The sequence below is a fragment of the Crinia signifera genome, chromosome 2 (assembly GCF_055691185.1).
Source record: "Crinia signifera chromosome 2, ASM5569118v1, whole genome shotgun sequence".
NCBI classification, from domain to species: domain Eukaryota; kingdom Metazoa; phylum Chordata; class Amphibia; order Anura; family Myobatrachidae; genus Crinia; species Crinia signifera.
This window is the reverse complement of record NC_139218.1, coordinates 133,949,125-134,093,303: the sequence shown is the minus strand read 5'-3', so window position 1 is coordinate 134,093,303 and position 144,179 is coordinate 133,949,125. Positions and strand designations below refer to the sequence as shown.

The window sequence follows — 144,179 nt, the reverse complement described above, 5'->3', positions numbered from 1 at the left end:
CTGGCAGGTCCGGGCTGCACCTCTCTGGGCTACAGGAAGGCAGCGGATAATGAGATATCTGGGGCCACATCCAGCGCTGAGCAGGTGGAGGCAGTCACCCGCATCAATCGTCCTCATCAATCAGCCGCAATCCTGCAAATTCAGGGATAACCGGCGAGACCCCTTTCACAAGTACCGAGGGAGGGGGGAGCGCTGGATTCCTGCGCTGGCCAGGTACCAGGGAATGGGTGAAAATGGGTTCAATGTGAAAGGGACAAAAATGGTAATTAACCAGTAATATACCATTTACAACATGCAATGTGAAAGGGGTTTAACTTGCTCTGACCCGTGTTAAGAAACGTTTCAAAAACCAGGTCAAAGCAGGTTTTGCGGTGTGAAAGCAGTATTAGTTTACAAAGGTTGGATTTCAGTTTTTTCCCCACTATAATATAATGCATAACAAATGATAAAATTATCATTTATTATTCTTGCAAAACAATTAAGAGAGTGCACTGAGGTGAATTATCCCTTTTTAATAATACATTTTTCACAATTCATATATTCATAAAAAAGATTAATATTAAAATAACAATATTCACATTTAATTATGACTTGTTCTAGTCACACAAATGGGCCTGATTCCGAACTATACGCTGCAGAGGTGAACCTTACAGATTCCTGATTATCTGGAATATATGGCTGTGCAAGGCCTGTTCTGAGATTGTGCATAACTTGCCTTGCAAAGTCGCTCGTAGTTCATCTATGCTGCTGTCTGATTGACAGGCAACAGTGTTCAGATGGTGGAGAGGGGGTGGAGGTAAGCCTGCATTTCTAGAAATGAGGACATGCCAATGGTCTGTGTGTCAACATGCAGACTTCCTGGCCTCGCAGCCCCAGCCCCAGCCCCTGCTTCCATTTATCAGCTGCTCTCCTCAGCTGGCCATCTGCATAGGTGCGATGTTGATCGTAGTGCTGAGAAGAACTTAACTGCATGCTGGAATTGTCTCTTCTACAGAGACGAGACATTTGTCCTTCCTAAAATCAGATGAATTTCTGTTTATCTGTGAAACAGGCCCTTAGTACACTGTGTAGACTATGAAACAAACAATGAATTATCTCTTTAAACAAGGACAAAGTACAAGGTTTGTTTTGCTTTCTCAATGCCTTACAGAGTTTAATGTTGATCAAAACTACTATTAATTGTAGTTTGTATACTACACATATTAACAAAGTTACCACAATAAGGGTACTATGTATAATGTTTCCTTCATTCTTTCAGTTTCAGACATCCTCTGTTTGTATGCATAGAGCATTGTTCTCTCTAACCACTTTATAGAGCGCCCTGAGGCATTGAAAGGAGATTTATTCCTCCTATTTTTCTCCCTGGCCAGAGAAGTAATCAGTCTGTATGACATGAGGAGGTGGCTGGTGGGGGTTGTAAGATAACACAGGAAGCTGCTCCCCACCCTCTTGTATTCACAACAGCCTAAAGATACCTGATATCAGAAAGTTAGTCCCTAAAAAGCATTAGCTTACAAGGAAATACTTGTTATCAAAGAGGTGGCAAGGCTTTATTGTGATAGTGAGGGAATTGCACTTTAGCTACATTTAGACATTCCATTAAAAAACATCCATATATACAACTAGCAAACTAAAATGTAACCTGCTTAAAGCACAAATATATTTCACAAACAGCTACACACACTTGGAAATTCTCACAATAAGCTGTTTTGAAGTACAAATGACTCCAGTGAAACCTTAAAGAAATACTTTCCACACAACCAACCAATGCTTTATTGAGATTACTGAAAAGAGTACATTCCACTTGTTGAGTATACTAATTCACAGTTTTAGTTGCAATTAAAGACTTTACTTGCCCAAACTGGTGTTTCAGATAATAATGCCTAATCACCCCTGTCTCCTTCAGCCCTGAATGGGATAGATAAGTTAGTGCCATTAGCAGTGGCGGAACAATGGTGTCGCAGACCCAGCGGTTGCTTGGGGGAGCCAGTGCTGGCAGGGTCTGTACTTAACAATATTGTCCATTTCATTAATAATAACGATATCACGTGCATATCATCCAGTGCGTATGGTATCCTTAAATATGCGAGTGGCCACTGGTCATTAACAACCCCCCTGTTGTTCGTGTGTATATGCTATTATCATTCTCAGGTGGAATAAGCAAGTGTATACTCCGCATTAGCCTCTACCACCTCTGATAGGAGTCTATTCCACTTAATGGGGGAAATTTAATAGTATGAGAGATTCAGAAAGTGAGAGATTTGGGAAGAAATCCCCAGGTTTTTTTTTTTTTTAAAGTGGCAATCATTTACACTGCAAAACCAGTTTGATTTTGAAGTGTAAATGATTGCCGCTTTAAAAAGCTCAATAGTAAGATTTCCTTACATCGCCCCCTGAACCTACCCTTCAGTTTCAGTTTATGTCCTCAAGCTTGAATATGTCTCTTTGCAAGTTACTGAGGGTTAAATTCATTTAGCCGCAGGGAGTTGGAGGGGGTTTGCTGGTCTCCATTACTGCAGCTAGTTTAAATGATTAGATGGGCCAAGTGAAAAGAACTAGGATTTTTGTAGCTTAATTAAAGCCCCATCCCATAAAGGACAAAGGGATGGTGATTGTCTTGAATTTTACTGAAAAAGATTTCTTTAGCTTTGCCTATGTTAAATCTGGTGAAGATTTCTGAGCCTGCAATGAGTTGTGCCCAGTGTAAAAATCATTAGCTGGTGAGCCTGTTACCATGGGTTTTGGGCACATTAGCACGGCTTCAAAGTCTTCTCACAGCACAGTGTACACATTCATTCGCAAGGTAGGATTTACTCTTGCAAGCGGCATCAACCTGAACGCTGGCTGCTGCAAATTCGTGGCTGTGCGATTAGGTCTGAATGAGCCCCTTAATTTTATTCCACATATCTGGTACTTCTAGTTAAAATACAATAGATCATCTCCAGCCAATTAATAATCAGATTGCAATATGATAAACTCTAATGGGCCCCACATACAGCACGATATTCAGGCATTTTCTGAGCGATTCTAACAAATCGCTCAGAAAATGCCTGAAGATGCATGTAAATCGCTGTGTATATAGCCCACACAGCGATTTACATGCGCGCACCCGCCGTTCTGAATCTGTCATAGATTCAGAACAGACGGGCTGTTCAATTCAGAGCAGTCGCTCAGAAAGCTCCTGCTCATCTCCCGCATGTGTGGCTGCGGGCAGATGAGCAGGGCCGAGCGACTGCGGACGCTGCAGACCCGCCGCACCCCGCGCCGCAGAACCCGCCGCCGCCGCCACCCCTGACCCCCCTCCCCCACCAGCAGTAGCACCCATCCCCATCCCCATCGCCACCCCCACCTCACCTCTCCCCTCGGCGGCAGCGCGGCGGAAATGTTTAAAAAAAAATAAAAAAAAATTTCAATTTCAAAATGGCCGCGGCCAGCCAATCACGGCTCGCCGCGTCATTGCCCCGCCCCCTAGAGCTGGCTATATTAGCCAGCTCGAGACGGGGAAGGAGCAGTCAGTCCGACGGCGGAGAAGGAGAGAAGAGCTCCTGAAGTCCTGGGAGGCGCGGCCAATGCAAAAGAGCTTAAAAGGCCGCCGCCCCCAGGTGAAGAACACAGATGAAGAGGCAGAAGCCCTGGGAGGCGGCGGCCATGCAAAAGAGCTTAGGGGGCCGCTGCCCCCAGGTGAAGACCAGATGCAGTTTAATAAAATACTAAAAACTCTGTGTTTGTGTTTTTATTAAATAAAACATTTAAAACCAGTGTTTGTTGTTTTATTTTAATATTTCCTTTACAGGGGGGCTATAGGTACCGGCGGGCCTTTAATGCCCCACATGCTGGTACCTGTGGTTCTGCCAAGTGCCAGCATGTGGGGCAGGCTTGCTGGGACCTGTAGTCCTACTGTAAAAGACAATATTACTGTTAAATAAGCTATCAACCCTGCACCCACCGCCCAGGGGTGCAGGGGATAGCCCCGGGCTGCAGCCCAGGCCTGGGGTGCCCTGGAGAGGGGGGACCCCCTTATTTGGGGGGTCCCCACCTCCCCAAAAACTCCCGGCCTGGGCTGACTAGTTAGGGTGGGTAATGCTTTGGCCACGGGACACCATCAAGCGTGTCCCCTGGCTATGGCATTACACCCCTTGCTAGTTGAGCCTGGTGCTGGTCTCCAAAATATGGGGGACCCCTATTCATTTTGTCCCCCGTATTTTGGAAACCAGGGCCAGCTCAAGAGCCTGGTGCTGGTCCCCAAAATCCGGGGGACCCCACGCACTTTGTCCTCTGGATTTTGGGAACCAGGACCACTCAGAAAGCCCGGGGCTGGTCATGCCTGGGGGGGGACCCCATGCCATTTTTTTTTTTTACAAAATTATTGTCTGTATGACAGAGGATGAGACGCTGGACCCCGGACTTGGTAAGTATTTTTTTGTCAGCTCCCACTGTACCACCAACGTTTAATAGTTTGCATATGGGTTTGCATTCGGTTCAGGGGGAACCACTAGCCACCATGATTTTTTTTTTTTGGGGGGGGGGGGGGGGGGGGGGGTAGCATATTAGGGGAGGTGAAAGAATACTTATTAAAGAAGACATAAAGTTATGTGCTAGATGTGTTCAGTAATAATAACATTTTTGTGATGAAGTGCAGTGTTTTTACTTCACTTTCTGTGACAGATTTGAAATCTCCCGTGCTGAATCTCCCATTATGAATCTCTGACACAAATCTCTCTGTATGTGGCTCATTGTCTGAAATGAGTCACAAGATTGAAATCTCTTGTGCTGAATCTCCCGTTATGTATATCTGGCACACATCTCTGCGTATGTAGGGCCCATTACAGGCAGAGCTCCAGTTTATTGCTGTTAGTAAATTAGAATCCAGTAAATGATAAGTTCAGGTTCACAGTACATTGTGTATTATTCCCATAGTTACACCCCTATGTCTATAAACACACACAGGAACCCCTCCCTACGTCTGCTTCCAACCAAATGCTGGGCATATTGCAGCCATAAAAGGACAGGGCTTCCCCTCCCTGCGGCTGTGACGTGGCCCTGCCAGCATCAGCAGATTCCTTTTCAGCGTCTCTCCAAAACAAGTGACGTGGACAGCAGCAGCAGCCAGAGGAGGGGACTGGGGTCAGGGGCGAAGACTGCAACAAACAAGCTAAAAAAAAAAAAAAAATCCCCAGAATACCGAACGTACTTTAGGACCATGCAGCGGGTTCATTAAACGTCTGCTACTTCTATGAATTCAAGTTATTCAACAACTATTTAATAAAATACGCAAGGAAAACACGCCTTGCCAACACTAGTGTATGCAAACACAGGGCTCAAGAGTAAAATACAACAAATAATGCTCACATATCCTTGGATAGATATGCTCACATGTCCTTAGAAAAAAAAAGAAATCCTTTCCAAGGTTATGTGAATGTTATTTAGCTACTGATTGACATATTCACATCTCTACTTAAACTAAGGCACCCATGTGACATACAGTGTATAAAGGCTACCCTCTGACTGATTTATGGTGCCAAGGGCAGTAAAACCTTAAAAGGAACCTTTTGTTCCTTGTAATCTTGGTGTATCAGAGTTCTCATTTATTTTTTGGCACATTACATGTGTTACAATAGTAAACACTGATAAAAAGAAACAAAGCAGTTTTTTTTTTGTACGGCTGATTTTGTGGGGGATGGGAGCTGGTAAATCATATTTATAATAGTCTGTTTTCGCCCCTTTAAATGGGAACATAAAATGCTACTAGTATGGCACACGCCACTCCCCTCATGGTGACGCTGCTCTGTTTATGGAGACCTAATGAATCAGCTGTGTGTAACACAAAGGACCTTGTGTTGTGGAGTCTGTGGCCATGTGCACCGCATCTGCAGGAGGGTGGATTGATTGGTGGACAGTGCCTAGATTGGCCACTATTGGTCGACAGGCATAATGTCGACACATGTAAAATGTTGACACACGTTAGGTTTACATTACCAAAAGGTCGACACAGGCAACATGGAAAAGGTTGACATCAGTTTTTTGTGTCCACGTCGACATAGGTTGAGGTGGACACCATATTATACACCATTTGCACTGCTAGGCAATTTCCCAGGTCTAGCATATCGACCCGGTAATTTGCATTTTAACACTGTTTTTTTTTTTCCCAGCGTGAACGGGTCAACCCGTGTCAAAATTTTCGGGTCTCCAACCCTGCTTTTTACCCGGGTTTGAGACCCGGGTAGGCAGACACGGGTTGACCCGTTCACACTGCAAAAAAAACCTGTGTTAAAAGGCAAATTACTGGGTAGAACTGCTTCACCTGGGAATTTGCCTTAGGAGTGAGAATGGGGTCTGGCGCTGCAGTCCCTGGCATTAAAATGCCAGGTAAAAGCTGTGTTGTTCACACTGGCGGTGTGAACACGGCATAAGTGTACCACATTCCCTCGAATGGTTCGCTGAGCTCACCATGATTTGTGCAAGGTGACTCGTTGCGTGAGTCGGCACATTATCATTTTCTCCCTTTTTGCCCGTTGGGGCAGTAAAGTATTAACAAGTCAGTAAAAAAAAAAATAGTCACTCACGTCAACCTTATGTCAAACTTTTCCATGTCGATCGTTGTGTTGACCAAATGCATATCTACCGTTTCCATGTGTCAACCTTCGGTCTGCCAAGTGGTCGACCTTTTGGCTGTCAACTTGGCACTGTCAATCTAATGACGACATACTCATCTGCAGTCCAAAAAAAATGATTGTGGGCATCAGATGACCATGTGGTGAAACTTCATAGAACTTTTGCTGCCAGCATAATAGTATGTTTATAAATTAATATTTATACCTTCAGCCTCAAGTAGAAATTACCAGTGGGGTATAGATCATTGGATAGATAGCAACTAGGTCGACAAGCAGTAGGTTGACACCACATGGTCAAAATGCGTGAAGGTTGACATGACTGAAGGCCAACATGCAGGAAGGTCGACATGGGTTAGGTTGACAGGGTCATTAGGTCAACAAGCATTAGCTCGACATGGGGAAGGTCGACAGTAAAAAGATCAACATGGGTTTTTGTTACTTTTTTGGGGAGCCGACATGTGCCGACAGGCGGTATTTCATGCCCTACCCTCCACTAGGGCAGTGGTTCCCAAGCCGGGTCCTCAAGTACCCCCAACAGTGCATGTTTTCCAGGTCACCCAGCAGGTGCACAGATTATTCAGGCACATTTTGAAAGATCCACAGGTGGAGCTAATTACATCACTTGTGACTTGTGTAGACCTGGAAAACGTGCACTGTTGGGGGTACTTGAGGACCAGGGTTGAGAACCACTGCACTAGGGTGTGGTGGGAGAATAACATATTGTGCCGAGCGTATCAAGTCACCTTGCCCGAAGCATGGCGAGGGGACACAGCACTACGTTTCAGTGTCCATGTCGACATTCGGGACAAAAAAAGTGAAAAACCCCATGTCGACCTTTTTACTGTCGACCTTCCCCATGTCGTCCTAATGCTTGTCGACTTAATGATCCTTTCGACCTAACCCATGACTACCTTCAGTCATGTCGGCCATGTCATGTCGACCTACTGCCTGTCGACTTTGTTGCTGTCTATCCAATGACCTATACCCCACTGGAAGCCATGCTGTATGGGGCAACATTCCCCTTATTATATGCAAAGAGGTGACTTTCCCTCTCTTGTAGACAATGGGGAATTTTCCACTGGCCCTTTGACTAATTAGACCCTCTTTGCAAAATAATTTGTGGCCCATGGCACCCATGACATACCTACAAAAATTACCTGGAAGCTGAAAGCCCCAGTTCCTGTCCCCAGGGCCACCACTAGTAATGTTGGGGCCCGGGACTGACCTTCAGCCCGGGCCCCCAGTGGCACCCCCCCCCCCAATTACTTACCAGCGGTGGTGTAGCAGCATCTTCTCCCGGGACTCGGAGCACTCACTGGACAGTGCAGCCTGCAGAGCACCGAGCCCCTCTGTATCCTAGGCTCGGCGCTCTGCAGGCTGCACTGTATTGTGCGAGCCTGGCCGTCGGGTGAGGGCATTTGTGCGGGTTCGGGGGGTGGGGGTGGTGCCATGCCACTGTGGGCAGCTGCCGGGGCCCCTCCAGAGGCTGGGGCCCGGGACAGTTGTACCCCTGGCACCCCCCTGTCGGTGGCCCTGCCTGTCTCTGATCCCCAGCCTTGGGCCCACAGTCTTTATAGACTTTGTATCCCACAGGGTGCTTCTGTGCACAAAACTGGCATTTCTTTGTGCACCACTGTGCCACAACCCTACCATTGATGAGGCGATTCCTCACTGGTGACATTTCATGAGAGATCCTCTCTAGTGACATGTCCTCCCACATTACCAGCCACTCCTCTACCTTTCTATGCTGTGTGACTCATTGCCTACATCAGTGGGGAATGAGGGTGGGGCTGCCAGCTGTTACACGAATAAATGTTCAAATACCCACATTTACAAAAGTTATTGCAAGTTTTGTATTGACTTCCCTACTCTGGACAATTCTCCAGATGCTGATTTCATTCATTGTTTGTACATTACTTCACAGATTTCTTCCTGTTTTTTAAGCTACAATAGTAATAAAACTTAAATCTTATGCAATATAAAAAGTGTCAGTTCTGTCTACTGTTAATTAACAACATAAAAACCCCCCACTATAAACCCATATTGAACTAGCTGTTTCCCAATTATGTAAAGCCCCATAAACACCACCCGATGATGGCGTGGCAGATATGGTTTTGAGTTGGCATTTTTAGCGGATAGCTTGAGGATCTCTCAGTGTCAATTGATCTTGAGTGTCAATGTTGACACTCAAGGGGTTAACAGTATCGGTCGCAGCCGCAAGTCACCGATATTGAGTGTACACAATGAACGATATTGGTTAATCATTTTGTTCAGTGACATCACCGGGACTCGCTGAACATGCGGGTCATTTGGCTGTAAAGCCAAACTGATCTGCATGTTCAGCAGACGGGAGGGGTCATTAACGATGTGAGGAGTGCACATGGTTAACGGTATTGAGTGTACATACAAGAGGATAAAGTAAAATGGTACTTGTGAGTTATCCGGGCTGCCGTTTTTTTCATCGCGCCCGAAATCGGGGGCATCACGTCGGTCGTGGCCGGTATAAGGAGCCGCGACGCGATGCCCACGATTTCCCATAGACAGTAATGTTAAAAGACACGATGGACCCGATTTCCGACACGATTTCCCATAGACAGTAATGTTAAAAGACGCGATGGACCCGATTTCCCATAGACAGCAATGTTAAAATAAAATTACAATGTGAAATTGGCCAATATGTTTTTAAAAAAAAAGTTTCATGGCCCCCCACCACCGTTAACGCCACCCCGCTATTGACGCCAACCCGAAGCGTGGCGAGCGGCGGCGATACGCGTCCTCCGACCTTTTCATGCCCTACTATCCACTAGGGCGTGGAGTGAGAATAGAATAGTGTGGCGAGCGGACGCGGACACCTTCACAGGTATCTGCGTGCCCTTGCGGGCTTCACAGGTGTCCGCGTCCCCTCGCGGGGCTCGCTGCGCTCGCCACGCTTCGGGCTCGGTGGCTCGCTGCGCTCGCCACACTATTCTATTCTCACTCCACGCCCTAGTGGATAGTAGGGCATGAAAAGGTCGGAGGACGCGTACCGCCGCCCCTCGCGGGCTCGCTGCGCTCGCCACGCTTCGGGTTGGCGTCAATAGCGGGGTGGCGTTAACGGTGGTGGGGGGCCATGAAACATTTTTTTTAAAAACATATTGCCCAATTTCACATTGTAATTTTATTTTAACATTGCTGTCTATGGGAAATCGGGTCCATCGTGTCTTTTAACATTACTGTCTATGGGAAATCGTGGGCATCGCGTCGCGGCCCCTTATAACGGCCACGACCGACGCGATGCCCCCGATATCGTGTCTTTTAACATTACTGTTTATGGGAAATCGGGGGCATCGCGTCGCGGCCCCTTATAACGGCCACGACCGACGCGATGCCCCCGATTTGGAGCTAAATCGTGGGCATCGCGTCGGTCGAGTGTCCTTAAGTTAACCAAACTTAAGGACAAAATCGGCAGCCCGGATAACTCACAAGTACCAGTAAAATATATAATATGTCTGGGGCTTTAGTATCTCTACAATCTACATGAAATATCAAATTTATCAGTATGAGCAATGTGTACCTAGGCCAACATAGCTGCTTAAGGTCCCTGCATGTGGCAAGTGCATAAACACTGTGCAGCATGCAATCACTATGTTATGACATCCCAATTGACCCTGCTACTGGGCCAGAGGGGGGTGTCACTAGCAACCTATGGGTGCCCGCAGATCATTGGTACACACTACTGCATGATCGCAGTGGTGTATCAATCATCCCACAGACTCCACAGCAGCTTAGGCAGCCAGTGCCGATGGAGTCTGTGGGGGCACCAGGATGATGCTGTGCCGACAGTACATCAGGTGCTTATGATCATGGGGGCTTAGCTGTGCAAGCCTCCCTCCCTCCGCCCTCCCGTGTACTGCTATGAAGTCTGGGTGGAGAGACGCTGGAGAGGAGGCTCACAGGGAAGCTGATGACTTGGGATGCTTGCGCACCTAATTTAAAAAGAAGAAAAAAGGTGTGTTTAGGCTGCGCAGCTCTGTCTGCTACTATATATATGGGATACACATAGGGTTGCCACCTCTCCTGGATTTCCGGGAATCTCCCGTTTTTGGTGGCAACCCTCCCGGAGGCTTTTCCAGTCTTAAAAAGCCTCCGGTCGTGCCCCCCACATAATTCTTATTCACCGCTGCCGCCATTACGGAGCTGGCCAGACGCGCTCGCGAGATAATGTCATCATCTGGCGAGTTTCTGAAGGCCCGCTGCTGCGCCCACCCGTCCGTCAAGCGCTGCTGCTCCCGCCTGCCCGCCCAGCTCTGCCTGCCCGTCCAGCTCTGCCCGTCCAGCTCTGTAAAATGCTTATCCGGCTGCCTTCTCTTCTCTCCTGCCCTGCCCGCAAGCCAGCCCAGCCAGGTACATTTTTAACAGCCAGCTGGTTATATATAGATATATATATATATATATATATATATCTATATATATCCATACCTCCCAACTTCTTTGCTTCAGAAATAGGGACACTCGCGCGAGCGCCCGAAAAGGGGGCGGGCGTATGCAAATGAGGACGCGGCTTATGCTAATTAGCCGCGACCTCCTTTTCATACGAGAATAGACGCTGTGCGCATGCGCACAGCGTCTATTCTATTAGATTGGGGGGTCTCCCAACTGCCACCCCCCGCAGCGGGACAATGCCTGCCGCGGGAGGGACAGCTGGACAGGACCCGAAAATCGGGACTGTCCCGCTGTAATCGTGACAGTTGGGAGGTATGTATATCTATATCTATATATACAAGTTGGTGGGGTAGCCGGCACTCAGCTCCGTGTGGACCATGCGCCCCGTGCCTTCGGTAGAGACCCTGCGCAAGCTGGGTCTGTAAATGGACAGGGAGAAGTCAGCGGCACTGGGGTCTTAAATAAATGGATTGACGCTTGCCTCTGTGGATTGAAACGAGTTGGGAAACTGTGGAGGCACTTGACCCCTTGCCTGCTGGGACTGATACAACCTAGACCTTAACATCTATGTGGACAATCCGGATCTATCCACACCCAGGTTATATTCCATCTCTTGTGTATCTAGCCTCACTTCCAAGGTGAAGAAAGGCCTTCTCCTAATTATTGTATTACACTTTTTTATCTTTTACATGTTGGAGTGTTTTTTATGAATAAATATCTTTTTGGACACCATCTTGAGTGTTATAAAGAAACCTTGATGAGTCGCACTTCATTTTCCACAGTGAGTTGGGGTACGACCTTCGAAATTTCCCTTTAAAGATACCTTTATAGGAAAGATCTGCTGTTCTTTACTGTGAGTGGGGTACGACCTTCAATAGTCTTAAATATACCTTTATATGTGGGTTCTGCACCTCACTGAAGTGAGTTTTTCGGTACGACATTACTTCATACACTTGACGGTAGAAGGACACCTTTCCCTGAGAGTGATGCAACTGGGGCTTTTTTACTCTATATAGTTACATGTATTCTGATGCAAAGTACATTGTCTTCATTTTTTTCATGCCTCTCCATATGAACAATCTCATGGGACACTACTGAGATATCTAGGATCATCTGCATCTTCAGATCCTAAAACACAAAAGGAAAGTGACGTATATATTCATATTCATTGTTATCATTCACAAGCGCTTTGTAGACTCCACTTATAATTGTTTGTTCCATGATTTGTATTTGTGGGGAAGGTGATCCCCGATAATTGTTAGTTAGACAGAGCAGCTGTGCAAGGAGGTGAAGGAGCTGTACCCTATTTGTACACTAGTGCCTAACCCTAACCCCCTTACACCATCAATTAAATCTAACCCTCCTGCCTTGCGGCCTAACCCTAGCTCTCAACAGCCTAACTCTCCCTCCACACAACACACCGCAGCATACTTATTATTAGGCGCCGGGGGCTCCGTCGCCGCCTCCTGGTCCCGTCCGCTGCGTCTGTATCGCAGGGATGGCGGCCATCTTCTTCCGGCGATGTGTGCACGGAAGCGTCGGGCACGTTACTAGGCAACACCCCGAACTTCCGCCGCAAGCACCACAGCAGGGGGAACAGTATTCTCAGTGCACCTGACGTCACCACAGCGTCACAGGGGGCGGCACTTTTGAATAAAAGCCGGCTTGCCTGACAGTCAGGCGCCGGTTATAGCGTCTTGCTAGTCTCAGCATTGCCGTGTTTCTGGTCCTGGAATCTGCTTCAGAGTACCCTGTCTTGCTGGTTCCTTGCTGCAGTTGCTCCTGAGATTCGTGGGCACCCTCTGCTTTTGGAGTCCACGATCCTTGGAAGCTTGGAGGTCCTTATCTGTGGTCCAGTCATCTCCCAGATAAGTCAGGGGTCACCCTGCAAATACCTCTTTCCTAATCTTCCTCAGATCATTTCATCTTCTGAGCATTGTGTATATTTAATATCATCTTCTGAGCATTGTTGCCATTGTCTTTATTACATCATCCTCTGAGCATTGTTGCCATTGTCTTTATTATACCATCTTCTGAGCATTGTTGCCATTGTTGCATCTGTTATCACCTTTTGAACATTGTTGCCATTGGTTTCTGTATACCATCGTCACGCATTGTGGCGATTTCCCTCAGTCATCTCCTGGTGTAGTTCCCCTTGGGAGTCTGGGGCCCCTGGCCTGGTGTGGGCTTTAGGTAGCTGTCCCCCTGCTCTCCTCTGGCCTTGGTGGGCGTGTTGTCTTTCTCCAAGACCAGGTGGCATCGGGGTTGGAGCCGGACTAACTGGCTCCTTTGGACGCGGCTATTATTGGCAAAGCCTAGTTCCGCACACGTCCGCCAACCCCAGCTCGAGGCAACGGAGGTAGGGCTGGCTAGGTGGATCCCGGACCCTTACATTATAACCGGCCCAAAGATACTAAGGTATCGGGGTCATTTGAGTCCAGTCAGGCTCATTCTAGTTTGTTTAGAAACACGGGGGAGAGGGTGATACCCGCACCAGTCTTTCAATCAGTGGGACTTTCTTATCTCCTCAAATGCTAATATTCAAATGGAAAAAGTGTCCTTATTGTATTTGATAGTCGGAGGTGCTACCTACTACTTGTATATCTATACACAACACACACAGGGAAAGAAAGTATAATGTAGGTGCACTGGAAGTCCTTTTTTAAGTTACATAAAATTTAACTTTTAATATTTTTATATTAAAATTCGGTGAAATATTAAAACAAATAGAAAGAAATAAAGAGCAGAAATAAGATTTAAAATGTAATGGCCGTCGCTCAGCTCCGTCTCTTATTTTTCAGGTTAACAGTATTCCTGTATGTTCCTAATATAAAGTGACAGTACTTGTACTTCTCAAATAACTGTCACCTCGGCTCAATAAGCCTCCCAATAAGGGATAAATAATTTTTTATATATATTCTGTGTGCTATCAAAATTTGTCGTGACACAAATGTGTCTTCCTTTATAAGTGATATTTCACTAGCACAATGTGGTTGAGGGCAAGTTAATAGGCAGTTTTGTGGGAAGACATCCGTCTTACTGTGTGGGTGGGAATAGCACTATCAGGATGGTATGCAGTGTGTATATATACCACCAATCGTCCAATATAAGGTGCTTGTAGGTATGTGTGTTAGGAACACATTGTTTCGCCCAACAATATATAGTTTAGACTAAGGATACAGTGTTCCAATTATGTCATGGATAACCTTGTTGAGACTAGGGGAATATTATGGTTGTCCGCCGCTTTTTACTGTTCGGCTTTCACCCTCTTCATACAAAGTTTCCTAAATACAGCTGTCTCTGGTTTTTACACTGTGCCTGAGTTTTAGGGGATATTTAGATATTAGCTACTTTTTAATTAGTAAGCTATTACCCCACTCCCACAGTGTTTAAAGGTGTCTAGATTGTATCAGACCCTTAGATATCCTTTTATTGTATTTCGACAGCAATCACTATTTGCTGTTGAGCTAAGGGAAATATATCTCAGCCTTATATTTTTAAGCTTTTTTTACCCCACTCCAAACAGCTTCTTATTGTGGTTGTTACACTTAATATTGGACGGTGTGTATGGAAGGCACCAATCTTCCAATCTCCGCTTAATTCGAAATTCAGAGATTCCTTGGTACGATAAATGAGTACAAATGTATTATTGATGGCTTTGCACATCTGTATGTTGTATTTCATAAATTTGACATATTGTAACCACTTTATTTTATTCGGCTAATGGTCCCACATATGACATTTTTATTAGGAGGATGCCGCAATTTTTTGTGTGTCTGTGGCACAGTCAATTGAAATTTATTTTCTATTATTCTTTATTTTTACCATCTCAGTGCATTTCCCACACATCTAATGTTTATTCTCTTGCACAGATAGAGTTTACATGGGATACACTGACGGTCTGGAACAGTGTTATAGGGCTGCTTAGATTTGGGGTTAATTTAAGCACATATAATTGCCGTTAATATGTGCCAGTTTTTATCCCCACATAGCCCTTATATTATTGCCGTACTAATCTTACTGATATCCCTGTCCGTTAAGACGGACTTACAGCGGCTGTTAAGTCCGCACTTGAGATGTAGCGAGGCGGCTACACAGATTGCCGCTCGCTTGTTGTGTGCGGCTTTTGTAATAGCAGCAGCCGGCTGTCAGCTACACACTGCGCTTGTGCCCGGCTCTGCTCTGCTCGCCCGTTGTATACGGCTTTTGCAGTAGCAGCAGCCGGCTGTCAGCTACAAGCTGCGCTTGTGTCCGGCTCTGCTCCCACTCGCTGCCTATACAGTTTACCCACTTAATTTCAATTACCACATCTAAGTTACAACAATTTGATACATATTTTAACATATAGGAACATTCTAGTTTGTACCCGGGCCTTCAGATACTTGGGTTATGGACACCGCCTCAGGAAACCCCGCTCAGGTACTCTCTGACCAGGTCCGCCTCCTTACCCAGCAGATGGTGGAGTTGTCCCTGCGGGTTGAGACTCAGGAGGAGGTTAGGAGGGTATCCCCCAATCTGTTACCAGCACTTAAGGAGCCTAAGATGAATTTACCCGATCGTTTTTCCGGCGATCAGAAACTGTTTTTTAACTTTAGGGAAAGCTGTAAGCTTTATTTTAGGCTCCGTCCCTTGTCTTCCAGCTCTGAGACCCAGAGGGTGGGTCTGGTGGTCTCGCTGCTCCAAGGGGACCCACAGACCTGGGCCTTTGGATTGGGGCAGATAGTCCTGAACTCAGGACCGTGGAAGCCTTTTTTACAGCCATGGGGGTTCTTTATGACGACCCAGACAAAGCGGCGTCTGCAGAGGCTCATATCAGGGCTCTGAAGCAGGGTCGCCGCACAGCAGAGGCTTACTGGTCTGAATTTTGCTGTTATGCTGGGGATACTACATGGAATGATCCTGCACTGCGGAGCCAATTCCGTCTTGGCCTTGCAGATCAGGTAAAGGACTTCCTAGTTCAATATCCAGCCTCAGCCACCCTGGATGACTTAATGCAGTTGGTCATCCGCATTGACAGGTGCATATGGGAGAGACGCTCCGAGCGGGAGTTGCCTTCTTGTCCTCCTTCCGATTCTGGAAGGGAGTTAGTGGTTGAGGGCGATGAACCCATGCAGATTGGGGCCTCTCGGTTATCCAATCAGGAAAAAGCACGCCGACGGTCTTTAGGGTTATGTCTGTACTGTGGGGGCAAGGGACATCTTGTAAATACATGCCCAGAGCGTCCGGGAAATGCCAAGGCCTAGAGGTTAGGGGAGGAATCCTCTCAGGCCAATCCAGTTTATCTCCCAATAACTCTCTTTTATTGCTTGTATGTTTAGGTCTTGGGGTACAACGCTGGGAGTCCCTAGCGTTCGTGGATAGTGGAGCAGCCAGAAATTTTATTGATTCCCGGTTGGTCCACAAGCTAGAAATTCCACTGGTACCACTGCCATCTAGGATTTCTGTTTTTGGGTTAGATGGTAGTCTTCTTCCCAAGGGAATAATCTCCCATCGTACGGTACCTCTGAACCTAAACATAGGCTCCATGCACTCTGAGACACTAGAATTTTTAGTAACTCATAGCCCCTTGGCTCCGGTGGTTCTTGGTCTGCCCTGGTTAAGACTGCATAACCCTCATTTTGATTGGCGGACTGGAGAATTATTGCAATGGGGAGAGTCTTGTATCACTTCTTGTCTGCATCGTCCTGTCCGGGTCTCTACCCTGGGTAATACATTGCTCCCTCACCATTACACCTCTTTCTCAGATGTCTTTTCTAAGAAAGAGGCAGATACATTACCGCCTCATAGGCCCTATGATTGTGCCATAACTTTGTTGCCTCAAGTTAAACTCCCCAAGGGTCGCCTGTACTCCCTTTCATTACCCGAGGCCAAAGCTATGGAGGAATACATAAAGGAAAACTTAAAGAAAGGCTTTATCCGACCCTCTAAGTCTCCCGTTGGGGCGGGTTTTTTCTTTGTTGCCAAGAAAGATGGGACCCTACGCCCATGTATTGATTATAGACAGCTTAACCTTATTTCTGTAAAGAACTCGTACCCCCTACCATTGATCTCTGTCTTGTTCGACCAGCTTTGTTCGGCCACTATATTCTCCAAGATCGATCTCCGGGGGCTTATAATTTGATACGTATCAACGCAGTAGATGAATGGAAGACCGCTTTTAATACCCACACAGGGCACTATGAATATCTCGTCATGCCCTTTGGGCTAGCCAATGCCCCTGCAGTCTTTCAAGACTTCATCAATGATGTTCTTCGCGAGTTTTTAGGTATTTTTGTGGTGGTCTACCTCGATGATATTCTAATTTTCTCCTCCAATCTTGAACAACATAGGGGTCATGTAAAAGCGGTGCTACAAAAATTGAGGGAAAACTGTCTTTATGCCAAGCTCGAGAAGTGCGAGTTCGAGGTTAGCAGTATCTCCTTCCTTGGGTATGTTATTTCCCCAGAGGGGTTTTGTATGGATCCCACTAAGCTTCAAGCAATCCTTGATTGGGTTCAATCCACGACACTGAAAGCAGTCCAGAGGTTTTTAGGATTCGCTAATTACTATCACAGGTTTATCCCTGCGTTTTCGATATTGTCGCTCCTATTGTTGCCCTCACAAAAAGAAGGGCGAATCCTGCTATGTGGTCTTTGGAGGCTCTTAATTCTTTTTCCAGACTCAAGAGAGCGTTCGTGTCTGCCCACATTTTACGCCATCCCAATCCTGGCCTTCCTTTTATTTTAGAGGTTGATGCTTCTGAGATTGGGATAGGGGCCGTACTTTCTCAAGTCGACCCCAAGGATGGTCGGCTTCACCCTTGTGCTTTCCACTCTCGGAAATTTTCGGCCGCAGAGTGTAATTACGATGTGGGAAACAGGGAACTCCTTGCCATTAAGTGCGCTCTAGAGGAATGGAGGCACTGGTTAGAGGGAGCCAAATTTCAAGTTACCATCTTCACAGATCACAAGAACCTCTCTTATCTGCAGGATGCCAAGAGGCTAAATGCCCGCCAAGCCAGGTGGGCGTTATTCTTCGCATGTTTTAATTTTCTCATAACCTTCAGGCCTGGGGCTAAGAACACCAAGGCTGATGCCTTGTCCAGAAGTTTTCTTGGTCTTCAGGAGAGAGATGCCATTCATGAGCTCATTATTCCTGCCTCCCGGATCTGCGTGGGACTCACGCAGACCCTCCTGGACAAAGTCTTGTTGGCACAGGCAGCAGCACCCGAGCGCACGCCGTCCGGAAGGTTGTTCATACCTCCCAGACTCCGGGAGAATTTTTTTTCTGAATTTCATGCTCTGAAGTCGGCAGGTCATCCGGGAATGTCCAAAACATTGGAGTTAATGTCCCGCTCCATCTGGTGGCCAGCTATGAACAAGGATTTGGATATCCTGGTTAAGTCCTGTGAGGTTTGTGCCAGAAACAAGTCCCTCCGCATGCCTCCCACGGGTCAGCTTCTTCCATTAAAAGTACCATCTAGACCATGGACCCATATTTCCATGGATTTCATTGTAGATTTACCCCTCGCTTCAGGTCATGATACCATTTGGGTGGTGGACCGTTTCAGCAAGATGGCTCATTTTATTCCCCTGATCGGTCTTCCATCTGCTCAAAAGTTAGCCTCCTTGTTCTTGCTTCATGTTTTTCGTCTCCATGGTCTCCCGTCAGATATTGTCTCGGATAGAGGCGTTCAATTTGTTGCCAGGTTCTGGAGATCACTTTTTTTCTGCTCTGGGGATCAACCTGAGCCCATCTTCAGGATATCATCCTCAGTCTAATGGGCAGACAGTGAGAGTTAACCAGACTCTGGAGCAGTTTTTAAGATGTTACGCCTCTAAGTGCCAAAATAATTGGCTCGAGAATTTACCCTTGGCAGAATTTGCCTATAACAATGCATGGCATACTGCTACCAAGATGTCTCCTTTTTTTTTGTAATCTTGGTCAGCACCCCAGAGCGAACTCTTTTGATTCTGGACCTTCTGGAAACAGTTCCTGGTTATCAAAGAAGAGAAACGTTTGGAGTAGAGTTCGCAAGGCACTGCTTGTGGCTTCTTCTTCTGCCAAGCGCTTCTTCGACCGTCACAGGAGACCTTGTTCTTTCAAGACAGGGGACTGGGTTTGGCTCTCGACTAGGAACATTAATCTTTGTCAGGCATCACAGAAGCTCGGACCCCGCTTTATTGGTCCATTCAAGATCATTGGTCAAGTCAACCCAGTGGCCTTTAGACTCCAGCTTCCACGAACCATGAAGGTTCATAATACTTTTCACTGTTCTTTACTCAAACCCGCAATCCAACCCAGGTACCGGCGTCCTGCACCGGTTCTTGTCCAAGGCCACAAGGAGTTTGTCGTTGAGAAGATTCTGGTTCTTCTGCAACCAACTTAAATTCTTGGTACATTGGAAGGGTTATGGTCCGGAGGAAAGATCCTGGATTCGGGATGGTAGGCTTCATGCTCCATCCTTAAAGATTAAGTTTTACAAAGAGTTCCCTGATAAACCCAGGCTTGGGGGTCTCTTGACCCCTCCTCAAGGGGGGGTACTGTTAGGCGTCGCGGGCTCCGCCGCCGCCTCCTGGTCCCATCCGCTGCTTCTGTATCGCAGGGACGGCGGCCATCTCCTTCCGGCGCTGTGTGCACGGAAGCGTCGGGCACGTTGCTAGGCAACGCCCCGAACTTCCGCCGCAAGCGCCACAGCAGGGGGAAGAGTATTCTCAGCGCACCTCGCGTCACAGCGTCACAGGGGGGCGGCACTTTTGAATAAAAGCCGGCTTGCCTGACAGTCAGGCTCCGGTTATAGCGTCTTGCTAGTCTCAGCATTGCCGTGTTCCTGGTCCTGGAATCTGCTTCAGAGTACCCTGTCTTGCTGGTTTCTTGCTGCAGTTGCTCCTGACATTCGAGGGCACCCTCTGCTTTTAAAGTCCACGATCCTTGGAAGCTTGGAGGTCCTTATCTGCGGTCCAGTCATCTCCCAGATAAGTCAGGGGTCACCCTGCAAATACCTCTTTCCTAATCTTCCTCAGATCATTTCATCTTCTGAGCATTGTGTATATTTAATATCATCTTCTGAGCATTGTTGCCATTGTCTTTATTACATCATCCTCTGAGCATTGTTGCCATTGTCTTTATTATACCATCTTCTGAGCATTGTTGTATCTGTTATCACCTTTTGAGCATTGTTGGCATTGGTTTCTGTATACCATCGTCACGCATTGTGGCGATTTCCCTCAGTCATCTCCTGGTGTAGTTCCCCTTGGGAGTCCGGGGCCCCTGGCCTGGTGTGGGCTTTAGGTAGCTGTCCCATTGCTCTCCTCTGGCCTTGGTGGGCGTGTTGTCTCTCTCCAAGACCAGGTGGCATCGGGGTTGGAGCCGGACTAACTGGCTCCTTCGGACGAGGCTATTATTGGCGAAGCCTAGTTCCGCACACGTCCGCCAACCCTAGCTCGAGGCAACGGAGGTAGGGCTGGCTAGGTGGTTCCCGGACCCTTACACTTATATTTTGGATATCAGCTTTTGGCATCCACATCTTGATGTGTTTTGATGTTCCATGCCAGCATCCTGACTACATCCCATATTTAACAGGCATTTATGATGTGTGGTATAATGGGCATTATGGTGTAGCATAATGTGTAATGGGCATTATGGTGTGGGGCATAATGTGTGAGAGGCATTTCTATAAGGAAGAAAAATACAAATAATGTAGGGGCATGAATCAGGAAAAAATAATTTCCCCTGTGGCCAATGTCTGGGCATGCAAATCTGGGGTTTTATTTTCCTGCAAGGCTACACATCCTTTCTGGAACATTTGCGTAAATCCGATATTTTTTAAATGTCTAAGGGGGGAGGGGTTAAGTGTGAGGGGGTAAGGGTGTGTGTGCGTGGGGGAGGGGGGTTCACATTTTTACTGTTCACACTGAGCCAAGTTGCCTAGACACAGCCCAGAAACTTTTTTTTTTGCAGGGGGGGATAAAAATCTTTGCTTTCCAGAATGTGGTCACTAATGCTGGGGAGAACATGGTCACAGAGCATGCCACTGATAAATAAAACATTGGGTCATTGTTCTAATAGGTCAACGGTGTCTGTTGACCTCAAAAGGTCCACATGCACAATGGGGACATAGCCAAATGTTGACAGGTCGATAGTGGACACATGAAAAGGTTGACATTCATTTTTCTTTTTATAGTTTTTTTAGTGACAATTTCTAGATTTCTGCAAATGGACCCCAAATTAGTGTACTGTGTTCCCTTACAGCAGGGAACTACACATTCCAGCATGCCCTGCTACAGTTTTGCTATTTGGCTATGCTAAAACTGTTGCAGGGTATGCTTGGATGTGTCGTTCAACAACAGCTGGAGGGCTGAAGGTTCTCCATCTCTGCCTTACTGGGTTTGATTTGGCCGCCATGTTTCAGTGTGCCTAACTTTTACCATTCGCAATCGGAGTCCATGTAGAGCAGGCATTCCCAACCACGGTCCTCAAGGCACACCAACAGTGCAGGTTTTAGTGATATCCAGGCTTGAGCACAGGTGACTTAATTAGTACCTCAGTGACTCTGATTAAACCATCTGTGCTGAAGCCTGGATATCACTAAAACCTGCACTGTTGATGTGCCTTGAGGACCGTGGTTGGGAAAGCCTGATGTAGAGCATACTTGCCTACTTTCACATTCACCTATCCTCTCCAGGAGAAGCCCGGAGAGGCAACAAGTCAGGGGGGCGGGAGCAAGGCTGACATCACTTGGCCCTGCCCTAATGCCGGAAAACTCAGTGATTTGCAGGCTGTGGAGAGGGTGCGGGGCTTAAATGATGCAAAATGCCGCGATCGCTGGTGCTATTACCACAAAGCGGGAGACTTGCCTACCTTCCCGGGGGGGCCGGGAGGTGGACTCCATTTCCAGGAGGCTCCCGGCCATTCCGGGAGGGTAGGCAAGCCTGATATAGACGGTAAAGTATGTACATTTCAAAAAGAGAAAAAAACTCATGTTGACCTCTTCGCATGACTCTGGGTAGCGTTGCTGGATCGTAGGGCCTGTATTTATCTTCAGATCAATATTGATCTCTCATTTGTAAATCATAATGGCACAATAATGGTCGGGGAAATCAATCTTTTTTTATTTGTTCAATTACTAATTTGGAAATGCACATGGAATGCTATCTTCATTCACAGAATGCAAAAAAAGAAAAACCTTCAGAAGATAACTGGAATAAAATTCTCAAATAGAATGTGACGTTTTTGTTTATGTTTATAAAATATAAAAGCTTACGGTTGTGTAGCATGCCCTCTACTGGGAAATCACAGAATTGCATATAATCACTAAAGAAAGTGTCCCCCACCACACTACTTGCAAATTCATGTACGTGATACAATTCTGTTTGCACTTTTGAGCTATAGAGGACCATTCACAGTCACTAGAACATTTCCTCCCAGTGGCCAAATCATAGAAAAAGTTAAATAGCCAAATAAAAATGTGTGAAAATGTGTTTTAATGCAAATCTTATACAAAATTCAAAGTTCCATATTTTTCATTTTGTTCATGCCCTTTATTAATTGACTTTTAATTAAATCAGTCTTTCAGATATAGCTGAGCAGTAAGGTTGCAAGTGGCTTAACCCTTTGATTGCCAAGTAATTTGTTTTTATTCTCTGGAATAATTTTGTATACTACTATTTTAAATAGTAGTATTCTGAAAGTGCTTTAAAGCCTTGAGAAATGTTTTCCTATTTCTTTTCTCTCCAGACTTGTTTAATCCTTTGAGTGCCATGGGAATCTGTCAAAATAGGTGTGAAAAATGTCAAGCAAACCTTTTTTATTAACCCTTTGAGTGCCAACGTTGCTGTGAGAGATCCTCAAAATATCCGTTAAAAATGCCAACGCTGCTCACAGCGACTGTTCGTTTTTTTGGGTGCAATATTTAACTAAACTTCAATTCATTGACCTGGCTGTATTTGTAATTCTTTAAAATGAAAGAACAGTCGCTGTGAGCGACGCTGGCATTTTTAGCGGATATTTTGAGGATCTCTCACCGCTACGTTGGCACTCAAAGGGTTAAAACACTTCACCTACATTAAGGGTAGCTCAAGAATTTTCTTTTTGTAGTGATAGGGATTCCTGCAAGGTGTTGGCTTAAGGTTTTACATAAAAGTTTAGTTAGAAAGAAAAATAGGACATAAAAAAAAAAGTAAATACATAAAAGAACAACCGTTTTTTCTCAAACACAGATATAAAAAGACAATTATTATCATTCTTTATTAATATGGCCTGGTAAGAGGTCCGCAGCACCTTACAGGGTACATAAGCAGTATAAACAGAAGAAGAGCATGGACATGGGATTACACATTGCAACAACAGTCATAATACCCAAATAAGCAGATAGGTTTGCAGAACCCAAGCAGTGGGAGGAGCAGTGGGAGGAGATGATAGTAGAAGTAAAGGAAGGAAAAGCCCATGCTGGAAGAGAGCCCTGTTCATGAAAGCTTACAGGGGTTTTTTAATCACCAATGATGTGGACAACTGTCACCACCATTGGTTTATCTACTGCCATTGCAGTGGGCTCAATGGTCCTAGGGCCCGGATGAAAGGGGGCCTGTTGTGAACTGAAAGTCAAAACAAGGCTTCACCTTCAGGCCAAGTCTAATTTTTTAGGTAAGGAGACAAATTTTGGCACCCCTCACTGTGAATATTATGGGTGGGTGGAGTAGCAGTTGGCTCACCCACATAAAGCCAAATCCACATACACTAAAAAAATACAGCTTTTTAAAATGCTCATACTCTTGAGTGCAGTCATCCAACACACACTCATGATTGCAACCCCCTCCAACTGGTGTTCACCCAAGTCTCCAGAACCTCCCAGACCCCTGACCTGCAAACCCAAGTGTAGCACTCACCACCATCTGTGCCCCTCAGTGCAGTCCTCCCTAACACGCACATTATGAGAGTAGTACAGTGTGTGTGTGTGTGTGTATCTATCTATCTATCTATCTATCTATCTATCTATCTATCTATCTAATGTTTTTGTGGCACTTCATTCTTCAAGTCAAAATCTCTGCCTGGTGCCTTCTCAATAAGTAATGTAAGGTAGTTTTGGAATGGCACCCACAGACTTTAGTTTTATTTGGAAAAGTTGTCATCAGGAATACAGAACAAAAGCATGCCTTACCTTAAATAACAGTTCAGAGGGGTGCCAGTCGGGATCCCGACAGGCATTCACCCGACATCGGGATCCCGACTGTCAAAACACGACAGCCGGGTTCCTGACAGCCGTCGGCAAATTCCCTCGTGGAGGAAGAGGGAGAATAGGTGGCTCGCGTAGCGAGCCACCGTGCCCGCAAGGGGCTTTGTTAAGCTTGCCATGCTGTCTGGGTCCGGCAAGTCGGGATCCCGACGTCGGGACAATGACTGTCCGGATCCCGGCTGTCGGGCCCCTATACCACCCCTGTTCAAAGACCCAGTGCCAATTGTGTGCAAACACCCATTTCCAGAGTACTGGTGATATCATCAGCTGAAGACCATCCCACCGCTATGATGTCATTATCCAGAGACGAGGTTTAGTGTCTAACCATCACCATAGTTACTTACGAAATAGACAAAGCAGTTTTCAAGTCTGTATGAAAAACAACATATATCATTAAGACTTGCGTTATGTTAGTTTGTATAAAACCCTTTTGAGTCAAAGGCATATTAAATTTTACAACGCAACAAATAGATACTTTATAGATCTAAACCTAGCATTCCTCATGCAGACTCCATTTTGTATCTTGTCAAATGCAGTGCATGTTCTTTTAATTAATGTACTTTCTAAAATAATATTCAAACACAAATCTTGCAGTAGAATTGTATCTACATAGTTTCTGGAATGCATTTAAATAAAGACTGGCTCATGACCTTCAGAGAGAAGAAGGAGCATTTCGGGAAGTATTGCTTGCTGTAGAATTAAATACTCGTTTTTCCAACCTGCTTTAGAATGTAACCAGGATAAGAAATATAACTTCATGTATAACATACAAAATGCTATTATACTCACACTTGCCTTGTAAGAGACCCCTTTGAACCCTATAATAATCGGGTCTCCTCCTTGAATAAATGAATACCCATTTTCCATTTGCAAGCCGGGTCGCACCCAGGATTTTGTACCCGGGTACAACCCGGCTGGCAAACCCTTTCACACTGGTGCCCCGATCAGGCATAAAGCCGGGCAGGTGATGTCATCGGGAGGCAGGGCCTGGGCAGTGCTGGGAGATGAGAGCATTTCCCAGGGCGGCTTCTGTATTGCATCGACTCGGGTTACCTGTTTGCACTGCCCTTGGACCCGGGAGCATCCCATGTCCAACCCAAGTATCTATCCGAGTCATTTTGCATTTCCACTAGCAAAAAAATCCAGTGTCCATGCACATACCCACGCATCAACCCGGGTTATTTTTGCTAGTGGAAAAGTGGTAGTGGTAATAAAGATTTCTTTCACCACCAACTGCGTGGTTATCTTACACACATCACAAGCTCTGATCGCCATAAGATTATAGAGAAGTTAGTAATATAGATTCCACATCTTGGAGGATCCCCAAGGTATTCTTATCTGCACTGTCTACGGATATCAAAGAGGACTAACCCAGGTGAGTAGTTTTCTGCTCAATGTTGACCTCTGCTATTTTGAAAACTGCTTAGGGCTAGTTGTAATGAGCTTCAAAAAGTGATAAAATGGAGAGTGATAAACAGTCAGTCATTCAGCTTGTAACTGCCATGTTACAGGCTAGATGTGAAAAATTACAGGTAGGAGCCGATTGGCTGATTGGTTTATCACTTTCCACTTTATCACTTTTTGAAGCTTGATACATCTGGTCCTTAAGGTGCCCATACACTAGTAAGATTTATCTTCAGATCTGGCTGGTTGGAACAAACACATGGTTATGGATGAGTGACAGTTTGTCAGTTTTCCAGCATTTCCAAGCAAATGGTCAACTGTCATTTGCTCTCATCCATAACCATGTTTTTGTTCCAGCCAGACAGATCTGCAGATAAATCTGCGTGTGTATGGCCACCTTCTGTGCAGAGAAGCAGGTACAGAATAACTGATTTATTTTGTGTATCTCAGATGCCTGAAACTTTTGTTTTAAAATTACATGTCTAAGGTATCTTTAAACTTTATTTGCAAGCTTCAATTCTCTTGAACCCAATTCTAGGTTTGAATGCTAAGAGTGCTAAAATGGTACTGTTTTTATAGAGTGGTATGTACCATTGTTCCATACCTCCCAACTTTCGTTGCCCACTAGCCGGGACAGTGCTGCTGCGCGCCGGAGGTGCGCCGAAATTTTCGGGGGTGTGGCCTAATTTGGGGGCGTGGCCTATACTCGCGGCTCCCCCCGCAAGGCCACGCCCCCATTTTGCCGCTATGGGGGCATGACCCAGAGGCTCTGTGAGCCTCTAGCCATGCCCCCAGCCCCCTGGCTGCGGGAATAGACGCTGTGCGCATGCGCACAGCGTTTATTCCCCGCTGCTTAGCAGCCGACAGGGGGGACTCCCGACAGCCCCCCCCACACCGCGGGACACTGCCGCCCGCGGGTGGGACATCGGGACAGCCCCTGACAATCGGGACTGTCCCGATAAAATCGGGACTGTTGGGAGGTATGTTGTTCTTCAACAAACTTGTAATTGTTTCCCTGATTGTTGGGTGTGTTAGCCCATTGATATCTATGATATTTATTTGATTTCTATTGTAAATAGCAGTAGAAGTGCCTATTGCCTTTTTGTAGGTTGCAATATTGACAGTACATGACTGCAAACCTGTTCTCCAGGAAGGTCATAGTATGTCCAGTTCTAAGGAGATTGTGCTTGACTTCTAACCATGATATTCCACACCAGACAGGGTTGCGATTGACCCAACACCAGTACCCAAACACACATACTCCCCAATGTAACTTGTAGTAAAGGTCCACAATGTACTGTACCCATTACAATAGATTATAATTATAGTCCCAGCTGCTAGCGTGGATGGTCAAATACAATACAGGTTGAGTATCCCGTATCTGGAGATCTATTATCCAAATTATTCCAAAAACCGTGTTTTTTGGGAATAATTAAAAATTTTTATGGTACTTTTGTATTATCTGGGTGCCTGATTTTTTCATTGCACGTTAAAAAATCGCGCTGCATCGCATCGCATACAATCATATCGCATGCGATGCGATGTAACGCGATTGGACCCGATTTTTAATCGTACACCCACCCTGATGGGCGATTAGTATGTTAAATGGCCCCCCATTGTTAACGCCACCCCACTATCAACGCCAACCCGAAGCGTGGCGAGCGCAGCGGTACGCGTCCTCCGACCTTTTCATTCCCCCACTATCCACGTCAGCGTGGAGTTGATTTAATATAGTGTGGCGAGCGCAGCGAGCCACCGAACCCGAAGCGTGGTGAGCGGACGCGGAATACATATGGAGTAATACGCGTCCCCTCGCCACGCTTCAGGCTCAGTGGCTCGCTGCGCTCGCCACACTATATAAAATCAGCTCCACGCCGACATGGATAGTGGGGGTATGAAAATGTCAGAGGACATGTACCGCCGCCGCTCGCCACGCTTCGGGTTCACGTTGATATTGGCCTGGTTATGGGCCTTGTGGACACATTCACAACATCCAATATCATTCATATCTGACACATTAATGACAACAGGAGTTAAGGAATAACTGTATTAATGTAAAGAACAAAATGAAGAAATATCAGCAATAAATAGATTACAAACAAACATAATGATTAAATATAACAATAATTAAAGTACAACAAGAAGAAATATAATAATCATAAATACCCATCATTACTTCATCATCAAACTTAGTGCGTGTAAAATGCGGGTAAATGGGCTGTCACCCGCCAGACACTTTCGCCACACAAACTCCTGCATATAAGAGTCAAGGTGATGGCGGGCTGTGCCATCCCCATAGTCTTTCTATAGTTTGGGTATGTGCTCTAGTCTGGGGGTCAACAAAGTTGTATTTGTGATTCACAATCAAATGATTATATCCATCACGCTCAAGTTCACTAGTATTGTAGGCACGCCAGCAATCACTCACAATTGTCGTGCCAGGCTTGATGTGCTGTGTAATCGCGGCCATCAGTGTTGTGGCATCTCGTTGTTCAACAGGCAGCATGAAGCATTCACCTGTTTCGCGGCAGACTCCTCCAAAGACCCACTGCTGTGCGAGAACTCTGCCGACATTTGCTTGTCTCCTCACAAACAGCGTCTCGTTGGTCTCTATGATTCTGCCTGTTCCCCCGATGCGGCGTTGTGGCTGGAACAAGAGGTCGCGTTCACATGCCTCCTGCATCAATGTGTTGTAGAACACAGCCCTCTTGTTTGAAATGTTAAGGTGCTTGTCGCAGAAGTCTATCGACGTTAGTTCCTCACTCCAGCAGAAAATGAAACGGATAATCTTCACGAATGGAAGTCTGCATCCAGGGTGAAACAGTGAGGCCCGCAGACTTTCCTTTTAGGCGCAGCTTTTAACATAGCAGCGCCATTTCTGCTCCTTGATGGACAGCATCGGGTGTCCGTTTGGACAGGTGGCTGTCGCTGGAAGAAGGCCATGGTCCTGCATGAACAGCATCCTCTTCCGTCTGGGGCAGCCTGAATATACTGACCGACGAAGCCATAAATGAAGGTATCGTTAAATACGATGAAATGGACCGATATCCAAACAAATCCGCTCGAAATCCGCCAAAAAACTCCTCACAAAACCTCTCGTAAACACTACCACAGCAAAGCACTTGTTATCTCCTCATAAAACTCCCTCAGAGTGAAATTCTGCCAGATGTGGCAGAGGGCGGGATTACGATTGGGCGGGATGGGTTAATATCGCATCGCATTGTATACCATAAAATTGCATGTGATGCGATGCAATTTTGTCTTTAGTAGCACCTCCAGCTAATTTCAAGGGAAAATGGGGTGAAATCGGGCGCCCAGATAATACACAAGTACCAAAAAAAAATTTCATAGCACCCCAATGCCAATGGTTTCTTATTTATAATTAAATTTTTTTTTTTAAATGAAGTACTTTGTGTTTATATGTAATCATTTATGCAGCGAGGGACAAGGTTCACATTCCTGTTTGTCCACATATGTTATGATTGGAAGCCACAACCACTGGTTTTGCCAAACACATTGACCATGAATCATTTCTTTTGGCCCTGGACCACCAACCAAAGGCACCCCTGCCAGTGTCCTGAAGCACCCCAAGGTGCAGTCTTTTTAGGCTGACTCACATATTGCAGACAATGGATACCTTCTGCATCCAGTCACTTAAGGGACACAACACGGTCCTTGTTAACTGTCACCTGCACCGATTGACGTTTTCTCTGTGTTTAAGCAAGACATTGTTAGTGCTACAGCGTTAAACATTGATCTGCTGCTAGACTCACTAGATATGATGTAGCTCTGCTGACACAATGTAAAGTCACTTTAAGATGATGGAACATTGACTTATGCGTCCCTAATTCCAGCAAGAGTAAAAAAAACGGGAGAATTGATAATATTTCTCCATGTACAAGTAACTGTGACTGTACTGATGTACTCAGCTGCCAGTAGTTCCGCCCCTGGATGTACTGATAAAAAAAAGAAGTAAAAGAAGCTCTACCTAATTACACAGGCCTGTACCTAACAGAAGGCAGAAGGCAAACATATACCCAGACTCCATATGCAATTTGTGCAAGTTTATGGTCCAATCTGGAAGAGCAGAAACTTATTAAAATCAGCAGAAACACCAGTCAACCATGCAGGTTGCATCAAGGCTTTGTTCACAGCTTTTCAGCTGCCCTCTAGGCTTGTAGTAGCCAAGATAAGGTACATAATTAAGACACTACTTCAGGGTGAGCCCATGTGCATGTGGTAACCCAATCCCCTAAATTTGACAGAATCACACTCCATCAGCTTCAAGAGACAGGCTTCAGATAAGGAACCAAGAATGCCTAGTAATTGTAAGGAGCATAATAAATAGAAGAGTGCCACAAAGGTCATACAACCTCTTAAATGCTCAGGGTTAGCTTGTTTTACCTGTTCAGCATTGCCTTGTTGCAGGCATTCCCAACCACGGTCCTCAAGGCACACCAACAGTACAGGTTTTAGTGATAGCCAGGCTTTAGAACAGGTGACTTAATTAGTACCTGAGTGTTTCTGATTAATCCATCTGTGCTGAAGCCTGGATATCACTAAAACCTGCACTGTTGGTGTGCCTTGAGGACCGTGGTTGGGAAAGCCTGCCTTGTTGGTTTGAAAATACCAAGACTAATGTCTGAAATAATCTTCAGGTCTGGTGTTCTAGAAGTCATAGAAAGTGATAGTTATGGTATAATAGATCTACAATGTCTAGGTCTACAGTCATACAGTCGACCACTAATGGTTAACATGGTTAACAGTCAAACGGTCAACAGGGTCCAAAGGTCGACATGCGTTTTCATGGTAATTGCTGTCTATGTCGACATAGGTTGACATGTACACTGCCCAATTGTATCGTGTCCCTTCGCATGGCTTGCTATGCTTCTATTATATTCTCCCTCCATGCCGTAGTGGATGGTAGGCATAGGCGAATCTAGAATTCTGGTAATGGGTGGTCCCAGATCTAGACACAATAGGAGGGGAACCTTGGGAAGGAGGCGTGGCATCACAAAAAGGGGTGTGGTATAACACTTTAGACCATACAGGGTAATGCTAATTACACATTTTAGCAAACTCCGTAATACCCATTACACATAAAGCCACACGCCGTAACGCCAATTACACATTGTGCCACACATCATGATGCCCATTACATACTATATAACAAACCGTAATGTCCATTACATATTTGCCACATAAGTGCTGCTTACCTATGTGGTCATTGCTAGGGGGTTCTTGCTTGATGGCACCATAGTACCCATTACACATGATGCCACGCACCATAGTACCCATTACACATGATGTTGCACACCATAGAACCCATTACACATGATGCCGCACACCATAGTACCCATTACACATGATGCCACACACCATAGTACCCATTACACATGATGCCGCACACCATAGTACCCATTACACATGATGCCGCACACCATAGTACCCATTACACATGATGCCGCACACCATAGTACCCATTACACATGATGCCGCGCACCATAGTACCCATTACACATGATGCCGCGCACCATAGTACCCATTACACATGATGCCGCGCACCATAGTACCCATTACACATGATGCTGCGCACCATAGTACCCATTACACATGATGCTGCACACATAATGTCCCTTGCACATGATGCTGCACACATAATGCCCCTTACCCATGATGCTGCATACATAATGCCCCTTACACATTAAGCCACATATTATGCGTAATGCCCCCACATACCACCACTTGTAGTGTCCCTTAAGCAATGCCCCCAAAAGTGCCACTTACTGTAAATTTTTATATGAGCCTTCGCTGCTGCAGGGAGAGATGGATAGCGGTGCAGCTGCTTCTATGGGGAGAGGAGCAGAGCGCAGCGCAGAGCACGCTCCCACTCCCCTCCTGGTGTCCCCTCTAGCCGAGAGGACATTTGAAATATTGTGCGCGCTGTTGTTGTGTGTGACGTCGGGGGAGCATGTTGGGCGCCGGCACCACATGATTAAAGGGGGGGGGGGGGGGCGGGCTGAGCTGAAAGTGAGGAGAATAATTGGAGCGGAAGCTGCAGGGGTGACAGTCATTGACAGCTGGGCAGAGAGCAGGGGGCTGCCCAGCTGTATTCAGAGCACTGCAGGTCACGGCTGTTTTAAATAATACCCCTTTCACAAGAGAAAATGCAGGGATTTACCCGGGAATATGGTCCCAGGATCATGCAGGGACATTCCCAGGCTGACCCCTTATACACCAGCCTAGTCCCTGCATTTTCTGGTGTGAGTGGGAGAGACAACCACTCCCCTCTCCCTACCCCCCTTTGACCAACCAGCTATATCTTCTGAACCAACTGAACCATTTACATGAGACCAGTATCATATTGAAGAACTTTTGAGTTGGCTTCGAATGATTTCGGTCCCGTGAAACTGGGCTGTTTGGTTCCAGAGAAATCGGCCCTCAAAGAACATAAACAGTCATGAAATTACATTTAAGAAATTAAAAAAACAGTTTAACCTCAATATCCCTGGAACCAATTAACCCATATGGATCCAGCCTGGTATCAGATTGAAGGCCCAGCTATTTGGGTTCGACTGAGATCAACCTCGAGCTTTAGTGATGCCGAAGGGGGAACTGGCAGCCGTTGAACTGGGTGGGGGTCGGAATTAGCGGGTCCCATGTTATCCTATAGGGAAAACGTTCCAGTTTTGTCAATATCTCTAGTTCCCAGGGGGCTAGAGACACGGGGCTGGGCCCTTGATTCGCCTATGATGGTAGGGTATGAAATACCTCCTGTTGGCACATGTCAAACTGAAAGTGATATAAGACTTTTCAGCTAAGGATTTAAAAGGAAATGCAGAGACTAATTTATCATGAGTGACATGTCTGCCAATAGCTTTACATCCAGTCCAGAAAATATACACAAGAAAAGAAACAGGCTTAACTCCTTATGAAGTCCTGTTTGGGTCTACATCAGTGGTGTCAAACTCATGGCCCTCCAGCTGTTGTTGAACTACATGTCCCAGCATGTCCTGCCACAGATTTTATATAATGGATTGTTAAAACTGTGGCAGGGCATGCTGGGATGTGTAGTTCTACAAAAACTGGAGGGTCATGAGTTGGTCTACATGCAGACTAGGGTGTAACTTTTTTGAACAATTGCAACACTTGTTTGGTTATTTAATAGTAATATATGAAACAGTTACAGAGACAACTAACTGAAATACATGGTCCAGTGTTATCTTTCATTCCAGACCCTAATCTTGATACAGCTATTCACCAGTTGCAACCTGGATAATGAACAGAGATTGAGTGGTCGTTCAAAACACAGCAAGAAAGCTCTTGAACCCAGGTCTGATGATCCATTCCAAGTCTTGCTAGCTACACCTGCTTCAGTGAAGCTGCATGGAAAGGACACCTGAATACACGCTTCCCATTGCAAGATCTACGCACAATGGGAGTTGGGTTCCTAAAGCTAACAACATGTATAAACAAAGCAAAGAAGGTGTCTTTGGTGCTAGGGATTACAGTGGTGTAATGTGTCACCCTGCAGCCACCACGCTGGAGGGAAGCCAACCTCCAAGTAATAGCACAAAAAAAGAGAAAAAGCGTGGGGCGCTAAATGGACATACACACATAAAACATTCCATATATTAAAAAATATACACACAGTTCATACATATACCAATTGGTCTTTTATAGCTCCAAAACGTTGTTTGTTTTGATCAAAAGGTGTCTTTAATCCCCTTTTTTGGGAAACAATAAATTGGCAATTAAAAAGCTGGTTTATAGATCAGCTTCAAATTCAGCTGTATTACGTGGCAAAAGTATTTTCAGAAACTGAAAGTCATCCAATATGTATTTAGATATTCTGCCAAACAGGTAAATTGCAACAATGTCTCTGTTAATAATGGGAAACAATTATATTACCTCCGATGTTCTGGGTGCAGGACCAATTTTTATTTGGCAACAATGCCCACTGTTTGATGTGACAAGCAGCTCCTTATATCACCACAGAGCTCGCACGGCTCGACATGGTGAATGGGGGTATGTTAGGCAGCGGCAATTGCTCCGTCCCAGACCTCCCGGCTACGTACCCTCAGTGGTGTATATTTTTTTATATATGTAATGTTTTACATGTGTATGTCCATTTAATAAACATGTATAACCTGTTGGACCCCAAACCTGATAAGGGCCTATGGGGCTGCATAATAGGGTGATGTAATTGTGATAATGATTGTTTTCTCCATATTCATGTGGTCAGTTGCATAACGACCTCCAGAGTTTATCTCCCTCAATACGAGTGAAGGGAGTCTGTATAATAAGACATTGGCTAGTGAATCAGTAGAATTGTACTAACCAAATTTTTGTATCACATTTCTTCCTGTCACAAAGAACCTAACTATTATGGTATCAGCACAGATGGTATAATGGTTAGCATTACTACCTCACAGAACTAAGGTCATGGGTTCAATTCCCACCACGGCCCTAACTGTGTGGAGTTTGTATATTGTGTACTTACTTGCGTGGGTTTACTCCGGGTACTCCGGTTTCTTCCCATAAAGCAGTCATATGGATAATGACAAAGTAAGTTACACTTGATTGTTGTGTTCCCAAGGTAAGCATGCCACAATGCCTGATGTTCACTGAAACCTATGCAGAAGTTGGTCCATAGTCCAATTACTACCAGACAATGCATCGTTTTCAAAAGATCCTATTCAGTGGCAAACGCAGGATTTTCAGAAGGGGGTTTCCAGAGGGGCGGAGCAAAGCACAGATATGGACACTTAGGTGACCCAGTATATGCCGGGTCAGTTAAAGTAGTATTATAGATAGACCAAATGTATATAAATAATAATAATAATAATAATAATAAAAAATATATATACACACACATATATATATATATAAATATATATATATATACACACAGGGGCATCAACAGCAGTGTGGACCCCTGGGCATAGCAATGTATTGGGGCCCCTACCGATCCTCCAGCAGTAGGGGTGGGGAAAGCTTTGATGTCCGACAGGTGGTAGGGGGTATTATATCAACCGCTCAGCATGTAGGGCCTGGAGCAGTTATTTCCACTAATTACCCCTTTACTGCACAGATGGTGGGAGATGGGGTGGGAGAAGGGGGCATTTAGCTGAATAAAGGGGTCCTGATACATAACTTCCAGGGTGGTAGACAATGTTTAATATGCAGAGGAGGGGTGTATAGTGGAGTGGGCTTATTATTCATAATTTTCTGGTGGGAGGACAGCTTGCTTGACTGCAGATATCTCCAGTTCACAGAAATAGATTTCTTAGATTTTAATGGAATTAAACACTAGAGGATCCCACCTACCAAATGGTATTGGGGACTAGGGGATCAGAGTTCAGGAGGCAGAGCAATCTGCCAACGAGAATATAAAACTACACACCAGGTGTGTGGAGCTGGAGCAGTAACCAGCTGCTGGAAGGCTGATATCTCTGGTTCTGGTAACAGTAGAGACAAGCTACTAGTGTTCCTCAAAGGGGGAGAGTCCCAGCTTTTGGAATATACCCTCAGAAAAACTGTACGTCAGACAGAACCTGAAATATCTGACTGGGAATTGCAATTAACAGGCTTGGATGGGGACCACTGCTTTGAAGTCAGATATCTCCGGTTCCCAAGGGCCGATTTTAAAAATTCTTGTACCCATGGAAATAGGGGACCCTCAGCTTTCAGACTAGGGCCCATAGACTCCAGGGGGGGTTTCTGGGTACTCAGGAACCCCCCTGCGTGCGCTACTGCTATTGGATGCAGATACAAACACTTGCAGCACTGTAGATTAACTGTCATCTCCATGATCTTCACCAAGCCTAAAGGACAGGACAATTATATGGTAGAAACAGTGGCGTAACTACTAATTTTTCTCCCCCCTGCCACAAATTGAGGCAGCGCCCCCCCCCCCGTACCCTCCGCGGCCGGTACCTCCTAGCGCTGGCACTTCTGGCGGGTCCCCGGCTCTGGCTGCTAATAAAAAGTGACACTCGGAAAATGGCTTCCGTGTGTCACTTTCTGTTAGCAGCCGGCAGGACAGAAGCGCCAGGACAGAGGTAACAGCAGGCGGCAGGACAGAGGTAACAGCAGGCGGGGTGCGCGTCGCTGGCAGCTGGGAAGTCAGGCAGCCAGTGTGGGGAGCATGTTTAAAAGTCTCACCTACCCGGCAGCCGGCAGCAGCAGGGGGAGCGGCCTGGCCACACTGACAGCTAGCTGGAAAACCCGGCACAGGAGTAGCCAGCCGCCCGGCTCCCCGCACCCAGAAGCGCCGGCGGGCGGACACCAGCAGGAACTATAGCCCCGCAGACCCCCTGGCGCCCACACCTTCTTTTTTTTTTTTTAAATTCAATAATTTTTATTTGATTTTTCAGTGCATTTTACAACTTATACAGAACAGCAAGACATTAACATGAAAACAAAAGAAAGAAGAGATATGAGGACAATAGAAAGTTACAGCATATGTTGGTGGAGTACTTTCTGCTCCAGAATGTCAACAACACAAGAATATGTAGAGGCAGCGTGGCTTGAAGTTACAGTTGTTACCAATAATTATGTATACAGGTATACTAATCTGACAGTCCTTTTGATAAAAGGACACCCATTGTTAATTATAGTGTGCAAAATAAAGAGTAAAAAAAGGAGAAAAGCTAAAATGGATCTCTGACAGTGTGGCTTCACTTTTTGGTTGTGTGCAGTTAAGGTAGTGCACCTGGGCCTAAGTTTAAGTTTCCCTCCCGCTCCGTCCCACCCATCTCCCCCCCTCCTGGTCGGGCCGCAGTTAAACATTGATTATGTACATTATTGCCTAGACAGTAGGTTGCATAAGAGGTGAGTCTATCCATGGGTCCCATATTTTGTGGTATTTTCTCTCAGAGGTTCTGGAAGCATATACAAATTTTTCGTGCCTGACCACTGAATTGGTTAGAGAGAGCCATTCCCTCTTCGTAGGGCCTTCTGGGGCCATCCATTTCCTAGCCACACACACTTTGGCCAGAGTACATAGATTGACCGCGTATCTCACCGTATTCTTATCAAGGCTATCCACATCCATAAATGATAGGATACAAAACCTCGGGGTGAAAACGTCACGGGGGATGCCTGTGGAAACTATTGAGGTGATTATTTCTTGCCAAAAAGTAGACAGTATTGGACAGCTCCACAGTAAGTGCCAGAATGAGCCTTCATGAGACTTGCATTTGGGATATATAGAGTCGTTTCTACCTCCCATTTTACATAGCCTAGTGGGGGTCAGGTATATCCTGTGTAATATGTATAGTTGGATCTGCTGGTATCTGGAGGAGGTGGTTGATATGCGTGGGCTCCCCAGGGCCGACTCCCAGTCCTCTTCTTAGATCGGGCCGACTTCCAGCTCCCACTTGGCCTTCAGTTGAGGCCGGGGGCATGGTGTGCTGTTAGAATGGCTGCGTAGAACCTAGGGACAGCCCGGGAGGGCCCACCAGACACCAGCAGATTTTTAACAGGTGAGGGTCTAAGTTCCGGGTGGCTCGCAGGGAACTGCGCCTGGCATGCATGGCGGAGCTGGAGGTAGCGATAGAAGTGCGCATTGGGCACCTGGTATTCATCCCTTATCTGCTGGAATGATTTAAGTATGTTATCAGAGTAGATGTGGCCAGCTGAAGTAACCCCCCATGTAGCCCAGAGTTCACGGAGTTGGAGCCCCAGCAGCTCGGGGAGTGCTCTGGTGCCATCTAGGGGGGTGTCTGGGTCTATCCCGGTCGTCGACATTAAGCGACTAGACTGTCGCCATATCCTAACCGCTTGCTTAAACAGTGGCATGTCTATTAATTTAACGTTATGGCGCCCACACCTTCTTAGCGCCTCCCCGCCACCGCGGGGGCTGCGGGACTAGTTACTCCACTGGGTAGAAACATGCGAGTGCATCCAAAATGGGGGACAGGAACTCTTCCCTGAGGGGACTACCTGGCTGCACATAAGTTTCTGTAAGAAGGGGTTTATGAGCGTACACAACTGTTTTTTTAAGTTAGCCAGCAGGACCACATTTATTCATAGGCAGGTAAGAATATTTGTGTTATGAATAAAAGATGGGAAGTTGATAGATCTAAACCTAGCATTGCCCATGTAGAATCCATTTTGTATCTTGTTAAATGCATTGCATGTTCTTTTCAATAATGTTCTTTCTAAAATGATTTCAAACACAAATCCTGCAGTAAAATTGTATCTATATATTTTCTGGAATGCATTTAGATAAAGACTGGATAATGACCTTCAGAGAGAAGAAGCAGTAGAATGAAATACTAGTTGTCATTCCAACCTGCTTTAGAATGTAACCAGGATAAGAAATGTAACTTAATGTATAATGCACAAAATGCTTTTATACTCACACCTGCTTTGTAAGAGCCCCCTTAGTTTTGAACCCTATAAGAATCTTGTATCTGCCTGGAATAGATTTAGAGATTGCATTCACTACTGACTGCATTGTGTGCAATTTCTCCCAGCTTGTAAAAACTACACACACACAACTTTCTGTCTCCCAGTGAACATGCGCTGCCACCCAGTGGTCATTTTACATGCTTCAACCTGTAAAATATGCACACTGCATCCAAATCGTACTTACATACTTTTGGAAAAGCACTTTATGGAGATTGGGAAAGTAACACCTACGAGTGTGGATATGTACAGCTAAATCTAAGAGGCCTTTCATAATAATGACCATAGGCATCCACTGCCTATTTTCTTAGGGGGTGCACCATTATACATACCTCCCAACTTTTGGCCTGAAGAAATAGGGACACTCGCCCGGCGAAGCCGCGCGGGCGCCCGAAAAGGGGGCGGGGCGTATGCAAATGAGGGCGCGGCTTATGCTAATTAGCCACAACCTCATTTTCATACGAGAATAGACGCTGTGCGCATGCGCACAGCGTCTATTCTACTAGATTGGGGGGTCTCCCAACTGCCACCCCCCGCAGCGGGACAATGCCTGCCGCGGGTGGGACAGAGGGACAGGACCCGAAAATCGGGACTGTCCCTCTAAAATCGAGACAGTTGGGAGGTATGCATTATATAGAGAGCGAAAACAAGGAAAGAGACAGGGTGGGAGTGTGGTGAGAAAGAGAGGGGTGAGGTGTTGGGGGAGCAAAAGGGAGGGGGTGATATGTTGGGGGAGTGAAGGGAGTAGGGAGAGAGGGTAAAGTGATTGGATGGGAGAGGGAGGAGGGAGGGGTGACGGGGGAGGTAAGGTGACGGGGCACAAAGAAGGTGGTGAGGGGGCAGAAGAGGGGTGAGGTGATGGGGCTAGAGAGGGGGAGTGAGGGGGCAGGAGAGGGAGGAGGGTAAGGTGACAGTGGTGACAGGGGGGTGTGAGGGGACTTAGTGCAAAGAGAGAGTGGGGAGAGGAGGTAGGTCTGCTCACCAGCATTGGCAGGTCTCCTGCTCCCTGGCCATCAATCGCCTACTGCTCTCCAGCCACCTGCTGCTCCTCGGCTGATGACTGCCTCTCTGCCGGGCAGCTCCCGCTCCCTGGCTGGTGAGCATCTGCTAATTCCCAGGCTGCTCCTGTGCCAGAGGCCACCAGGCTTCTGCTGCTCTGTGGGCGGCTCTTGCTGTCCTGCCGCCGGGCATCTACTGCTCCACGGGAGCCTCCTGCTGGGTCCAGGAGCGTATTTTCTGCTCGGTGCGACATGTTTATTACTGCAGCAAGTGGAGCCTTGGCAATAGCTCAGGGCAGAGGCTGCGCTGCAAAAATTTACAGTGTAATGTACATTACACATAATGGGCCATAATGGGCCAGATTATTATTATAATTTTATTTATAAGGCGCCACAAGTGTTTCGCAGCGCCGTACAATGGAACAGTACAGGGAGACAAAACTTATCAATTTATCACATTGAATAAATATAAAAAAATAGAGTACAAATAAAGAGCGCCACAGATCAATACACATTACAGCTTAAATATAAGTAGTGAGGACTCAATCGACATACTATAAGAGGCTTGAGGCCAATGATGTAGATGAGTATGCGGACGAAGATGGTCACTGAGTGTTTGAGTATGGGAAAGCTGTGAGTGAAATGTGAAGAGAAGAGGGCTTTGACAACAGGAGGGAAGAGGGCCCTGCTCGGAGGAGCTTACAATCTAGTAGGAAGAAGAGACAGACAGATTACAAGATGTGCAAACAAGTGGGTGGTAGCTAGATAGCAGGATGAACAGGCAAGGGGTCGGAGAACCAGCTAGTTTATGCAGGACTAGTTTATGCAGTGGAAGGGTATGCTTTGATGAATAGGTGAGTTTTCAGTGCCCGTTTGAAGCTTTGCAAGGTCTGGGAGAGTCTAATGGAGCGAGGGAGTGTGTTCCACTGAAGGGGTGCAGCACGGGCAAAGTCCTGTACTCTAGTGTGGGGAGCAGTGATCAGGGTGGAGGAGAGACGACAGTCGTCAGCCGACCGTAGAGGGCGGGAGGGTGTATGAATGGAGATGAGGTTAGAGATATATGGAGCTATGGAATTAGAGATGGCCCTGTATGTGAGTGTTAGGTGTTTGAAGAGGATTCTGTAGGGGAATGGGAGCCAGTGCAGATTTTGTTGAAGGGGAGTGGCAGAATTAGAGCGGCTGGAGAGGAAGATAAGTCTGGCTGCAGAATTGAGAACAGATTGGAGAGGAGCCAGTTGGGATCGAGCAAGGCTGGTGAGGAGAGCATTGCAGTAGTCGAGTCGTGACCAGTGAGTGGATGATAAGCTTAGTTGCACTCATTGGGCGAAATTCACCAAACTGAAAATGCCGTAAAAACCCAGTTTTTGGGGTTTTTACCGCATTTCCATATGCAGCAAAGCCCCACCGCCGGGGCTTCACTGCGGGGGTTACACCAGTTCTATATGGCGTAACCCCATGGAAGCCTATGGGCTTTCCTTCGCGTCCGCCGCCGCCCCGCGCGCCCCCCACGATCCGCGATGCCCTCCCTCACCTGTGTTCGGGCAGCCTCCTGCTGTGCTGCCCGGACCAGTGATCTCCTCCTCCCTGCACAGCTTCCGGGTGCAGGGAGGAGGAAAAGGAGCCCTCACACAGCCGGCTGAGGGTTCAGGGAGGGAGGGGGGACCCGCAGCACATATGTTACTGCATATGCGGTTATTAACTCTGCGAGTGCCGGCGGTGTGCTGCGCTGGTTGTTAGAGAATCCCGCCCTGTGAGAGAAAGGGCCTGATGCGTTCAATGTTGTGTAACTGAACCGGCAAGAATGGGCCAGGGCTTCGATGTGGAGTGCAAAGGAGAGGGAGGAGTCGAGGGTGACACCCAGGCAGCCGAGTTGGGGAACGGGGGAGATGATGGTGTTGTTAACAGTGATAGAGATATTAGTCAGGGGCATAGCTCTGGGTGGGGAGCTAATAAGTTCAGTTTTGTCCATATTCAGCTTCAGAAATCGCTCAGACATCCAGGAGGAGATGGCAGAGGGGCAGTTGGAAACCTGAGAGAAAACAGTGGGGGACAGATCAGGAGAGGAGAGGTAGATTTGGGTGTCATCAGCATAGAGATGATATTGGAAGCCAGAGGCAGAGACTGAGAGGGAACAGTTGGAGAGGTAAGAGGAAAGCCAGTTGAAGACCTTGCCAGAGAGGCCAATGTTTTGGAGTGTGTGGAGGAGGAGAGGGTGATCCACAGTGTCAAAGGCAGCAGATAAGTCCAAAAGGATAAGCAGGGAGAAGTGACCCTTGGATTTGGCTGACAGTAGGTCATTGGTGACTTTCACTAGGGCAGTCTAAGTGGAGTAGAGTGGGCGAAAGCCAGATTGAAGGGGATCAAGGATGGAGTGTTCAGACAGGTAGCTGGTGAGACGCCTGTAAACCAGCCGTTCTAGTATTTTAGAGGCAAATGGGAGAAGAGAAATATAGGGCGGTAGCTTGTGGGAGATAAAGGGTCCAGGTTTGGTTTTTTAAGAATAGGTGAGACCAGAGCATGTTTGAAGGGTGAGGGAAAGATGCCAGTAGAAAGAGATAGGTTAAAGAGGTGAGCAAGGTGGGAGCAGCCAGTTGGAGAGAGGGAACTGAGGAGATGGGAGGGGAGAGGGTCCAAGGGACAGGTAGGGGGGGGAGGATGAGATGAGGGAGCAGACTTTGTCAGCTGTAGTAGGGCAGAAGGATAACAGAGTTGGGTAGTTGGGGGGGGGATGATTGGGGTGTATCAAGATGTATCAAGCTTCAAAAAGTTATAAAATGGAGCGTGATAAAAAGCAAGCCAATCAGCTCTTGCCTGTTATTTTTCAAACCCAGTCTGTGACAAGGCAGGTAAGAGCTGACTTGGCTGTTTATCACTCTCCATTTTATCACTTTGGAAGCTTGATACATCTAGCCCATGCCACAAACCATCTCGCTCCGGCACTCCTTCACGCTGCCAGTCTCAGTGTAGCTCAGCTGTGTGAGCTGTACTACCAGTGGAAGCGCTAGATCAGAGCCCCTGGCAGGTGCCCCACAAACCACCATCATGAATCTGAGCCTGCCCCTAGGCAATTAAGGTGCCCTAGAGCAGGCTGTGGGTAACCGGGTGCTGCTGCTTCGGGTCAGGAATCCACATTTTGCGTGCAATCATATGGGGATGCCGGCGGTCATTAGGAGGTGCATGTGCCCGTGGCACCCCCCGTGCGCACGCCTGTGATAATAATGAAATTTAATAGGATGAGAGATTCAGAAAATGAGAGATTTGGTAAGAAATCTCCAGTATTTTTAAAGTGGCAATCATTTACACTGCAAAACCAGTTTGATCTTGCAGTGTAAAGGATTGCTGCTTTAAAAAACTGGAGATGTCTTACCAAATCACCAGTGCTGTGTGTTGAGCGATCTATCACTGCCTGTGTTCTCAATACCTGCATGCGAACAGTATATGTTCACCACTGCTCTTCTCCGCCAATCTTGTGACACTGCTGGCCCTGAGCTGAACGCCAAACCATTCCCAAAAAAAAAAATGGGATGGTTCAGTGAAAATTGGGACAGTTAGCAGATATGTGATGTATATAAATAACAGCTGGTGCATGAGCATTTTGCGCTTGATTGAGAATTCCCAGCATGCAACATGCTGTAGAGAAGCCTCCTGCCACATTCTAAATCAGAATCAGAATTTTTTGTGGTAACAGTGCAGCATCAATCAGGGAACACAAAGGGGGTGGGAAGAGAGTCATAAACATACATCACATACATTTCACATATATCTAGAACAGTTTGAGTTAGTATTTAGTATTTGGTACGTTCAATATGGTTTAGTTGGTGGACAGCTATTGGGAAGAAGCCTTTTGTAGTTCTTGTCGTCTTTGCTGGGATGGACCTAAAATGTCTGCCTGACGGAAGGGGTTCAAACAGGTTGTGGCCAGGGTGTAGCTTGTCCGCCAAGATCTTTCCTGCACGCTTATTGACCCTGGCTAGGTATAGTTCTTGGACAGTGGGGAGCTCCGCCCCAATGATCTTTTCTGCCATCCTCACCACTCTTTGCAACCTTCGTCTGTCATTCTCGTTTGCTCCTCCGAACCGGATTGTGATCGAGGAGCAAAGGACAGACTCTACTATGGCAATGTAGAAGATGAGCAGCAGCTCCTGCGGGATGTTGAATTTCTTGAGTTGCCTCAGGAAGAACAACCGCTGCTGAGCCTTCTTGACAGTTGTAATGATGTTGGGACCCCATTTGAGGTCGCAGGAAATCTTTGTTTCTAGGAATTTGAAGGAGTCGACCCTCGACCCTCGACATTTGAAGGAGTCGACCCTCGACACAAATGACATCTGAACCCTAATGCCAGCAATAGCTGCGCTTTCTTTAATTGTCTGACCTTTCCTTTTAGTTTCCACACAGAATCTCCAATCCAATGGTCAACAGACAAATATCAAAATAACTCTTTACAAATTATGTATCATGACAGATAAATATCTATACGCAATATGAATCACCAGCATCTCCACAAGCTCTTATGTGTTACACACAGGCATGGCCGGCTCTACCATTAGTCAGCTTTAGGCCGCTGCCTAGGGAGCTGGGATCTTGGGGGGCGCCATCAAATCTGTCTATCAAAAAATCAAGAATGTCTATGAGGATCCTTGTACTTAATGCAGGTGGCTGTTTTGGAACTTTTAAGACATCACCTCCATACTTTCCCTTGAGGCATACTTCCCAACTTTGCTTCCCCCTCTTCCTTCTACTCTGTTGTGAGTGGCAAAGGGGAGATGAGCTTCCAGGAAAAGCAAGGGACTTGCCCACCTTCCTGGGGGGCTGGGAGGACCACCCAATTTTTGGGAGCCTCCCTGCCATTCTGGAATGTTAGGCAGGTATGCCTTAAGGGGTTGGAAAGTTGATATTGGTGGCAAATTCGGGGGGAGGGGCAGTAGGTTGGTTGAAGTTTTGCCTAGGGTGCTAGGAAGCCTTACACCGGCCCTGCACACAGGTATGAATTGGATCCAATTCCACCAGTCCAGCACTGCTTCCAGCAGGGCTTGATTATGAGTCACATGCAATGAAGCTAGCATTAGCATAAAGTCATATTTCTGATGGTGGCAAAACAGGGGGAGGGCTGCAGTGCACTATGCAATCATAAATGCTAACATATATATTCCTTTTTATTTTAATTATAATTGCCCAAAGATATTAACCTGCCCACCAACATTGATGTCACCTCTGTTGAGCACTCTGGGGTTCACATCTGTGATGCAGGACACCCCCCAAACCAGTCCAGCCAACCCCCCCCCCCCCCCCCTTCCCCCCTCAGAGCATTACATAAATAAAGTATAGCAGTGAAGTGTTATAAAGTGTACGGTGTCAGAATGTGGGGTATGTGAAAACAACTAATAGTGTTAAGGGGTGTTCCATAAGTAAAAAAAAAGTATGTGGATAAAATACATATACAAAACACGTACAAATAAAAAATTGTGTGAACCTGTGTGTTAAGGAGCGATGCCCTGGAGTGGTGCAGCCTGACAAGCTCAGGGGACCCTGCACTGTGGAAGGAATCCATACTCATGGGGGTCCTCTGGCATATATCATGTCCTCTTCGTTCCCAGTAACATCCATGGGTCTTGGCAAAAAACAAAATGAATCACCCAACACCAGTACGAATTGTCAGGAGGAGACACAGGATGTGTATTTACATCCTGCGGCTCCTCCTCCCGAATAGCGCTATGTTTAATGGTGGGCAGTAACGCAGCATAATGGTGTGCACTGGGCCTGCATAATGGTGTGCAGTGGGGCAGCATAATGGTGTGCACTGCGCCTGAGTAATGGTGTGAGGCAAAATAATGGTATGCAGGGTGCTGTAGTATAATGGTGTGCAGTTGGCAGTAGGGCGGCATAATGGTGTGCAAATGGGTCTGCATAATGGCAGGCAGGATGCGGCCAGCAGCTTGCAATGGAGCAGCATTTTGGGCAGTGGGCCAGTATATGGTGGGTAGAGCAGAATAATGGTGTGCAATGGTGGTTACACAGCATAATAATCATTGGTGGCCAGTGGTGTAGTCTGCCTACCTTTTCCCCTGCAGATTGGGAGCCCAGCAGCGTGCTTCCAGCCTCCTCTCCAGTCATATGCACAGTGGGTGGAAGAGGAGTGGCCAGGAAGTGACCAGATATCTTCAGCAATTGAACGTCACAGATAGAAATATCCTGTGCACAAAACAGCATTCGACCACACAATTCGATAAATAATATGTGCAGAACATAAGACCATGATACGTGATATATTCGACCGGCAGGATCGCACATCGCATTACATGGTGCACAAAATGTGCATACAATCATTTGATGTATCGAACAGATGTGGTCAAATTAGAATGATAGCATGCAATATCTCGTAAGTGTATGGGCAGCAATAAAGTGGTGATATGGCAGTGATAAGGTGAAAGATGATAATGCACCAGCCAACAAGCTGTGTTTGCAAAATAACAGTTAGGAACTGATTGGCTGATGCGTTATCACCTCCCACCTTATCACCTCTATATCTAGGCTTGATACATCTGCCCCAGAGTTTGAATGTGATTCAACAATTTAAGTGACCTGAAATGAAAAAGTCGCTGATACAGTAAAGGTAAACATATTTTAAATCAACAAAAGCTTTGTGTACAATGCATGTCTCGGTCAAGTTGGAGGTGAACAACTCCTGATATAAGCCAGCCACATTCGTCCAGGAGCCTACTACGGCTTGAAGATGAACAAACTGCTGTTGATCACAGGTGAGTTTCTATCAGTGGCCTTATACATAGCCAGCTGTTAACTGCTTTCTGTGCAAAAATGACTTAATTTATTCATTCCATCATGCTCAATCTCTTTCTTTCAGGTTTGGCCCTCCTACTGCATGTGCAGTTGGGTAAGTCGTGTAAAAAAAAAAAGGAATTGATGTTCTGTAATTTATTTTTGCCTTTCGTTTAGTATATGTATAGTATATGTATAGTAATGCAGTGAAGTGTACAACTGCTACTTATTTGCTTTGACACACCATGTTACACTGCAGGTGCAGCAGATGGAAGATGTGCAGAGAGATTTAGATTTTAGATGGTTAAAAAAAATTCTGTGCAGGGTAAATAATGGCTACTTCTGCATGTAGCCCACAAATGTGACAACTTTATTTTTACACTGCAATTTAGATTGCAGTTTGAACATATCCCACCCAAATCTAACTTTCTCTGAACATGATCTACTCCACCTGCAGTACAACATGATTTTGCCCAGATGTGTGCTTTTTGCTTTCCTTGCAAGCCTGAATAAGACCTACAAACTGACTCTGATCAACACCCGATGCAGGAAATTTACTAAGATGGGAATTAGACTTCACATATGATGTTGCTATGGGCAATCAATCAGATCCGGTCTTCTATCTTCTAGAGGGTGCTAAATAAATGAATGGTTGCCCATAGCAACATCACATGGGAAGTATAATTCCCATCTTAGTAACTTCCCCCAATAGGTCTTTAGACAACATATTTTATGGTGCATTTCCACTCTCCAAAAATAACACATAACTGCCTTTAGTTATGCAGACTCCTCAAAGTTCATTCGGCTCTAGGCAAATGCTGTGTTGCATAATGGCCAATCCGGCTCTGCGCTGCATACAATTTGTTTTTATGGGGTAATGTGTGCTTCCAGCTAAAAGAAAGTGCACAAAGCATATAACCTGAATAAAGAGAGTATTCAACTATGTTCAATCATCTTTTGACCATTTCCGATTAATTTTTGAATCGCCAAAGAAATTGTTGTAAACAGCTGAAGTTTCAACTAAAACAAGTACATCTGTGAGTAATTCCACGTGTTTTCTGACCATGACGATTTTTCCAACAGTCAATAAATCTGCACTTTAATTGAATGGGTTAAAGCATTTCTCAGCCTAATTAATTTACTGTAACTTGATGCTATAACAGACTTCTATGTGTATCTGCAGTTGCTGTGTTTATTGGTTGTGCATTGTTAATTATTTTTAATTGGCATATGTCATATTTTTTTCAATTGACCAGGATCTTCTGCCAAGTTGGTATGTTACTTTACCAACTGGGCTCAATACTACCCTGGAGCAGCCAAATATATGCCAGACAATGTTGACCCATGCATGTGTACCCATCTGATCTATGCATTTGCCACCATGACCAACAACCAGATTGCAACATTCGAATGGAATGATCCAACACTCTATGCTTCCTTCAATGCCTTAAAGAACTAGTACGTACTGACAATATAACATGTTACCTTTTAGATGTTTAATTTATGCAACCTCAACTATTTCAGCTTTTAGACACATGCCAGGTAAACACTGGTCAGATGCATTGCTGTTGTATTATTTTAGGCTACATAGATTTTTTTCTCATTCCGTAATACTGTTCAGGCATGTTTAAATCTGCTTGGATCTGTTTCCAATTTGGCTATGCATATGCAGAACTAAATTGCACAGATCTTGGTTGCCACATACAATTGAGTTACAGGAGTCCCAACATTAGGGTCAGTTGGTGATTAAACATATGTACATTGAGGGCCTGATTCTGGCCGCTAATTAAACAATTCTCAAATTGAGTGATTATAAAAGACTGTATATGTGTACCATTCTCATCATGCATGGGCAAGGGTCATTAGCAACATAAAATGTGTATGGATTGTAAATTCAATGTGGCCTGACTGACTGACAAAAGGTTGACATTTGTGGGTAGAAACCTTCCGTGTTCCCAGTTGTGTCAGTAAAAATGTTGACATGCCCAGGCGTTTATGAAGAGCGTTTGTGATGTCAGCGATGAACACTTCCACCCTGTCATAGATTATTTTGACGCCTCAGATTAGTGTTCCATAGGCAATTCTCTTGCAAATTAGCTATGGGCGTTTTCTCTTTTTGTCTGTGCTTCCTCCTCGCAGTCCACTGCAAATTCTCACATTAGCGGTCAGGTCTGAATCAGGCTCTGCGATCATTATTTAACTTTTGGCAGATCATTCACAAATTGATCTTAATGCGGAGTTAATTAGGTCATAATAAACAACTTGATGATCCACATGTGACTGACTGGGAGCACTATAAATCTGAAGAATTATTATGATACATCAGCACAACACACTTTTCTATTCAGAATAATGTTTAAACATTGCTAATGCAACATACACAATACACGGTGGGTGAAATTTAATAGGATGAGAGAGTCAGAAAGTGAGAGATTTGGTAAGAAATCTCTAGTTTTTTTTTAAAGCACTGCAAAACCAGTTTGATTTTGCAGTGTAAATGTTCGCTGCTTTAATAAAACTGGAGATTTCTTACCGAATCTCACTTTCTGAATCTTTCATCCTATTACATTTCACCCATAATATGCAAAGCACAATTTTCCAAACACCTTATAAACACGTTAAAAAGTAATCTATTTTGTGTAACTTACATACTCGTCTTGTCACGTACAGCAACAGTGAACTGAAAACCCTTCTCTCTGTCGGAGGCTGGAACTATGGAACCTCTGGGTAATAACAACACAATTCAACTCTTATTTGTACCTCACCTTCTATTATCTGTTCAATTGAATTTTACTACAGTACCATTTTTTGATGGTTGACAAAGATGATGTTTCGGTTTATACAGATTTAACAACATGGTGTCCAATCCCCAGAACCGCCAGACTTTTATCAATTCTGTTATAACATTTCTGAGGCAGTATGGCTTTGATGGACTGGATATTGACTGGGAGTATCCTGGGGATTCAGACAGAGGTAGTCCTCCTCAGACTCAGCAACAGTACTCTGTCCTGCTACAGGTAACAAACTCTACATTACATTTATAGCAACAGCCTTACAAAGCTTTTCTACAAGCAGGGTACAATAGCCTATTAATAGGGAGACATAAAATAAAGACACAAGACACGTAAGAGAATGACAGCTATAGGATGTGCAAACATCTTGAATGACGGAGCAGGGGAGCGAAAATCTTCAGGCTGTGTGCAGGGTGTATATGAGACATAAATACATGTGGGTATTCAATCCCGGTTCACGACTGTTGGGACCCTGGCCCTTTCTCGGCCCACTCTCCTGTTATTCAATGTCCCGCCTGCAGATTGACAAAAGGGGGTGTGTCCACAGAAAGGTCCAAAGGTCCCCCATCCATGTTCTAGAAAGAGGAAATCATATGAAGTATAATCTGATTGGTTTCTATGGGCAACATCAGATCTTTAATAGAACTCCCATCTTTGTACATTAGATTCACTTATGGTAACCACCTGCATTGAGAGCAAAAAATAAAGTTAGCCAATAATAAGTGGGCACATAAATGAGTAAATATATAATCAACATTTGAATTATACATTTTAGTATGGGGGAACAATGTGATTTATGCTACATTATTGTATTGCAGGAAATGTATGAGGCATTTGTCCAGGAAGCCAGTCAAACCAACAAGCCTCGTCTGCTCATGTCTGCGGCTGTGTCTGCTGGCAAGCCCACCATAGAAAATGCATACCAAATTCCACAGTTATCTCAGTAAGCATCTGTTGCAAAATGTGGTATGATGGGTTCTGGTTGTCCAAAGTATGAATATCTGCCCAAATAGCCATATAAATGATAGGCAAACTGATTTGATCCCGTTTCATTGAGCCATCCAAATGGGTTCACTTGGCTTATTCGCCTGCAGATAACTGCACAAAAGTGGCAGCTAATGACCAGTGCAGTAATCTGCGGACAAGATTGCCCACACTCGTGAGCATTGGATTGCAGTGGTTTCTTGAAAGGTTCTACAGAAGTATGGGACATTCCACAAGAAGTCCCCTATGCCTATCAGGGAAGTCATCAGACTGATGATCTAAGCTTTGAGGCCCCATACACATAACAACTTTTAAATAAATAAAATGAAATAGATATTTTGGTAAAATTGCTAAATAAATGTAAAAAATAAAGTACATAATAATAGTTAAATAACAAAGAAACCATTGTTTGATGCCCGTAGGATTATATGGTAAATTCCTGGCAAATATAGTCCTGGGTAATGATATTATTTACAGGGAAACTCCTTTTTAATTACATGCTAATTAGTCATTATGAAAGATACCAAACTGATTTATCAGCCAATGAAATATTAGGGTGATCATGTTTTAATTGCAATACATTGTGCTGTAGTGCGGAAATTGCAGTGGTGTCTATTTCATCCGTAGGTACCTGGACCTTATAAATGTGATGACATATGACTTGCGTGGTTCATGGGAAGGATTCACAGGAGAGGATAGTCCCCTTTACCAGGGCCCAGCTGATCAGGGTGGATACATATACTTCAATGTGGTATGTTATCTTGTTGGTGTTGTTGCTTAGTACATTCTCCTGGTGTCTTTGGTGATTTGTACAGATTTGGTGCTGACATTTGTCACTCCTTTTACATTTTAGGATTATGCTATGAACTACTGGAAAAATAATGGAGCTGACCCAGAAAAGCTCATGGTTGGATTTCCAGCCTATGGACGATCCTACACACTCACTAACCCTTCCAACAATGGCCTTGGTGCCCCAACCACTGGTAATGGTCCATCCGCTCCATTCACACAGGAGGCTGGATTTATGGCATACTTTGAGGTATCCTCATAGTGACTTGACTATTTGATTTATTTTCTACATTGTTTTTCTTGCTTTAGGTTCTATCAAAGTTGAATTTTAAACTGTATAAATAAACTCCCAAATGTGCTATATTAAAAAATGTGGTGCCAGCATATGCACAAGTTTGTGGATTAGATGCTTTTTCGTGTTCAAACAAAAACAAACACTTGTCTTTCTATTTTCAAACAGGTCTGTGGTTTCTTGAAAGGTGCTACAGAAGTATGGAACACTCCACAAGCAGTCCCCTATGCCTATAAGGGTAGTCAATGGGTTGGATATGACAACCAGAAGAGTTTCCAGATCAAGGTATGTATATTTTCATTCTCAAATAAGCTAGAAGCAGTCAGAAACCAGACAACAAACTGGCCTAGTAGAGCAGCATTAGGATCTAGAAATGTAGGGTGACATTTACTAAGATGTGAAGTACACATGTTGCTATGGGCAACCAATCACATCCTGTCTACTATCTTAGAGGATGGTAAATAAATAAGAACTAGCTTCTGATTGGTTGCCCATAGCAACATGACCTGTGAAGTGTATTTCACATCTTAGTAAATTTCACCCGTAGTGTGATAGAGAGGCATTGTGGCAGATGTATAGAAAAACTACAACGGTCTACTGTAGTACTCTGCATCAGGTTTATTGCCGGCATTTATCTTTTACATACATACACAATTACAATGTGTTCTTAGTTAGTACATACCTATTTATTATACAATAACCTCGTAGACAGCCGGTCATTCATCTCTCTCTCTGCCTTCCTGATGTCTGCTATGGAGAAGAGGGGGCACCTGGGCCTCCACCGAACATGGAGTCATTGACGATATAGTTAGATTTGACTGAATGTTCAGACAACAGGAGGGTTTGATACCAGGAGCATGCACCGTTAACAATATAGTTGGTACACACTAAACCACATTAACTATATCGTTAGTAAAATAGCATATCTTAAAAAGGACAAAAACATAACAAGACATACATTTAAAGCATCACATATTTAAGAAGAAAACAGTGACGAGGTAAGGAGAACCAATGCTGAAGGACTGGGGACCATTGATGGGGCACTGAGCGCTATTGGTTGAGGACAGTTTCCATTCCCAGCATTTCACCTTGTTAACATATAAACTCAACATGTAAACAGGGAAAACCAACTGTTAGTACCTAAAGGCTAAATCAGAGTTTTCCGAGCTCCTCCATTACAGGCCAGGTTTTTAAGATATCAATGTTTCAGTCCAGATGATTAAATCAAATTGACTGAGGTATGTACTAAATCACATGTACTCAAGCCTTAAAACCTGGACTGTAATGGCAGAGCTTGGGAACCTTTGGCTAACTCTTGTTGAGCAACAAAATGATTGGTAACAGTATGCAATTTATGGAACTAGGAATATTGTAATAGAGCTGGTAGCTAAGAGCCAAAATATTTCATGGTAAGTTTGAACTAGTTTAAGAGCAGATGGTACTTGTTTATTTTCACGGCAGCAGCATGGCCACGCGCTACTTCTGGGTTCGGCGCTAGCCAAACTTTCTAAAATAAACTAAATAAACTCCATGCCAACGTGTATAGTTCATACCCCCACTATCCACGTTGGCACGGAGTCGATTTTAGATATGGTCCAAGCCCGTAGCGTGGGCGAGCGCAGCGAGCCCCACAAGGGGACTCAGACCATGCTGCCGCCGTGAAACTAATCAAGTACTGAGCAGACAATAATTATATAGCAATTTCATGATATCAATCTATGTCTATTAAGGGAAAACACTGCTATTATCCTTATGTTGACCATACAACGTTATCAGTAAAATGTGTTTAGCAATTTGTAGACATTGACATGTAGAGAAGCATTATAAAATGGTTTTCAAATTTCCATTAAATGTAAAAAAAAAATGTCGAACTGCAAAAGGTATGAAATGAGTAAAGGATGCTGGGAAGAGTTGTTTGTCCAGTAATGAATGTCATGTGTCTTCTCCCTCTTGTAGGCAGAATGGCTGCTGAAGAATAACTTTGGAGGTGCTATGGTATGGGCTCTTCCCTTGGATGACTTTAGTGGAGCTTTCTGTGGTCAAGGGAAATATCCTTTAATGAACACACTGAAATCAGCTCTGGGAATCTCTTTCCCAAGTAAGTGTTAAGAAACTATGTATATGTATTGTGTTTCCAAACACATTTTATTTAGATGTGCTCTAAATAAGACAGACTTTTTATTTTGAAGGAATACGAAGACCAATAGCTCCCGAGTACTGTTTACAAATGGGGAAAATGGCAGGGGAGAGAGGGCGTTTGGTTGAGCAAATCAGTATATGGGATCCATCAGTAAATACTGTATGCTAGTAATAAAGCCTCAATAGGAAAGCCTGTATTATAACATTTCTATTTGGGTGTCAATTTAGTCACTATTACAGCTTTACAAAAAATGCAATTTGTTAGCTAGATTTATGTCCTATGCAGTACTATTTTTCTGGAAAAATAGGTGCAGGAACTCCAGGTCTGGAGGTGGATCAATTAAATAAACAAAATATATATATAATAGAGAAAGGGAGGGAGGGATAGATGTATATATTGTATTTAGAAACAAAGGCACTCACAGGTGACTTTAAAATAAAACTTATCTTATGGAAAGTACATTTTCAGTTCTTGATGATGTCATATTTAATTAGAGGTTCAGGAACTGAGTTCCTGCTGGTTCCTGCTGAAAAATAGCACTGGTCCTATGATTGAAGAGATGCCCTATGTTGGTGATCTAAGAGCCATTGCCGATGACCAATTGCCATACATCATCTAAATGTGCTAATACATGTTATTATTAAGTACTTTAGTAGAAATGTAAAATATATCTGCCATGTATAGAATGCTGTTGGATGTATAACAGCATTTATCTAATAATGATATATACATATATTAATATTACATTTATCTTCATGCAGATTGTAAGACACCAACAGTAACGGTAGCACCAAACACAGCAGCAGGTTCAACCCCTGCCAGCGGAGGTGGAAACACAGCAGCAGGTCCAACCCATGCCAGCGGAGGTGGAAGTGGTAGCAGCAGCTTCTGTGTTGGAAAATCTAATGGTCTTTACCCAAGCCCCACAAGCAAAAATGGTTTCTATAATTGTCTGAACGGAATCACCTACCAGCAGTCCTGCCAAACAGGATTAGTTTTTGATACCAGCTGCAATTGCTGTAACTGGGCATAAACAGATAAATGAGAAGTATACATTGAGATGTCAATAAAACGCTACCAGTGATAAATTCAATAAACATACAAACATAAAATTATCTTGTGTACTAGTGATGAACAATATTGTTAAGTAAAAAAAAAAATGTAAAATTTGCAATGAAGAAAATGTATGATTTATAGTGATCTACAGCTGTCTGGTGTGCTATTTCAAGTGGATTGTGCAGGGCTGACGGTGTGCAATATTGTTCCTATGTAATGATTTATGAGATGAACCATAATGTTTTACAAGAGAATTCACAACAGTATGTCTTATGGATATAAGAAGGTTGGAGCAGTTTCTTCTAGGTACGGAACTGGCAGGCACTAGGACCCACCGCAGCTCTGTCAGAAAGTCTGATCTCTATAATGTGCTACTATGCATTTGTTGCATGCCCATCACTCCTCTACCAGCTAGGCAGACCTTGACTACCTCCCTGCACTGTTGAGATGCCTTGCACATGTACATGGCATCTCTTCAGCGATCATCAGCTGTGTAACGGTGATCTCCTGCTCCCCCTGCATTTACTGGGGATTCTGCTTTGCATGCCTAAAGGTGCCCATACACGGTGCAATGCAGAGGCGTACCTACATATTTATAGGCCCCATAGCAAAAGTTTGTAAGGGCCCCTATTTAGCAACTGATGGTGATAAATGTATGTAAAACATATTACTTAGACAGCAAAGATGGGCCCCCTTTAGCTCTGGGCCCCATAGCAGCTGCATCCCTTGCACCTATGGTAGTTACGCCCTTGGTGACATGATTGCACCCGTTATGGGCCGCATCACAACGCATGCGTTTTGCATGCAATTTGCGTGCAATGCGATCAGAAAGCAGTACAAAAATTATGTGCAGCACATACTTTTTGTACCATGCGATGAGATGCTCGCGGGAGCGCGCATCGCATCGCACGGTGCAAACGAACCATGTATGGGCACCTTTAGGAGAGAAGTTTTTGGGCTGATAACACATGGGTCCGAGAACTTTTCCTGGTTCCTAGGTTTTATCGCCCAATAATGGGTAATTGACTGTATGGTAAAAATGGATATCCAGATAGTATATTGGGCTAAAACACCTGATTTTTTTTAAAATCTTGCGGTAAATTAATGCATGTAATAAGATACCCCCCTTACACTCTGTGTACTTGTGATGTCAAATCACTGTATGGTGCATCAGACATAGGGTGGGATGTATTAAAATACATTGCCTCCCCTCACCGCGCCACCGCAGCGATGCTAGCGCATGTGTATTAACATATGCGCCTAGGGGGGGGAGTTTGATGGAGAACGGGGAGTGGGGTAAGCATCTGCAGCGAGGGTCAGCAGGCGGCAATAGAAGCCCATAGGCTTTTATAGGGTATCACCACCCAAATGTGGCGATGCCCTGCCCTGTGAAGACACGGCGTCGGGTATCAGTACATTTAAAAATGCAGTAAAACCCCCCAAAACGGGGGTTTTGCCACATTTTTCCCTTAGTACATCCCGGGAACATACAAGGCACTATTTATTGATCATGAGTGACATTTCTAATAAACTTCATAATGGACAAAATAGATTACATATTGAGCCATAACTACAGAAAATAAGTTTATCTAAAACCTTTACTATACATTTCAACAGCAACAACCATATGATAGAAGAGATATTCATAAACTCTTGTATATCCTGCAGCTTGAACTGTAAATCATTGTCCTTTACCATCCTAAACTTATTTACAAGAAAGAAATCTTAAAAGGAAATTAACAGCTAATTTTATTACAATGGAAAATTAACAAAAAGGCAGGAAATAGCCATAAATGACATAAGTATACTCTGAATCACAAAGCATGCAAGATCAATGGGCAAAATAGAGTGAAACCTATGGAAGAATCCCAATCTAATTACACACAAAACAAATCCCTTGGTCAATTTTTCTTATTTTTTTTAAATTGCTCAATTTGGAATTTATTTTACATATTATGGAGCTAAACATCTGCAAACCACAAGAGGGAGCCCTTTCCTGCAACACAAGAAAAAGCAGGCAGACTGGCACTGCCCTTGTTTCTGTAATGCCTCTGCAATATCTGCACAAATGAAGCTCTATGTATATTCTCAGTTGATTGATGACTAATTTAAGTTGGATAGCAAAGCACACAAGACTATTTCCGCACATACTACCATCAGTGAGCCCAAACCCTTGATTGGCAGGTACAGTAGGTATGTTTCCAATCCAAGACCCAAACCAGATAAAGTTGTCTATTTGTGAGAACCACTAGGCAGATTTAGGCATTTGCCTAGGACGCCGGCCATTGGGAGCGCCGGCCATAGGGAGTGCGGCAGTTCAGAGCAGGTCCCTCCCCCTGGATGGAGGTGAGCGGAGGTGAACTCCCCCCCCCCCCCCCACCGCTGCATCACCCCCCCACACCCCCCGTGGAGTGACTTGGCGGCACTCACTGCCGAATCACCCGGAATCCCCTACCCTTTCGTGCAGACCCTTTCGTGCAGACCCTTTCGTGCAGACCCCCCGCCATGGAGCAGCTGAATCGCAACCCCCCCACCGTGTACTGGTTGTGCCGGCCCTGCTCTCACCTTTAAGCTGGTGAATCAACAGTCCTGGTACACCAATTGGACACGGACGCAATGGGGGTTATCCTAGTTCACTCGGAAAGGCACAATCACTCTTTAATGGACAAAACCATGTGCACTGCAGGTGGGGCTGATGTAACGTGTGCAGAAACAGTTAGATTTGGGTGGGGTTTGTACTTCCAACTGATATCTATATTGCAGTGTAAAAATAAAACAGCCAGTATTTACCCTGCACAGAAACATTAAAACACCCAAATGTATCTCTCTCTGTACATGTTACATCAGCCACACCTGCAGTGCACATGGTTTTGTCTATTAGAGAGGGACTGTGCCTTTCCTAGTGAACTAGAATAACCCCCATTGTTCTGAAAGGAAGGAGAGGAGGGAGATGATGGGAAAAATGTCCTTCCTTAGGCAGAATGATATGCCCACCTAGGTTTTTGAGATATGAAATATGTGCATAATATCCAATAAAAATGCCAGCGTCACTCACATTTGTTGTATAAATTCAAATAAATAATGTTGTGTAAAAACAGATTATATTTCCTGTATAAGTTAAACATTACAGGTCATTATGATGAATAAAAATGTTTACTTGCCAATTTTCACAACTATTTTCACAAATGCACTTGGCACTTAAATGGTTAAGTGGAAGTCATCCTTGGCACTCATGGCTTTAGAGCAGGAATTTAATGCACATCAGGTCAGGACCGTAACTGGGGGGGGGGGGGGGGGGGGTTGTGTCACACGCACTGGGCGCTGCAAGGGGGGGGGCACTGTCAGGCCGGGCAGTGGGGTCCGGGGACGGGCAGCAGGGTCCGGGGACAGGCGTAGCGGTAGCTGGAAGCAAGCTACGCTATTTGCCCGACAGGAAGCAGATTTTGAATAGACTTGCTGGACACTGATTGGCTGAATTCTCTCAGCCAATCAGCGTCCGGCAAGTCTTTTCAAAATCAGCAGCGCTTCCTGCTGCCAGGCGAATATTGGAGCTTACTACAAGTGAAAGAAGCCGCCGCTGCCCATCCCTGGACCCCGCTGCTCGTCCCCCACTGGACGGACCGCAACTCCCGCTGCCTGTCCCCGGAGCCTCCAGCGCCAGGGGCAAGGCAGTCATTTGGTCCCCCGTCCGCAGTCAAGGGGGGTGACCGAATGACTGCCTTGCCCCAGGTGCCGGAAACCCTAGCAAACAACACCTCTCGCCCAGAAAGGAAATAGTATAGGTAGGAACAAACATACAGTACACAAACTGATAAACAAAGATGGCACTCACCCTTGTCAATCTTGTACTCCTACTGCTTCTTCACATACAGGTCCCTGTAAGTGAAAGAGACAAAATCACTAACGCTGTGCAGGGTCTAAACCTAGCTTAGTGTATCACCACTATACTAACTTTAGCAGCAGTCCCCAAACTAACTCAGTGTGTGTAATGCAACACAATTGCCCTTATTCAGATCTGAGCTCAGTACAAATTTGTTTGGAAAATGGGCAAAACCATGTGCACTGCAGGTGGGGCAGATGTAACAGGGAGAGTTAGATTAGGGTGGGGTGTGTTGAAACTGAAATCTAAATAGTAGAGTAAAAATAATGCAGCCAGTATTTACCTTGCACAGAAACAAAATAACTCACACAAATCTAACTCTCTCTGCACATGTTACATCTGCCCCACCTGCAGTGCACATGGTTTTGCCCATTTTCCAAACAAATTTGTACTGCGATTAGATCTGAATAAAGGCCAATGTCTAAACTTAAAACATTTGAACACACTTGCCCTGCACAGAAAAGATGAACACGATAATCACACAGTATATGAATACACAATGGTCCTGTCTCTTAAATCCCAGCCCACCTACAGTTGTTTTATAAACCCCTACCTATCCAGGACTGGCTATCCCTTTCCTTTCCCTGTTTTTTATAGTCTGTATCAGCAGACTACAGCTGGGGGGTAACCGGACCATTTATCCACACTGGGGATTTACCTAGTTTACTAAGCAGTGGGAGCTGCAGTTTGCCAAAAGTGAGGTGACCTCTGATACAGTGAGCTCTGATTGGCTCCATTTCTTAGTGGTGATTAATATGGCACCAAGTTTGAACTGTTGCTTCCGTGAGCTTCAGGAGCAGGGGCCTTATTCTGATCGGTGCGGATATTCCCGCATGCGGACGGACCGCCGATGTTGATCGTCTGCGCATGTGCAGAGGTCACTCTGCGCATGTGCAGGCGATTTCGCCGCACGGATTCTTTATACGCCGCACAGGGGGCGTAGAGGGGCGTGAGGGGCTACTTAGCCTCATTACCCTATGCATACGCCCCCCGTTTCATGGGCGTTCCCATGCAAACGCGGGGCGTATGCATGGTAATGAGGCCGTGACGCGTGGGTACGGGGCGGGCATCTGACATCGCCGGATGTCAGCTGCCCGCCCCCATACATGATATCACACGGACAAGTGTCCGTGTGGTCTTGTGTTGCGGGACCTGGTGGAGCGTGTGGCCCTGCATTCGATGTTCGGCGACCATCGAATGCAGGGGCAGCTCCCAAGACGGAGGAGGCGTATCCCCGTCCAATTTCATGCGGATCGCCACATATCCGCGTACGGACGGCAGGTGGCGATCCATATGGAAGGCGGGGATTCGCCTGCACGGTTGCGGCCGCATATTCTGATCGGGCCGCACCGATCAGAATAAGGCCCCAGGTTGGGCCAAAATGATGCATTTCTAATGGTACTGCTTCATATTGTTTCCACCGCCTCCACAGTTGAATTGCAAATTACAACAATGTGCAGTGAGGGGCTTTGTGATATCTCTCCTCTGTCAGGGGGAGGGGGGTTTGGGCACTCAGGGGACACAAAAGACTCCACAGTGACAGGAGCCTGGTGCTGCACTGTTAGCAGCAGTTCCCGATATCTACAAAAAGGGCTCCCTCCTGACGGGAGGTGCAGCTGGGAAGCAACACTGACGCTGGGACACTATTTGACATCAGGCGGGACTGTCAGCTTTAAGAGGAGCAATATTGGTCCGTGGATTGAGTAGGATCACAGACGGTAATTATTCAAACAGGGATTTCCACTATACAAATTTCATCTAACTCCATTCCACTAATTTAAAGAATATTGAAATAAGGAACAATTTATTGGCATCTTTACCATAAGCTCAAAGTTTGACTGTACTATATGTTATACCTAGTTGTGTGTGTATATATATATATATATATATATATATATATATATATATATATATATTTTATAAATATACATTTTAAATAGTTTTATGATTGGTTAATAAATCCTTATTAATTAAACTAGAATTTGGTTTTGCGCTCTCTTTCAATTTAAAATATTCTAGATTGTATTTACTGTAGTTAGTGATAACATTATGATGTATTTCTAGGCTAGGGACTGTAATAGATCCCAAGGTTACATTAGGCCTGGTTCACAGATGGACACAAACCTCATGTGGTATATTCAATGGTTTTTGCGAGCTGTGACAGCAAGCAGTGCTGACTGCTTACTGTCACAGCTCACAGGGTCAGTATTCAACTGACTCCCTGCACACACTGTTTCCACCTCGCTGGGTTTTTGTAGTGAGCGTCCGCCAAAACAGTGAGGCTCTCGGCTAAATGCAGCGGGCCCCGTGCATTAGCCACGAGCCTCGATGATTGGGGGAATCCTCACCGTCATCTGACAGCAAGTGGTTTCCCCGGAACATTTAATATGGGGAGAGGCTGGCACCAGGGTTAAACAGCGAGGGTCGCTTGTTTTCGGTGATCCCCACCGTTTAACCCCCTTGCCAGCTGCATTGAACATGACTCATTGCTCAGATGTTTTAGACACTCATTAGAGTCGCACTGCCCATTATGTAAATAGTCTCAAAGGAGGATTAGGATTATGATGCAGAGTGATTGACAGATAGTGACAGATTTTGTGGGGGTAATGGGCGTGTGAGAACTCACATGCAGGTGTGTCACTACCATTTCAGCAGCATTTCAGGAGCCCCAGCATCATACTTGCAACATATGTTCTGAGCAATCATGAGGTTAATTAGAAGTTTGATGGTGGCTGTCAATCAAAAAATGTGTGGTCAATTATAAGTACAAACCTGTCCACCATCACATCACTGCACCTAAAAATTACAGGTAAGCAGAATTTACTACATGATTATTTCTAAATGTCTGAAAAATTGTGTTGTTAAAAAAATTCTGGTATACTGAGGTTCAACAAAGTTTGGCATAGTGAATAAGGAAAGTAACAAGTAGAGGTGGCCATACACTACTGCAATGTATCGTAGTAGTGTATGGCCATCCAACCCCCCTGAGCTTCCCCCCGGACCTTCCTGGGAGGCAGGATCACATGCAGTGTATCGCATATGACCCCATTCGCTGCCCCCGGGAGGGAAGCCAAGTCAGAGGTCGGATGGGCAGCAGGTCCAACATCCGGCTCAGGTCTGATGCACATGGGACCACGCATTGGACCCGAGGAGGATGTCAAACACATACGATTTGAGCAATTTCTCAGCCCGTTCTGTCAAAACGGGTGAAATCAGCTCAAATTGGACTAGTGTATGGGGGCCTTAGCACAAATTGATAATAGCAATAGTGATAGTGTGATATTTCCCGTAATGTGTTAACGCATACTATTGAACTTCATTAAGAAAGCCATAAATAAATTGTAAGTTCTTGTGATATATCTTGAGATGTATTTTATGTTGATTTACTTCCACTAATTTGGGGAATAGTTACAGGGTTATACAGTATCTATAAATGCTTGTAATTGCCTTTTTTTAGGACCTTGGGAATCCAAATGTTGCACGCCGCCGTCCGGACTGCAATGCACCCGGACGGACGGCGGATGCGGCGCAGTGTGACGTCAGGCGGTGCGAAAATCAAATAAATAGCCGGCGTCTGCTGGGCACAGACGCTGGTTGTAGCTTTCAGCTTCCCAGAGCTATTGGCTTGCTGCCCAGCTTATGGTTAGCACGCTTCTCTGGTCCCCGGGGCTTCCTTGTCCTCGGTCCTTGTGTCCTGCTTCAGCCAGTGTCCTGCTGCAACCAGTGTACTGCTGCAACCAGTGTCCTGCTGCAACCAGTGTCCTGCTGCAGCCAGTGTCCTGCTTCAGCCAGTGTCCAGCTTCAGTCTGAACCTGCGCTTGGCCCACATTCTCCATCAACTCGTGGGTCACGTAAGTGCTCCAGTGGAGCCTTGGTCTTTATATCTTTGTCCAGTAGCCCGCCGTGGCTGTGCCCCTCCGTGGGCTCATTTCCATCCGTATTCAGTGGCCCGCCGTGGCCGTGTCCCTCCGTGGGCTCATTATTATCTTCACCAGTAATTATATCATTCTGTTTCCCTGGTACTTCTCTCCCTTTAGTCATCTGTAGTATCTTTCAGGCAGGGAGTGTCCACCTTCGTTGTGCATGCTTTGGGGAGTCGCCGTCCCTGTGGTGTATCCTGCTGGGGACTCCTCTTCTGGTCTACTTGTGTCTGCGACTTGGTCGCATCCCGGTTTGGCCAGGTGCCAGCAGCTAGGGGTCAACTCTCAGCTAGGTCCGGTAGTTAGTGGTCCTCTTGGGTACCCTGTGGCGATCGTCTACCCCTTGTCTATTCCTAAGACCTAGCTGCATCGGGGTCGGAGCGGGCCTAACTCGCGGCCACAGGTGAAGCGTAGCCCTGCAGGGGTTTACCATCTGCCTCGGGGACTCAACATAGTTAGTGTAGCATCCACTGTGGCCGTCCTAACCGGCGGTCCCGGCTACGGGCTCACGCCTGACTTCCTGCCTTCATCTACCAGCAGCCACTCCCTGAGCCCCAGTGGGAATCGTAACATTATAACGGCCAGAAAAAGACAGACTATATTGGGTATGATGAGTACTACTTCCCAGACCTTCTCTGATCAGCTCCAGGGGCTCACTCAGATGGTGTGGCAATTGTCTTTAAAAGTAGCATCCCAAGAGCAAAGGATGTGGCCCCCAGAGTCAGGGGGTTCAGACCCTAAGATGAACCTACCAGATCGGTTCTCTGGGGATCGCAAAACTTTTTTAAATTTCCGTGAGAGCTGTAGGCTTTATTTTCGGCTCAAACCACGCTACTTCACGTCCGAGGCCCAGCGTATTGGTCTTGTAATATCGTTACTTCAAGGTGACCCCCAGACCTGGGCCTTCGGACTGCCTTCAGACAGCCCAGCCTTGACCTCGCTGGACAATTTCTTCAGCTCCCTAGGGTTATTGTATGATGATCCCGATCTTGAAGCTTCAGCTGAGAATATTCTTAGAGCACTTAAGCAAGGGAGGGATCCAGCTGAAGTTTATTGTACTGAGTTCCGCCGATGGGCAAATGATTGCGGATGGAATGATCCAGCATTCCGCAGCCAATTTCGTTGCGGTCTGGCTGACGAAATTAAGGATTGCCTTATTCAATACCCGGCACCTAAAACTCTGGATAAATTAATGGAATAAGCCATTAAAATTGATCGTCACCTTCGTGAGCGGAGGTCTGAACGGGGCTCTCTCACTCGGGTAGTTCCCTATGTCCCGATGACCCCTGAGGAAAGCGAGGAGCCTATGCAACTTGGGGCAGCTCACATTTCCCCGGAAGAAAGGGCTCGCCGACTAAGCTCAGGTCTTTGCTTATACTGTGGCTGTAAGGGTCACGTTCTGAGAAATTGTCCCAATAGGCCAGTAAAAGGCCGGGCCAAGTGAACGGGGAGAGGGTTCACTTCGGCCTTCAGTTGTTCTCCTCTCTAGACTCGTTATTAGTACCGGGGTGTATATCCTTTCAGAGGTATAAGTTCTCAGGGTCTGTTTTCATCGACAGAGGCGCGGCAGGTAACTTCCTAGACTCCATCTGCCATCGCCCAGAGTTTGGGGATTCCCCAACTCCAGCTTCCTGTTCCCATTACCCTACAGGGTTTAGATGGTGGGGTGCTCTCCAATGGGGCCGTCTCATCTCAGACTCCTCCCGTGCGGTTGACTATTGGTCTTTTTCACCAGGAGGAAATTACCTTCCTGATAACCTCATGTCCTTCGGTGCCCATCGTGTTGGGTTTCACCTGGTTGAAGAAGCACAATCCCATCATTGATTGGCACCTGGGGGAGATTGCCCATTGGGGTTCCAATTGTCAGCAACAGTGCCTTCATATTTCACTCCCTGTAAATTCCACCTTGTTAACAGGGGTTCCCGTTCCTTACCAGGATTTTTTAGACGTTTTTTCTAAGGGCAAGGCCGACAGTTTGCCTCCACATCGGCCATACGACTGTGCCATCCAGTTAGTCCCTAACGCTTCATTGCCCAAGTGCAGGATTTATGCCTTGTCCGGCCCAGAGACAAAGGCTATGGATGAGTACATCCAAGAGAGTCTTTCAAAAGGTTTTATTCGGCCCTCTAAATCTCCTCTCAGCGCCGGTTTCTTTTTTGTGGAAAAAAAAGATGGTTCTTTGAGGCCTTGCATTGATTTCCGTGCCCTCAACAAGATTACGGTGAAGAACACCTATCCCCTTCCTTTGATTACGGTTCTGTTTGACCAACTACGATCCGCTACCATATTATCCAAAATAGATCTGAGGGGGCTTATAATCTCATAAGAATCAAGGAAGGGGACGAATGGAAGACGGCGTTCAGTACTCAGACGGGGCACTATGAGTACCTGGTAATGCCGTTCGGCCTCTCCAATGCCCCAGCCGTCTTTCAGGATTTTATCAATGACGTCCTTCGGGAATTCTTGGGCAAGTTTGTAGTCGTCTATTTGGACGATATTTTAATTTTTTCCCGAGACTTGGAGTCGCATAGAGCGCAAGTGCGCCTGGTGCTGCAGAAACTGCGGGAAAACCAGTTGTTCGCTAAGTTAGAAAAATGCGAATTCGAGGTGACCCAAGTATCTTTTCTAGGTTATATAATTTCTTCCCAGGGGTTCCAAATGGATCCCAAGAAATTACAAGCCATTGTGGATTGGGTCCGGCCCACCAATTTAAAGGCAGTCCAGCGGTTTCTTGGGTTAGCCAATTATTATAGATGTTTTATTCATGCCTTTTCGTCCATTGTGGCACCCTTGGTGGCTCTGACCAAGAAAGGGGCGGATCCATCAGTGTGGAGTCCTCAGGTAGAGCAGGCCTTTAAAACTTTGAAGCAGGCCTTCGTTTCGGCTCAGATTCTTAAGCACCCCAATCCCGATTTGCCGTTTGTGGTAGAGGTCGACGCCTCGGAAGTGGGGGCTGGGGCGGTTCTCTCTCAGAGAGATCCTGAATCATTACAATTCCACTCTTGTGCCTACATGTCCCGGAAATTTTCGCAGGCTGAGTCCAATTATGATGTGGGCAACAGGGAATTACTTGCCATCAAGTGGGCCTTTGATGAGTGGTGACAGTGGCTGGAAGGTGAGGCCCATCAGATTCTCGTCTTGACTGACCATAAAAACCTACAGTACATCGAGTCAGCCAAAAGACTGAACGTTCGCCAAGCCCGGTGGGCCCTCTTCTTTATGCGATTTAATTTCATCATTTTGTATAGACCTGGATCTAAAAACATCAGAGCAGACACTCTTTCTAGATGTTTTCTTCCTCAACAGGAGAGTAGAGTCAAGTTGGGGCCCATCGTTCCCACATCCTGTATTCATGCTGGAGTGAGTCAAACCTTGGAGGGTCTTCTCCGTCAAGCCCAGGGACAAGCTTCAGCCCAAACACCGGAGAACAGGTTGTTCATTCCTCCATCTCTAAGACGCAGAGTTTTGTCGGAATGTCATGATTGCAAAATTGCTGGTCATCCAGGAGTATATAAGACTCTTGCTCTTCTGTCCCGTGTGGTCTGGTGGCCAGGGATGGCCAGGGACAACAAAGATTTTGTGTCCGGATTGTGCCCGACATAAGGTTCCACGCTCTCGACCATTAGGAGAATTGTTGCCCCTGTCCGTTCCCAGCAGGCCTTGGTCCCATTTGGCCATGGATTTTATTGTTGGTCTTCCGATCTCGTCCCATTGTCAAGTCATCTGGGTCGTCATCGATAGGTTTTCCAAAATGGCACACTTTGTGGCCTTAAGACAGTTACCCTCGGCTAAGGAACTGCCCACGTTATTTCTTCAGCACATTTTTAGGTTGCATGGGTTGCCCAGTGATATCGTGTCCGACCGTGGTCCACAGTTCGTGGCACAGTTCTGGAGGCTGAGACCAGTCTCACCTCTGCATTTCATCCACAGGCCAATGGGCAAACGGAACATCTCAATCAGTCTCTCAAACACTACTTAAGGGTCTTTGTTTCCAAACTGCAAATTGATTGGGTCAGTTTCCTGCCGTTAGCTTAATAATAACGCACATCATTCGGCCTCAAAGACCTCACCCTTCTTTACGGTCTATGGATTCCACCCACGGGCTAACTCTTTGGGACCTGATGCCCCCAGTTCTTCATCATCAGCTGCCTCTCGACTCAGAGTCATATGGAAAAAGGTCCATTCGGCCCTTAAAGAAGCTTCTCTCAGAGAGAAGGTATTTTCTGACAAATCTAGACGTCCTTGCCATTTCAAAGTTGGTGACTGGGTGTGGCTATCCACCCGTAATATAAAGCTCCACCAACCGTCGGCGAGATTGGGGCCTCGGTTCATTGGTCCTTTCCAGATTGTCAGGAGGGTAAATCCGGTAGCGTTCCGTCTTTCCCTACCTAAGTCCCTCAGAATTGCTAGTACCTTCCATGCTTCGCTTCTCAAGCCAGTGGTCTTTTTACAAAATTTTCCTTGCAGGCTGAGGAATGGCTCCGCCCCGGTGATGGTGCAGGGGCAACAGGAGTTCTGTGTGGAGAAAATCCTTGATTCCAGACTCATGAGAGGTGTTCTGCAGTTTCTCGTACACTGGAGGGGGTTCGGTCCCGAGGAGAGGTCTTGGGTTTCCGATAGGGACTTGCATTCGCCCAACTTGAAAAAGGGTTTTTTTCCGACAATTTCCAAATAAACCCGGTGGAAAAGGGTTGTTAACCCTTCCTCAAGGGGGGGGGTACTGTTGCACGCCGACGTCCGGACTGCAATGCACCCGGACGGACGGTGGATGCGGCGCAGTGTGACGTGGCCGGGGACGTTGCCGGGCAGCGTCCCAAGCCTCACTTTGACATGGAGCATCGGGACATTGCCAGGCAACGTCTTCGAGCTTCCGCCCGGCGGCTGCAGACACGCACGCCTGACTCCTTGTCCTCGGTCCTTGTGTCCTGCTTCAGCCAGTGTCCTGCTGCAACCAGTGTCCTGCTGCAACCAGCGTCCTGCTGCAGCCAGTGTCCTGCTTCAGCCAGTGTCCAGCTTCAGCCTGAGCCTGCGCTTGGCCCACATTCTCCATCAACTCGTGGGTCACGTAAGTGCTCCAGTGGAGCCTTGGTCTTTATATCTTTGTCCAGTGGCCCGCCGTGGCCGTGCCCCTCCGTGGGCTCATTTCCATACGTATTCAGTGGCCCGCTGTGGCCGTGTCCCTCCGTGGGCTCATTATTATCTTCACCAGTAATTATATCGTTCTGTTTCCCTGGTACTTCTCTCCCTTTAGTCATCTGTAGTATCTTTCAGGCAGGGAGTGTCCACCTTCGTTGTCCGTGCTTTGGGGAGTCGCCGTCCCTGTGGTGTATCCTGCTGGGGACTCCTCTTCTGGTCTACTTGTGTCTGCGACTTGGTCGCATCCCGGTTTGGCCAGGTGCCAGCAGTTAGGGGTCAACTCTCAGCTAGGCCCGGTAGTTAGTGGTCCTCTTGGGTACCCCGTGGCGATCGTCTACCCCTTGTATATTCCTAAGACCTAGCTGCATCAGGGTGGAAGCGGGCCTAACTCGCTCCTTCGGATGCGGCGGCCACAGGTGAAGCCTAGCCCTGCAGGGGTTTACCATCTGCCTCGGGGACTCAACAGAGTTAGTGTAGCAGCCGCTGTGGCCGTCCTAACCGGTGGTCCCGGCTACGGGCTCACGCCTGACTTCCTGCCTTCATCTACCAGCAGCCACTCCCTGAGCCCCAGTGGGAATCGGAACACAAATATGGAACTTAATATGTGTGGCACCATTTAAATCAATTCTGCTTTAAAAGACTTGATCCAAAATCTAGAATACATTTGTCAGTCTTTCCATCTTTATTGTATCATCTGCATGTTCCTGGCCTGAGTTCTCTGTGTGTCTGTTCCTTGGGTGACCTTGATGGTATCAGATTTCCATGACTTTATCTGCTGCAGCCGATGTACTTATTTGATTTTCATAGTCTAATATTGTATTTGGCTGCACTTTAATACAGTTCTAAACCGACTATCAATTTTGATAATTAATGAAGGTAGTATAATTATCAGATTGAATTACATAATTTATTCCCTTTTGAACTGTAAATAGAGAAATATTTCCATGCATGTAGTGAGATTGAACACATCATATCTCATATTTATGTAGACATCCCAAAAGTAGCTGTCATGCCTTAGTAGAGTGACAGATGCTACTATATGGAACAATACTCTTTGTTAAGTAAATTTCGTTGTCATATTTGGTAACACGTAAGCAGCTTGTGCCATGCAGTGAATAAAGTATAAAAAGGGAAAAGTTCTGCACTGTCTTTAGTGTGGAGGCAGCAATGGCCAAGGTTCTCCTCCTCATCGGTGCGTGCCTATTACAGAACATAACAAATTACTGATATTACCAAATAACTATTGGTGCTTTGTACTTTTGGTTCTGTTATTATGGGCCAAAAGGTGAACAAATCTGAATCATACATAGCCTGCAATCTATACTTTATACTTATTGCTTTCTTACAAAATGCTCTATAGGAGCTATGATCTCTATAGGAATAGCTAAATAATATTTCCTTTCTGTTTTATCTAGGGTTGGCACTGGTGCTGGGCTCTCAGCTGGGTGAGTAATGGGTAGAGTAATGGGTACAGGAAAAGGAGATTTATTTGCTCTTAACTGCAAGCACAATTCATTGACGAAAAATTTAGGAGTTTACAATCCCCAGCACTTCTATCCATTTGTAAATGACAACTAGCTTAACTTGCCATTTTTATTATGAAGTTATCATGTATCATCAATAATTGTTATATTTTTTAAAACCTTATTACAGTGTGTAATTACATTGCTCTTTACATAGCCTTATGCATTAAACTGAATAACATTTTGAATCCACCAATCAAATTGATTTTATTGTGAAGCTTGCATTAGATAGATATAAATGAATTGCTGATTGGTTGCTTTTGTCTACCTTAATGGAGTATTTGTAAATTACCTCAATGAATGGAAACCAACCCACTGTGTAATAATAACCTCATGAATGAAAAAAACAAAACATATTGGGGTCTATTCAATGCTGTGGGCGAGCGGTGACAGCGAGCAAGGCTTCCTGCTCACTGTCACCGCTCGCCCTGTCAGTATTCAACTCACCCCCCTCATATGCCAATTCCTCCTCGCTCCGTTTATTGAGCGAGGGGGAATTGGCGTATGCGGCTGCTGAAGCAGCCACGACTCGCGGCTAAATACAGCGGGTTCGCTGCATTAGCCGCGGGTTTTGGGGTAATCCTCGCCGTCATATGAGGATTCCCCCAGAACGTTGAATAGGGTGAGCGGCCGGCGAGGGGGTAAAACAGCACGGATCACTGGTTTTCTGCGATCCTCGCTGTTTAACCCCCTCACCGGCCACGGTGAGCGGCATTGAATACTACCCATAGTATTTTATTGGGATGAACTGACAAGTATACAATAAATCGCAGTGTAAATTACAGAGTTTTACAAAAAGCAACAGAAAATAATAGACAATTGCTAGTCTTAGTTATGCTGGCCATACAGTAGACCAGCTTTAGTCCAACCATCCAACTAGTTGGTTGGACTAAAACTCTGGTACTGTATGGGAGCAAATGACAATCAGCAAATTGTTTAAATCAACTACAGAACCCTGTCTTAACGCCAGTTTTTTCGGTTACCAGATTTTAGGAGCAAATTACAAATTACAATACATTATTATTAATCCATCCAACCAACCAACCAACCAACTACTTGGATGGTTGGATGAAAGTTAGTCTAGTGTCTAGTGGTCCTATTTCCCTATACATTGTAAGCTTGTGAGCAGGGCCCTCATACGGTTGACTGTATGTAAATACCCAGTTTGTTGTATAACCGTCTCCTATTGTAAAGCGGGATGGAATATTCTGCGCTATATAAGAAACTGTTAATTAATAAATAAATAAATAGTGTATAGCCAGCATAAGGAACAAAACCAATAACATGAAAAAATGAGCCAAGAGATGACCAAGGAAGAACAAAAGGGATTTTGGGGCACACTTAGAAAATTAATGGTGAATGAATGAGTTAAAAATGTACTTTTATTTCAAAGGCTACAATAACATTGCATATCAACAAAAAAAAATGTCCTCATACGCAATGTTATTTTAGACTTTGAAATAAAAGTTAAACCCCTTTTGTTCCTCTTTGGTCATCTCTTGACTTATTTTTTCAGTTGTAACGCTGAACAATATTATGAGCACCGCCAACCAGGTACTGCAGGTGATTGCCAACAACACGGTTATATGTTGGTCTTTTCTGAGTGTCTTTGATACTTACTGTATTATTCTGCCATTGCGATTCCTTACCCATATTATATACATAAAACCAATGACTACTCAGATGTACAAATGATGCTACTGCAATAATTCTATCAAAACAAAGAAAAAAGGGGTGACTAAGGGCAAAATAAGAAATGAGTCATTTGAAAACACATTTTCTAAAAAAAACAAGAGAAGAAGAAAACTGAAGAGAAGAATCAGAAGGGGGTGACAGGTGGGGGTGGATGAGTAGATACCAATAGTGAAGAGACTTGTAACATAATTTGGTTTGCAGATACAGAAATGGCATGCCTATATTCTGTGTGTAATTGCGGATGTATTTGTATAGCAAATTATGTGACAGGAAAAACACTGTAGCTTAACATTTTGTGTGCAGATACAGTCACAATTACATACAGAATATATGCAATAACATACAAACTCGACAGAAGCTCTTTGTATGTCCTATTCATTTTATTAGGGAAAACATTCAGCAATGACATTTACAGTACATGACCTATTTTGAGAGATATTTTGGATTTTTAGGTTTACAAATAATTATAAAAATGTTTATTTGTTACCAATGTGCTGTAATTGTGTACTTGTTATTGAGATATACTATTGCAGAATACAAGTCACCTCCTACAAAAACAGCTGTAGGAGTTCATGTGTTCAACTTTATAGAGCTATTTTGTTTGAAACTTTATTCTGTTATTCTGGACAAAAGAATCTGGATCTGACTTTTTACTGGCCGCTCTTATTCAGAGTTGACAACATCCAGCTTTGTAAATGTTCGACTTTTGAGGACAAATTGGATATTTCACAAAATCGGACCATTACAATCCTGCCTATATTTTAACTTGGTGTAAATTTCAAAGAAGCCAAAACACACTAACACATTTACAAGGCCTTCAGATGTACTAAGCTTAAAAAAGTGATCAAATGGAGAGTGATAAACAACCAGCCAGTTTTTCAAATACACCCTGTAACATGGTAGGTAGGAGCTGATTGGCTGGCAGTTTATCGCTCTTCATTTTATAATTTTTTGAAGCTTGATACATCTGGCCCTTTATCCACACATTATTAATGCTATACAACCAGGGCCACTGAAAGTGCCGTCGGGCCCCAGGAAAAGGGGTGTGGTCATTGGGAGTGTGTGTGGTCATGGCCCTTTTTTTTCTTTTTATAAATTTGCTGGGGGTGTGGGCTGTGTGACTAAGGACAGGCGGCTGCTGCCTCCCTGAGCTCTGAGCAGCATGTGCTGAATGGGAGAGAGAGGCTATGCTGCTGCAGCAGCCTGTCCTCTCCACTCCCCCTGCCCGGTCTCTGTAGCGGTGGAGGGACCCGGGCCCCTCCAGCAGACCCGGGCCTGGGTACAAAGTCCCCCCCCAATGTCCCTGTATACAACAATTGCAAATAGGGCCTTATTCAGAGATGTTGCAGCTATGAGAAATTAGGTTTATTAAAAAAAAAATGCACAGTGGTAACTTCGATCTGCTGCTGCTTCCAAAGATTCAGCATGAGATCAACTGCATGACCATTGGCCATCTGAGTAATCCTCAGGTTACCCAGGATTTCCAGTTACATCATGCAAATGGGGCCGGTAAAGTTGCACTGAAGGGCACAACCACTGGCCTTAGCATGCCCAGAAACCCCCCCCCCAAAAAAAAAAAAACTAAGCTACAATATGGTTGTTATATATTTTTTTAGCTAGATAAGAAATATTATTAATACTAGAGCACAGTTGTTTACTGTTTCATGCTATGCTCCCCAAGATAATATGAAGTTCAAATTGGAGGAACACGGGTATGGCAGTGGGAATTTCATCATTGTTGCCTCATCCTCACATGATGTGATAACGCTATTCTTCTGCTCTAGCCCTGCACAACAGAAGCTAGTGGGGACCCGGGGGTTGCTTACTGTATATGGGCCAATACAGTGGTGCAATGGTTATCTTTATTTATATGTTCAGCACTGGGGTCATTGGTTTGCTTCCAAGAAATTCTCTATATTTTTAGTTTGTATGTTCTCCCTGTGTCTGCCTGATTTTCTTCTGCACGATCCAGCTTCCTCCCCCAATACAGAAACATATACCCCATGCATCAAGTTACCTATTGATTGTAAGTTTGTAACAGAATCCTGTTTATATCTTTGAATATATCTACTCTAGTTGTATTACCATGTACCCAATGTGGAACAGAACAAGTTGGAATTATATAGATAATGGTTATTATTATTAATAATAATAATAATAATATATAAATAAATGTTCATAAATTTAGTTTTTACAGAAAAACTGCCTTAAATTTCAGTCTCAGAGTAGGCAATCACAATTACAATTTTGTATATACATATGAAAGTACACTAAGATGATATTTATGATCATTTATTGTATTTGTCACACAGTCTCAGCCTATGAGCTGACATGTTACTTCAGCAGCTCGGCCCAGTACAGAAATGGAGCAGGGAGATTTAAACCTGAAAACATTGACCCATGTCTGTGTACTCACCTGATTTATGCCTTTGCCGGAATGTCCGACAACCAAATCTCCACCTTAGAATGGAATGATGTCCATCAATATAAAGCTCTGCAGGACCTCAAGAAACAGTAAGTAGTGTCACTGCAATGTTCATATCCTGGGCATTGAACTGTAAACGTTCAACAACGCCCATAAGCTCAAAAACTAGCACAAACATTGACCATCATTTTTCAAACGATATGTAATTTCTAGATCAAACACATAAAAAGTAGGTGTACATGTATTTTTTTTATTGTAATCTTAGATCTTTAAGGCTATGGTACAAAAAAGGTTAGAAGAGTAAAATAATGTACATTTATTGCATGTGATCCATTGTCTCTTTTTTAGGAATAGTAACTTAAAAACCCTGCTATCTATTGGAGGATGGAACTTTGGCACTATACCGTAAGTACAAATGATAAAAAAAAAATCTCATGGTCACTTTACTTTTGTGATCGATTTTTAAAATGATGCACTGCCTTTACTCACTGCAGCTTTACTGCCATGGTCTCATCACTCAAGAACCGTCAGACATTTATAACATCAGTTATTAAATTCCTGCGGGATTACAACTTTGATGGGCTCGACATTGACTGGGAGTATCCTGGTGCCAGGGGAAGCCCCCCAAAGGACAGGCATCTGTTTACCATCCTAGTGCAGGTAAACATTTACTATGAGGAGGCCTTTCAGTTTATTACAGCTACAGTATACTTAAAGAATATCAGACCATAGTATTCGTTGCGCTTTGTCTTTCTTATTTTTGCTTTTTAGGAGCATCTTGCACAGGGCCGGCCCTAGGCATAGTCATACAAGGCAATTGCCTAGGGCAGCAGCCTATTCCTTGTTGTGGCAGCTCCCAGGGGTGAATCTAAGGGCTGGGGTGGTCCAGGGGTGCCAGCATAGGCCCCCTCCTACACAGAATGCGGCAGCAGCGGGGAGTTAGCACAGCACTCTGTCCATCGCGGCCACTCCAAAGATGGATATATATGGATTGGTTAGTTGGCATACCAGACATGATCAGTCTTAAAAAAAGCCATCACAATCAGCTTAGCCATGCTGCTTTCACATCAGAACTTCTGTCGTTGCGCACCAACAGGGATCTACTTTGGTCTTGAAGTCAATACTGTAGATCTAGGATTCAAGCCTATATTCTTCTAAAACTGGGCCAAGGTCCAGTTGGTGTCCACCTCAACATTGTTCTTAGTGATGGTGGACACAGTGCCGGTGGAAGGGACCAGAGCGCCCCAGGCGGGGGGGGGGGGGGCGCTCCAGTGCTCCCCCGGCCGCTGTACAGGGGGGGGGGTGGCAGGTGATAGGCGCCGCAGCGTTCCAGGGGGGGGGGGGTCACGCTCCGGGGTGCTCAACCGCCCCCGGGCACTGTACAGGGGGGTGTCGGTGATTGTGGTGGCAGGCCACCGCAGCATTCCCTGGTGGGCCGGGGGGCTGTGGTTGGCAGGGGTTGTAAGTTGGGGGGTGCATCGGAGGCTGCTGCTCCAGCCCCTGCTGCACACTGGCGCCCTCCAGTGGCCGGCGCCCTAGGCAAATGCCTAGAGCTACCTAGTGGTGGCACCGGCCCTGGGTGGACAGAGGACAGGCATAGCGCTCTCCATCTTCCAGGGACTGTCTCATGCACTGAAATATTGCAAACTGCTCAGGACAGTGTTTTCTTCCAAAAGCAAGCTTTATTTCTTAGTTGATAGGGCGGCTCTACCATTAGGCAGCATAAGGCTGCAGAATTTGAGGGATACCTCTAAGTACATTACAAACTTAAGGATGATTCTGAGAGAGGCATCCTTGTTGAACTTAATGTAAATGACAGGTGTTGAATTTCTAAGACACCACAACACGTTCACCTAAGGTTCTGAAAAGTCATTGTAGGTAGGTTAGGAGTGCAATTCAGTAGGAGCAGTAGGAGCCACTTGCAGGATGAGGAAGGGTAGGCAACTTTGATCTAGAAGCACCATTAACCATTAGCGACTTCATGGTTTTCATTTAGACAATTATCAATTGCCCCTTAAGGAGACTAGACTCCTCTGTCCTTTATTTTCTTTAAATTTATATTGGCTTATATAAAAATAAGTTGAATAAGTACAGACCCTAAAGATCTAAAATCTTTTAAAATTTTGTCTTGTCATTCCCCCAACCTCATATTTCCTTCCCGCTATTTTCCCTTTGTGTTTGATAATCTAGAAATGATACTTACTATTTATCTCTGTATCTGAAATTAAACTTAAATATATTTGTTATTTAGGAATATTACTTAAATATATTTGTATTTCCATTGTCAACTAATTGTACTCTTTCCTAATTTATAATTTATGTGAAAAAACAATACATATTTTTCTCAAAAAAAAAAAGAAGCATGACTTATTTACCTTTTGATTTTGTCAATCCAGGAAATTAAAGCAGCTTTTGAAATAGAAGCTCAAATAGCTAAAAGACCAAGACTCATGGTGACTGCTGCAGTAGCTTCAACTATCTCAAAAATCCAGTCAAGTTACGAGATTCCTCAACTTGCTAAGTAAGAAAATCCAAAAGTCTGTTTGCTCTGTCTATATACATATATATATTTATATATAATATTTATATATATATATATATATATATGTATATATATATATATATATATATATATGTATGTATATATATATAGAGATCCAGGCGTCTGTGCACACTCCTATCCAAGGAGGTGGGTGCTAAAACCATGTAAATGGTATACAATATGGACAATTAGAGGCAAGCACACCGGTTTAAAGTGAAGGCAAAAGAGTCTTTATCAAAAAAAGTGTGAAGGCAAATATCCAACTTGCAGTACAGGCATGATACAAGAGTTGTTACCAATGCAGGAGAACATCATCCACATTTCAGACAGCAAATATAGAAGACTGCAGGGATGCCATATTCTAGCTCTACAGCTGTTTCGGTGGATGTACCACCGTCATCAGGAGCTCCTGATGACGGTGGTACGTCCACCGAAACAGCTGTAGAGCTAGAATATGGCATCCCTGCAGTCTTCTATATTTGCTGTCTGAAATGTGGATGATGTTCTCCTGCATTGGTAACAACTCTTGTATCATGCCTGTACTGCAAGTTGGATATTTGCCTTCACACTTTTTTTGATAAAGACTCTTTTGCCTTCACTTTAAACCGGTGTGCTTGCCTCTAATTGTCCATATGTTGTCCCAGATTGCAGGGGTTAATTGCATTCACTAACAAAGTTGCAATTCTGTACATACAATGTTGCAAACTGGCAGCACATATGCACTAGGTTCTGTGGCATATTTATAATGGGTGCAGTGTGTGCTGTGCAATAGGGTCCACACCGTGCATGATGCACCCAATTTTTTAGGAGTTACAGCTCCGGAGTCCTGCGACGATGGCAGCAGCTCTGCAGAAATCACCAGAAAAATGGCCTCCAAGCCTTTTTACGGAGAACTACATATGCGCATTGGAGTCTGAGCCTCCTAATGCTCATATTCTATAGTGCTGTGTGGCAGCACTGCCAGCAAAGAGGAGGGGACCCAGATGGAGGAGGCTGAACGCGGACCTCCTAATTTCTTCATTCTGGTGGGGAAGACCCAGTATTTTATAAGCGTCCCCATGAAAAACTGGGTGTTTTGCTGGTGGGTTGATACAGACACCGAAGGATATAAAAAGTCAGTTCAGACTGCTTTTTCTCCCCTTCGGCCGCATGCCAGGGGATGTGTTCATGTGCATGCCCTTGCATGTTACCGAGGGGACTCGTGGTATGGGGGGACCTCGAAAGTTATTTCCATAGAGTTGGTGCCGCATGGCTAAAAGCTTGACCCCCAGATGAATTACTGGAGATTCTAGGTACTGCTAAAGGTCCTTCATCTACAGAACACAATAATCTGGTGGGACAGTAAGGAATCAGACGCTGCTTCAGGTACCTTGGGCGATGGTCATGTATGGCTCTGAAACTCAGTTAATCTTGAGGATGATTTGTTATCTTATAGGCAGCCAGTGGAGGGAGTAGAGAATGGGGGTTATGTGGCTAGAATGGGGCTGGTTGGTTAAAAGCCTGGCAACTATGTTTTCTACCATCTGTATTTGGTGCAATTCTTTTGTTGGGAGAACAAGGTGCATGTGTGACTTTTGCAGATCTTTAGACGGAGTTAAGTGTTTTCAATACATATACAGAGAGATTGTGTGCAACACAAACTGTAGCCCATACTCTATAGCAGTCTCTAAATGTTTATTGAACACATAGGGCCTGATTCAGACCTGCTCGCTAGGCAGCGCCTATTTGCCGACCCAACAAATGCCCCACCACCACCCGGTTTCCCTCAGTAGCATGTGAGGGGATGTGTACGCGCACACATCCCCTCGCATGCAGGTTGCTCACCATCAAATGATTCTTCTGCCAGCACATGGTGTCTGCACATGCGCAAATAAGCGCATGCAAATGATAAGACCCCCACCATCAGATCGGCGTTGAATTCGACCCCTTCTGAACAAGCCTGAATCAGACTCATAATTTGCGTAAGTTCGAATGTAAAAGTAGAAATTTAATGTTAACATTCCATATTACACAGTGCTTTGGATTACATCCATGTAATGACTTATGACCTGCATGGCTCTTGGGAAGGATACACTGGAGAAAATAGCCCCCTGTTTGCAAGGCCTGGAGAAACGAGATACAGCTCCTACCTCAATGTTGTGAGTATTAAAACCAATATGGTGAAACTGTATGTCTGGGAGCATTCCAGTTGTAAATAATATCAAACATTAACCCTTTGAGTGCCAACACTGCTGTGAGAAATCCCCAGAATAACTGCTAAAAATGCCAGTGTCGCTCACAGCGACTGTTCTTTTAGTAATGAATAAATACAAATACAGCCAGGTCAACTCATTGAAGGATAGTTAAATATTGAACCCAATAAAGAACAGTCGCTGTGAGCGGCGCTGGCATTTTTAACAGATATTTTGAGGATCTCTCACAGCAATGTTGGCACTCAGAGGGTTAATAAAAGAACATGATACATTTTTCTAAAAAATATTTTTGGGGATACAGAATTTTTTTTTTTTCAAGGGCTAATTATTACGTATTCCCAGAATGAATGTAGCTAACCTATTTTCAATATTAAAAGCAGCATCCATAGGTTTCTATGGAGTCTGCTAAACAGTGACATTTACCAAATGAACCAGCTGTGAGATTGGCCCATTATTTGGCAAATTGAATATTTGTAGCATTTGTTATTGCCCCAGTATGCGGTAATGGGAAATGTAATGGGAGAATATATTTTATGGGGTAAAATTTAAATAATAATAATAATTATACTATTTTAATAGCAGTTTTTTATATAGCGCAGCAAATTTCTTTTGAGCTTTGCAATTGGAAGCAACAGTGATAAAACAAATCTGGCAAATAACAAAGTGGTAGGGAGGCCTTATAGGAGTGTAAATATATCGAATTATTGGTAAAGGATACAAATCTATATATTAATAGCTGAAGGACGACTTTTATGAGTGACATATTTCTATGATGCTGCACATAATATATCAAATAAAAGGTTTGGAGAATTATAGCATTGTAATTGGTGGAGTTATGTGGCAAAACATCCATTAGCTATTTACAATGCATCATCTTTGTGACAGTTGTTGAACTCTCCCTGTGCACCTGCTGGGTGACCTGGAACATGTGACCTGCTGGGGGGTTTGGTAATGTTATAGTTATTTGCAACAACCCACTGATAAAAAAAGCTAAAGGTGCCCATACACGGTGCGATGAACTCCATGCTTTTAGTACTAGATTGCATTATACCTAGTACAAAAAACATACAATGTGCCACAGCACTGTGGTTTTTGTGCTAGATACGATGCAATCTAGTGCTAAAAAGCACAGGCCACACATACTTTATGTGCTGTGTGATGGGTTGTGCACGGGAGCAGGCATCTCATCGCACTGCCCTGTTGCACAGTGTATGGGCACCTTAACTCCCAAGGGGGGAAAAGGGGGCAATATGTTTCACCTATAAACCAGTTGAAATCAGACACAGATCAGCTAGTAACCATGATTGCTGTCTATTTGTCGATTGTATGTCTGTCCATCCATCTGTTTTTTTTTTCTGTATAAGATATAGTATTGAGTAAATGACAGTTAAGTTCTTTTTTTCTAGTATTACGCCATGAACTACTGGAAGAATCATGGTGCACCAGCTTCAAAACTTCTTATTGGCTTCCCAACTTATGGTCGTACCTTCCACCTAAAAAACCCTGCTGATACTGCTATTGGTGCCCCAACATCAGGGCCCGGACAAGCTGGACCTTATACCAGGCAACCAGGTTTATTGGCTTACTATGAAGTAGGTAGCAACATCCTTTTAAGAAATGTATAGGTCTCTCCCATCTATTTCTGACAATGGGGCATATGTATTAAGCCTGGTGAAGAAATAAAGTGGAGATAAATGGAAGGTTAAATGCACCAGCATAAACTCCTAACTGCCATTTTTCAAATATAGCTGATTGGTTGGTGGATTATCACCTTCTACTTTATCTCTACTTTATCTCTTCAACAGACTAAATACATCTGCCCCAATAATCCCAATCTATCTGTGCATACAAACTGCGTTTTAAGCATAGCGATAATTGCAGATGAACGGGGGCCGCTGGCGATGGTGCGAGAGTGCGCATCAATGCTCACCGCTCATTGTCTGCCTATACATATTGAATCGCTTTTGAGCTGAAACCAGGTCAATCGACAAAACTGAGACGCTTACAGATCAAAATTGCATAGTGTGTATAGGCCTGTAGACATAAATTTACTAAAGCTTCTTAAATTGTAAAGAGGTGATTTTGCCCATAGCAACCAATCAGATTCTGCCTATCATTTCTCTATTGCATCCTAGAAAATGATAGACAGAATCCCATTGATTGCTTTTGGAATCATCACCTCTTTTCAGTTTAAGAAGCTTTAGTAAATGTATGTCTTACTGCTCCCAAAATAGACTTGCCCTCTCCAGTTCATTAATGCCCATTGTGCACAAATCACAATACAATGGAATACATGTCAAGAATAAAAATAAATACATTTAAAAGGTCTTATACATACATATATGTGTGAATGGTGTGGATCTGATACCTCTGAAATATACATACATACATACATACATATATATATATATATATATATATATATATATATATATATATATATATATATATATATAAAACATCAGGGGTCACACATATTAGGGTGTGAGACTCAGAAAGTGAGAGATTTTTGGAGAGTTTTCCCATTTTTTTAAAAAGAGGCAATCATATACACTACAAAACCAGGGTGATTTTGCCATTTCATTGATTTCACTTTAAAAAAATGGGAAAACTCTCCCAAAATCTCACTTTGGGCCTTATTTTGGTTCATTCTTTCTGACAAAATCCTTCTTAGATGGGCAAAACCATGTGCACTGCAGGTGGGGCAGATGTAACATGTGCAGAGAGAATTAGATTTGGGTGGGGTTTTACTTCAAAGTGAGATCTATATTGCAGTATAAAAATAAAGCAGTCTGTATTTTCCCTGCACAGAAACAAAATTACTCACCCAAATCTAATTCTCTCTGCACATGTTACATCTGCCCCCCCTGCAGTGCACATGGTTTTGTCCATCTAAGAAGGATTTTGTCAGAAAGAATGAACCAAAATAAGGCCCTTTGTGATTCTCCCACCCTATTACAAGTGGCCCCTGGTCTGGATGGAAAATATCAATTACTTAAATATTTAAAATCAATTTTCTAAACTATTTCTAAACTATTTCAAACTTCGATACATTTTTTATCCCATATAAACAGATCTGCACCTTTCTGAAAAATGGAGCCACCAGTGAATGGTCATTTTCGGAGGATGTACCTTATGCTTACCAGGGCAGTGATTGGGTGGGATATGACAATACCATCAGTTTCCAAATTAAGGTACATTTCAACAGTACAATTATATTATACAACAAACAATTAATTTAAATGACAATTTTTTATTCATGTACATTTTTTATTGTTATTTTATTGGATGTGTTTTAAGGACATTTAAATGTAAAGAAAACCCTCCAAAAATGTATATTTTGTATGACTCTTCCCAGCAAACATATGCACTACAATATTTAGAGAAGCACTGGTCAATGCTGGTGGAATGCTAAAATGAGATTTTCACTTTATGACCTTTAATTATCTATTATCAAGTTAGGGCTCACATACTTTAAATGGTGAGATCAGGACATTTATGATACTTTTCCAAAGGTGTGACATATGAGTGACACATCAAGGCTGCGTTTTTTAAAAACATGTATCTCAGACAGAACATCATCTATTCAACAATCACCGGCTGCTCCCCAGAGCAGCAGTAGTCACCGGCTCACCCAAACTTCCCCCATACCGCAGGACACTTTGACCTGCAGGTGGGACAATGGGACAGTGTCCAAATAGTGTGACTGTCACACTTTTATTTGGGCAATTGGGAGGTAGGCATAATTGCTGAATTTTCTTGGCTATTCTATAGGCAAAGTAAGTTCCAAATTTTATTGAAGTTCAACACAGCAAAAGACAACGTGGAATTATGGATGCTAGACTGCGAGATTTGCATATTTGACTTACCCTTTTTGTGTTATGTTTCAAAATAATAGTTGGTGACAGAAATATCTATCATGCACTCCCCAAAGCTTTTGTCTGGTGATATATTTCTTATAACCTATGAGGTTGGGTCAGGGGTGTTTTAAGAGAGGAGAGGACCCCCTTGCAGACCTCTGCTGCTGGCCCTCTCCTCTCTGACTGTGAGTAGACTGGGTGTCGGACGGGGTCCCGACAGTTGGGATCCTGACAGTCATTTACCTGACGTCTTGATCCCGACTGTTAAAACACCGACAGACGTTTTCCCGACGGCCACCGGCTATTCTCCCTCATGGGGGTCCACGACCCCCATAGAGGGAGAATAGAATAGGTGGCGAGCATAGCGAGCCACCGTGCCCACAAAGGGCTTTGTTGCACTCGCCATGCTGTCTGAGTCTGGCCAGTCGGGATCCCGACGTTGGGCTAATGACTGTCAGGATCCCACCTGTCGGACCCCTATACCACACCCGAGTAGACTCTGGTATTATACTATGCAGGTCTCTGGGAATTTGGTATCTGTGCCTTGTTCCCAGGGAGTTTTTCAGTTCCCATGCACAAATCACTTACAAAGGGCCGCAGTGGCCATTTTCCTGACAGACTTGTGCCTGCAGTGCTCCTCTGGAGTCCCCATGTTACTCCGGAGGAGTAAGTATAATAATAATGGGTGAAGGGCTCAAAGTGGACCTGGAGAGGTGGTGGAACTTAGTTCCTCTGCCACAACCCCCCCACCTCCCCCATCAGTGTTTTCGGCGCCACCTGCAAACTACAGAATTTGTGCCCTACTTCCCAATGTACAATAGTACCCCCCATTCAAATTAAGCCACAAAGTAGCACAATCATATTCACATTACACGCATGTGGTGACCTTGATTCATATTACACCAAAGAGTAGTGCCTCATTCACTTTATACACAAAGTAGTGCCCCTTTTTAAGTTATGCTACACAGTAGTATTCCTTATACATGTATGCTACACAGTAGTGTTGCTTATACATAATGCCCACAGTAGTATTCCTTACACTCATAATACGCACAGCAGTATTAGCCCTTACACAAAATGTCCACAGTAAGTGCCCCTTATACACATATCTGTCTCTGTCCTTCCAGAAGCTTCCTCTCCGCTTTTCTACACTTCAGCGGTGGTGACAGCATGACATAACATACGCCATGCCAGTAAAGGAAGCTGCTGGGACAGGCTTTTCTGTTGAAATTACTAAGCATGTCTGTAGTAGAGGTGGAACCGAGTTCCCCCTACCATTAAAGGTGATGGAACTCAGTTCCACCTCGTCCCCCCCTTAACCCCTGAGTAGGTGCAGTGTCTGCGGTGTGGTGCCCCCCTCCTGTGCTCATTATAAAAATGCCCATTTGTTGAGTAGTATCTTCAAATAAAAGAGAAAAGGGAGATCATAGTGTTTACCAAAGAAATAATAAGTTTGAGTTTCAGTGTAGGCTTGCAAACCAAAATGGAATTGTGGTGTGTTTGCATAGAGATAGGGGTTTAGAAGCTGCCTAAATAAATACATTTGGGAAATGCTCTATTTTAGCTGTTAAAAACTACTTCAGTCTTCAATGAGTTTTGGCAGGTTCCAAATGACAGAAAACAAAAATGTAGCCCTTAGGGCCTTATTTTGGTTCATTCTTTCTGACAAAATCCTTCTTAGATGGACAAAACCATGTGCACTGCAGGGGGGGCAGATGTAACATGTGCAGAGAGACTTAGATTTGGGTGAGTAATTTTGTTTCTGTGCAGGAAAAATACTGACTGCTTTATTTTTACACTGCAATATAGATCTCACTTTGAAGTAAAACCCCACCCAAATCTAATTCTCTCTGCACATGTTACATCTGCCCCACCTGCAGTGCACATGGTTTTGCCCATCTAAGAAGGATTTTGTCAGAAAGAATTAACCAAAATAAGGCCCTTAGTTACAAATTCATCCACTGATACAATATGGGCTTAATGTAATAGCCAATGAGTTTGTCAGCTGTGCGGGATGCTGGCCGGACTCGGATGTTTTTAAAGAGGCAATATTGTAGTGTATAATTCTCTGATAGAACGTCTTGTCACAACAAAAAATGATCAAACTTTAAAAGTTATATTCAAATATTAATACATTTTTACATAAACGTAACATTTCTAAAAACCTGACCACAATTAATTTTGGGAGCCAGAATGAAATTAATTATTGCAATTTGGTCCATCATATATTGCAACGGTCCACTTTGTATATTGCAAAGGTCCAAATTGTAGAACATAACAGTATACAGTATGCTGTTGATCCTATCGATTTTTCTAATTAATTTGGTTGGTGCTGGCCCTGCTCTGGGAAACAATTTAATTGGTAATTTCTTCCATGATTGTGTCTCTTTATAGAGGACATACTGCATTGTGGTTTTAAAAAACAAAACCTATTCCACTTATGTTTTTTGTTTGGATAAATAATCTACCACAAATCTCTCCTTTATTATGGGGTTCTCTGTTACAGCTAGCTGCCCAGCAATGTGATATTTAGTCAGTGGTGCAAGTAGAAAAAAAGTCTTAGTGGTACTGTGCCGCGTGCCTAAAATGGGCGTGGTCTGGGCATGGCCATATGGCATGAGGGGGAGTGGCTACATGACAAACCTTTAGAACACGATGACATTTCTCTTTGGGCTTGTGCATTGCATCCTGCACACAAAATGTAGGAGCCAGGATCAAAGTGTAGAAGCCAGACAAACCATAAATAGGGATATTGCACACCGAAGGCGCACAGCAAAAATCTATAAAGTACTCATGCCATAATGCCCATTACACATGCCACACACTGTAATACCTATTACATATAATACAACAGACCGTAATGCCCATTACACGTTATATACCAAACACCGTAATGCTCATTACACATTATGCCACGCATGGTAATGCCCATTATATATAATAACACACGCTGTAATGCTCATTACATATTATGCCACATAAGTGCCGCTTACTTACATGCTCGTTGCTGTGGGTTTCATGCTCAATGCCAGGGGTTTCAATGTTTCATGCTCTCCGCCAGGGGTTGCATGCTCTCCGCCAGGGGTTGCATGCTCTCTGCCAAGGGTTATATGCTCTGCCAGGGCCCAGGGATTGCATGTTCTCTGCCAGGGGTTGCATTCTCTGTGCCAGGGGTTGCATGCTGTATGCCAGGGCCCAGGGGTTGCATGCTCTCTGCCAAGGCCGGACTCAGACAGCATGGTGAGCGCAACAAAGCCCCTTGCGGGCTCGCCACGCTGTGGGCACGGTGGCTCCCTACGTTTGCCACCTATTCTATTCTCCCTCTATGGGGGTCGTGGTCCCCCATGAGGGAGATTAGCCGGTGGCCGTTGGGAACCCGTCTGTCTTGGTTTTAACAGTCGGTATCCCGACTTCGGGTAAACGACTGTCGGGATCCCGACTGTTGGGATCCCGTCCGGCACCCATATGGGGTACCAGCACCATATGTTTTAGCGGTACGCCGTACCACCCTGTACCGCTATACTTGCACCACTGTATATAGTCAGCATGATGCCTACATTTAGTACAAATAAGAAAAGGTTAAAAGTTAAAAAAAGAGGTGAAATTAATAATAATGGCAAATAATACAACTACAGCTGCTTTTATTTATATGCTGATATTTGAATTTTAAAACATCTGCATCTGAGGCAACTTATTCTATCTTCCCTCCCGGTCATGTCAAAGATGGCTACACCCAGGCCTGAGATTCCACATATTACGCTAAATTTTTCTGACATTTCATTGTGACACAGTGGAGGGGTACTATAAACAATTTGCCTGTGTACATGAAAAGGTATATTTTCCAATCTGTGTCCTTTTTCTTGCATGCAGGCTGAATGGTTGATGCAGAATAACTTTGGAGGTGCTATGGTTTGGTCATTAGATATGGATGATTTCACTGGCACGTTCTGTAACCAGGGCAAATTCCCTCTCATTTCTACATTGAAGAGAACATTTGGCATTCAGTCCATTGGTGAGTCATTCTCTGTATTGAGCAGGCATAAATAAAATAACGCTTAATCCTGAAACAGATAACAGTTAAGCACATTATAGAGATGTCTACAGAAAGATTTAAAGGGCAACTATAGAAAATGTAAAAACTAATAGCAGCTTTGTAAAATAATCAAAGGGACTAATTCAGCGTCAGGTGTATTTTTGTGAGAAATCACAAAACTCCAACTACTGTAGCCTCATAATTTCTTAATTCAATAATTTCCCAGTTTTATACATTCATACATATATAAGGTTCATATAGATTGGGTAAAATTCTCCAGCAGTTAGGTCCTTCACATGGTTATAGCAGTAGTTCACAGCAGGTTACACGATACAGCGTCACATTACATGGTCTGACAAATAATACTGGTTAACACACCAATGGCTCCTAATGTATCCTCAGATCCCCAGCCTATTGCCTAGTACACTTATTTAGCATCAGGAGTCCCTAACCTGTCTACAGACACCATTCCTAACGGCAGCTAACAGGTGCTACTAGTCATCTAAAGCCGGCCATACAGCTACAGATTTATTGTCAGATCTGGCTGGTTGGAACAAAAACCTAATAATGGATGAGGGCAAATGACAGTTGACCATTTGCTTTGAAATGATGGAAACTGCCAAAAACTGTCATTCAGATATTACCAGGTTTTTCTTCCAACCATCCAGATCTGACAATAAATATTTAGATGTATGGCCAGCTTTAGTTGCAAATGATTCCTGGCCGCAATCAAAAACCTGGACTGGATCCATGTTTAACTGCTATTATGGGCCAGATTCTCTAAGCTTCAAAAGTGATAAAATGGAGAGTGATAAACAACCAACCAATCAGCTCTTGTCTGACATTTTTCAAACACAGTCTGTGATTTGGCAGGTAGGAGCTGATTGGCGGGCTGTTTATCACTCTCCATTTTATCACTTTTGAAGCTTAGAGAATCTAGCCCTATGTGTTTTAACCAGGGAAACCCTATTATAACTGCCAAGATCCCGACTGTCGACATTACCGCCTGCCAGAGTCCCAGAGCACAGGGTCTATTCTCCCTTATGGGGGTCCAGGACCTCCATAGAGGGAAAATAGATTGTTGTGGCAAGCAAAGAGAGCCACCGCGCCCACAGCGTGGTGAGCACAGCAAGCCTGCAAGGAGCCTCATTGCGCTCTCCCCCGCTGTCAGCATTCCAGCGTCTGAGATCCCGACTGTTGGCAAATCATACTGAACCCATCCCTGCCATACTATATTATACAAGAGCATGTCAAAGCACTGAGGGGCAGATTTATTAAGCTTGGAGAAGAGATAAACTGGAGATAAAGCGGAGAAAAGGTAAAAGGAGATAAAGCACCAGCCAATCAGCTGTGTTTGAAAAAGACAGTTGGGAGTTGATTGGCTGGTGCTTTATCTCCTTTTACCTTTTCTCCGCTTTATCTCCAGTTTATCTCTTCTTAATAAATCTGCCCCTGATTTCTTTTTTGGGATACTAAAACATGAAGAAATCTAATAAAGACATTTTTACTGTAATAAAACTGCTGTTATTTTTCACCTTTACAATATATGGATTTAAAGTATGCAGAAATGAGCATCATATTTTTGTTTTATCTCTCAGATTGCAGTTCTACACATCCACACACATCTAGTAATCCAAAGAGTATTGACCCTCCAACGACCAGTAATCATCCAAAGAGCAATGACCCTCCAAAGAGCAATAACCCTCCAAAGAGCAATGACCCTCCAAAGAGTATTGAACCTTCAAAGAGCAGAGATCATCCAAAGAGCAATGATCCTCCAAAGAACAGTGAGCATCCAAAGAGCATAGATTCAAAGGACCATCTAAAGAGCAATGAACACCCAAAGAAGAGTGATTCTGATAACAACCCTAAGAGCAGTGGAGATAACAGCCATCCAAGAGACAGTGATTCTGACAACCATCAAGTGAGTGGTACCTCTAAAGAGCAGCCAAACAGCAGTGACAAATCAAAGAGTAGCGACACTGGATCCCACTCCAACAACAATAAGTCTAACAATCAACCAGAACACAGTGACTCTAACAGTGGTCATTCTAGAAGTATTTCTGTATTCTGTGTGGGCAAAGCAAGCGGCTTGTACCCTGTGATAGGGAAGAAAAATGCCTTTTGGAACTGTTGGAAAGGACTCACCTATCAGGAAGATTGTCCTGTTGGTCTGATTTTCAGCCAGAGCGGCCAGTGCTGTAAGTAATTATGAAAGAATATATTTATATTTCATATTTATTAAAAATGTGTACAATAGAACTATGCTATGTAATGCAAGGTTACACAGTGGGTGGAGTGAAGAAAGATGGCCAGCTCCAACAGAATTTGGAAGACTCCAGGATATTGTAGTTAAGTAGGTATGACTTAACAAAAGCTAGATTGAAAATCTGGGTAGGGGTTGTAGTTCATTAATACAATCTTTTATTAGGTGGTATTGAACTTTTTCTTATAATTTTACATATATAATGCCTATGCTTGAACTAACATTTTTTTTGTAGTAGTAGAACAACCCCTACTTACTGAACTTTTCTATTATACAAACCCCACCACTTCCCAGTATGTGTAACAGCACTGCTTTTCCTGTGTAATAAAAATGCTACATGTTCTACCTCACAAAACACCCTCCATATGATGTGTGCATCACAGTATCATATGTGTATATATATATATATATATATATATATATATATATATATATATATATTACCGCAACTCTTATCATTTCCAACAGTAAATAACTCAAGAAAACAAATGCTCGGACATGTATATATCATATGCACATCTTATCTATACACCTATAAACTACATTTAAGAATAAATTAGGCTATCCTATTACGTGCACTAATTTATCACACAGTACAAATTGACTTTTTAGCCCAGAAGTAATATCGGGCTATTCAATTACAGCTTTACCATGCAGTAAATGACTCATTATCATGCAGGATTAGTTTTGAAGAAAAATGGGTCTCAGCGCCTGAGGCATGCAAACCAGAATCCCCGATAATGCCAGCTTTACAGGACTAATTGGATAGTCCCCAAATGCTACATATATGACTTAATTTATTTGCCATACAAACATTAAACAATGATCATTTGGTTATTATATCTACAATCCACATCCATCCTATCATTGTTCAGTCAAAGGCTCGTATTCAATGCGGTCGTTGAGGGGGTTAAATGGCAGGGATCGCATAAAACCAGCAATCCTCGCTGTTTAACACCCTCGCTGGCCGCTCACCCTATTCTATGTTCCAGGGAAATCCTCGATGTCACAGGACAGCAAGAATTCCTCAAAACAGCGAGGCCCGCGGCTAATGCAGGGAGCCCACTGCATTTAGCCACGAGTCTCACTGCCTCTGCGGCCATATACGCCGATTCCCCCTTGCTCCAAAAACGGAGCGAGGTAGAATCGGAGTAGGCAGTGGGTGGGGGTCAGTTGAATACTGACAGGTCGAGCTGTGACAGTGAGCAGGCAGCCCTGCTTGCTGTCACAATGAGCCCCCGGCATCGAATATACCCCAGAGTCTGTAAATAGATATGTTCTTCACACAAAACCCTGGCTCAGGAGTGTAAAGTTAGGCATCGCACATTATTACAAATTTAAAACCTTGATCCTCAGCTTTGCTGTGACCATTTGGAGGTTTGCAATGGGATGGAAAACTCTATTGTCTAAATATATCATTTTTATCATATACATTCCTTATTGAATGAGGGCCAAAGAGTTCTAATGACCCCCTCCCAAATGAGGCCTGGCCCCTTCCACATTAGACCACAACCCCAAACTTAAATAACACCTTTAAGATAGCTTGAATTAAATATTTTTCAACAGACAGATGCAGACCATGCTGTTGACGATTCACAATTGTGATTGATTCAGTCTCTTCAGATTCTTTTGTTAAGGAGAGTGGAATTCACAATGTTTTTAAAAAAAAATCAACCCAGCATGTTTTGTCCCTTATCAAGGCTTCCTCAGGGTTGCATCTCTGAAATACAACTTTATAAATTACCTGGATTAGTAATAAAGACAAAGGAAACTGGTCTACAGCAGAAATATTTACCTGCAATGGTTCAATAGTTGTACTAATTAGCGATTAACAACAATGTAGTGGCCAATTGTATAAGTAAGGGGCTGTATATAGTCAGTCTTCAAAGAGACATTGATGGAGACATTTTGTCTGTTGGGGGGATGTTCTGGATACTCAGAGCCCCTCCCCCACCATGTGTTAGTGCACTCTGGGACAGAATTCATTGATTTCAGATTCAGAAGGTATGTTGTAATCACCCTGGTAATGCATACTGTGTGCAGAGGTTTTTTTTTACTTGTATATATATCTGACCTTTTTAGGCATCCTGTCTGCTCCTACAACAAAGACAAGCAAGAGTTCAGATGACAATGGATTTTGTGTCGGCAAGGCAAGTGGTCTGTACCCAGTGCCTGGGAACAAAGATGCCTTCTGGAACTGTTGGAAAGGACTCACCTATGAGCAAGATTGCCCCATCAACCTAATGTTTGATCAGAGCTGTCAGTGTTGTAAGTAACTATTGTATTAAGGGATTCACTCAATACTAATTTTATTAAAAGTGATTTCTTATATTTAACAGTAATTTAAATACACGTTGGTTTTCCAGCCTACAGTATGCTCCTGCAAGACATACTAAGGGTTTTATCAGGTTGTAAAATCCATACTTTCTGATTATGTTTATACCCAAAATTTAAAAGGAAAATGTTTTTGCTAGACGTATCTTGCTTCGTAAATAAACCGTTCTGAGCAGATAGTTCTGGCTACTTAATTCTTACAATGTGTATATACTTTGCAGTATATATGATTTTATATTTAAAATGGCTGACATTGTAATGTATGTAGCCCACATATTATCATTTTGCTTGAAAACTTGATGAAAAGGAGATTGACTTCAGCAAGTTAGCCACATCAGTTATTTTGGATTGCAACTCCCATAAAGACAAAGACAGAAACATCTGATGCAACGCAAGTCTTCAGATATAATTAAAAAAATGAATTTCCCTGAACCCCAAATCTTTGTGCACTGAGTATCTAGCCGTATCACATAACCCTTATTAAAAGCCTGGTATGCGCTCCTTATTTATCCATACCAGATGGTGAGACAAACCCATTCTTTAAATAAAAATTACAACAATTGAAAAACAAATAATAAAAATTACTATAGCATTTTACTTAGTAACTCAGGTCTTTTTTTCTACAGGTACCTTGCCTCCTCCTTCTAATGTTCCTGTCACAGTAGCTCCATCTAAAACTAACAGCCACAGTGACTCCAACAATAATCCTAAGGACACAGACTCTAAAGATCACACAAAGATCAATATATCTGACAATCACCCCAAGAGTAATGACTCTAAGGAAAAACCCAAGACCAGTAAATCTAAGGACCACCCTAAGATCAATATCTCTAATGATCACCCCAAAAGCAGTGACTCTAAGAACCACCCCAAGAGTACTGTCTCTGACAACCTCCCCAAAAGCAGTGACTCTAAGGAACAGCCCAAAAGCAGTGACTCTAAGGAACAACCCAAAAGCACTGACTCTAAGGAACAGCCTAAGATCATTAACTCTGACAATCACCCCAAAACTATTGACACTAAAGACCACCCCAAGAGTAGTGTCTCTGACACTCACCCTAAAAGCAGTGACTCTAATGAACAACCTAAAAGCAATGACTCTAATGACCACCCTAAGATAAGTAACTCTGACAATCATCAAAAGAGTAGTGACTCTAATGACCATGCCAAGAGTAGTGTCTCTGACACTCACCCTAAAAGCAGTGACTCTAATGAACAACCTAAAAGCAGTGACTCTAAGGAACAACCAAAGAGCAATGACCCTAATGACCACCCTAAGATAATTAACTCTGACAATCATCCCAAGAGTAGTGACTCTAAGGACCATGCCAAGAGTAGTGTCTCTGACAATCACCCTAAAAGCAGTGAATCTAAAGAAAACCCCAAAAGAAGTGACTCTAAGATCATTATCTCTGACAATCACCCTAAAAGTAGTGACTCTAAGGAACAACCCAAAAGCAGTGACTCAAAGGACCAGCCTAAGATCATTAACTCTGACAATCACCCCAAAACTGTTGACACTAAAGACCACCCCAAGAGTAGTGTCTCTGACAGTCACCCTAAAAGCAGTGACTCTAAGGAACAACCCAAAAGCAGTGACTCTAAGCAACAACCAAAGAGCAGTGACTCTAATGACCACCCTAAGATAGTTAACTCCGAGAATCAGCCCAAGAGTACTGACTCTAAGGACCATGCCAAGAGTACTGTCTCTAACAGTCACCCAAAAAGCAGTGACTCTAAAGAAAACCCCAAAAGAAGTAACTCTAAGATCATTATCTCAGACAATCATCCCAAAAGTGATGACTCTAAGGACCATGCCAAGAGTAGTCCCTCTGACAGTCACCCTAAAAGCAATGACTCTAAGGAGAAACCCAAAAGCACTGACTCTAAGGAACAACCTAAGATCATTAACTCTGACAATCACCCCAAAACTATTGACACTAAAGACCACCCCAAGAGTAGTGTCTCTGACAGTCACCCTAAAAGCAGTGACTCTAATGACCACCCTAAGATAAGTAACTCTGACAATCATCAAAAGAGTAGTGACTCTAAGGACCATGCCAAGAGTAGTGTCTCTGACACTCACCCTAAAAGCAGTGACTCTAATGAACAACCGAAAAGCAGTGACTCTAAGGAACAACCCAAAAGCAGTGATTCAAAGGACCAATCTAAGATCATTAACTCTGACAATCACCCCAAAAGTGATGACTCTAAGGACCGTGTCAAGAGTAGTCCCTCTGACAGTCATCCAAAAAGTAGTGACTCTAATGAAAAACCCAAAATAAGTGACTCTAAGGAACAACCCAAAAGCAATGACTCAAAGGACCAGCCTAAAATCATTATCTCAGACAATCATCCCAAAAGTGATGACTCTAAGGACCATGCCAAAAGAAGTCCCTCTGACAGTCACCCTAAAAGCAGTGACTCTAAGGAGCAACCCAAAAGCAGTGACTCTAAGGAACAACCAAAGAGCAGTGACTCAAAGGATCATCCTAAGATCATTAACTCTGACAATCACCCTAAAAGCAGTGACTCTAAAGAACATCCCAGAAGCAGTGACTCTAAGGAACAACCAAAGAGCAGTAACTCTGATGACCATTCTAAGATAATTAACTCTAACAATCATCGCCAGAGTAGTGAGAATCATCCCAAAATGAATGACTCTAAGGGCCACCCCAAGAGTATTGTCTCTGACAGTCACCCTAAAAGCAGTGACTCTAAGGAACAACCAAAGAGCAGTGACACTAATGACCACCCCAAGAATAATGTCTCCGACAATCAACCCAAAAGCCATGACTCTAAAGAACAACCAAAACACATTGACTCTAAAAGCAGCCATTCTAGTAGTATATCTGAATTTTGTGTGGGCAAAAAAAGTGGCTTGTACCCTGTTACAGGGAAGAAAAATGCCTTTTGGAACTGTTGGAAAGGACTCACTTATCAGCAAGATTGTCCTGTTGGTCTCAATTTTAACCAGAGCTGCCAATGCTGTAAGTATTTCTAAAATAATGTAATTTATTGAAAGGTATATCAACGGGATGCAGTTAAAATCCCGGCGGTCGGCATCCCGGCGTTCAGAATCCCGACGCCGGAATCCCGACCGCCGAAATCCCGACACATTCTCCCTCCTGGGGTGTCCACGACACCCCTGGAGGGAGAATAAATTAGTGTGCCGAGCGTAGCGAGGCACCGGGCCCGCTGCGTGGCGAGCGCAGCGAGCCCGCAAGGGGGGGCGATCCACGTCCCCCCCTTGTCGGGATTTTGGCTGTCCGGATTCCGGCGTCGGGATTCTGAACGCCGGGATCCCGACCACCGGGATTCAATACTGAATCCATATCAACTATTAAAATGATGTGTACAGTGGACATAAGATATTTGATGCAAGTGACATACAATGTTAAATGTCTTAATTATGTTCCAGTATAGGATAAGACAATTTGCATTAATTTGAATCCTTTTCTGCTGTTGCATGGTTAAAAAAAAAACCTTTTGCCATAGACCAAACTTTAACCCCTCAACTTTTTAAAGGTGTACTGTACATTCTGTAGATTTGACTGTTTTGTTTACTAGGGAAACATGTTTTATAATCTATCACATTTAAAAGGGACCTTTTGTATTATTCACCTCACTTCTTTGAACTGTACCAGTAAAAATAAAGGGCCTGATTCAGACCTGATTTCGGGGCTGCAAATATTTGGAGCCCAGCGATCAGGTAAACAATGCCTGCCAAAGTCCCCCGTCCCCCCCCCCGCCCCTGTGCACCGGCTGCAAATGCTTTCACAGCCAGCACACAAAGCGGGAAAACCATTTGCAATAACTTACCACAAAATTGTTTTCCACCCATGTTCGCAGTGCAGAGTAAGTCTAGACTTACTCTGCGCTATGATGGCTATGATGAGGAGGCCGCTGCTGACATCCTACAGCCAGTCGCCATCTGCGCTTTCCGGGGCACTCACAGAAAATGCTGGCATGCTGCCCACAAATGGCCGCCAGCTATCAATCACCTTGCAACCCAGCTTCATTCATATGGGGACCCCACGGATGCATACTGTGTACCATGTGTACGCATTTGATAATCATTTGAGCTAAATAAGGCATAAACTTCCTTAGACTGGGAACTCTTTTATACCCCAAAGCTTCACAAAACACAGATGTTCCTATATCGGGAACATCGGAAGCCAAATCTTACCGTGTGTACACACTATAAGCCTTCACAATATATTCCTGAGAAATTAAAAATACAAAAAAAAAAATTAAAGAACATATTTTAGACCCATAGGGGCAGATGTATTAAGCTTTAACAAGAGATAAATCCAAGGGTAATAAGGAGAGATAAACGTCCAGGAGAGATAAACGTTGGTGGTTTATCCCTCTCCTGCCTATGCAAAGCAAACCAGAAGGACTCAGATTGATAGAGCGATAAATAAATTGAATAGTGAATTACTAACCAATCAGCTGCCATATAATAGGTTGTGTTTGTAAAATGATGGGTAGGAGCTGATTGGTTGGTGGTTTATCCCTCTCCATGTTATCACTTTTCAAGGCCTAGTACATCTCGGCCATAGGGAGATTGCAACAGCAGCAGCGATTTTAGTAAAACTGTTTATCTGATTTTTTTTTCAGGCATCCTTTCAGCTCCTCAAACAAAGAGCACCTCAGGTGGCTATGGATTTTGTGTTGGCAAGGCAAGTGGTCAGTACCCAGTGGCTGGGAATAAACATGCCTTCTGGAACTGTTGGAAAGGACTCACCTATGAGCAAGATTGCCCCACAGACCTAATATTTGATGAGAGCTGTCAATGTTGTAAGTAACTGTAAAGAGATGGCACTCACTTTAATAACAGCTGTTTGATATGGATAACTCCCATTTAAACATAGATTATAGTGCAGGGCAGAAACAGGGGTGATAGTCAGCTGTTACTACTTCATTTTAATGCCCTGTAAATAAGTTGCAATATGGTCAGCCATTTTACTTTTTAAAATGGCTGACATTGTAATGTATGTAGGTCAGAAATGATCATTATGCTTTATTCCATACACACGTCATAAAGAACACATCAACCTCCTCTCCACTTTAGACAATAAAGCATTGCACTGCCTAATGGTGTTTGGCCCGCAATCATCACAGACAGTACCTGTGTAGATTTGTGACGCGATTCCTCCACCCCTATATCGCTGCAACTGGGGCCACATTTATAGCAGCTATCAGTGTGAGGATCAGAGCATCTTGGAGCAATTTCTGTATGCCCCTCAGCTTCAAGCTAGGCACAAGCACTGAAGCCTGCATCCCCAAACAGCAACATTGTACCGTGACCAGGGTGTAGATGGAGATGGCACCCAGCATACTGACCCAGCCATTATCTACAGCTGAGATACAATCATGTAAAGTTATTTTCTTACATTGACAGTATGACATCACATTTGCTTCATAATTGGTTAGATTTTATTGTTCTTTGTTATCAGTATTCTCCCAGCAGTTTACTTTAATATGCTAATGTTTACAGTGTAGAGTGACTCAGAAGGTTATAGTTGGATTTCAGAGCAGGAGTAGGTGACTATGCAGAGTAATATTAGAAAATGAACAGCACCAAATAAGATATGGGTTCCTTATAAATTGTGTAGGGGTTTATGAAAGAATCTGGAATTGCTCCCAGTACTGGCCACAAAGCCCAACTGGCAGTAACACTGATGGATCCCTTACATGGGCCGACGAGTGAAGTGTCAGGGTTAGTGTTCCCATTGAGAACACTGGCTGTGAACAATTAACAACCTGCATGCAGGTTATTAATTGCCGCCGGATTCAGACCGGCAGGGCCATGCATTTAAATTGCTGTGCGGTCTACACGCAATTTACATGCATTTTCAGTTATTTCCTGAGCAATTTAGTAAAATCGCTCAGAAAATGCCTGAAAGTCGGCCCATGTGTAGGGCCCATAAGTGTGAATCCTCTGACAGCAGCCCTAAGACCAACCACACTTATAATATTTCCTCTTATAACATCCCCAAGAATAACCATCCTGATAGCAGTCCAAAAAGTGGCCATTAAATCAGACCCAAAGCTAGTCCTTCTGACATAAGCCCAAAGAGCAGTCATGCTGGTAGTAGGCCTACAGATAGCCCTCTGACACCAGAGCTAAGAGCAGCCACACTGGCACTAGTCCTAAGAATATCCCCTCTCAGACCAGCCCAAAGAGTAGTCCCTCAGACACCAGTCCTAGTAGAAATCCCTCTGGCATCAGTCCTAAAAGTAGTCATACTGGCACCAGTCTTATTATTATTAACAGTTTCTTATATAGCGCAGCATAATCCATTGCGCTTTACAAAAGGAGACAGTGATACAACAAACAGGGTATTTACAGAAAGTCAATCGGTAGGAGGGCCCTGCTCGCAAGCTTACAATCTATAGGGAAATAGGCATTGATACATAAGGATAGATACTGTATTATTTATTGCATCGATTCCACCAGAATACAAGGTTCCGTAACTGGTTCTGGAATTTGATAAGCTTGCCTGAAGAGATGAGTTTTCAGGGAATGCTTATAGGTTTGGAGACTGGAGGAGAGTCTTATTGTGCTTGGGAGGGCATTTCACAGAGTGGATGCAGCCCGAAGAAAGTCCTGCAATCGGGAATGGGAGCGAGTTATGAGTGTGGATGAGAGACGCAGATATTGGTAAGAGCGTAGAGGTCAGATTGTAAGATATTTTGAGATAAGAGAAGATATGTATGTTGGTGTAGTTTGGTTTATGGCTTTGTGTGTAAGTAAAATATTTTGAATTGAATACAGTAGAATACAGGTAACCAATGCAGTGACTGACAGAGTAGCTTTGTAGACGATGAAAGTCTGGCTAGAAAGATTAGCCTCGTAGCTGCATTCATGATGGACTATAGTGGTGAGAGTTTGTATTGGGGAAGGCCAATAAGGAGACTAGTGCAATAATCAATGCGTGAGATAATCAGAGCATGGATGAGAGTTTTTGCAGTTTCTTGTGTAAGGTAAGGGTGAATTTTGAATATGTTTTTTAGGTGCATGTGGCATGATTTTGAGACAGATTGAATGTGGGGTACAAAGGAGATTTCAGAGTCAAGGATAACACCTAGGCAGCGAGCTTGAGAGGTAGGAGTGATTTTCATATTCTCAACAGCAATAGAGATATCAGGTTGGTAACTACTATTTATTGGCAGAAATATAATTAATTCTATTTTTGAAATATTAAGTTTGAGGTGGCGAGATGACATCCAGTATGAAACAGCAGAAAGGCATTCAGAGACACGGCTCAATACAGATGGGGACAGGTCCGGGGAGGATAGGTAGAGCTGAGTATCATCCACATACAGATGATACTGAAATTCAAAAGATTAGTTTGCTAAGAGATGAGGTATAGATTGAGAAAAGCAGAGGACCTAAAACTGAACCCTGAGGTACTCCAACTGAAAGAGGTAGCGAAAAGGAGGTAGAATCAGAGAAACAAACACTAAAGGAGTGGTTAGATAGGTAGGATGAGAACCAAGAGAGGGCTGTGTCTTTAAGACCTAGGGATTGTAGTGTTTGTATGAGAAGTGTGTGGTCAACAGTGTCAAAAGCAGCAGACAGATCTAGAAGAATTAGTAGTGAATAGTGGCCTTTAGACTTAGCAGTGACCAGATCATTCACAACTTTAGTCAGTGCTGTCTCTGTGGAGTATTATGCACGAAAGCCTGACTGAAGCGGGTCCAGTAAGTTGTGCGAGTTAAGAACGTGTGTGAGGCTAGTGTAGGCAAGTCTTTCAAGTAGTTTGGACGTGCATGGAAGTTGAGAGATGGGTCTTAAGAGTAACCACTAAGGCAACAGTCCTAGGAGTAGCCCCTCTAACACCAGTGCTAAGAGCAGCCCAAGATAGCTAACACCATTAGATACAAAAATGCAATTTTAAGGATATTATCAGACCCTTCTCGACTAAAAAACACTTGCACATGCACACTAGTTTGGCAGGGTCTAAACCTTGAACTAAACTTCCTAAGGAAACCATCTTGCATCCATCTAAAACATTATTATATGCATTTCACTGTTGTAGGCAACGACCCTCCTGCATCTCCAGCCAAAACTCTCAAAGGATTCTGCGCTGCGAGAGCCACAGGTCTATACCCAGTAGATGGTGAAAAGAATGCTTACTGGAACTGCTACAAAGGAATCACATACAAACAGTATTGTTCAGCCGACCTTATCTTTGACGTGCACTGTGAATGCTGTATGTAATTTCATTTCTAGACTTTGTGTACATGATATGCTCATGAAAATGAAATGTACATGTGGGATGCAATACTCTTGTTAAATTATTGGATTATTCACTGGAATTCAAATAAATATTGTGATGGAAAATGGTGCAAAAATTGTTATACCTACAGATAAAGCCACTATCACTGTTGCTGCATCACTCATGCTTGTTTGTTGCACCAATGTCACACCCGTGGCGTGGAATTGCTATCACCTCTCAATGCAGTTCTTTGAGCCCTGGGAGTGAAACACATTTATTGCATGTGCCAATTGGCTTGGCAATGATGAGCGTGGCGTGGCTACACCTGTACATGTGTGGAGAACAGTTTTTGTAGCTAGATGGGGTCAACTAATTCAAATAGTCTATGTTTTATAGATTCATATGATGTATTTTCTTAGCTATCCTATAAGTGATTATCTCTTTATTAATATTTAGATAATACCTCTCTGGGGTGCAGCTAGTTATAGCTACCATAGAGTTACAGCTCTTTGCATGTTATATGATGACAAAAGGAGATTAAAGAAAGTGTGAATGAATATTACAGTGAAAGCAGAGCTCATAGGAACATTCTAAAATTTATCTGCCATGGGACTGTGGTTGCCATGGTAGTCACATATCGCTGTGAAATTTAAGATGGATATATCTGTCTGGGAGGCGGCCTATGTTGCAGCCCTCAGCAGGCGATGCCCCTAGATGCATGGCTCATGTGCACAGTGAGAAATCCACCACTGCATACAATCGGGTGTGGTACAGGTGTCAGACAGTCGGGATCCCGACAGTCATTAGCCCGACTGGCCGGACCCAGACAGCATGGTGAGCGCAACTAAGCCCCTTGCGGGCACGGTGGCTCGCTACGCTACTCGAGCCACCTATTCTATTCTCCCTCTATGGGGGTCCTGGACCCCCACAAGGGAAAATAGCAGATGGCCGTCGGGAACCCGGCTCTCTGTGTTTTGACAGTCGGGATCCTGACGTCGGGACCCTGTCCGGCACCCATACAATCATGGTTCAAATGATTGATGAATTTGAAAACATTTTTTTATTGCACAATACCCCTTGCCTTTTGGAATAATAATAAAATAAGAAAAATCTTTATATATTTGAAGCAAAATACTAATACGAGAGATTTATAAAAAAAAAATATTTTAAGGTAAAACAGTCTTAATTAAGTTTCCCCTGTATTTAGGGCCTGATTCAGGTTGGACAAAAAAAAGCAAAATCTCTCTCTCTCTGCAGGTGTGCAGAGAGAGTTATATTTGGGTGGGGTGTGTTCAAACTAAAATCTAAATTGCAGTGTAAAAGTAATGCAGCCAGTATTTACTCTACACAGAAACAAAATAACTCACACAAATCTAACTCTCTACACATGTTACATCAGCCCCACCTGCATTACACATGTTTTTGTCCATTAAAGAATGCGTTTGCTTTTGTAAACCAACCTGAATCACCCCCTTAATGAGATGCCCCTGCAGCAGATATCAGACATTTCTGCTTTGTTCCCTCCAGAGGTGGATCCAGAGTAAGGGCTGCAGCACAGTCATGACCATGTGCAAAACCATGCTGCACTGCAGATGGGGCAAATGTAACATGTAAGAGTTAGAATTGGATGAGTTATTTTGTTTCTTGCAGGGTAAATACTGGCTACTTTACATTTGCTTCACCTGCAGTGCACATGGTTTTGCCCATTTTGAGAACAAATTTGTCTTACAATTCCGGTCTGAATTAGGCCCAATGTTACACACAAAATAGAGGTCCCAATAATACCACCTTTGTCTGTATTATCTAGTCATTGGGAATAGTGTGCATATGCTGTAGTAAAATTGCTCATGCATTGCATTGCCATATTAACAATGGTCTCCACATAAGGATAAGCCCATCATCATGGTGGCAAGATGATGACCAGCCTCCCAGGTGGTGACACTGTTGGCCATAAATCATAATAATAATGGTCACACTGATAATAGCTCCTCTGTTACTCACTTTAGGCCAGGGGTGGCCAAACCTGTCCTCCAGATCTACCAACAGTTCATGTTTTTCAGGCAACCTGTGGGTCTATAGTATAAATGAATGCTGCAGGTTTGAAAATGTGACAGTTAGGGTGCATACACACTGTACACTTTTTTTTGACCAATTTGGTTGAAAGACATTTCCATTGAACCCAGTGTCCTGGACTAAAGATGTTGACGAAAGATATTGACGACAGACGAAAGAAGAAAGATCTAGCTACAGCTTATAGGCTCTTTTTTAAATATATTCAAATTAACTGGCATGCACAGTTGACGAATAATCTTGATGAACAACTGGCGGGTATGCGCATCATCATTCATCGTTTGTTTGTTGACAAATCTTTTGTCAACATCTTTCGTCCAGGACTATGCTTTCAACCAAATTGGTCAAAAAAATTGTACAGTGTGTATGCACCTTTAGTAATGACTACAGATGTGCACAAGCTAGGTGATTTAGAAAACAAGGACCGTTGGTAGATCTTGAGGACTAGTTTGGCCACCCCTGCTTAAAGGTGCCCATACATGTTACAATTATTATATACAATATTGTATATAATATTGCATCTCGATTTTGCGATGAGATGAGGTCTAGTACAAAAAGTATGTGCTGCACATCCTTTTTGTTCTAGATCTCATCTTATCTAATCTCATAACAAAACCGAGATGCAATGAGATGCAATATTGTATACAAAATTGTATACAATAATTGTAACGTGTATGGGCACCTTTAGGACCAAGATAATTTTCATAGTTTTCAGGCATACTGTACTGGACTATAGTTTGATGGTGCTAGCAGGTTCAGGTGGACAATGATGCGCAAATTGCAGAATTTGATGCAAAGGCAGGACCATGATGACATGATGACCAGCAATTCAATCCACTTCTCCAGTGAAATGTGCAGTGTAGAGGAACATCTTATTTGTACTGTATTTGTATGGAACCATATTTATCTATGAGTTTGAGAGAACTAGTATCCTACAGTATATTCCATATGCTTTTCTATGAATCATTATCTAATCTAAAACATTTTTATATTTTTGATAACTGTTGAATCATCTATTACACATTAAGGATGCAAATCAAGTAGAACTTTATTTACTGTTGCAGGCAACTACCCTCCTGCATCTCCAGACAAAACTCTAAAGGAATTCTGTGCCGGGAGAGCCACAGGTCTATACCCAGTAAATGGTGATAAGAATGCTTACTGGAACTGCTACAAAGGAATCACCTACAAACAATACTGCCCAGCTGATCTTGTCTTTGACATGAACTGTAAATGTTGTACGTAATTTAAATACTAGGCTTTAAAAAAAAAATACATATTTTTAAATGATTATATTATTCCTTGGAGGCCAATAGTTCTTTCTTTTGATGGAAAATTGTGCAAAAAAGTCACGTGGTATACATGTGTTATCTATATGTGTGCGTAACAGTTTTTTTGTAGCTCCATGGGCCAAGCAACTCAAATAGCCTGTACAAAGTCAGCATAGAACCGTAAGCACACAGGAGGTGTATAGGATATGCTTATTCTTAGCCACCCTCCTGCAAATCATTATCTCCTTTTCAAATACCCTCTGTAGTGCAGATAGTCCTAGCTACCATATGGTCATAGTTCTTAGAATGTATTGTAATACAGGTGCACCCCCGAAAATCTGGCTCATTTGGGGGCCGATTCGGCTCCGTCTCCGATGGTGGGGGACTGCGCATGTGCATTTACATTAATGCACATGTGCAGACCCCCGCAGCGTGCGCCTTCAGCAAAATTTTCATTTGCTGGGGTACTAGCTGCCTGATTGACAGACAGGGGGTATTGCGGGAGGAACACCTAGCGTTTCATGGACGTGCCCACAAAAATGGTAGACTCTCCCATAGAAACACTGGAAGGTCCCCAGGGAACACAGGCTCAGAGCAGGCAGATGACATCACATGATATCATACCCTGCTTACTAACTGAGCCCTCCCAAAGCCTAACTGAGCACCCGCACAGCCTAACTGAGCCTTTCCACAGCCTAGCTTCCCCTGCAGCCTTACTTGCCTCTAGCACCTGATGTATCTGGATTAAAAGAGGTGTCGGACAATCAGGTGCCCAATAATCGGTGGTGTACCTGTAGTAGAAGAAGAAAGAAAGAGGCAATGTGACATTGATTATAGAATGTGTATGAGTATTCTAAAGCTTCTTTACTTACTGCATTATACTGTATAATTGTATATTCTGACTATGGTTACCGCAGTAGTCACAGAACACTGTGAAAAATATTCTCCCATCCTGTTCTTGTTTAGTTTTCTCTATTGCTAGAGTTCATTGTCTAGTGAGAAAACATAATAACAAATACATAATGATAATAACATTGCCTTGCTCTATAATGAAGTATGTAATTCTAGAATTCCAAGCAAAATGTATCTAACAAATCATAATTTTATTTCTTGGCAGGCAACTACCCTCCAGCCAGCGACTAAGTTGGGGATGAAGGTGATATTGTATTTGAAGTTGTCAAAACCTGTGGACTGCATTGTTTTTCAAGAAGCAAGAATGCTTGGACAAAAGCACTGGGATGGAATCACCCACAATTGTCTTCATATTGTTCATTGAATATATTGGGGGAAATGTAATAGAGTGAGAGATTTGGTTAGAAATCTCCAGGTTTTTTTTTAAAGTGGCAATCATTTACACTGCAAAATCAAATTGGAACTTTCAAAAAACTGTAGATTTCTTACCAAATCTCTCACTTTCTGATTCTCTAACGCTATTACATTTCCCCCATTGACTCGGAGCAGTGGTGTAACTAGATATTTGGAGAATCCATAGAAAAAGTTTCTAAGGGCCCATACGTACCACTCAATAATGAAAAATGTATATAGCACGGTTTACTTTGACAGGGCACCTTTTGGCTGTGGACACCAGCTGTATTACTGCACCTATGATAGTTATGCCTTTGTCTCTAAGTAATTCTCACTACAGCATTACAGTAACCTTGCTACCACAGTAATTTAAAAATTAAAAAGTTTATCACTGTAAGATGTGTTGTCTTTTTCTTAATACACCTGAGTATATTTTATTTAATTTAATAAATGGGTGTAAAGTATAGATTTTCAAATACAATTCACATTTCTCTTTGTAAGTTAAATAATGGTAAAATGGTCAAAGGGCCTAATTTGGTTCTAGTTGTAGAATAGTGAAAATCCTTAGTGGTCGATTTTCACTATTCTGCCATGTGCACACACCACAGCGCATGTGCGTGAGGAGTTAATGTGGGGTCACATTCTAGAAAATGGGTGGGCGTGGTCCAGACAGCCACTGAGAGCTGGAAAATAAGTGCTCCAAGGCATGTTAGAATTACAAATTGTAGTTTTGTGTTTTTTCGCAAGACTACAACTGAAGCTGAATGAGGCCCTAAAATTATTAATCTGCAGGGCAAATCCATTTTATATATGCATGCATATAAACATTATATGTATTTCTTAAAATACAGCAATGATTCTGTGCATTAAATTATAATCCTAACTTAAAACTATATTTTTTTATTCTACTTTTTACAAACATTTTTGATAGCAATGTATTAATTACAGCACATGTAATAACACATTCAATGAACAAGAAAACAAAAAATAACATATACTTGCTTATATGGTGTGTTGCAAAATGTGTAATGAGCAATATTGCGTTTTGCATTCTATTATTACTATTTATCATTCGTGCACCAGAACAGTGGCGTAACTTGCGCTCCGCAGCCCCAGCGGTCGCAGGGGGGAGCAGGCACCACCAGGGTGCAGGTTCACAGCATTGTAACAGAGCCAGCAGCAAGACAGCTGCAGCAGCCAATAAAGATACTCTTCTCCGTCTCTGGCTCTCTGCGTGAGGACGCAGTGACAGGGTCACTGAGCGTCCTCACGCAGACAGCCAGAGAGCACTCCCCCTTCCACCATGCCCACTGCCCTTCCAGCTTGCACGCCGCACTGCTGTCTATTCCGGGCTCCCTGTAGCCAGCCGGGCTGTGGCTTGCCGCTTGACTGGCTGGGTGAGTAGCACTGCCTGCTATATGCTGGCAGACAGAGGCGGTGAATGCACAGTGCTGTGTACCGGCGGGTGGACAGGGATGGCAGTTAGCGGGACAGTGCTGAGAATTTACTGTTTTGTCTTACTGTTACTGATTGTCTGATCACTGTGGCCAGGAACAGTGTGGCAGGTGGAAAGCGGGGGCAGGAGCTGGCAGGACACAGTAAGCAGGGGGGGGGGGGAGAAGAGGGGAGAGGGCACCAAGCCAGAGAAGCGCTCACCTCCGCAGGCTATTATCCCCCGATGGCTACTGTGTATGTGCCACATGTGAAATAGTGGGGGTCACTAAATGACCAGAAGGAAGGGTGAACAACAAGGTTTTTTGGGGCACAAAAAACCTTGTTGTTCACCCTTCCTTCTGGTCATTTAGTGACCCCCACTATTTCAGTTGTAACGCTGAACTTTTTTTGGGAGCACCACCAACCAGATACCACTTCATGATTTACCAATGGTGGTAATTATGTTGGTTTAATCTATCTATTTTGGTACGTGAATACCAACTTATCCTAGTTTTCCAGTGCCACTCCCGACCCATATTGTGAGGAAAAAAGAAAGAGTTGTGCCGGCGCTGGCTGTTTTAGGAATAATGTAATGCACGGTTCTCAGAACAATATAACAATTTATTAATAACAATATTATAACAATATAAAAAAATATATAAAAATATATAAAAAGGTGAATCACTTTAGTAATGAAGAATTGAAGCTAGTTATCACGGGGATAATCAAGTATTTGAGCTGGATTAGCTTGAAGTTCAATTTGTGAATAAGAGAATTTGAGCTGTATATTACCATCCCATTTGGCCCGATTTGAATGGCCTGATGCTTTTTTTTTTTTTTTTATATATATATATATTATATTATTGTTATGATTATTGGCATTAATTATTTATCATAAATTATTATAAAAAAATTCCCTTACTTCTGATCGATTTACATGGACCCATTTATTGATTATTTATTGATTATATTTCACGATTTTTCTGTATGTCATACTTTATACATTATGTATTATTGTTCTTATTAACAAATAATTTATATCCATTCATATCCTTATGTATTTTATTCTTTGCTTTTTGCCTGTCTTTTTTGAAATGACTGTCATAAATGAAAGATGATTTATAATAATATTATTATTCTGTATACTGCCTTTACCTAAAATCATCCGTGGATTCGTGTTAATAAGATCCAGATTTAAATATAACATGCTCCCTGGTCAGATCTCTCGAGATCAGACACTTGGGCGTTGCTATGACAACGCGATATTCCGTCCGGACCCCGCCTCCCTGCCGTGGAGCATCACACGTTGTGTGATGAAATGACGTTGTCTTCCCCGGCAGACGAGTGCGGCTAAGGATGCATATCCTGTTGCCGAGCGCGACGCGAATCGCGTAATGCATCACGTGACCGCGTCTGTTGCTTGGCAACGCATCTGTTGTGCCCGGAACTCCGTATGTGGATCGCCGCCAACGTTGCTGATACCGGCAATCGGCACGTGACGGCGATACGCCGCGGAGACCACTGTGGCACAACCAGGGAAGCACCTTTCAAAATGTGTAAGTAAACACTCTGACCATATTCTTCTACCTGAAAACAGATTTAATTACTGCGGTCATGTGACCTAACAAAGGGACCTCCCTGTTTTCCTTTTTCTTATTATAAAAAACGATTTCTGATATACAAAATGGTTTTATAGTTATATGACTGCCTCCATTATAAATATGATTATTATGTCTAGTACTGAAAAACACGGTTCTCATGATAGAAATGTTTTTAGTTTGTAATTATGTACGCAGGTGAATCTCATAGTTGATTAGCTATCAGGTATAAAACCATGTCCTGAACCCATCACAAACATACTTGCTCCTGATGAAGCCGGTGATACCCGGGGAAACGCGTTGAGCACCTGTGAATACCGCTGTTCCTTTGCCATCATTCTCTCTGCCAAGTGACCCGTCCATCTCTCCCCAAAAGACCCTCGTTTTTTCCTGGACTGCTTCATTTGTGGGATAACTGCACAATCCCTAAACGATCCAGATGTATAGAAGAGGACACTAGTGGGAATCTTGAGTCCTTGAAATTATAGGACATCCTTTTGGACATCGTGTCACAGCATCAGGCCATTCAAATCGGGCCAAATGGGATGGTAATATACAGCTCAAATTCTCTTATTCACAAATTGAACTTCAAGCTAATCCAGCTCAAATACTTGATTATCCCCGTGATAACTAGCTTCAATTCTTCATTACTAAAGTGATTCACCTTTTTATATATTTTTATATATTTTTTTATATTGTTATAATATTGTTATTAATAAATTGTTATATTGTTCTGAGAACCGTGCATTACATTATTCCTAAAACAGCCAGCGCCGGCACAACTCTTTCTTTTTTCCTTGCATAATTATTTGGGTCTGACAACCCAAGTGCCGGCAGCTGTTGATAGCGCACCACACACCGTCCAATTTTTTCCCGACCCATATTGTACCTATGTGTCACATGTGTCAGTGTCCAGCTTCCCCTGATCCCCATGCGGCTCTGCTTACTCTGCCCGATCCCCGGTGCCTGTGGGCTGCTGGCATTTAAAAACCTGTCTCTACCTGGTGCAGTGTGCCATGTCCAGTCAGAGATTCCATGCCTCCATAGGGAGGGTGCAATACCTGGTGTTGCGACTGATGGTGCGTCTTTGTATGCACAGCACTGCAAATTTATATTCTATATAATCAATGGTTTTACCTCCCTAACTAATTGCCCATGTACTTTTAAAAGACAAATCCTCACAAATTTTCACTTTCCTAAAACATGTCATTATAAAACATTCCATTATTTAAGATTATTGTCCCCTGGCTAGAAGTTGTATAGTAGTTGAAACTTTAGTGTATATGATGGCCAAAATTAAAATATCTAAAATATAATCCAAAATATTTTTTTTTTTTACATTTTTATTTATTAGAAATTTACTAATACACACAGGCATAGTATTTCACATACAGTATAAGTGGTCTATGTGCAAATCATCACAGGCCTCTGGATAGCTGCAGAAGTGTGAGTTTACTAGCAGCAGTCATGCTGAACACTGGCTGCAGAGGAACTTGTAAGTTGCTATCCACATAAAAGCATCACAGGAGACATCTACATCCCCATTTTCAACCATAGAGAAACAATAAACATTATGTCCAGGTATAAAGGCCCCCACACACTATGCGAATTGGGCCCGATTTCACCCAATTCTGGTGGAAAGAAATCATGTGAAATCGGACCAGAGTCAGAGGTCGGACGTTCTGCACATCTGACATCAGTCACATGCCGAAAGACCAAATTCGATGTATCATATGCAATCCTGCTTCCCGAGAAGGTCACGGGGCATCATATGAGACTTCTCCCTGAGCTGGCCATGCTGGTTCCTAATACTGGTGCCCCACTGGGCTGTAGGCCAGGTCCAGGTCCATCCTAATCCTTCCCTAGGGCCACCTGTACTTATTTATTCATCAATACAGCTTTATTTATCCCACTTATGTTTTTAAATAAGCTTGTCAACAAATGGACAATAAGACTGTATTTCTTACACATGTCAATTTTGTGTGTTTGAACTTCAAAATGTATATATAAACTAGTTTTCATATGCAAGGTAGAATGGGGATTATTCTGCGTCTAAAAATTATAGGACAAGCCTTGATCTCCATCTCCTCAGACATGTGTGTAGGTGCTTAACTCCAAGGCAGTGGCATAACTTAAAATAGCCCCCCCCCCCCCCCCGCAACTAAAGTTTGGGCACCCACACACCTCTGCCGGTGCAGCCTGGTCCATTGCTGTCCACCGGAACCAGCAGATCCTCCTGTCTGCAGTCTCGGCACTCCTTCTGAATGTCACTTTCAAAATGGCCGCCGCCTTAAAGCAGACAGTTATTTAGGATGCAAGAGGAGGTCGCCACCTTCTCTAGCATCCTTATTAAATATCTGCTGTGTGGGGGAGGACATTTTAAAAGTGACATTCTGACAGGAGGAAGATCTGCTGTTCCTGGCGGGTAGCAGTCACATTGGACTGGGCAGCAGCGGTGAGGAGGGGAGGAGAAGGAGCAGGGGGAGGGTGCACGAACAGCAGCAAAATATTCATCAGCTGCGGTGGCTGCGGCACCCGCATTAACCCCAGCAATAGTTCCGAGGTGCCCAATCTTACCTAGCGCCTCCAAGCCACCGCGGGATCTGCAGAGCTATTGTTACACCACTGCTCCAAGGAGCATCCAGATTTGCCATTTCCCATATAAAAGCGTACAAATATAAAACATTCAGCCTGTCATGCTGGAAAACATTTTTTCTTTACTACACAGGCTGAGACTCTCTTAAGTAAGGTGTCAAAAGGAGATCTGTTGGGCACAATGGCAACTGATTGAGGCCACTGTTTTTTGTTTTTTTTTCTTGTATACATTTTTTTTTAACATTAAATTTTTATTGTGACTTTTTCAATATATTAATATATTTCAATATATTAACAGGGGGGTACAGAAAGGAAGGAGGGGGGGAGATGAAACAGCAAGTATTAAATTAAATTGTCTCACATATAGCAGTGTGTCAGAATATTACATAAATAGTACATTTTGCATCCAGTTAGGCACAGAAAGATAAACATATATGAATATACAGTATCTCTAAACCAAATTGCCCTTAACTACTGGGAGCATAGCATAGATAAATTGGGAGGATTGCTGTGTAGCATCGAGTGTCCCGACTTTTCTATATAAAGAGACCAACCAAGCCATTTCATAGTTGATTTTGAGGAGGAGGAATACTTGGTGTCGGCCGTCTCGTAGACAAAGTGATTATGTACCTTATTTCGGATGGACTCTATAGACGGTAGATTCTCCGATTTCAATAGTTTAGCAATACTAGCCTTAGTAGCTATAAGGACATGGCCCAGAACATACCTGTTGGCCGCGCCCACAAAAATGGTGGACTCTCCCATAGAAACACTGGAAGGTCCCCAGGAAACACAGGCATTCCCCTGCCTGCTCAGAGCAGGCAGATGACATCACATGATATCATACCCTGCGGACTAACTGAGCCCTCCCAAAAACTGAGCACCCGCACAGCCTAACTGAGCCTTTCCACATAATAGCTTCCCCTGCAGCCTTACTTGCCTCTGGCACCTGATGTGTCTGGATTAAAAGAGGTGTCGGACAATCAGTTGCCCGATAATCGGTGGTTTACCTGTAGTAGAAGAAGAAAGAAAGAGGCAATGTGACATTGATAATAGAATGTGTATGAGTATTCTAAAGCTTCTTAACTTACTGCATTATACTGTATAATTCTATATTCTGACTATGGTTACCGCAGTAGTCACAGAACACTGTGAAAAATATTCTCTTATCCTGTTCTTGTTTAGTTTTCTCTATTGCTAGAGTTCATTGTCTAGTGAGAAAACATAATAAAAAATAAATAATGATAATAACATTGCCTTGCTCTATAATTAAGTATGTAATTCTAGAATTCCAAGCAAAACGTATCTGACAAATCATAATTTTATTTCTTGGCAGGCAACTACCCTCCAGCCAGTGACTAAGTTGGGGATGAAGGTGATGTTGTATTTGAACTTGTCAAAACCTGTGGACTGCATTGTTTTTCAAGAAGCAAGAATGCTTGGACAAAAGCACTGGGATGGAATCACCCACAATTGTCTTCATATTGTTCATTGAATATATTGGGGGAAATGTAATAGAGTGAGAGACACAGAAAGTGAGAGATTTGGTTAGAAATCTCCAGGTTTTTTTTAAAAGTGGCAATCATTTACACTGCAAAATCAAACTGGAACTTTAAAAAAACGGTAGATTTCTTACCAAATCTCTCACTTTCTGATTCTCTCACGCTATTACATTTCCCCCATTGACTCGGAGCAGTGGTGTAACTAGATATTTGGAGAATCCATAGAAAAAGTTTCTAAGGGCCCATACGTACCACTCAATAATGAAAAATGTATATAGCACGGTTTACTTTGACAGGGCACCTTTTGGCTGTGGACACCAGCTGTATTACTGCACCTATGGTAGTTATGCCTTTGTCTCTAAGTAATTATCACTACAGCATTACAGTAACCATGCAACCACAGTAATTTAAAAATTAAAAAGTTTATCACTGTAAGATGTGTTGTCTTTTTCTTAATTCATCTGAGTATATTTTATTTAATTTAATAAATGGGTGTAAAGTATAGATTTTAAAATAGAATTCACATTTCTCTTTGTAAATTAAAATGAATGGTAAAATGGTCAAAGGGCCTAATTTAGTTCTAGTTGTAGAATAGTGAAAATCCTTAGTGGTCGATTTTCACTATTCTGCCATGTGCACACACCACAGCGCATGTGCGTGAGGAGTTAATGTGGGGTCACATTCTAGAAAATGGGTGGGCGTGGTCCGGACAGCCGCTGAGAGCTGGAAAATAAGCACCCCAAGGCATGTTAGAATTACCAATTGTAGTTTTGTGTTTTTTCGCAAGACTACAACTGAAGCTGAATGAGGCCCTAAAATTATTAATCTGCAGCGCAAATCCATTTTATATATGCATGCATATATACATTATATGTATTTCTTAAAATACAGCAATGATTCTGTGCATTAAATTATAATCCTAACTTAAAACTATATTTTTTTATTCTACTTTTTACAAACATTTTTGATAGCAATGTATTAATTACAGCACATATAATAACACATTCAATGAACAAGAAAACAAAAAATAACATATACTTGCTTATATGGTGTGTTGCAAAATGTGTAATGAGCAATATTGCGTTTTGCATTCTATTATTACTATTTATCATTCGTGCACCAGAACAATGGCGTAACTTGGGCTCCGCAGCCCCAGTGGTCGCAGGGGGGAACAGGCGCCCCCGGGGTTCAGGTTCACAGCATTCTAACGGAGCCAGCAGCAAGAGAGCTGCAGCAGCCAATAAAGATACTCTTCTCAGTCTCTGGCTCTCTGTGTGAGGAGGCAGTGACAGGGTCAATGAGCGTCCTCATGCAGAAACCCAGAGAGCACTCCCCCTTCCACCATGCCCATTGCCCTTCTAGCTTGCACGCCGCACTGCTGTCTATTCCGGGTTCCCTGTAGCCAGCCGGGCTGTGGCTTGCCGCTTGACTGGCTGGGTGAGTAGCACTGCCTGCTATATGGTGGCAGACAGAGGCGGCGAATGTACAGTGCTGTGTACCGGTGGGTGGACAGGGATGGCAGTTAGCGGGATATGGCTGAGAATTTACTGTTTTTCCGCCTGTATCGCCGCTCCTGGCCACAGTGATTAGGTTGTCTGATCATTATGGCCAGGAACAGCGCAGCAGGTGGAAAGCGGGGGCAGGACGCAGCAAGCGGGGGGGGGGGGAGAAGAGGGGAGAGGCCACCAAGCCAGAGAAGCGCTCACATCCGCCGGCTATTATCCCCCGATTTGTTACAGTGTATGTGTCACATGTGTCAGTGTCCAGCTTCCCCTCATCCCCATGCAGCTCTGCTTACTCCGCCCGATCCCCAGTGCCTGTGGGCTGCTGGCATTTTAAAAAAACTGTCTCTACCTGGTGCAGTGTGCCATGTCCAGTCAGAGATTCCATGCCTCCATAGGGAGGGTGCAATACCTGCTGTTGCGACTGATGGTGCGTCTTTGTATGCACAGCACTGCATATTTATATTCTATCTAATCATTGGTTTTACCTTCCCTAACTAATTGCCCATGTACTTTTAAAAGACAAATCCTCACAAATTTTCCATTTCCTAAACCATGTCATTATAAAACATTCCATTATTTACGATTATTGTCCACTGGCTAAAATATCTAAAATCTAATCCAAAATAATTTTTTTTTTTTTACATTTTTATTTATTAGAAATTTACTAATACACACAGTCATAGTATTTCACCAGTGGCGTAACTATAGCACCGCAGCCCCCGCGGTCGCGGGGGGGGGAGCGCTGTGCATATGGGGGCGTCGGGGGGGGGGGGCTGTGGTGCTATAGTAATCCCTCCGCCCCCCATCCCCCGCATGCTTACCTGTCCGCGCGTCCCGGCTCCCCTCCTGGCTTCAATCAATGCTATGGAGACGGACCACGATAAAATGGCCGCCACATAAAGCAGACTGTTCTCTGAAACTGTCTGCGGTATGGGGGCGGCCATTTTATCGTGGTCCGTCTGCATAGAATTTATTGAAGCCAGGAGGGGAGCCGGGATGCGCGGACAGGTAAGCATGCGGCAATGGGGGCACGGGGGGCACGGGGGAGGGGCCGGATGGACGGGCGGGCAGGGAGGGGGAGCGCCCCCCATTAACGGCGGGGGGGCGCCCCAAACAAAGCTACGCCGCTGTATTTCACATACAGTATAAGTGGTCTATGTGCAAATCATCACAGGCCTCTGGATAGCTGCAGAAGTGTGTTTACTAGCAGCAGTCATGCTGAACACCGGCTGCAGAGGAACTTGTAAGTTGCTATCCACATAAAAGCATCACAGGAGACATCTACATCCCACTTTTCAACCATAGAGAAACAATAAACATTATGTCCAGGTATAAAGGCCCACACACTATGCGATTTGGGCCCGATTTCACCCAATTGTGGCGGAAAGAAATAATGTGAAATCGGATCAGAGTCGGAGGTCGGACGTTCTGCACATCTGACATCCGTCACATGCAGAAAGACCAATCCTGCTTCCCGAGAAGGCCACGGGCCTTCATACGAGACTTCTCCCTGAGCTGGCCATGCTCCTTCCCAATACTGGGGCCCCACTGGGCTGTAGGCTTCCCTACACCTACATTGTTGGAACAGTAATAACATTGTTTCCAGGTCCATCCTAATCCTTCCCTAGGACCACCTTTACTTATTTATCCATCAATACAGCTTAATTTATCCCACTTATGTTTTTAAATAAGCTTGACAACAAATGGACAATAAGTCTGTATTTCTTACACATGTCAATTTTGTGTGTTTGAACTTCAAAATGTATGTATAAACTAGTTTTCATATGCAAGGTAGAATGGGGATTAATCTGCATCTAAAAATGATAGGACAAGCCTTGGTCTCCATCTCCTCAGACATGTGTGTAGGTGCTTAACTCCAAGGCAGTGGCATCACTTAAAATAGCCCCCCCGCACAACTAAAGTTTGGGTGCCCCCACACCTCTGCCGGTGCAGCCTGGTCCATTGCTAGCCACCAGAACCAGCAGATCCTCCTGTCTGCAGTTTCGGCACTCCTCCTGAATGTCACTTCCAAAATGGCCGCCGCCTTAAAGCAGACAGTTATTTAGGATGCAAGAGGAGGTCGCCACCTTCTCTAGCATCCTTATTAAATATCTGCTGTGGGGGGGAGGCCATTTTAAAAGTGACATTCTGACAGGAGGAAGATCTGCTGTTCCCGGCGGGTAGCAGTTACAGTGGACTTGGCAGCAGCGGTGAGGAGGGGAGGAGAAGGAGCAGGGGGAGGGTGCACGAACAGCCACTGCGGGATCTGCAGAGCTATTGTTACACCACTGCTCCAAGGAGCATCCAGATTTGCCATTTCCCATATAAAAGCGTACAAATATAAAACATTCAGCCTGTCATGCTGGAAAACATTTGTTCTTTTCTACACAGGCTGAGACTGTGTAATGTGTCAAAAGGAGATCTGTTTGGGCACAATGGCAACTGATTGAGGCCACTGTTTTTCTTTTCTTGTATACATTTTTTATTGATAAGGAGTCATGTATACAGAGAAAAAGCATTACAAGAAAACTTGTTAAAAGGTTTCATATTAAATAGAAAATTAATCAAATATGTGTTAACAGTTAACAGCAAGATATGTCATGAATACAAAGTAAAAATATCAAATAACAGTAAACTTGTTAAGTGTATTCAAAATAAAAACATTTTTTTCTGTATACTCGTATAGTCTTTATTTAATATAGAAAACTCCTTATATAGAGTACTATCATATATAAAAGAATCGAAAAAATTAAGTTATAAGAAAAATATTGAAGAAAGGAAAAGGAAGGAAAGAGAGAGAAAAGATAGAAAGGAAAAAGGGGGGATTCAGTTAGGTAGAATGGGAATAGGAAAAGGTAACCAACCCGGCTGGAAAATGAAACCATTACATAAGTAATATAAATTATGAATGGAGGCGCATGAATTTTATTACAGTCGAATTAATGAAAAGCCGGATAGACATTAAAATAAGTTGAAGGATTCCAGGGTGAGATGTAATGGGATGAGAGATTCAGAAAGTGAGAGATTTGGTGAGAAATCTCCAGTTTTTTTAAAACGGCAATCATTTACACTTCAAAATCAAACTGGTTTTGCAGTGTAAATGATTGCCGCTTTAAAAAAACTGGAGATTTCTCACCAAATCTCTCACTTTCTGAATCTCTCATCCTATTAAATCTCACCTCCAGACTTTGATAAATTTTGTTGAAGATCAATTCAAAATGCTGGTGATATATTCCATTGAATGGATATGCCAAATTTTGGTAAAGATCTCAGTCAATGTTGGAATATCCGAAGATTTAATGGCCTGCAATACAAGATCTGGTTGCGAGAACTATATGCATGAATAACTTGTTCTGGGCGCGACTAGCTTCTGGGATATCCATGGAAAGGAGATAATATCCAGCCTTGAAAGGAACATGGATTGATAAAATAGAGCTACAGTAGCCATAGCAGTTATACTTTGCCAAAGAGGGATTAAAATTGGACAATCCCACCAAATATGTAGAAAAGAGCCATCCATGCGCAGTGGTGTAGCTAGGTGCCACGGCGCCCGGAGCAAGGGCATGTTTTGCGCCCCCCCAATTTGTAGTAGGTGAGGCTCCTGCGCAGTGAAAAGTGGACACGGACCAACATTATACCACACACTGAGGCAGATGTATTAAGCCTGGAGAAGAGATAAACTGGAGATAAAGTAGAAGGAGATAACGCACCAGCCAATCAGCTGTGTTTAAAATATGACAGTTGGGAGTTGATTAGCTGGTGCGTTATCTCTTTCCAATTTATCTCCAGTTTATCTCTTCACCAGGCTTAATACATCTGCCCCATTGTACACATTTTAGTGAACTTTGTAATTCCAATTACACAAAAGCCCACACATGATGCCCATTGCATACTATACAACACTCCGCAATGCCCAAGACATACTATATAACACTCCGCAATGCCCATGACATACTATATAACACTCCGCAATGCCCATGACATACTATATAACACTCCGCAATGCCCATGACATACTATATAACACTCCACAATGCCCATTACATACTATATAACACACCATAATGCCCATTACACATTTGACACAAAAGTGCCACTTACCTACATGCTCAATGCCAAGGGGCTTCATGCTCAATGCCAAGGGGCTTCATGCTCGATGCCAAGGGGCTTCATGCTCAATGCCGAGGGGGACTGAATTTGCTCATTGCCAAGGGGGACAGAACTGTGCAGCGGCCCACTCCCCGCCGCTATTTTCAATTCAATGCACCGCCAGTAGTGTGCAGCAGGGAGGGAGGAAGCGGTAGTGTGCAGCAGGGAGGGAGGGTGGGAGCGGTAGTGTGCAGCAGGGAGGGAGGGTGGGAGCGGTAGTGTGCAGCAGGGTGGGTGGGTGCAGCAGGGTGGGTGCAGTAGGGTGCAGCAGGGTGGGGGCAGTAGGGTGCAGCAGGGTGGGGGGTGATGGCAGTAGGGTGTGGGAGGGTGGGTGCAGTAGTGTGCAGCAGGGTGGGTGCAGGAGGGTGGTTGCAGTAGTGTGCAGCAGGGTGGACTGCAGTAGTGTGCAGCAGGGTGGGTGGGTGCAGTATTGCAGTAGGGTGGGTGCAGTAGGGAGGGTGGGTGCAGTTGCAGTAAGGAGGGTGGGTGACTGCAGGAGGGTTGGTGACTGCAGTAGGGTGGGAGGGTGGGTGACTGCAGTAGGGTGGGTGACTGCAGGAGGGTGGGTGGCTGGGTGACTGTAGGAGGGTGGGTGGCTGGGTGACTGCAGGTGGGTTTGACTGCAGGAGGGTGGGTTTGACTGCGGGTGGGTGGGTGACTGAAGGTGGGTGGCTGCAGGTGGGTTTGACTGCAGGAGGGTGGAAACTGCAGGAGGGTGGGTGACTGCAGGAGGGTGGGTGACTGCAGAAGGGTGGGTGCAGTTGCAGTAGGGAGGGAGGGGGGAGTACACCTACATAGCCAGCTGCTCACCTCCCCCCTTCCAGTGTGCGTCCTGCCCTGTCCTGTCCTGTGTCCTGTCCCCCGCTCCCCGCTGTGTCCGGGAGACGGAGAGAGACGTGCACTGCTGCTATGTAAAATTCATATCTTCCGCGCTGGACCCCTAGCCAATAGGCGCTCGCGGTCCAGCAGCCACCAGTTGATTGGCTGATGGACCGCAAGCGCCCATTGGCTAGCGGTCCAGCGTGAGAAGTGAATATTACATATCAGCAGTGGACAGCTCTCTCCGTCTCCTGGACCCGGACACAGCGGGCGGGGGAACGGGCGAGGGGGCAACTGGCGAGCAAGCTGGCGGTACCGGTGCCAGCACAGCTCCGGCGCCATGCTATCTTCCTGCGCCTGGAGCGTGTGCTCCACCAGCTCTGCCGTCGCTACGCCTCTGTCCATGCGTTTACAACAAGTAGATGAGATTTCAGCATTCACTTTGTTAAGCTTAACTGGGACATCTATAAAATAAATTGAATGCATTTTCTTTTAGTCTTATACATTTTGAGCTAGAGGCAACATTTTTTGTAAATATCAGACCATTCTTCATTTCCAGTGTCACTCCTAAATCTTTTTCCCACACTTTTTCATGTGAATCTCTAGTATTTGAACTATGATGTAATAATAAAGGATATAATGACGATATAAGTCCTTTAGTGGTTGTATTACAGAAGACTAAATTTTCAATTGGTGTAAGAGATCTAGCAGTGATTGTGATTTTGTCGATAGATGAAAATATCTAATTTGAAGATACTGAAATAATTTTTTTATGAGGGATAAAATATAAAGTTTGAATGTCTGCGAAGGTTGGAAAGATTGTAGTATGAGAAATATCATTAAGAAATCTAATTACGTTTTTCCACCAGAAATCATAAGATTTAGGGGAACATCCTGGAATTGTCAAACAATGGTATCAATTGGCTAGGTAGAGGAGCAAGATTGAATTGTCTATTAGACATATCCCATATATTGAGACTGTGAGAAATTATTGGATGGTTTTTAGAATTCTTTGGTCGAGCCTTTCTAAGCAACTATAGCAATGAGGAAATAGAATGCATTTTAAGAACATTAGATTCAATTTCCACCCAAATTCTCTCTGATTTTGGCCTATTCCAAAGGATACATTGCGACAATCTTGCTACCAGGTAATATGATTTAATGTTTGGGACCCCAAGGCCACCTTCCAGCGAACGTTTTTGAATTACCAAATTATTTACTCTTGGTTTTTTCATGGACTAAATAAAGTTCATAATATTACGTTGAAGAATCTTTAAGACATTTGTAGGAACCCGGACTGGTAAGGTTTGAAAATAATAAAGTAATTGCGGGAGTAGATTCATTTTGATATAATAATAATATATAATAATAATAATTATATAATAATATAATATCCTCCCCAATTATATAGATCTTTTTGTAATTGAGAAATTAATTTGGGGTAGTTAGCATCATAAAGTTTCCAATAGTTTTTGGCACCTAAATAAGAAATATGCCGTCTTTGCCACTGAAAATCAAAGGTAAGTGCCAATATATCTTTATCTTTTTGTGGGATATAAAAGTCTAATACTTTCATTTACTAATAAGTAGAGACAGGATTATATGCATTTGCATATTTGCATATGCATTCGCATATTTTGCCCATTCTCACTGGTAATTGCATATTTTATCCTAAAATCTAGTGATGGTGCATATTTTAGGCCCCACCCTCTTCCCACCCGTGAGTCACAGCACTGCTTTGCCCTGCTGCTGCTGGCCAGGTAGTGGTAGAGTGTGCAGGCTGGTGCAATATGTGCGCAGTGTGGGGAACCTTGGATGTACGCTATGTCTGACACTGCTCTAGGATGCTCTAGGATGCCAATCCATGTTGACAAAAGTCAGTCAGGGTGGATGCCATTACGAAGCTCCTGAACCTTTTCCTGCCCCTGGCCTGGGACTTTACACCAAGAGACACACTTCTGCAGCAGAAGAGGTGCGGAGAAAATACTGTGTCACAGTGAGTATGCGGCGCAGGGAGGAAGCCTTCCACTGCGCCGCCCTCACACGCTGTGCTGACATTTGATCCATTGGCGCTGGAGACGAGGGTCCGTGTAGTTGATGCAAGAAGAGCTTTGGACGCTGCAGTCCTGTGTATAGCACTAGACATCTGCAGATGCTGTGGGCCTATTTTTGAGGTTTATTTGCAACTAATTATATGCTGATTTTTAAATAAATAAGTTATAAATTACTTTTTTTATTATTTAAATGTAGCATATTTTATCACTTTTCATGCATATTTTAAGTATTTTTCATGCATATTTGCATGCATATTTCAAGCTTTTTTTGTTGCATATAATCCTGTCTCTACTAATAAGTCTAATACTGCCACTGGTTATCCTACCACATTGCAACTTTTCTTACATTCACCCTGCTTTCTTACTAAGAACTGTGGGGTCGATGTATGAAGCAGTGATAAGGGAGAAGAAGTGAGCCAGAGGAGAAGTGGCCCATGGCAACCAATCAGCTGCTCTGTATAATTTTATATTATGCAAATATAGATGTTACTCCAGTGTTGATTGGTTGCCATGGGCCACTTCTCCTCTGGCTCACATCTCCTCCTTTATCAATGCTTCATACATCGACCCCACAGTACTTAGTAAGAAAGCAGAGTGAATGTAAAAAAAGTTGCAATGTGGTTGGATAGAGCCCTCTCCTCTCGCTCTTCAATTACAGCTCTCTCAAACTCAGTGACTGTCTATACTCTTCTCTCTTGTAATTATTCATCTCAGTCTACGACAACCTGCCCCATGACAACAAATTTGCTTCCCTACTTCTCATCTGTATTGTGTACTCAGAATGGTGCTGCTAATTGTTACATGAGCTCGGTTTAATTTTCAAATAATGATATGCCTAGTTCTGTGTACCACCCCCAATCACATTACAGATGGCTGCCATAAACCCCCACTACCACCACTACGACCACCACTAAGTTCCATCGTCCTGCAGCTGCTCTACTCTCATGCTAATGAGAGAATATGCTGAAATGTGCGGAAACTCACTAATATCTAAACTTGCACTGGCACTACACTAGGTGTAAAAAATCCAAAGATATACTGGTAGGTTAATTGGCTGCCTCCCCCAAAAATTACCCTAGTTTGTGCATGGGAAGACTAGATGGGACAATTGGTTTATAACTGCCATCACTTTCTATGTGAACGGCCGCTGATCCATGACCATTTCAAATTATTTATGGCCAATATAATAGGCAAATTTTGAATAATCAGAAGTGAATCGTGTCCATTACCACAAAACTGACCCTAAGGATGAGATATAAATACAATTTACTTTCTTTATATTTTTTTTCTGACTTTCTCAATGAAAAACTTTAGGCCTAGGGGTACCGTGAAAAATATTCTGGTACTCCAGGGTGTCATGATCCCAAAAGTTTGGGAACCACTCGTCTAAATTGACTTTTATTTCCGTCTGAGTCTGCAGAAAAGGGAGTGGGCGTTGACGTCATGTGACTATAGCCACCCACCCCCAGCAGGCATCGGCCCCAGGGTTTTCATATGGATGCTTATAAAATGCTGGGCGTTCCCCTGCTCTAGGGGATAAATATTGTTAAAAAGTATTCATTGGTGGTTTAATGTGTAAGAAGAAATGAAAGAGCCTTTCACTTAAAGTTTTCATTAGCTATATCTTTTAGAAGAAGAAAATACATATAAAAAGTGTAACCCCTCCTGGAGAAGAAATTGGATTCTCCCAAACAGTATGCACTATGGTCAAAGAATGTGGGTTGTTCCATTCTCCCTGCTCTCAAGGGGAGAACCTTTTGGAACTTAATTTTTTGTGAACAGCTGATAAAGTTGAGGTGCACGAGGATAGAGCGGGATTCACTACATGCCCAACCAGAGGTTACAAAAAGGGCACCGGGCATTGAAGGAGCAGAGCAGCTGAGGAGAGGAAAAGTGAGCAGTGTAGCAATGGATGCAGCTGTTACCTGACAGGCAGTGTCCAGCAGTGATCAGCATCAACTCCAGCTGGGGAGCTGGAGGGTGGTGGCGGAGACGAACCGGTGCCCTCCTTGGCCGGACTCGGCTGTGTATTCCGGAAGATGCGAGAGGCACAGCTGAGTAGGAGAAACCAGGCATGACAGCTTAAGGGTCCTGACAAAAGAGACATAGAGGTGTGGGGCAGACTTGAATGAAAGACTATTGAGGATAAAATACTGCAGCTAAGGATAAACTGCAGTCTTTAAAATAACAGATAACAAATACTGAACAGTTGAGGAGATTGCAATCTCAGACTAAAGCAGAAACAGTCAATAATACATATATATTATTGCACAGTAATAGGTAGAGTTAAGATATATATGTGTGTGTGTGTGTGTGTGTGTGTGTGTGTGTGTGTGTGTGTGCTCTTTTAGGGGCTGTAACTGGGTGCAGAGGAGGGGAAGGCCATGGAGGTTAGTGGAGGAACTGCTGTGGAGTGGGAAGAGGTGGAGCAGCCAGAAAGTTGATTATCTTCACCTTGACACTGCCAATGTCAGTACATTGACTGGTGCCTCTCAAATGTTTGTGAGGGGGGTTGAGTTGCCCTTTGCTTCCCCTGTTGTGCACCTATGTACATAGACCTTCAACTGACAAGCTAAACAAAATAATAGCAAGAATTATACCAATTGTAAAAACCATATAAGGTTTCATATACCTGCTAAGTAAAAGTATTATTATAGTCCAATGAGAATATTAGTTGTAATTAGGGGTTAAAGTGAGGGGAAACGGAGTGGAACTGAGTTCCTCTACCTCTAATGGTGAGGTGGAACATATTAACCTCCACATTGGCCCTGCACAGTAATTCTCACAGAAAAGCATTCTAGTTTACAGGGGGATGTGAAAAAAACCTACCACTGGCCCTGTCTTTGCCTAATGGGGGGGAGGGGAGATGGGGGGGGGGGGGGGTAATTCTCCGACCTCTGCGTGACCACTTTAAGCCCTGGTTGTAATGGATACTATAATTATTATTATTATTATTATTATTATTATTCTCATTTATTTATAAAGCACCACAAGGGATCTGGAGCGCACAATTACAGAGTATATAACCAAATATGCAAATATGCAAAAAAGGAGACATTGACTTACAGTTGAATACAATAGAGGACAAGTACTAGGTCATAAACATACTGTAGCTGCATCAGCAGACGACACTTAAAGAAATATCAGGGTGGCACAAAAAGGATTTGTGCTATCAAAGATGGTTTAAGTAAGAACAGGAAAGGCAAATGGTGAGAGAGGGCCCTGCACGTGAGAACTTACATTTTAAAGGAGAGGGGCAGACAGACAGGGGTGACACAGATGGGGTAGACAGTGAATGTAGAACAGAGGGTTAGGATGAGAATTGGCACATGAGGAAAGAGCACACTAAATTTGTGTTCCCCTTCAAGGGGAAGGGGGAGGTGGCGCTTCGACCTGGGCTAAATCACTGGCAGCTGCTAAAGGATGTCAGGTTAGTCAGGCCTGAACTATATAGGTCAACAAAGAAAAATAAGAAAAGGCAGCGCTGACTAATAAATAAACAGTTAAAACCAGTAAAAAAAAATCAATTAAAAAACCATATGGAGATTGGACTGATTTTACATTAAAATAAATACATTTTATTAATACAATCAGTGACCATTCTGGGGAAATGCTGGTACTTGATGCAAGTTTTGCCTCACATGGGAAATGGGGGGCTGTGCGTTCCTAGTATGCCTCAAATCAGGACCATATAAAGTGCAAATGCAAGGAATAAAATGTTACCATCCACCTGTTGGTTGAAGACTGTGGTGTGTCTTGTTCCTCCCAGGGACTCAAGGCCTGAATGTGCTGGGCCGAGTTACAAAACCATATTTAGCTGGCCTATTGCTTTCTGTGGCCTCTCCAGCAAGATCCCAAGGGACAGTTTTATTCATTTTCTCATCTTATAGATCAGATCTAATAAAAGATCATTCAGGGGATTTGTACCTTCTGCGAATCACTGGCTGTCTGCTCAGCTGCTGGGAACAGTGCCTGCCTCTTCTGACCAGCTCTCACACAGCCACATGTGTGAGAGCTGGTCCAACAGGTGGACGGTAACATATGGTCCCTATTTGAGGCACTATTCCTGAGAATTTACATATAATGGTTTGGAGTGAGCCATGAGAACTGGTAAACCAATTGGGAAGGATTACATGAGTGTGGGAGAAGGTCAGTGCATAACTAGAGAAATCAGAGACAACTTACTTACTGATGAAATTATAGCACCACATACAGTACTTATGTGACAACTCTTTGATGTGATGGTCTTGATGCACATAATTATTAATAAATATACTGTAAATATATTCCAGTTTGCTTCATGAAAATATAATAAATAATAAGAAATATATTAATATTCACAAAATGTAAATTTATCTAATAAGGGTCTGAAATACATAATTTTTCTGGTGGAAACAGTCACTCAGCAAATCATTTTCTCATACTGTAGCTTTTGAGAGCAGAAGTGATGCCAAATTAATGTGTGATTATTTCAGGTCATAACTCCATGGCTGATCAAAACGGCTCAAGGTGTCTATTTAATTTCCATTAGAGTATATCTTTTTGGCAACTCTGAAATTGACTCCCGAAGGTTCTAATCAAAGGAGATTAAACAGTACAGAAGGTCACCGCTACAATATTAACTAAACTAGGAGAGTTTAAACATGACACCATTGGTTGGAAGTGTCTATAGATCACAGCGGCACGCATTGCAGCCTCGGTTTTGACCTTACTATCTGGCTGCCATTGCGTAGAAGCCAGTGGAGGTTTCCAAGAACAATACAGTATATCACAATGCAAATATATCATTTTTAATTGCTTGCTTTATATATCAATACTGCAAAGTAAAATACACATGGTAACTATTTACCATTAATTAAACTTAAAATGTACTTTTTTCCATGTGATAAGGAAAGTGATACGTAGGAGCTTGAAGTATAAATAGCCATGCATCGCCAACTAGAGTCAGTACCGAGGCAAGATGGCAAAGCTTATCCTCCTCACAGGTAAGTGAATGCATAGATGCTACTATACAATGCATAGATTTGCTAAATTGTAGCTTCAAAGTATGGTAGTGTTATAGCAAAATGAGTTATGTTCCAACTGGTTTACAAGAAACTGAACCTGGTTTCTTACACTAGTTGTAACAGAGAAGGAAGAATTCTTCCTTATCTAGGTATACATTCCTAGGGATGGTAGGGTGACAGAAGTCTTTGGGTTTACAACCATAATAAATATACTGGGTATTAAGCAGGTATTACTAAACAAATATACCACAATAATTATACCTTTTATAAGATTTTAGCTATTTAATAAAAATGCTCTCAATTATATGAGAACACAATCATTAAGTCATTAACCATTATTGATTATTAAGTCATACACACAAATTGTTCTTTAAATCTGAGAACATTATTACTTATTTGTTTAACTGGGGAACTATAAGTTCTTTAATGGGTGCCTTAAGGCTTATTTTATTGGAAAAAGGGCACTACTATTGATTGTACTGAAACATGGGCACTACCACTTACTTTATTCAAACTGAGGCATTGTACTTATTTTGTTGAGATAGGCACTATATCTGCTTGTATCACATAATGGGCAATGATCAGATAATTATCCTGGTACCCACCACTAAGGGGTACTAGAATGTTCCCATTGGTTATCAGCATATGTAAGTTAGCAAATACCATTCTGCTTGCCTGCACACACAATGCAAGTTGGATAGCAAACATGAGAAGAGCACAAACCAGAGGTATAGGAGCGATGCCAAAATGGGTGTCAAAATAGCTAGAAGGGCATTGTGAGGACAGTGGCATAATTAGAAATGGCGTAACTATAAATAGTGTAGCTATAAATGTATGTCTCTACCCTGAATCCTAAACTAGGGATATACCCTACCCAGTAGGACCTTGCATCTATCCCTCTGTCCAGTAGAATATCTACCATCTGTCTCCTCCAAGGCGGCAGACATTTTTGGAGGGACATTTTAGTGCAGATTCCATATGGACGGTCAGACCCATTGTAATCTGAAAAAAACATGCACCCCCACAGCGCTGGTTCCCCCAAGTTACCACTTGGACTGCAGTGCCATTGTTATGCCACTGCATGAGGATGTATGAATAATACTAAATTAATAGGAAAGAAAATGTAAAATGCAAATAATGATCACAGAAAAAAACAATAGACAGAACTGAAGCTCTGGCTTAGAAGCATTGCTTCCCAGCTGTGCCCCTATACATTATAGAAGATGAGGGTGGGCAGGATGCCACTTGATAAAGTGTGAGATGCATGACTGACACATATAAAAGGGCATGGTCAAAGGCCATCATCAGCTGGGGGCTCCTGGTCCTGGAAGAAAGGGGGCCCGGAACTGGAATCTATGAAGTTTAATTTGTCATAAACAAAGTTCACATTAGTGTATTACTGACCCCGGAGGTCACAATGGGCACACCGGGAGTTCGAGAATGAAGGGGAAGGGTGGTTTGTTTGTTTATTTAGTCAGTCCTAGGCTTCACAATATCTTATAGGAACCTTAGTGATAAATATTATTTGTTGGTGGAAGGGAGGGGGGCAAAGGGGTTAAGGGTGTTGGATGGTAAACCATTTTAGATTCATAGACGGGTATTTAATCCATGCTGATGTTTCTGACAGTTGGAAAATCGTCACTTTTTGCAGATTTTCGGTTGAACTTACATTTGATCAATTCAATCCAAATGACAATTTTTCAATTTTTGTAAAAATCTGCACAATGGCAAAACACGTGGATCAGCTAATTATTTGTCGATCCACATTTTTTAGTTGAAGACAATCTTTGACCATTTTCCACGGATGTGGATTCTAATTTTAAACAAATTCAACCTCTATCGGCAGAAAAGCCATCCAAAAATGGCCTCATTGAATAGGTATATCCGGATTATAAGAGTGAATACCCCTCATAGACTCATTTTGGAAATTTTAATAACAACCCTAAATACCAATATGCATTGACATTTACTAAACTCTTATAACTCTCTCTTAGGGCTGGCACTGGTGCTGAATGCTCAGCTAGGTAAGTTGGAAAAACCACATAATATTGTTGCTGAAATACCTACAATGAAGAATAAGAATAATACAGACAACATGTAAAACAGACTATGCTCCCCAATCACAAAAAGCATAGATATTTTTTATTGTTTCTTATAAGCCGTAGTATTAGAATTATTGTGTAGACTATCTGAAATATTTAAATTGCTAAAAGCATGTGTTATATTAGTAACCAGGCTTTTTTAAATTTAGCCTATTAGAGATATCTTCTGTGTTAGTAAAAATTACACTGCCGACCCCAGTGTTTATACATCTAGGGGGAGAAGTCTTTAAGCCATGAGCAAATAACTACATTAGACATAAGACATACAAATTAATTTATTATTTACTGGGTAAAAATGAAAACACAGGATAAATAATACATAAGCCCTTACATGTAATGACATACTTTATTGTTAGAAATACATTTTTAGACAGTGTTTGATATGCACCCATATACATTTCTGTTCCTACTACCAACAGGCTCTGCCTATGAGCTGACATGCTATTTCACCAACTGGGCCCAGTACAGACCTGGACTGGGAAAATTCAAGCCTGATAACATTGACCCATGCCTATGTACTCACCTGATCTATGCCTTCGCTGGAATGTCCAACAACCAAATCACCACAATTGAATGGAATGACGTCACCCTGTACAACTCTTTCCAAAATCTGAAGAACCAGTAAGTGGTAGAGTCCCAATCTAGCACCCAACAGTAGTAATGGTTAGGGGCTTAATGGCATATACAATTATTATGTATTTACAGTGGATGTCAGTAGTCATAACTGTTAACTATCTTTCCATTATAAACACACTATTTGCATAAAGTGCTTCTTTAACTAGCATGATCTGTGAGTAGTGTAAAACTGTATGTTCTATGAGTTGTAGTGACACTTAAGAATTTAAGGGGTCTATTTGCTAAGCCTTAGATGGGGATATATTAAAAGCCAATCAGCTCCTAACTGCTATGTTGCAATCTTTGAAAAATGAGGGTTAGGAGCTGAATGGTTGGCATTTTATCTTCATCCAAGGTTTAGGAAATAGACCCCATAATAACTTACTTGAACAGATTACTTAATTGTTATATCTCTTTGCTTTTATGGTTCAGTGCTTCGGGAATTTCTTTGTTTTAAAATTAAATTGAGGAGTTTGGGGACCCATACTGTATGTCCATAAAGCCTGTTCAAGTGCAGCTTTATTCCCATTGTCCTACACTTTTATTTTATTGGGTTGGTAACTGCCTTTTTCGCGTACATAGGGGGTTCTTCTGATTCACTTGTAAAGGCACAATCACTCTCTAATGGACAAAACCATGTGCACTGCAGGTGGGGCTGATGTAACGTGTGCAGAGAGGGTTAGATTTGAGTGGGGTGTGTACTTCAAACTGATATCTATATTGCAGTGTAAAATTAAAGCAGCCAGTATTTACCCTGCACAGAAACAATAAAACACCCAAATCTAACTCTCTCTGCACATGTTACATCAGCCCCACCTGCAGTGCACATGGTTTTGTCCATTAGAGAGTGATTGTGCCTTTCCGATTGAATCAGAATAAACCCCATAATCTGAGCATATTATTTACGCTGAGATTCTGCGAGCTACTCACTCAGTCCTGGGGAGGCAATACTTATGCAAGCTGTTTTGTTTTCTAGTATGACTTCTGTGAGGAAGGGCACAGGCCAGAAAACATTGTTGAGTAATGAGATGAAGTGCTTTTTAAAATAAAAACTATTGTTTTTTTAAATAAATTAATGTTTTGAATTGAATGTAATGATTATTTCCATTTCAGGAATGGTAACTTGAAAACTCTACTTGCCATTGGAGGTTGGAACTTTGGAACTGCCCCGTAAGTGTGTAAAGAAGAGCAAGTGGCTGACTTTGCACTTATTAATGTTGACTCAAGCAAGTTTTCACTCCCTTGTGTTTCTACAGTTTCACCGCCATGGTCTCCACTGCCCAGAATCGCCAAACCTTCATCACATCTGTGATCAAATTCCTGCGTGGGTATGGATTTGATGGGCTTGACTTTGATTGGGAATACCCTGGCTCCAGAGGAAGTCCCCCTCAGGACAAAGCACTCTTCACCACTTTGGTTCAGGTAAACCAAGCTCATCCTTAGTTGCAAAATGCTATTGTACTTATTAATTAAGATATTTTTTTACTCATTGGAAGAGATTTATTAATAATGTACAATTTCCAGGAAATGAGAGCAGCATTTGAGACAGAAGCTTCTCAAACCAACAGACCAAGACTCATGGTGACTGCAGCTGTAGCAGGCGGTATCTCCAACATTCAGTCAGGTTACCAGATCCCACAACTCGCTGAGTAAGTAAAGCCACAGGAAATTTAACCTAAATGCAACCAACAAAAATCAAGGTTCTGCAGGTTTTCTGGTACAAATGATTTTGTTTTTATAAAATAATAAATAACTGATGTACGGTAAGCAAAGTGCCACAGATAAAAGTTTATTTTATTTATTTTTAATGGATAATTTTAAACAAACTTTAAATACAGATTCTTTAGTTAGGCAATGCATTCTTGGTGCCATTGTCAATAATAGACAGGGTGTCATTAAATAATTAAGTACCCTTACCGGATTTTACCTAGTGGCGGATTTTAACTGTGGGCTCTTGGACTGCAGCCCACTCCCCCAGTAATACCTGCCACCTCAATTCAGAGAGCCAGATGTAGTCTGTGAGACAGCACTGACTTGCTGTTACTGGCAGTGACTTACTATTAGATGTCCTACCTGCCAGTCCACTGCATGACAGGCAATTTCTCTCTGTGGGACTGCCAGTACAGGCTACGATAGGCAGAGAACTGGCTTCCTGTAGGAAGCCACACCCTGGCTGATTGTCGGCCCTACCTGGATTCTATGGGCTGCAGCCAATGCAGTACATGAAAGCCAGGGGGTTGCACATGTGCAGTACCATTGCTGCTACTGTGCATGCATAGGTCCCCGTGCTTATCAGTTACATTGTGTTGGTCTACAATAAGCAGGGAGCTGACTTCCTGTAGAAAGCTACTCCCTGTCTTATTATCATACCTAGCTGGCTTCTATGGGCTGCAGACAATTCAGTCCATGAAAGCCAGGGGTTTGTACATGTGTTATTCCCAGCGCTTGTCAGTTACATTATGTAGATGCTGGGACCCTTCTGGTGGTGGGGACCATGCAGCGGCTGCAAAGCAGCAGGGACCAGGCAGCACAACTAGTGGCAGCCCCCATCCTCCTCCCAGGTTGGAGCCACCTCTGTTAAGTACTGTGTTATTGATGATGAACTTCATTTGGTTTAACTTATTTTGCTTTCTGAATGTACGCATAAAGGTTATGCTGTGCAAAAAGCATAACTACCTAAAGTCACATGTATGTCAATAAATCCACCTTAAAACCAACATTATTATGGCCCAGTAACTGTACATAAATGTGTAATGGTGTTGCAAATGCACAAGCTTTATGGTAGTCACATTACTGGCATAAAAAAGTAGTATTGCACAAATGTATTCCATCCACACTTACCAGTTAGCACTGCCAAGTATCTGATTGGTTTAAAATGCAAACCACTAATTAGAAGAGGCTAAATAGTGCTGCTGATGACATCATCACCATGTATCTTTGCACCAACCATATCTTTGTACAATGTGTCTTTGTATACCAGCTCTCCCTATCGGGTATTGGACAGTTGGTGCACCTCCACTGAAACATACCATTACATTTGCCTCCCCCTTTCATCTTGTCTCATTTATGTCTAAAATATGCAAACTACTTGTGTATATATATACAGGCACATTTTGGTGCATATCAGAAGTAAAGAGCTGCATATACAGTATGTTAATCACAAAAACAGACTATGAGGACCGACATGTATAATTTTAAGATTAATAGTAAGCAAATGGACAATGTAACAATACATTTTATGTCATTTAGGGCTTTGGATTACTTCCATGTGATGACTTATGATTTGCACGGTTCATGGGAAGGATACACAGGAGAAAACAGCCCTCTGTATACCAACCCTTCTGCCACTGGTGCCAACGCCTACCTGAATGTGGTGAGTATCGGGTCAATCATGTTGAGAGTTAGGGCATGTGTGTGTCACATGTTTACCAAAAAGAACCAATAATAAAAAATACAAACACAGGGGGCCCAGCACTCACTACAACAAACAATAATAAAAAAGAAATGAAATGGTGACAGGGCTATCTAAATAGCATTTTGGCCTTTATAAAACTGACCATTAAAGTTAATTCAGAATATGTCAATTTACAGCATATAACATTAACAACATCTCTGTTTTCAAGGAATATGTCATGAACTACTGGCTGCAAAATGGTGCACCAGCTTCAAAACTCATTGTTGGCTTCCCAACCTATGGACACACCTTCATCCTGAGCAATCCATCAAACAATGGCATTGGTGCCCCTACATCTGGTGCTGGACCTGCTGGACCTTACTCTAGGCAGGCTGGTTTCTGGGCTTACTATGAAGTAAGAATATTGTGTTACCTGTGGTGTTCTGCTGTGCAAGCACTATGCAAACCATCTTGTAATAGAAGACCATGTTTTGATTAAGTTTACATTATAGTTAATTAATATTTATAACTTTCTAGCAGGATCCTATAAATAAACATAACTCGATGTAAATGTGACCATGTAAATATCAAACTGTATTTTCTATGGCACAATGTTGTACTTATGAGAAACCTTCCATTCATCTATGCAGATCTGTACCTTCCTGAAGAATGGTGCTACTAATGTGTGGTCTTCTGCTGAAGATGTCCCCTATGCCTACCAAGGAAATGAGTGGTTGGGATATGATAATCAAAAGAGCTTCCAGCTAAAGGTACTTACAGTTCTCTCTCTCTCTCTCTCTCTCTCTCTCTCTCTCTCTCTCTCTCTCTCTCTCTCTCTCTCTCTCTCTCTCTCTCTGTATATATATAAAATACTAGAGGAATAATTACAAAATATCAGTGGCAATTAATATTGTTTTTCCACATCCTGCTTCTAGGCTCAGTGGCTGATGCAGAATAACCTTGCAGGTGCTATGGTTTGGGCTATTGATCTGGATGACTTCACTGGTACTTTCTGTAACCAAGGCAAATATCCACTGATCTCCACACTGAAGAGCACTCTTGGTGTACAGGCTTCTGGTAAGTTATTACATTTATAAATAGATATGGAGTGAAATATAATAGCAAATTGCAGTCTGATCATATTTTAAAGTGGCAACCATTTACTCAGCGAAACCAGCCTGGTTTTGCTGCGTAAATGAATGGTGCTTTAAAAATAAGGGCAACTCACAAAAAGTCCAGCATGGCCTGCAACTTGCAGGTGGTTACATTTCCCCCATGGTTTCCAAAATGTATTAAAATGGTGCAGAGCAGATATCAGACAGATTTCTATGGGACTGACATGTGCCCTTTTGAAGCAATCTCTGGAAAGGGTTAATTGCCATAGCTCCTTGATAGGCAATGCCATCTATAGATTGTGTTGGAAACCGAAGCCTATGGGCATTACCACAGCCTCATCTTATTAATGGAATGGGTTTATTCATTTTTCCAAATGATAGCATGATGGTTATTATAGTATAGATATAATGCTTACATAAACACATCAAGTATTAGCATATATTGTGTAATTATCATTAAACGCAGGATTTTCACATTTTATTTTGACATTCTTCTCTTTTTGTAGGATGCACACCTCCTGCTTCTCCTGTTGCTCCAATAACAGCTGCCCCAGCCACTGTACCCAGTGGAAGTGGGTCTGGCAGTGGTGGTTCCAGCAGCGGTTCTGGTAGTAGCTCAGGAGGCAGTGGATTCTGTGCCGGCAAAGCTAGTGGCCTTTACCCAGTGGCTAGCAACAAGAATGCTTTCTGGCATTGCTTAAACGGTATCACCTATGAGCAGTACTGCCAGAGTGGCCTTGTCTTCGACCCTAGCTGTGAGTGTTGCAACTGGCCATAGACTGAACCTACGAAGAACAGGAATATCTAATTACCCAGATAACCTGGATAATACCTTACTGAATTAAGTGTAAAAAAATAAATAAACGAAGAAGAGTTCAGCATAATCAGTGTCTGTGTTTTATTTTTATTTAAAAATGAAAAGTGTGTCCCAGGTATGTTTGAAAGTATGTTTGCATCACAGTAGGGGGCCCAGTTGTCATATTTTTGGGGGATTATACCCCCTAAACACCCATTTTGGGGTGGTAACTACAAATATTTAGTATTCTCTGAATTTATCAGGGAATACTCTGAAGCCTGCTGCAATTACTCCATTGCCAAACCAACTATCTATAATTCAGTAGATATCTCCCAAGAGTCAGATTTGAACTACCACAAATGGGAAAAAAAGAAGATGGGCCCTCTTTTATTATTTGTGTTCATGAAGAAAATGTTAAAACAACTGTTAATATGTGTACTTTAAAAAATAATGCATATTTCCATGCCTTACTGCCGCAATAACTGGTCCCGGTGTTTGAACTGTTGGCGAAGGGGGGTATCTGCCTGGATTTCAGTGGGAGGAGCCTCAGATGGGGACTGGCAAGCACTACACTGATCATTGATGTATTTTGGGGGCCAGGTACTGTGCTCTTTGTAACCAGAGGGGCCCTAGGCAGGCACCTATGTTGCCTTGCAGTAAATCCAGCCCTGGTGAGTGGTATATGTACTAAACATTGAAAAGCTATAAGGTGGAGTGAGATAAAGTACAGGTCAATCAGCTCCCAGCTGCCATGTTACCATGCTGTGTGTTTGAAAATGAGATAGGAGCTGGTTGGTCGAAACTTTATCTTCATCCACTTTCTCTGTCGCCATAGCTTAGTACAAACTTCTCCTGTCTGTGTCCTGTCTGTTTGGAGTCCCAGCGGACTGCAAGACTAGTGGAAATAATACTTGCTGGAATAACAGACAAACGGAGGCAGGATGGATGTAACTCACTGCTCTATCAGGATAATAAATCAGGTACAGGTACAGGTACAGGTATTGGAACTGGAACAGGTTACAGGACTCAGGTTACAGGACTCTGACAAGCTACAGCACTACAGACACGGCTGAGAAAGCTATAACTGGCCCTGAGCTCAGGGCAAATGCAGCTTTTTATAACCAGAACAAACCAATCGCTGCAGCACACAGAGAAAGGCCCCTTAATCATCAATATGTGCTGCTGCTGGGAAATGGTATTCTGAGAACAGCCCAGTCCAGCTGATTACACCAGCTGAACAGCTCTCAAAAACCACAGTTCTGCAGGCAGAACCCAACAGCAGCACCTCTGGCCACCCATAGGTACTGCAGACCAAACAATGACAGCAGCAACTCTGGCCACACAGTGGTACTGCAAGCTGAATATAACAACAGCAGCACCTCTGGCAAACCAGAGGTTCTGCAGACCGAACAAGACATAAATTGCAGTCCTGACACTGTCATACCAATGGGGACATCCACCATCAACCTGTATTGATGAGGAGAGGGTAGCTCCAGAGACCTGCTGACATGACAGAAGGTGGGAGAAGTATGTGGCAGTGCTTTCGCTTAAGCTGCCCTCACAGACTGCCAGAGGTCCAGGATGCACTTTAGATGTTTACAGAGGCAAAGTATACTGGGGATATGCATTATTTCAAGTATCAGACTTGTATTAGTACAGATCTAAGAGACTAGAACTAATGGACAATGTAGACCATCATAACAGCTGCAGAATCGCCTGTGTCATGATTATTAGCACGGGAAGTGCAAACGGTAGCTGTTATGTCTCCTAACAGAAATAATAGGATTGTTCACATAGCTTTAAAATCAGATCTGGCAAGTATAGAGCAGCGCAGGATGAGAGTGTGGTATTGCAGATAACAGGAGGTCTATAAACAAAAACCTACTCCATACACCCCAATGATGGGTAGTGGGTTGGGGATGTATTTGCCTTCATAGAGATGAGCTTAAGCTTTGCTATTTGTAACTAAAGGGCGATTTTGTCCGATTTCATCCGGTTCTGACCGATCCAGGTGAAAATTTATGGCCACTATTTATAAATAGTGGCCAAATCACGTGTTTGACATCAAATCTGATCCGATGAGCGGTTCCGTGTGCAAATAAGATAAATTGGAATTGCAGCTTTCAGTGCATCCGATTTTCCTTGAACTCCTCCAGCAGCTCCATGGGAGTCTTTTCATGCTATTTTTACATGCGATAAATTGCATATGATAAATCGTATATAAAAATGGCACATCCAGTGCCAAATCAGATAGTAGGACTCCCGGGGAGCTATCAGGGGAGTTCAAGGGAAATTGGATGTGACTGCAGAGCATTACATCTAATGTGTGGGATTGATTTATATATATTTTCTAGGTAATCATATGTCAGAAATCTGCTGCAGACCATTGCTGTGGCTTGCACTGACTTATATTGGGTAATCATATGTCAGAAATCTACTGCAGACCATCGCTGCGGCTTGCACCGACTTATATTGGGTAATCATATGTCAGAAATCTACTGCAGACCATCGCTGCGGCTTGCACTGACTTATATTGGGTAATCATATGTTAGAAATCTGTTGCAGACTATTGTTTTAAAACTGTATAAAGCTGCTAATCTGATTTTATATTTGTGCTATGTCAAGAACTTAGAAATAGTGGGATAGTGTCACTGATCTTACATCTCTTAGGTCTGATTAGAACCTTTTGCTGGTGGGGGAGATGTATTGGGAGGGGCAGTTATATCAGGATGCACATATGTTTCTTTTGGCTGATGTATTCAGTATGGGATGTGGTCAATATGCCGGCAGTTCGGAATCCCGACGAACAAAGTACAGACTCTGGAATCCCAACCGCCGCAATGCCGGCACTTTGTCCCTCTAGGTGTCCACAACACCCAAAGAGGGAGAATAAAATAGTGTGCAGAGCGTAGCGAGGCACTGGGCCTGCTGCGTGGTGAGCATAGCGAGCCCGCAAAGGAGGGTTATCCAAGGCCCACCTTGTCGGCATTTCGACGGTCGGCGGTCGGGATTCCGGCATCGGTATTTCGACTGTCGGGATTCCGACCGCCGACATTTCATACCGAATCCATTCAGTATAGCTTGGGATGCCAGTCCTTCAGGACGTTATGGGTTTAGTGTCTGGAGGATCCAGTTATAAAGGGTCAGCTTTAAATTATTAGCAGCGTTATACGGTGTTAAACGGAAGGAAACCAGAAGGTAGCCAACACACCAACATTACTTCTGAAGGACTGCATTAAAACCACAAAACTCAGTAACATCATGTGGCCTCAACTCACCTTTTGAAATGAGAACACCTAGACCAGGCCCACCACCCTTACGGCTGAGAACACCAGGACTACCCCCAGGCCTACCCTTCATGGTGAGAATGGAGCTGTGAGGGGAAGCACCAGGGCCCGCCTATGTAGCAACACTTCCCCCATCAGTCCCTTGTAAAGGTATCAGTCCCCTGCAAAGGTGTGTTCATGTCTTTTCTCTCCCCCCCCCCTCCTGCAGCATACATCTACCCCACCATGTGCTATTCCTGTAATGTGTACATCCACAGATTGCACACCCTGCTAGCTCTGACCTATGCAGTACACCAAGCTGGTTGCCTCAGATGGTATCTCTGCAGACAGGATGTGGGTCACGTGGATGTTTCTGTGCAGGGTTTATCATAGTACTACACAAGTATTTGCTTTCCAATATATGCCTTGTATGGCTCGCCTCCTACAGTGTAACCTTCGTAGTGCGCTCATCATAGCTGCCTCATCTAGTGCACTTGTGGATGGGATGAAAAAATGCATATACCTGAGTATACATTGAAATCACCCATTTTGGGTAATTTATTTTATGGGTAATCTATTCCACCCAGGGTAGTCCTACGCAGAGCGCCTAAAATGGTTGCCGCACCTGGTACCTTGTCAGGGTGGAGTACACAACCCATGGAAGTTATTATCCAAAATGTTACACCAAACCTGCATTATGTTTACTGTGTGCTCGAGGGTTTATTTTGTGTGTGACTTGTCTGTTACTGTAGTACCAACATCCTCTGTATTATGTGCATTGTTTTTTAATGTCTGTAAAGTGCCTTGAGTCCTGTTGGAGAAAATGCACTATATCAATTAAACTTACTTACTTATACCCCTTTCCCACTGCAGCTCTTAAACGGTAAAGTGCCATTTTTTTTAGCCTTTTTAAACGGGTAGAGCTGCAGTGGGAAAGTTCCAGGGTGCTTTACCCGTTTAACAAATACCGGTATTTGTTAAACTGGTAAAAAGCAGTGTCCTACCCATTTAAGAGCCGTTTTTTTTCGTCAATGAGAAAGGGTCTTAAACGGTTTTTAAGATCCCTCACTGGTCCTCCCCCTCCTCTGGTACCTGTCCTGCCCCCCCTCCCCTGGTACCTGGCAGCTGGTACCCCCGCTCTCCCCCTGGTACTTGTCAGCATGCGTTGATCTGGGCAGCGCGGTCCGCGCTGTCCTCATCTTCACTGGGCACAGGCTAAGTATGTCCAGCGGGTATGCTAGGGCCGGGGTTGCTAGTCGGCATTTGCCCGGCTGATGCATGAAAGGAGGAGGCGCAGCAGTAGGTGCGTGCTGTCTGTGTAGTTTGTAGTGGGGCACTGGGGATCTGGGCAGGAGGAAGCGGGTCTTTTAGGAGAATGTGAAGTCAGTATCGGGGTCCCTGCCATGGATGGGAACTAGCTAGTTCTCATCCGCGGCAGGGACTCCGCTGATGACTTCACATTCTCCTAACGGACCTGCTACCTCCCGAAGGGCGGATGGGAACTAGCTAGTTCTCATCCACGGCAGGGACCCCGCCGATGACTTCCCATTCTCCTAATGGACCCGCTTCCTCCTGAGCATGGACCACGCTGCCCGGATCCCCAGGGCCAGTTTAAGGCTTCTCATCAACCTAGGCAAAACTTCACCCTACTGCCCCCAACCCCATACTGCGACGAATACCCAGTTTCCAACCCCTTAAGGCATACTTGCGTAACATTCAGAAATGGCAGAGAGGCTCCCAAAAATTGGGTCGTCTGCCAAGCCCCCAGGGAAAGTGGGCAAGTCCCCTGGAGGCCCCCTTTTTGCCATCCACATTACAGTACAAGGAGGAATGGGCAGCAAAGTAGGGAAGTACAGTATGCCTCAAGGGAAAGTATGGAGGTGAAGTCTTAGAAGTTCCACAGCAGACACCTGCATTAAGTGCAACAAAGATCCTCCCAGATTTGATATGCAGACTTGGTGGCGCCCCCCTAGATCCTGGCGCCCTAGGCAGTTGCCTAAAGCTGCCTAATGGTAAAGCTGGCCCTGCCTGTGCCCCCGCCACACAGCGTGCACCTGCTGATGACTTCACATTCTCCTAACGGACCCGCTACCTCCCGAAGGGCGGATGGGAACTAGCTAGTTCTCATCCACGGCAGGGACCCCACCGATGACTTCACATTCTCCTAATGGACCCGCTTCCTCCTGAGCATGGACCACGCTGCCCGGATCCCCAGGGCCGGTTTAAGGCTTCTCATCAACCTAGGCAAAACTTCACCCTACTGCCCCCAACCCCATACTGCGACGAATACCCAGTTTCCAACCCCTTAAGGCATACTTGCGTAACATTCCGAAATGGCAGAGAGGCTCCCAAAAATTGGGTCGTCTGCCAAGTCCCCTGGAGGCCCCCCTTTGCCATCCACATTACAGTACAAGGAGGAATGGGCAGCAAAGTAGGGAAGTACAGTATGCCTCAAGGGAAAGTATGGAGGTGTAGTCTTAGAATATCCACAGCAGACACCTGCATTAAGTGCAACAAAGATCCTCCCAGATTTTTTGATATGCAGACTTGGTGGTGCCCCCCTAGATCCTGGTGCCCTAGGCAGTTGCCTAAAGCTGCCTAATGGTAAAGCCGGCCCTGCCTGTGCCCCCGCTACACAGCGTGCACCTGCTGCTGCACCTCCTCCTTTTATGCATCAGCTGGGCACATGCCAACTAGCAACCCCGGCCCTAGCACACCTATGCCTACCTAGCCCTGTGCCCAGTGAAGATGAGGACAGCGCGGACTGCACTGCCCGGATCCACACACGCTGCCAAGTACCTGGGGAGGGGGGGTACCAGCTGCCAGGTACCAGGGGATGGGGGGGGGGGTAACCAGCTGCCAGGTATTAGGGAGGGGGGGTACCAGCTGCCAGGTACCAGGGGAGGGGGGGCAGGACAGGTACCAGGGAAGGGCAGGTATATAACTGGTGAATTAATGTTTTTGTACCTTTCAAAATGGGTTCAATGTGAAAGGTACAAAAATGGTAATTAACCAGTAATATACCATTTACAACATGCAGTTCATGGTTCAGACCCGTTTAAAGACCCATTTAGAACTACCGGGTCATTACCATTAGGCGATGTGAAAGCAGCGTTACTTACTTACTTGTCCTTCCTTAGGTCGACATGGGAAAAACTAAAGACCTGTCGAACTAATGACCTTTCGGCTTAGAACCATGTCGACCTTTCCCCTTGTCGACCTAGACCCATGTTGACCTTTTCCCATGTCGACCTAATGGTGTCAACCTAATGACTGTTTACCATCATGCTGTAGACCAAATGACTGCATCCCCTATAATTAGTAAAAGCTGTCCTGATTACTGGCTACAGGCAAAGGAATAACTACTGTGTTCAACTAAAGTTGCTGCTCTACTACTAAAGGAATAAAAGGAGCCAAATCGCAACCAAAAAAGGGAGTGGGACCCCCAGGAATGCTGAAATATATAACCAACCTTACAATTACCTTTTTTTTATATTGTTAGAATTTTTGCTACTACCTATAACTGAAGGTTTTGGATTTGCATCATATGATTCTTGTAAGTCGATGAACCTACGTGGGTATATCTTTGTGGGTATGACCATAGAGTATTACAGTGGTTCCCAAACTTTTTGTAATCACGGCACCCTAGAGTATCAGAATTTTTTATGGTGCCCCTAAACTAAAAGTTTCTAATTGAGAAATTTTGAAAAAAATATGAAATGATATACAGGGTGAGATTTAATAGGATGAGAGATTCAGAAAATGAGAGATTTAGTAAGAAATCTCTAGGTTTTTTAAAGTGGCAATCATTTACACTGCTTGAACAGGTACTTGTGTAATATCTGGGCGCCCGATTTTTTAATCGCATGCCTTAACTTACGGCATGCGATGGGACCCGATTTTCGGGGTTTTTAAGACGTTCCTGTACAATTAAAAAACCGGTTGCATCGCACGCTATTATAATGGCATGCGATGCAACGCGTCCGACCTGATTTTGCCATTGCACCCTATGTTAAATTGTACCTCAAACCCGATTTTACATTGGATCCAATGTTAAATGCCCCCCAGACCCGATATTTCATTGTATACCCACCCTGATGGTTAATTATTAGGTCAAATGCCCCCCCATTGTTAACGCCACCCCACTATCAACGTCAACCCGAAGCGTGGCGAGCGGCGGCGGTACGTGTCCTCTGACCTTTTCATACCCCCACTATCCACGTCGGTGTGGAGTTGATTTTATTTAGTGTGGGGAGCGCAGCGAGCCACCGAGCCCGGAGCGTGACGAGCGCAGTGAGCCCTGCCTGGGGATGCGGAATACGAGCCCGAAGCGCGGCGAGCGCAGCGAGCCCCGCGAGGGGACGCGTATTACTTAACATGTATTCCACGTCCCCTTGCGGGGCTCGCTGCGCTCGGCCACGCCTCAGGCTCGTATTCCGCGTCCGCTCGCCATGCTTTGGGCTCGGTGGCTCGCTGCGATCGCCACACTATATAAAATCAGCTCCACACCGACGTGGATAGTGGGGGGTATGAAAAGGTTGGAGGACGCGTACCGTCGCCCCTCGCGGGCTCGCTTCGCTCGCCACGCTTCGGGTTGACGTTGATCATGGCGTGGCGTTAACAATGGGGGGGGGAATTTCACATAGTAATTACCCATCAGGGTGGGTATACAATTAAAAATGGGGTCTGTGGGGCATTTAACATTGGTTCCAATGTAAAATCGGGTCTCAGGTACCATTTAACATTGCATAAAATTTAAAAATCGGGTCGAATCGGTCGCATCGCATGCGATTTGGTCCCATGCGATGCGATCGATTTTTCGGACCTGATGTCAAAATCGGGCGCCCAGATATTACACCCTTAATCAAACTGGTTTTGCAGTGTAAATGATTGCTGCTTTTAAAAAACTGGAGATTTCTTACCAAATCTCTCACTTTCTGAATCTCTCATCCTATTAAATTTCACCCATATTGTTTTTATATGCCATCCTTACATTTAGTTATGTGGCGAGGGCCAAGATTGTCAGCCACAATCTATGAATTTGCTTAATAAATTGCCTATAAATAATATGACTTTATTAGTGAAATATAGTACTTAATGTTATTCATTTGTACCATATTCATCTGATACAGGGTTTGGATGAACTTACACTTTCCCATTATCCTAATTTAATGCTCTCTGTTTACTTTACTCATTCAATATTGTTGTCTAATTATTGTACACTGAGCACCAATCCACCATCCCTGAGAACCTCCGGGAATATGTTAGAATAAGAACAGTGACTATACATTCACTGAAGCCTCGGCATCACACTCAGCACACGCAAAGCCCCTGCCAGATTATAAATGCCGCTGACATCATCACATTCTGCCAGGGCCATCTTAACAGCAGTGTGGGCTCCTGGGCAAAACAATGCAGTGGGGCCCTTACCCATTCTCCCCTCCTAGGGGTGGGGGGTGCTATCAGCAGCAGCTTCGATGTCCCACGGGTGGTAGGGGGTGCTCTATCTTCCACTCAACATGTAGGACCATAGGCAAATCTAGAATTATGGTAATGGGTGGTCCCAGATCTAGACACAACAGAAGGGGGACCTTTGCGCGGCGTGGCCGCGCGGCAAAAAGGGGGCATGGCCTCATGGGAAGGAGGCGTGGCATCACAAAAAGGGGTGTGGTATTACACTTTAGACCATACACATTAATGCCCATTACACATTTTAGCAAACTCTGTAATACCCATTACACATAAAGCCACACACCGTAATGCCAATTACACATAAGGCCACATACCATAATGCCCATTACACATTGTGCCACACATCATGATGCCCATTACATACTATATAACAAACTGTAATGCCCATTACATATTTGCCACATAAGTGCTGCTTACCTACATGCTTATTGCTAGGGGGTTCTTGCTTGATGGCACCATAGTACCCATTACACATGATGCCGCACACCATAGTTCCCATTACACATGATGCCGCACACCATAGTACCCATTACACATGTTGCCGCGCACCATAGTACCCATTACACATGATGCTGCACACATTGGGGGAAATTTACCAATATGAAAAACCTAGTTTTTCGTATTGGTATTTCCCCTACGACTGCATACGACTGTTTAAGTCGTGTTCCGGAGGGGAAATTACAAAGCAGTCAGATACGACTGCTTTGTAACCCTCCGATGGTGTAACAATTCGTATTAGCGGCACATATATACGGCTGCTAATACGAATTATTTGTAGCAGTCTGCACGGATCAGTCAGATCCGTGCAGGCTGCAGTGTGTAAAAAAAAAAAATAAATAAATAATAACCCGACAAATAGGGGTTCCCCGATTTTTAACAACCAGCCCCAGGCTCCAGGTCCGGGGCTGGTTCCCAAAATACGGGGGACAAAATGACTAGGGGTCCCCCGTATTTCAAGAACCAGTCCCAGGCACAACCAGCCAGCAGGGTAATGTCACAGCCGGGGGACACTTATGATATAAGGTCCCGCGGCCAAAACATTAACCCTACCGACCAGTCAGCCTGGCCAGGGGCCCTGGGGGAGTGGGGACCCCCCCAATGAAGGGGTCCCCCCTCCAGGACTTACCTGACCAGGCTGAAGCCTGGTACTGTTCCCGATGCCCCTGGGCGGTGGGCATCGGGCTGATTATGGCTTAAAAAATAGATTCAACTATTGTTTTTTACTGTGGCACTACAAGTGCCAGCAAGCTGGAACTTGGAGAACCACAAGTCCCAGCCTGCTGGGCATTTAAGGGCCCGCTGGCACTTGTAGTTCCACAGTTAAAAAAATAGGGTACTCTTTACCTAGCACGGCGCCCACGATCTTGATCGTGGGCATCGTGAGGTAAAAAATCGCGTCGGTCGCGTCGTATGCGGGCTAAAGACGCCCGGACGCGACGCGACCGACGCGATGTCCACGATTTCCCATTGAAAACCATGTTAAACATGGACATCGCGTCGGTCGCGTCGCGGCCGGCCATAAATGTGCACACGATGGCCGCGACGCGATGCCCACGATTTGCCATAGGAATCAATGTTAAAAGGCCCGATGGACACGATTTTAATGTTAAATGGCTGAATGGACCCGATTTTATTTTAAAAGTGTGTCAGTGTGTTTTGTGTACTATTTTTGGTACTCTTTACCAAAAATAGGGGACGAGGGGACGCGGATACCTTCACAGGTAAACGCGTCCCTTCGCGGGCCTACAGGTGTCCGCGTCGCCATGGACACCTGTGAAGCCCGCGAGGGGACGCGTATAGCTGTGAAGGTATCCGCGTCCCCTCACGGGGCTCGCTGCGCTCGCCACGCTTCGGGCTCGGTGGCTCGCTGCGCTCGCCACACTATTCTATTCTCAACTCCACGCCGACGTGGATAGTGGGGTATGAAAAGGTCGGAGGACGCGTACCGCCGCCCCTCGCGGGCTCGCTGCGCTCGCCACGCTTCGGGTTCACGTTGATCGTGGGGTGGCGGTAACAATTGGGGGGGCCATTTGCCAGTCAAGGTTGCCTATTTGGCCTCTGTGGCCCATTTAACATTGTTTCCTATGGCCACATCGGGTCCATTGAGGCATTTAACAGTAAAATCGCGTCGGTCGGGCCATTTAACATTGATTGCTATGGGAAATCGGGTGCATCGCGTCGCGGGCATCGCGGGTACATTTATGGCCGGCCGCGACGCGACCGACGCGATTTCCATGTTTAACATGGGTTTCAATGGGAAATCGCGGGCATCGCGTCGGTCGCGTCGCGGCCATACATAAATGTACCCGCGATGCCCGCGATGGGCGCCGTGATAGGTAAAGAGTACCAAAAATAGTACACAAAACACACTGACACACTTTTAAAATAAAACTTTAATACATACAAAGCCCACACATACTGATACTTACCTATCTTCTTTCCGTAGGTAGCCCTGGTCCTGTGTCGTCGTCTTCTGGTCCTGTGTCGTCTTCTGCCTCCATGTCAACCGTCGCTGTCGCCGTTGCCGTCCGGATCCGACGAAATCCATTTGGGAAGCTGTGGAAGGAAACCATACTCACCTGTCCCAGCGCGACGTAGTCCAGTTAAGTGTCTTGGCAAAAAAACAAACCGACACCCCGAAACCAGCCGGACAGAGAGCCGCACGGTACTCTGTGTACATCGTGTGGCTCCGCCTCCCGAATGCCGCTATTGGCCGCCTTGCGGCCTAGCGGCCAATCAGGAGCCGCTAGGCTGCAAGGCGGCCAATAGCGGCATTCGGGAGGCGGAGCCGCGCGATGTAAACAAACACTGTGCGACTCTCTGTCCGGCTGGTTTCGGGGTGTTCGGTTTGTTTTTTTGCCAAGACACTTACCTGGAGCAGTAACTTCTGCTAATTACTCCTTTACTGCACAGGTGGTGGGAGGGAGAACACTGACGTGTGGAAGGGGGCACTGAGCTGAATGAAGGGTCCCTTGTAAAAGACTACCAGGGAGGTAGGGGGTGTTTTCTACGCAGTGGAGGGTTGGATAATGGAGTGGGCTTAATATGCATCATTTTCCGGTGGAAGGGCAGCTTGTTTGACTGCAGATATCTCCATTATCTGGAAATAGTTTTTCTTAGCCTTCAATAGGCCTCACAACTTTCAGGAGGTGCTGGGAACTTGGGGATCAGAGATCAGGAGCCACCGCAATCCATTGACATATATATAAAACTGTATACCAGACGTTTGGAGCTGGAGCAGGGACCGGCTGCTGGAAGGCTGATATCTCTGGTTTTGGGCATGATAGAGACAAGCCGATACTTTCCACAGAAAGGGGAGAGTCCCAGCTTTTGGAATATACTCAGAAAAACTCTAAGTCAGAGAGAATCCAAGCAATATGACTGGGAAGTGCAATTAACAGGTCAGATGTGGACTGCTACTTTGAAGTTGGATATCTCCAGTTCCCCATGGCCGATTTTCAAAATTCTGGTATACCTAGAAAAAGGGGATCCTCAGCTATCAGCATAGGATCCTTATACACCTGGGGCCCCTGGGCAAGTGCCCAGTAAGCCCATACGAAAAGACAGCCCTGCATTCTGCAATGCAATATTGTGTGGTAATATCATGCAGAGATTGCATTGTAGACTGTATGCTATCAGTGATATAATGTAGATGGTGGACACACTCACATGGTATTGGCCACATCTACATAGCTCTGGTCACAGGTGCTCTGCTTCTCGCATTAGGCCTTTAATCATTTCTTTACTCACGCCCATGTGGTCCTTAGTCCAGACTTGAGCACTGTTAGTTACACCAGAGGCCATACCGCCATTTTGTAGAAATGTAAGTTCAGTTCTGCACATACAGAGACTACATATACTATAGTGACACAAACATTACTACAATTAATTGTGAAGCTGTGTTATTTCCCCCCCCTAATAATACATAATCATAATCATTAAATGTTTTTATAGAATTACCTGTGAAAATCTGCCTTTGCATGGTGTTTTTGTAAAATATAATACAACTTGTTAGACCTTCCTGGCCCCACCTAAAAATCTTTACTAGTGGAGATCATGACGGTTTGCATGTTGCTAACTGGTGCCAAGTAGAACAGAGATAATATTTTGTATTTCCTCAAACAAATGACATCCCAAAGTACTCACAGACTGGTGTAAGCTGGTTTTTACACACCTTATCTCTCG

General features: G+C 43.9%; 3 protein-coding genes and 1 long non-coding RNA gene across 4 annotated transcripts; all 4 read left to right on the top strand.

Annotated features, from left to right (window-relative positions):
* The first annotated feature begins 45,730 nt into the window (after window positions 1–45,730).
* LOC146058871 (acidic mammalian chitinase-like) lies at window positions 45,731–53,902 on the top strand. The gene is made up of 11 exons (XM_083171068.1): window positions 45,731–45,817; window positions 45,922–45,951; window positions 47,093–47,294; window positions 48,507–48,563; window positions 48,682–48,853; window positions 49,447–49,571; window positions 50,240–50,363; window positions 50,466–50,651; window positions 50,862–50,978; window positions 52,650–52,791; window positions 53,595–53,902. Exons 1-11 carry the CDS (start codon window positions 45,793–45,795, stop codon window positions 53,864–53,866), a joined length of 1,452 nt encoding a protein of 483 aa, XP_083027194.1. The 5' UTR covers window positions 45,731–45,792; the 3' UTR covers window positions 53,867–53,902.
* Window positions 53,903–67,992: 14,090 nt separating this feature from the next.
* On the top strand, window positions 67,993–94,506 carry LOC146058444 (uncharacterized). The gene is made up of 14 exons (XM_083170724.1): window positions 67,993–68,017; window positions 68,241–68,270; window positions 72,356–72,557; window positions 72,817–72,873; window positions 72,963–73,128; window positions 74,865–74,989; window positions 77,025–77,148; window positions 78,609–78,794; window positions 80,277–80,396; window positions 84,933–85,074; window positions 86,694–87,296; window positions 89,444–89,629; window positions 90,322–92,685; window positions 94,319–94,506. The coding sequence occupies exons 1-14, from the start codon at window positions 67,993–67,995 to the stop codon at window positions 94,504–94,506; spliced, it is 4,518 nt and encodes a 1,505-aa protein (XP_083026850.1).
* A 3,298-nt stretch (window positions 94,507–97,804) lies between these two features.
* Window positions 97,805–102,562, top strand: LOC146058870 (uncharacterized). The gene is made up of 3 exons (XR_014470015.1): window positions 97,805–97,920; window positions 101,061–101,234; window positions 102,385–102,562. It is a non-coding gene; the product is annotated as an uncharacterized LOC146058870 (long non-coding RNA).
* A 20,626-nt stretch (window positions 102,563–123,188) lies between these two features.
* LOC146058869 (acidic mammalian chitinase-like) lies at window positions 123,189–131,238 on the top strand. Its single transcript, XM_083171067.1, has 11 exons — window positions 123,189–123,213; window positions 125,229–125,258; window positions 125,756–125,957; window positions 127,065–127,121; window positions 127,208–127,373; window positions 127,476–127,600; window positions 129,201–129,324; window positions 129,575–129,760; window positions 129,996–130,115; window positions 130,281–130,422; window positions 130,967–131,238. Exons 1-11 carry the CDS (start codon window positions 123,189–123,191, stop codon window positions 131,236–131,238), a joined length of 1,449 nt encoding a protein of 482 aa, XP_083027193.1.
* Window positions 131,239–144,179: the final 12,941 nt, after the last annotated feature.

What these genes read in the sequence shown, in the direction of transcription:
- LOC146058871 (XM_083171068.1), top strand. Translation starts at nt 45,793, where the DNA reads ATGAACAAACTGCTGTTGATCACAG. An exon ending in AGTACTCTGTCCTGCTACAG is followed by an intron (nt 48,854 to 49,446) that starts GTAACAAACTCT and finishes ATTGTATTGCAG; the next exon opens with GAAATGTATGAGGCATTTGT. An exon ending in GATTTATGGCATACTTTGAG is followed by an intron (nt 50,652 to 50,861) that starts GTATCCTCATAG and finishes ATTTTCAAACAG; the next exon opens with GTCTGTGGTTTCTTGAAAGG.
- LOC146058444 (XM_083170724.1), top strand. Translation starts at nt 67,993, where the DNA reads ATGGCCAAGGTTCTCCTCCTCATCG. An exon ending in GAGATTCCTCAACTTGCTAA is followed by an intron (nt 74,990 to 77,024) that starts GTAAGAAAATCC and finishes CATATTACACAG; the next exon opens with TGCTTTGGATTACATCCATG. An exon ending in TGATCAGAGCTGTCAGTGTT is followed by an intron (nt 89,630 to 90,321) that starts GTAAGTAACTAT and finishes TTTTTTCTACAG; the next exon opens with GTACCTTGCCTCCTCCTTCT.
- LOC146058869 (XM_083171067.1), top strand. Translation starts at nt 123,189, where the DNA reads ATGGCAAAGCTTATCCTCCTCACAG. An exon ending in TCTTCACCACTTTGGTTCAG is followed by an intron (nt 127,374 to 127,475) that starts GTAAACCAAGCT and finishes TACAATTTCCAG; the next exon opens with GAAATGAGAGCAGCATTTGA. An exon ending in AAAAGAGCTTCCAGCTAAAG is followed by an intron (nt 130,116 to 130,280) that starts GTACTTACAGTT and finishes TCCTGCTTCTAG; the next exon opens with GCTCAGTGGCTGATGCAGAA.